We start from the raw sequence: 127575 nt of genomic DNA, 5'->3' as shown, positions 1-127575 counted from the left end.
GGCGACACACACTTGTGAGTCTGTATACTCAGACACTAATACTGTTGTCTTTAGGCGATCCTCCCCCTTCTTCTCATATATTTATTCCCAAAGGGACACTGTGACACAATATTTTTCCTCCCAAAGTGCTGTAACATCTAAATGTTAAGATGAAGTTTAATTATTGTTCCATTTTATCCCTTAATTGCTAATTAGTCATTGGAGTGCCTTGCAGGTTCTTGTTTACTGACAGCATGTAAGCACTGCGCTAGTGAGGGAGTATTCATTTGCTGTTCTGTCGTCTTCATCGTGCAGACATAAGCAAACTGAAGCAGGCCTGTTACCTGCTCAGGAGGGAACCAGTCTGTGGTTCCAGTACCAGATGGTGCCACTGTTGTCCGGAACAGCTCAGCTTTTTAGCCGTGGTGCCTGATATAAACAATTAAACATTAGGGAACCTGATGATCTTTTGAAGTAGAATTAATATCCGTGATCTGAAATGCATATTTTTTTGTAGGTTGTTGGCCAGTTAGAACCAAACTGTAACCAGGCTTTAACAATATTATGTGCCTTTTGTAGATCCACTACAATATGTGAAGTTGTAGTCCACATATGTAAATGATGAAGCATAATATTGTTAAAATTGCACTGATTTTTCTTTAGAAATTCCAGGTTGCTCATGGTCGTTTTTTTTTGTGGAAGCATGGAAGTTTGTAAATGTAGACATTTTCATATTTCATTTTGCACTAACACAAGAGAAAAGTTTGGACTTATTATTTCTAGGTTATTATGCTATTGTTTTACTGGTCCAGCTCGCTTGAGATCAAACTGGGCTGAATGTGGAACCTGAAAGAAGACCTGTGGCTTAGACTGTGGTGTGGTGGTTTTGTAGGTTATTTGACTTAGAGCAGGTACAGGTACAATATTTAGATAATAACTAAAAAAAAAATACAGGGTGTCCACAAAGTCTCTTTACAATTTAAAACAATGTATTACAATACCAATTGATGAGATATGTTCATCAGATTTGTTCTATGTACTCAGTGGTTATCAAAGTTTTTAATCACATTGTGGATCATGTGCAATCAAATCAATGGTCCTTTTTTCTTCAACGAAAGATCAATACCGCAGATGTTCACTTTGACCTTTTGACTGAATATGTGTCACCACAACTGGATGACCTTCAACCAACCATCATTTTCCAGGTAGATGGTGCACCACCACATTGGGGACTGCATGTTGGTGGGTTCCTAAATCTAACATTTCCAGACCAGTGGATTGGAAGGGATGGTCCAATTCCCTGGACACCTCGTTCACCAGATATCACTGCCCTGGATTTCTTTCTATGGGGTTATGTTGAGATATCGTGTATCGAACAAAGATATGGGACATCAGTGACCTGAAGTAAAAGATCACTGATGTCATTAACTCCATTAATGAGTCTGTGATACAGTGAACATGGAAACAAATCCAGTATGGTCTGGATGTGGTGCATGTAACTAATGGTGTCCATATAGTGGTGGATTAAATGAGGAAAAAAAAAATATCTACCTTTTATTTCGTAATAATTTCCACAGATTTGTCTATTTATTTGCTTTTTTAATAAATTGTGTTAAATTGTAAAGAGACTTTATGGACACCCTGTAGATCTCCTCAGTATGTCCACAGTTTCCTGTGTCACACATCTGTGACCGTTCATTTTTCTATTAATAACAGCCTGCCATTGTCTAATTACTCTTGCAACAGGTTCATAATAAACTTAAAATATCTTAATAATAATACATTTTATTTGTAACACACTTTACATTTGACACCAAATCTCAAAGTGCACAATATAGGAATAACCACAGAAACAGCAGCAATATAAAAAAGAAACAAAAAAAAAAAAACACTTCTCATAGTCACATTCAAGATCGAAGAAAAAAAAGGTTTGCTTTGCACTGTTGGTTCAACAAAGCGTCTGTGTAAAACCCTGTGTACTGCACATCAGACGTCTCCATCCTCCTGCGTAGAGTATCATGTTACTGTAATTCTCACTGTCTCCAGTCGTCATTTCATCAGTGGCTGAAAAACAGTGCTTTACATAACTCCGGCTGGTTAGTCAACTAACCCACCTCGACTGCATATGCTAAGAATGTTAGAAACATGACTAGAAACTGCTTTCTCTTCTACATTTAAAATTAAATTTGATCCAGTTGGAGGGTTGGTAACTGTTATTATTATGGGTGGATATTGCTTGAATTTCATCGCTTCCTTTTCATAATAATTTCTTGTTCGGTTTAAATATTTTTTTGTATTATTTGCTGAATGCATACAATCCACAAACCTTTGATTGATAAAAAAACAGCCCTTATATAATACAGGTCAATATAGCACAGATAATTAAACTAAAATGTTGTGATGAAAAACGTGGATTTATGTTAGAGCCCAACCGATATGGGATTTTGGGATAGATGCAGATACCGATATTGGAGGCTAAAAAAAAGACGATATTCGATATATCAGCCGATATCTGATATATTGGCCGATAACCAATATATCAGCCGATAAATGAAATAAGAACATTGATATACACAGGATATAATAGTTTTATATTAGATAATGGTGGACATGTGAATTAACAGTTGCATCTTTGTTTATCTCACAAAGATAATGTACACAACTTCAAACACTGTATAATTGTCTCATATTAGACTAGTATGTGACCTCATGGGGAACCATGGGTTGTAGATGTGGTAGTTTTTATGCTGGGGAGAGCAGACTTTTGGGAAAGACATGTCTATATTTTATAAGTAGTAACCTGAAAATATTTTGGGTAAATCATTCTTTAAAATGTAAGTGACAATTAATGTACAATTTTATTACCCAGGCGCCCCTGCAGAATGAAATGGTGAGGTACATAGGAAGCACACGGACAGGGGTGGGGGGTAGAATAATTTCTGGGTGAGGGGGTGATTGTGAAAGTGAAAGTGAACACACTTTACTATTCCTCTAACTCTCCAGGCAGCACAGACAACACATGAACAGAGCGACAGAATCTCCGTGGCAGTAAAATAGTTAATACATCGGTTACATATTGACCGATGTGATTAATCGTGATACGCTATAATCGGCCTGCCGATTAATTGGTCAGCCTGTAATTCATTCTCTTATATTTTACGAGTCCAGAAGTATGGAACAGGCAGAGACAAGACTTATATGTGTAATGGGTTCTTTAACACCTGCGAAATATATTTGTCAATTCACAGCATTTTTTATTTTACTTGAATGTCTGAGAGAGCAAGGTCATTCATTATGGATGACTAACCCCTCACTCTGTCCTCATCAGTTAGTGTAACTGTCAAAACAAGCCAGGTACCTACAGATAATTACCTCCACACATCCATCTTTTCTGATGTGAAGTCGCTGTGAGTCCTCTTTCAGTCCATTGTGACAGTAGACATGGGCTTCTTTCTTTACAGACAGGTTATACAGATCACTACATATGGTCCCTGCACGTCGACGAACTGATGAGCAGATCTGAAATTAGGATATTTTTATAGATACCCTGAAATACTTGCCACAGATCCATGGATCTTTAAAAAGTCTTAAATATGAGTGTCATAAATTAAGGCCTTAATTGTCCTCAATAGTCCTAATTCTTGCACTTAAAGGTAAATGTATTGGTATATTTGCTTTGGAAGTTTTTCAACTGTGTAATCAGTGTTCAGTATTTGAACATAAGGGAGATCAGAATGAGTGGATCCACCAACACTCATTCATGGGTGGAGGCGTTCAGGTATGAGCTTCAGTAGCTTCAACATCAGTAGCAGAAACATTAGTCATGGACAAATGGAAATGTAACATTAGCTGGATCGGAACATGGTTAAGGATGGTTGAAGGAGGTAACTATTGCCGCGTTTCCACTACGTGATACCGGCTCAGCTCGACTCGACTGGACTTGGCCTTTTTGCGTTTCCATTACAAAAAAGGACCTGGAATCTGGTACCCGGTATTAGTTTTTTGGTATCACCTCCGCTGAGGTTCCAAGACAGGGAACCAGATACTAAAATGTGACGTGTAAACACTGCAGACCACTGATTGGTCAGAGAGTCATCTCTGTTACCCGCCGTTTTACAAAAAACAGATGCAGAAGTTTACAGTAAATATATAGGTTAATTCACATGATGACAGCTCGCAAAACTACACCATTCATTCAGGAGATTCGGTCTTTGGTGGCCGACGTAAAAAAAATCAGTTTGTGCTTGACGAGACAACACCAAATGAGCGAGTTTATCATCAACTCTCTGAGCAGACGACACGGAAGTAACGCGCCGCATTGCTATGACTGTAAAGTTGGTAGTATCCTGTAATGGAAACAGTCTCCGGGAATAGTATCTGGTACCCAAGTCGAGTCAAGCCGAGTTGAGTCAAGCTGGTTCCACGGAGTGGAAATGTGACATATGAGGTCCTTTGTCCTTTTATTTTTAGGAATTTAAGGTCTTATATTTGACCAAAGACGCCTTGAAAAATGTCTTCAGAAGTCATACATTTGGCTTCCTCAACCTGCAGGTACACTGTGTCATGTTATTATGAGGTCTTACTTGGGACCAATTTCCAGTAACTGAACCGAGGTATGATACATGTATTTAATTAATGACACATCTATAAAATTCCTCTCAGAAGTAGATCGTATGCTCACTTAAGATCATCCATAATATCCATTATCAGATTGCCCAGCCGTATGACAGCTTAGGCCTTTGTGATGTATGGAATTAATGAAGAACTTTTATTTGTCAGTATATTATACATGCAGGCATGCAACAACACACTGGAGGGGGGTACATTCCTTGCTCAAGGAAGGAATTAATTCATTTAATCAAGTATTTGCCTCTTAAAATTGTAGGACACATTGTTTGCTGTAATGTATTAAGTGTATTCTCAGTCTTGAGTCATGCTTATTTTTACTTCATGTAAACAGAAAAGAAAATCATCATTGGAAAAAAAATCACTGGTAAAATTCTGTTCCTTATCTTGGGCCAAATTGCACATCTTTATGACAACCAGATATTTTTGTGTCACAAATGTACTTTAAGAAGGAAGATTGCAAAGCATGTTAACAGCAGTCACATAACAGGTTTGTCCTTCCATTTCTGTTCACGGTAAACAAATATAAATGGTAAAGAAGACAGGTTTTCAAACATGCCTTTATTATTAACATGAAGGGCTGCTGTAGGTCCTGCGTGTTGTCATGCTGCATTGTACCATCCACCTGTATAGGATCGCTAACCTGCATGTGAGCATGTAGCCTTACCTGGGTCATATTTCCCATGTGTTTGTGTGCGAGCGTTGATGAGCCGTGTCATCAGCTGTCGCGAGCCTGCTTCAAAGACCCATTTCCCCCGTGTAGTTTCAGTGTACAGTAAATATAGACAGGGAAAGACTTTGAAGCCCTCGTCCCTCCACGTTGACTATTTATGCCAAGGCTATGTTATGCCAACTCGTAGTGTCACCTCAGTGTGCTTCAGCAGCTTGTTCTGTGTTTATAGTATCACAGAAGGCTTCGCAGCACCTCCAGAATAATGGTACTTGTGCAGGTTCCATACTGAATTGCATACTGTTGTTTGCCTTTTATAGCCAAATACTTTTAGTCAGTTGTCAAACAGTGTGTATCGCAGCTTGTGAAGGAATTACCATTAACATTCCCCGAGGCCTCACGTCAGAGCTGCTTGTGTTGCCACATTCAAGTCATGCAGCCTCAAGAAACTGTGAATTGATAAAAGCAAATAGTTACTTAAATTTTATGAGTCTCCTGCAAATTAGATTAGAACAGGAACAGAAAGAGAGTTGAAAGGTGTCTTTTCATTCTACCGGCAGCTCTTAATTTCAGTCTTATCTACTAAATGTGGGCCCATGGGAAATATTCTGTGAGTCTACATGTTTTACATATCATTTCCATCTTTTTTCCTTCCGGAATTCTTCAAGCCACACTGTTAGTGGAGTCATACCAGTGTTCAAAAAGCCATCCTAATTAGGGCTGGGTAAAGAAATCAATTGGATCAATGTTGGATTGATTTTATTTAAATTATGCGTTATCGAATAATAGTGGATGAAATCACAGCATCGCGAGTACCTGATCTGGGTATCACTGAGGCACCACCGGTTCTGTCTTGCAGACCCCAGGGGGAGATGGGGCGTCTCGATCTAGCTCATGATGGTTCTGGCATGGGAGGGGCGTGGACAAAGGGTGGAGAAAACACCTCTGCGGGAGGTCATCCCAGCCTCAAACTCGAACCCGCAGTTTGGAGGAAATGGCCGAGGCGGATCACAGAAGCCGGTCGTTCTAGGAATATTAACTTGGATCCGCACCCGTGGCTGAGTGTGGAGTTAGAGAGGAATAGTAAAGTGTCTTCAATTTCACTTTCACTTTGCATCGCTCTGGCAATCATGGACGGCAGATCATCGTCGTTATATTTGTCGTCATCTTCGTTATTATCAATTACTTCAGATATCTTCTTCTCCAAAACTACTGGTTGGATTCATTTATAATTTTATATGTAGATTCTTAGGGACAATGTCTACAAATCCTGTTCACAGTTTGGTGAAATTATGAATTTTGAATTTTTGGTGTATTAAATATTTGCCTTTACTTATAATGGTCCATATTTTAATGGGTTTTAAACCTGGAATTGGTGACAGATAACAATATAGTTACTATTGAGCACTGATAGGAAGTTATATATGAACTTTAATTTGGGTCCATGACCTTTGACCTTGAGTGACCTTGAAGGGTCTAGATTTCAACAATTTTCTTCTCCGAAACTACCGGTCAGATTTATTTCAAATTTTACAAGTAGCTTTCTTGGGACAATGTCCCAATTTTTTTGTCCACAGTTTTTAGAAATTTTGATGTTTTACATTTTTGACAAATCTGTTAAATATTACAAATTTGCCTTTGCTTATAATGGGCCAGATTTTGATGGCTTATAACATGGAAATGGTTACAGATATGAAATTTAGTTATTATGGACTTTCATTTAATTTGTTGAGTTATCCTGCAGTGAAAGTGCCACCCACCGCTCCTGCATCAAGGCCACAGGACTCAACATAGTGGTAGAACCTGACAACCTTGCAAAAGATATCGATTCTTCATAGAACATGTCAGTGAGCTGCAGGACCATTGGTTCTATTTATACTCCAGGTGAATTGTAGTGGAAATAACCAAATGAGGACACTCTGGACAGGCATGAGGTGATCATGAGATATCACAGCCTGTGCAGCAATTATTGACTGCCTTTGGAAATAAAATAGGCCTACTGTTCAGCATAATTTGTTTGGTTTTGAGACCAGTGTTGCTGTACAAATATAAAAAAGCTATGTAGTATATAGTCTATACAGAGCATTATAGTAGTGGACAATCTTACGAGAACATATCACACATTCAATCACAATTCACAATGCGACTTATGTTCTTTCTTCTCATATTTGACCAAAACAGTCAATGGATCATGTATTTATGCAATTGAATTTATTACATTAAACAACTCACTATTTCTTCTATAGACCATTATTTTGGTAGTAAAATGAGGATCAGTACCTAGGTGTGTGGGTTAATGAAACTAATTGTCAAATTTTGATGTTGAATCTTGAAATTCTGGCACACAGACTTTCATTGGACAATGTTTTGTCAACACTCTGCATAAAGGCAGGGAATGACCTGACAGGAAGCATATTTGTGGCTTGGCGGGTTATAGCACGGATCTGCAGCTGTGTCAAGAATGTGGACACGCCACAGATCCACGTAATTAAATGTTCATGGAAGTTATCATGAAATTTGGAAGTAACTGTAGGATAACATAAGATGACACAACTTCTGCAAAAACTGTGGCCATCTCTGAGATTAATAATGGTGTAAGACCAAGTCAGACGATGATATTTCTTTGCTGGGAATCGCAATCATGATCCCTAATTTGAATAATGATATTTCTTCTCATTCTCTAAATGTAATAATAATGGTGGATCAGATTTGTATAGTGCTTTTCTTGGCACTCAAAGCACTTTTACATTGAATCCATTATTAATTCACCCCACAGTCACACAGTGGTGGTGGTAAACTCCATCTGTAGCCACAGGCTAATGGAAACATGGCTGCCAATCCATGCCAAACATTAACACACTAGTATGAATGACACTGGAGGTAAGGTGGGTGAAGCATCTTGCTTAAGGACACAATGGCACATAACAGGAATGAAGCAAGACTTGAACTGCCAACCTTCTAGTTATTGGATGACCTGCTCTACCTCCTGAGTAACACTGAAAAACCAGAGACAACTGATGGATATTTATGTTTCAATGTTGTTATTATACCCGGGTGGGGGTTTATAGATATATCAGGAAATCTGTTTGTTCTTCCGTCTGTCTGAGATTTCTGTCCAACCAATTTCTCTGACACTGTTCCCTCTGATTTTTTCAAATTCCACACACGTTCTTTACCACTAGGAAAGGTGCAGTGCACAGTTTGATTTTTTGGGATTTTTTTTTTTTTTTTTTGTTACACATTCTTGACCATTTTAACTTAGGGCTTTTTCACACTGCGTACCCAAGTCTGTATCCAAGTCCGTATCCGAGTACGGTGGACCCCCAAAGTCCGCTTAATTTTATCAATGTGCGCGAGTACTGTCCAACTAAGAAGGTAGTTCTGGATATGGACTCCATGGACTCAAGTACGATACATTGCAGTGTGAAAGCGATCTGTGCCCAAGAACAGGTGTGACCTAATCACCACGAGACCATAGAGGGCGCTTCTGTTGTCTCATGAAAAAGCCTCGCATCCGTGCGGCACGGGCTCGCCTTACCGACCAAACCACTCGGTGATATATCAGGGTCTACAAAGGTCACTCTTCTTCACTTTGCCTCAAACAGGCTAACAGATAGAGAAGTATTGCTGCCATTGTAGACAAATGAACAGAACAGTCGCGCAGTTGATGATGTAAGGGTTTGTCTTCTTCTGACCTCTGTCTTTGTTGGATAGCAATAGAATTCCTTCCACACCGCCACTACTGTTTCGGCCCTGAAACATACACTCATACTCCGGCATGGGCTGCGGTACGGGCTTGTGAATGTGAAATCTGCGGAAAGGTGTGAGTGTATCCAGGTACGGCACAGATTTGCATACTCAGTGTGAAAACACCCTTAGAAAATGTGTCTAATTGACTTCTTGGACTGTGTTCACCCAATTCTTTTCAATTCTTCAATCAAGTTTTCAAAAGATTTAAAGTTAAGACTCAAAATAAATCCCTGGATAGGCAGGGTATCAGTCAACAGGACCAGGTGGGTGTATAGTAAAACTCTGCTTACCTTTTATTCCATTTCATTTAGTTCATTCAGGTTGTGCATTTCATCAGCAGAAATTCAATAATCATCAAGTGAACAAATATATACATACCCATGGTCGAAAAGGGAGCAGGATTAAGAAAATCTTAGATTCCTGCCCCCTTCTAAATAGTAATAACCTTAATGGTTAGACTTACACAACTAGCTATAAAATCATGCTGTATAAAGTCAGACAAACCAAACAAAATACCTCCAAAGATAATATAAAATGAATACAAACCCAAGTGCAAAACTACATGTCCAGGAAGTACAAAACATAGCTAAATATATTTATTTGTTTTATGTGTCTTTTGTTCAAGATGGTTAAGAAGACAGAACAAAATAAGAACACGGGTGATCAGGAAATACAGCATTGATTCTCCCTAAAGCCATTACTTAATTTTCACTTCTAACAAAGTTCCTGATCCACAGGTGTTCAACTACTCTGAGGTTCCAGAAACTCCCAAACACCAACCCACCCCCATCCAGTCCAGTCAATAAATGAAGTGCAGAATGAGGTCTTGGGCACAGGCTTATCAAGCAGTGTCCTTACTGCCTTATGTGAACAAACACAAACATTATTTATGTATGGGTTTATTGCATAATCAAGATAAAAAAGCAGGTTTTGATTTGATTCATGCTCTATTGCGACTGGCTATAATCTACCTTGTCTCACTACAGCTTCAATTTTACAACAGTTTTACAGCTCACATAATAAGGTCACTAGCACTTACTTTTATTGCTGACAGACTCTAAAGAATTTTTATGAATGGACTGTAATACACACTAGAAACATCAATGCAACAAACAACCCATGGAAAAAAACTCTACATTACACTAGTATTTATGTATGATGGTATATGGTTGTGACGGTAAAAATACAGTATATCTAGTCGTAGAGATTGTAAAGTGGGATGTTGAGTATCCAGCGGCCTCATTGTATTGAAGGTGGACTGGACATTGGTACCCTGTTGTGTATTTAAACAGTGTCATTGCTGTCATTTGGGGCCTTAAAGCTTCCAGTTTGGGGAAAAAAAAAAAAATTAACGTAAATGTCTATGTGAGGTTGTGTTTTTTGTTAGACCCCCTAGATAGGCTATATCAGGAATTCCGTGTATTTGTGATTTGTGTCCAACAGATTTTCTGGACACTATTCACCCAGTTCTTTTAAAATTTCACACAGATTTTCTTTACATGTCTTTTCTAAATTGTTTTGCTTTTTTTTTTTTGCAAATTTTTAAAAAGTTTTCCAAAAGATTGACAGTTAAGACTCAAAATTCATCAGTGAGAAGGAGGGGCAAAGTGTTGTACGACCGGGGCGGAGGTATTGGTAAGCTTCGCCTTCTTTTTCACTTGTTTGTGTCTATGTTCCATATAAAAGTGGAGAATAAAATAAGAAAATCAAATGCGATAAAGTGTGGTATAAGTACTTGGACCTCTTGAGACCCTGCAATGTATTTTTGTCTACTGTAGGGGACAAGAGTGTCACAGCTTTACTTTCAAAAAAAAAAAAAAAAAAAAAAAAAAAAGAAAACGCTGTTAACTGCAAATGGCATTCCATAAGAAAAAATAAAAAAGCCAAAACTTTTACTTTTTTGGGTCTCAGGAGGTTAAACCATTTCATAGCTGAATTTATAGACTATTTATTAAGTTGATATAAAATGACACGTTAAGGCTTTTTTTTCAACCTTGGGATTGCAACCTTACATGGGGTTACCTGGAATTTCTAGTATTTATTAAAAAAAACAAAAAAAAAATTTACTAATAAAAAATATATGGTGAGTTGAGAGAGACAATCACAATACATAAAAGACATGACAAAATGAAGCTGAAACTGAAGCACTGTGGTACTGTTTATCTTTCAAATGTTCATTGTGGTCGGTTTCAGATGCTGCAGCTCTTTCATAATTACCTCCGCCAGGGAGGTTATGGTTTTGCCGGCGTTAGTTTGTCTTTCTGTCCGTGTGCAAGATAAATCAAAAAGTTATGGACGGATTTGGATGAAAATTTCAGGAAATGTTGATATTGGCACAAGGAACAAATGATTATATTTTGGTGGTGATGGGGGGGGGGGCAGATCTGTCTTGGCGGAGGTCTGCGCTCTCCGAGTGCTTTTCTTGTTGAAGTATTGAAAGAGAGAACAAATTATAACATACGATCAATAACTACAGGGTGGGGAAGCAAAATTTACAATATTTTGAGGCAGGGATTGAAAGACAGTGTATGACCAATTAGTTCATTGAAAGTCATGAGAATTTTATTTGCCACAAGAAAATTGACATAATAGAAATGTTTTTATTCTATGTGTCCTCCTTCTTTCTCAATAACTGTCTTCACACGCTTCCTGAAACTTGCGCAAGTGTTCCTCAAATATTCGGGTGACAACTTCTCCCATTCTTCTTTAATAGTATCTTCCAGACTTTCTTGTAATAGTTTTGCTCATAGTCATTCTCTTCTTTACATTATAAACAGTCTTTATGGACACTCCAACTATTTTGAAATCTCCTTTGGTGTGACGAGTGCATTCAGCAAATCACACACTCTGACGTTAGCTTCCTGATTACTCATATGGGCAAAAGTTTCTGAAAAGGTATGGATAATAGTGTTAGGTATGATTATGACATCAATATATGTTTGGTTTCAAAACAATTGACGTAGTGCCTGCTGAGAAAAAAACAACAAAATGTTCATTGTAAATTTTGCTTCCCCACCCTGTATTACTGTTGTACTCCTGTTCATTGTTACTATATCTCTGGAAAATAAGGTTTTTATACATCTTCTTAAATCTAATGATGTTTTCACACTATATATGGGGGGGGGCACTGATCTGCCTTGGCGGAGGTCTGCGCTCTCCGAGTGCTTTCTAGTTCATAGTTTGAGTTCTTGTTTGTTCAGTATTAATTGTCAGCCGTGTAAATCCAAGATGGACTGACTGTACATATCCTGACCAAGGAAAATTAAATTCTCACTTTGTGCAGTAATCTACACCTGGCTTTTCTGCCATAATAATATGCATTATATAGACTAAATGTCATCTAAAATTAACATTTATTTCAGGGATTAAAGTTCTCCGTCACCACAATGGATTTCCGTCAAATGGAAAAATTGAGGGGGGGGGGGGGGGGGGTCATATTGAAGTAACTTCCCCACCTGTTTCACGGAGTCCAGTTGCGATCCTGTCCTGGGTCTGCTGTCCTGAATCTGCAGGTGTTTAACACAGGCACGCCACGCACAGAGGGCTGATAGGTTTAACAGTGATGATAATAAGATGACTTCTTTATTTTTATGTCAGGAGGACAGATTGATGACTATTTCTCTTTGGAAGGAAACGCTGCTCATTCTGTGCCTCAGAAACACATGGACAAGTTCAGCTTTACCGAAGTTCAGCCTCCAGACGCTAACTTTAGTTTAGTGCTAACAAGTAGCTTTCATTATGAAAGAACCACAGCGAAAAAGGAAGAAGACAGAACTGATCCACATTGACCTTCATGTTTGGGTTCATAGCTTATCTCCTCTTGCCGGTATATGACTAGTGTGTGTGTTTGTGTTTGTGTGTATGTGCCCTTCCCGTGCGTGCGGCTGTGCGCACCGCGGCCTTATGCGGTTACGCGCCCGACTGCATAAGTGCTTTATTTTGACCCGTTTAGCATCTTATTTCTATCTGTGTGGTACAGTACGAAGATGAAATTGAATGAATGAGTAACACCCTTGGTATTTGCAAAGCCACTGTATTTTAAATACCCTCAGAGAGGATCTGGAACGGAATATATAAATATATGTAAATATAAAAGCAGAAAAAATAAAAGATTAGTTGGTTAGGGTTACATTTACACAGACATTTTCCCCAAAATTCATGTGCTTTTGGAGTTGGAGTTATGTTTTAGGAGTTCCTAAATTGTTAAATAAAAAGTTTTTCACTCATTTTTTGCAGTAAGGTTTTCTTCTAGTTATTTTCACTTGCTTCAAAGGTTTTCATCCCCTTTAAAATTAACCAGAGAGCCCCAAAATTGACCTGAAGCTTCAAAAATTTTCTGGGGGAGGACCCCCAGACCCCCCACCAATACCACTCATGACATTTTTTCTATCCATGTTACTAATCTTCTACACCTGTACACTCTCCCATTCAGTGTGTTTTACAGTATTGCCAAATTTGACTATATAAACTTGTACGCTATAGTAGTATTGTATTGCATCATTTTTAATAGTGGCCAATGATTTTGACCAGAAGAAAATTTTCAGTCAGATGAAAAATTTTTGCTTTAATCCCTGATTTATTTGCAACATAGTATAGCAAACTATTACATGATCAAAAACAAATTAATTTTAGCAAAAACGTGTCTCGGTTTTGAATGTCTGGGGTCACCACATCTCGAGCCACAAAAGGTTGGGAACCACTGGATTAAGGTGGTTGACTGAACATATTCAGTAGAAGCTGCCCGGTCCTTCCTTCTTTTACACCATGTTTTACCAGGTGGATGTTAAATCTGATGCAGAAGTTCAAGTTGTGGAATCTGGGTTGTGTTGGCTCACAGGAGTGTGGTATGTCACACTTGCTTGCCCTTGTTTTTTTCCAGTGTTGTCTTTGATAAACTGAAAAGTAAAGAACAGGAGCAGTTCCAGTTAACTGTAACTATATAAACACACCTTTATTTTTTTATGGCCACTGTCTCACAACACACCTGATGCCAATGTCGTTTAGCCTAAAGCAAGGTTTATCTGGAAGCACAGTACTTCCAGGTAAGTCTGGCCACATTCTTACCCATTCTATGATTTATGTTTTTGTTTTTTCGTAGGGTTTCACCTGATCCCCCGTCTGTCCAACATTGTACCAGAGAGCTGCCTGTTGATCACAGTGGGTTTGCTGGTGGGGGGGCTTATCAGGCTAGCTGGAGAGAAAGTCCCACCCGTTCTGAACTCCCACTTGTTCTTCCTCTGCCTGCTGCCGCCCATCATCCTGGATGCTGGCTACTTCCTGCCCATTCGCCCCTTCATGGAAAACCTGGGCACAATTTTAATGTTTGCCGTGGTGGGCACCGTGTGGAACTCCTTTTTCATCGGGGGTCTGTTGTATGCTGTATGTCAGATCACACCTGCTCCCTCCAGCCTCCACCAACTGGAACTGCTGCCTTGCCTGTTGTTCGGTTCCATCATATCAGCGGTGGATCCCGTCGCCGTGTTAGCTGTTTTTTGAGGAGATCCACATCAATGAACTCTTGCACATCCTGGTGTTTGGTGAATCACTGCTCAATGACGCTGTCACTGTGGTAAGTAAAGGGGACGGGAATGTAGATATAAGAATATTAACCCTTAAAGACCCAAATATACACTGGCGACCAAAACCACCTACTGATCAAAACTGTTTAATACCTGTTGATCCATTAATCCATGTAAATAATTGGTGTAAAATGCAATTTGTCATCTTTTCATGGTCATCAGATATGACCCATTTGGACATTCAGAGGCTCCATAGTTACTGTGGAAACACCTTGATCTTCTACAACATTGACTCACCAGTAAAACCCATGGAATTTGACAAATGACAGTGGATTAAGACACTTGGTTTATGTTCAGTTAATGAGAGATTTGCTGAAAAAAGTTGCCTTTTCTTCAATTTTCTCTGTTTCTGATGTAATAACCTTTGAATTTACTCTGAGCTTTTATGAACATTTACATGATTTTCACTGAAAAATGCAAAATACAGAGGATAATATTATAATAGTGCAAAAACACTTAACTGTTGTAATTCAGATTTTTCTCTCTATTAAACTTTTATTGATATCTTTGCTGAAAAAGCCACTTTTTCCTCAGTTTTCTCTGTTTTGATTAAACTGAGTTTTCATGAACATCTAAATTAAAAATAGGAAAATACATGATTCTCAGTTTTTTTTTTTTTTAAATGCAAATGCAGAAGATAATATTATAATAAATGGTGATAAATCACTTAGGAAAGGTAGAGAAAAAAATCCATTTGGGAACTGCCGCAACACTAGCACTAGGTCTTAATGGGTTAAATATGTTTATGTGTGCTTTTGTTGTAATTAGTGCAACTGGCTTTAATATCATTTTCTTTTTTATTAATTTTCAGCAGCTTGACTTTTACTTTAGTTTCAAAGATCTCAAATGCTCAGACATGCTTGTATGCTTACATGAAGTTTGTGTAGGAGTCTGTTTTGTTGAAAGAGACAGTCGTGGGCTGATGTTAGCTAACTACTAAACTAACGGCTGTCACATTAGCCTACATCTGTGACAACTGTCTGCAAACTGTAGCATACAGGGGGATAGATTTCCTGCAGAAATCCTTAAAGCTCTCTCCTGTGTTCTTTAGTGGCTTCCAGGTATACATCAAAAACCAGCCAGCTCCCAGCACCTCTCCAGCACAAACGCCACATAAGAACACAAGTGCACACACATTTTACTTATTGACCTTTAAGAGCAAACTTCCCCAACTGGCATATTTTCATACCTACCAGGAAACAACTTGGTACATTTCATTTGTTGAAAAGCATCCACCTGTTTATTTATTCCTTGGTGTTGCCTGTCTACAGGAACTCGAGACAAAAACTCATCAATCTTTTTTTTCTAAATAAAACTGTCCTATGTTTATGTCAAATTATCATTTGTTTAAAAATAAATAAATAAATAAAATAAAGGGATACTTGTAGGCAGTGAGTGGAGAAACAAACTTCCATTCCTGGTTGTATTTTGACGTAATCCACAATGGAGATGTTTTCAGTAATGATTACAAAGCAAAAACTCAACAGATCAAATTCATTCAACAATCAGCCCAACATTAGTTTAATGTAGATACTAGAGCCTGACCGATTATTCGGCCAGCCGATTAATTGGGCTGATTATAGCATTTCACCAATTCATCAACATCGGCCAATATGTAGCCGATGTGGCCGATATATTAACTTTTTTGCTGCATGGAGATTCTGTCGCTCGCTGCTCCTGTGTGTGTGTGTGTGTGTGTGTGTGTGTGTGTGTGTGTGTGTGTGCTGCCCGGAGAGTCAGACGAACAGTAAAGCAAGTTAGTTTCACTTTCACTCCTGCTCTGACAATGACACTATCACCCCCCCACACACAATCACATTATCATGGAGCTACTGCTAATACCCTACCAGTCCGACTCCGACCACCACCACCAGTGAAAATCATGGAGCGCTACTGCGCGCTCTGACAAGGATGAACCGCTAACGCCCCCCCCCCCCCCCCCCCGAAAATCACGGACCCCCTGTCTTATGAAGTATTCACCCCCCATACACACACCCATGTCCGTGCACTTCCTGTCTACCTCACAGTTTCATTCTGCAGGCCTGGGTGTTAATACTGTAGGGGAGACTGGGGACAGTTGTAACACAGGTCAGTTGTAACTCTTGCTATTGCTCCAATCAGGAACAACTTAGGACTCACCTAATTCACTCTGTACATGCTCAGTTTAGTCCTTAGTCCACATGGGAAGTTGTAGTGCTGTGGGGCAGATGCATCAAAATTTGTGAGGGAAAGCATAATTGTGTGGTAAGTAATATTTTTTGCTCTAATTATTTTTGTGATTGCATAGTTTGCATTTGAAAGTTGTGCAAATTATCTTTGTCAGATAAACAAAGATTTATGCAACTGTTAATCCACCTTTCCACAATTATCTGATAAAAGATTATTATATCCTGGGTAGATCAGTGTTCTTATTTCATATATCGGCCGATATATCGGTTTTCAGCCAATATCAGATATCGGCCGATATATTGGATATCGGCTTTTTTTTTTAGCCCCCAATATCAGTATCAATATCAAGTTTTTTCAGGTGTAACATAACAGTTTATCTTAAAAATGATCAAAAAACAGACTTTAACCCTTTTACACCTACTATTATAAGAGGCCACCTAGATTTCTTTATGGTTTTTTTGCAATAAAAGTGACAGAAAATGTATTTTTGCCAATTCTTACGCACTTTTTTTTTTTACATTCAATATCTGGCCATTTATTGTCATTATTATATCTAATAGATGCTTAAAACAGAGTGTTATAGTAAAAAAACTAACAAAAAAGGGATTTTTTTCATCATATTATGAAAAACAACTGTAAATGTTTATAATGTAATTTTATGATTACAAAAATAAGCTAGTAACTATTTTACATGTACTCAAATTTTTTTTTTTCTTTTTTGCCTAGCGCATTCTGTTTTCATGTCGTAGCTTCTTATTTTTTATTATTTCTAGTCATTTTCAGCCTGTGATATTCTCTGTTCACTTTCTGTCTAGTTGTTAACAGAACCCCCATAGAGAGAAAAACATCCACTATCGGTTTCTTTTGCACACAGTACATCTCTTTCTGTCCTGGCTAGCTTTTTGCATATAGATTTACATATACACAAATATACATACATTTATATAATATTTACAGCTAAAAATAACTAACTACTATAAAAAAATTCAGATAAAAACAGTGGGGAAAAAGGCTAATCACTACAAAAACATTGCAAAACACACTAGTAGAACACTCCAAAACAGCACTATCACCATTATATCCAATTATTTACAATAATTCAACACAAAAACAGTGCTTAAAGTAAGAAGCGGCTCTGATTGACTATACCTGTTGTTGTCGGCCCTGCTTTGTCTTCTACTTGTTGCCCCACACCTCCATCACTGGCAATGTGGGCCTCTACCATAAAGGGTTTATACATGTTATATAGTGTCAAAAAGCTCACAATATCAGCTTTCCGATGCTGTTTGAATTTTGCAGTTAACACAAACGGTTCAGGATGTACGGTTATTTGAATGCAGTAAAGTGCAAAATGTAGCGCCGGAGCAACAAGCGTCATAAAAGGGTTAAAATGGCATTATGTACTGTGGTATGATCATGTTGTAGCATAGATAAAGGTTTCCCAGGCTCGCACATGACAGACAGGAGTTCACTCTATCCTCTTGTCGACCGTCTCCCAGGTGCTGTACCACCTTTTCGAGGAGTATTCAGGCGTTGGCACGGTGACAGTGTTGGACGGCGTCCTCGGAGTCATCTCATTCCTGGTGGTGTCTCTTGGCGGCGTCCTAGTCGGAGCTATCTACGGGATCCTGGCAGCCTTCACCTCACGCTTCACCTCCCACATACGGGTCATCGAGCCACTTTTTGTCTTCGTGTACAGTTACATGGCCTACCTGTCAGCGGAGATGTTCCACCTCTCTGGCATCATGGCGTAAGTTTGGCATGGTCTGTCATCGGAGGGAGCAGTTTTGTATCACTTTAAAGCAAGGTTTTGTCTACTTCCATCCTACACCTGTACAAAGGTGTAGCATTTACACAGTACAAAGGACATCTTGTTTCAACTGATCAAGTGTCCAGAAAATTGTATCTGAAACTGACTTCCCACATTTAAATAACAGTCTAAGGCTACATTTAGACTGCAGGCAAATGTGACCCGAATCCGATTTTTTTTGCCCATATGTGACCAGCATCCAATCTGTTAAAAACAGTTTGAACAACACAAATCTGATTTTTTTAAATTCAACAAAGGACACTTTCATATGTGGTCCTAAATCCGATACGCATTTGATATTTTGCAATGAAACTTCAGTCTGAACGTTCAGGTTGCAGTTATCTGACCATTATATCATTGGAATGCAATCACTAAATAGTCAGTTTGACTATTTAGTGAACAGTAACAACTAAATGAAACAAACAATCGTTTCATTTCAGCTGAATTAACTGTAAAACTCATTTACATAATTATCGCTGTCGGGTGGAAACCTCCTAAGTCAATTTTTGGTCTTTTTTTTTTGTCATTAAACATTTGTATTGGTCAGACTTCATGTTGGCCTGATAGTTTTAGAAAAACAGGGTGACACAAAAAAAACAGGAACTTTTTAACAATCCAATAAAACCAAGAGTGGTTGAAGAAAAATATTTTATTCATAGTAATTGAAACCTTAAAACATGCCATTTAAGAAACAATGATGGAATTTTCTTTTTTTTTTTTTTAAATTACTTCCTGTAGATGGCGTCCTCCTGTACGAATGCATTCTTGAAATCTGCTGTTGAGATTCCTCATTGACCGCTGCAACATCTCAGCTGGGATACTGTGAATTTCATCCTGAATTCTCTGTTTTAACTCATCCAGAGTTCTCGGTCGAGTCGTGTACACTTTACTCTTGAGATAGCCCCACAAGAAAAAATCACAAACGGACAAATCTGGCGATCTAGGGGGCCAGGGAACGTTACCGAATCTTGAGATCACACGGTTACCGAACAATTCTCGCACAGCCGCCAATGGTTACTGAAATGGGGGTGTGTTTACTTGCTCAAGGTCATTGTCTCGCAGTGCTGCCACTTGCTCATGTCTGCCAATACGCACTTCAAAAATTCCCGTTTTTTTGGGTCACCCTGTAATTATAAAAAAATAAAAATTCCGTCATTGTTTCTTAAATGGCATGGTTTAAGGTTTCAGTTACTATGAACAAAATATTTTTCTTCCATCACTCTTGGTTTTATTGGATTGTTAAAAAGTTCCCGTTTTTTTGTGTCACCCTGTATTTAACCAATGAAAAGTGTTGAAAACGGCTTGTAACTACATCTCTTAACTCCATTAATTTACTTAGAATATACATTGTCTCTCCAGTTTACTGAAAAATAACCATTATGGACATAAGAGATTTCCACCTAACAGTGATGATAGGTTTTCTGTTTATAGCACAGGTGTCAAACATGCGGTCTGCTGGCCAAAACTGTCCCACCAAAGGGTCCAATCTACCCCATAGGATGGATTTGCAAAGTGCAGAAATTACACAGAGGATATTAACAGTAATTATACTTACAAATAATAACAACTCCAAATTGTTCTCTTTGTTTTAGTGTAAAAAATAACATTAAATTCTGAATATATTTACATTAACAAGCGGTCCTTTAACAATAAAATGGGAATAACCTGAACAAATATGAACGTGAAATGTTTAACGAAAATTAAGTGCAATTTTAACAATATTCTGCCTGTTATTAAATGTTTGCTGCCTTTGTAGATCTGATCCATTATGAACATTGAGGCATAATATTGTAAAAGTTGCGCTCATTTTCCATTAGAAATTTTAGTTTTTTTGAAGTTATTCACATCTTTTTTATTTGGATAGTTTGTAAATGTTAATATTTTCTTACTTTAGTCTTATTTTCCTGCACTGAAACAAAGAGAACAACTTGGAGTTGTCATTATTTATATGCTGTTATTTTATTTTACTGGTCCGACCCACTTGAGATCAAATTGGGCTGAATGTGGCCCCTGACAGAAAATGAGTTTGACACCCATCGTTTATAGGAATTAAACAATGAATGAACAATGGCATGTACAGAGTAGACTACACGTTGCTGTCACTTCTAAGTCATTTCCAAGCTGTTGCTCTGTAGTGATAAGAATTTGTATCTTCTAACCACATCATCTGGCCAAATGAACTCACACACACATTAATGGCAGCAGCTGTGCACTGAAATTGCTGTAACTTTATCTGCCGTACAGCCCTGGGTCCTATCAGCATTAGCCGGAACACTAAAAGCACTTAAACGTCAAGTCTAAGACCAGACAGGGAATATGAACTAATGTATGTGCTGATGAATTTACAAGTGGCTGCTGTGGTGAGATCTGGTTCTTCCACTGCCACTGACAGCAACATATGGTGGAAAAGGTTAAAGCTGCGTATGACGTTCATCCCCAATTTATCAAATCTGTAAAACCCAAGTGATAGGAATCCGTTAGTCTTTCCGTGATTACACACCTGAATTACTTCCCTCACAAGCCGTCTGTTCGTTTACATACCAGACTGAAACTGAAACAAAACTGTCTCTCAGGTCTTTTCCACACAGCCGAAGCAACAGGAAGCAATGAAGCCGTTTCTGTGTTTGTTGCTGCTGCAGCCATACTGCAACTACGTGGAATTCCGAAAAGGCCTGAGTGACGGTTTGGTTTCAGTTTCGGTTTGGTATGTAAACGAATGAACCACTCGTGATGGAGTACGCTTTGAAGTTCTTCACCATGAGGGAAGTGATTCAGGTGTGTGATCACTTAAAGACTAACAGATTCGTGATAGTTAGGCTATCACTCGGGTTTTACAGATTTGATGAAAAATTGGTGACAAACGTTCTACGTTGCTTTAACCCTTTCATGCATGAATTATGAGACCCTTAATCAAGATTTTTTTTCCTGAGTGTTTTTATTCCTCTTTAGGCATGAAAAAAACAATGCGACTGAATTTTTTTTTTTTAATGAACCTATTTTTCATGGAGTTACAAAAATGTCCACTCAGCTGGACACCATGCGTTTAGTTTTTGAAGCAAAAAAAACATTGCATTTATTGACATACTGTGTGGAAGCTATGAAATACGAACATTTTTAATGACACTAATCTGATGTCTTCTCACATTTTAACATACTCTAATACTAGTTATTACTCATTTATAATAATATGCAACAAAAAAACAACTACTTTTTGTTTAAAAAAAAAAAAAACCCTGATAATTACAGTCTAATGACAATTAGAAGTTGATTCACACTGAAATATGTTAGTGCAGATCAGGTTTATCAAGAACAGAAAAGTTACAGTAATGGTATAAATGTCAGTGTATGGGATGATGCATGAGCGTCCTCTGTGTTGGCTGATATGGAACTAAAACAACAAAACTCATGAATATACAAGAGAACAGCTGGAGAATAGCTGTCCACTGAAGTGACCACAATGCATGAAAGGGTTAATAATAACATAATGATGGATTCTTTAAGGGCGTTTTCACACAGCGTACTTGAGTCCGTATCCAAGTACGCTGGACCCCACTGTCCACTTAATTTTATGAATGTGAATGCAACCGTTCCGTGCTCGAGAACCGTGCCCAAGTCCAGTTGAGAACGTAGTCCTGGGTTCAGACTGCCTGGACTCCGGCACGGTACGTTGCCGTGGGAATGCGATCTGTGCCCGAGACTGGAAGTGACCTAATCACCACTCCAACAACGGAAGTGGGTTAATCACTACAAGATCATAGACGGCTCTCCTGTTGTCTCCTGGTCTCCTGAAAAAACCTTGGATCCGCGCGGCACAGGCTCACCTTACCGACCGAACCACTCATGATACCACCACTCAGTGATGTATCAGTGACAACGAAGGTCGCTCTTCTTCACTTTGCCTCAAACAGGCTAACAGATAGGTAAGGGTTTGTCTTCTTCTGACTTCCGTGTTTGTTGGATAGAGACAGAATTCCTTCCACACCGCCACCTACTGTTTTGGCCCTGTAACACTCATTTGTACTTGGGCACGGACTGCAGTACGCGCGTATGAACGTAACATCTGTGGGAAAGGTGTAAATGTATCCAAGTACGGTACGGACTGGGGTACGCTGTGTGAAAACACCCTAAGACAGTTATAGTTGGCAGGTACAAACCCGATTAACAACTTTTACTTTCTACACAGCCATTTCTCACCTAAAAGAGAAACACCCTGTCTGTATCTGCAAAGAAATATTTAACTCACTCTGATTTTTTGGTATTTCACCATTGCATTTCTGTGACTGGTGCATTTATGGCGATATAAATGTCTAATAAAGAAAACAGCCGAGATTTATTGTACACACTGGCATGTGTAGCATTACTTGGATCCACTCTAATTATGAACTAATGCAGATTGACTTTGGAGCCGCACCATAACGTAACATATGAGATGCATTATGGCTGATGAAATGTTGAGAAAAAAAAAAAAAAAAGCTTTTTAATCTCTGCATAGGCTGCACATTTTACAGCTGAACAACATAAGAGTCTGACAACAGTTTTAGGAAGATGTTCAAATGTTGAAATAACTGTTAACGAATCCATGTGTTTATCTGACTGGAAAAAACTGAAATCACCACATCTGACTCAGAAGCCATGGGTTACAGACCCCTGACATAAGCTGTTAGTTACCGGCAACCATAACATGCACATAAACACAAAACAGTTGCGTTAGACGGGAAACGCCAATGAAACGTCACTATGCAAAAAGATCCACTCAGTCTAAGGGCTAAGGCAGGGGTGTCAGACTCAGCTTGGTTCAGGGGCCATATTCAGCCCAGTTTGATCTCCAGTGGGCCCGACCAGTAGAATAATAACATAATAGCCTGTAAATAATGACAACTACATTTTTAGTGTTTTAGAGCAAAAAAAAAAAAAATTTTGAATACAAAAAGATTTACATTGATTTTGATGTGATTCATTCACTAATTTCTTTCATATTTATTCTGTATGTACAGGGTGGGGAAGCAAAATTTACAATATTTTGAGGCAGGGATTGAAAGACAGTGTATGACCAATTAGTTTATTGAAAGTCATGAGAATTTATTTGCCACAAGAAAATTGACATAATAGAAAATGTTTTTATTCTATGTGTCCTCCTTCTTTCTCAATAACTGCCTTCACACGCTTCCTGAAACTTGCGCAAGTGTTCCTCAAATATTCGGGTGACAACTTCTCCCATTCTTCTTTAATAGTATCTTCCAGACTTTCTGGTAATAGTTTTGCTCATAGTCATTCTCTTCTTTACATTATAAACAGTCTTTATGGACACTCCAACTATTTTTGAAATCTCCTTCGGTGTGACGAGCGCATTCAGCAAATCACACACTCTTTGACGTTTGCTTTCTTGATTACTCATATGGGCAAAAGTTTCTGAAAAGGTATGGATAATAGTGTTAGGTATGATTATGACATCAATATATGTTTGGTTTCTAAACAATTGACGTAGTGCCTGCTGAGAAAAAACAACTAAATGTTCATTGTAAATTTTGCTTCCCCACCCTGTATGTGTATACAGGGCACGATCTTTAAAAAAAAAAAAAAAATTGTCGAGGGGGGGGGCAGCAGTTGTATAAGTGGGCGTAACTAACACTGGCATGAAACAAAAGTGAAACTTTACAGACTTTCAACGCCCAACTGCCGGTTCTATTCCTCTCTTATACAGCAGATCTTACACAAAATTTTCACAACTTCTAACCTGTATCCACTGGACCCCCTCCACTGCTCTATGGGCCCCCCCACAAATGCTGGACCCCATGAATTTGTCACGTTTACCCCCCACCTTTTATGGCACTCCAGTGCATGGGGACGTTTGTGAATTCTGAGACTGCCGACAGTTCGGTTCAGGTGAACGTTAGTGTCAGTAATGTAGGATATAGGTGGAAGAAAACTGTCACAACCTGCCTGTTATTTACACTGGTTGGTTGTCCCCCCCGAGGATAAAATTCAGTGAGCAAAAGTGGGGATGTAAAAACTAGAGGGGGCGTTGATATTCCCCATTCCACCCAAAAAAATCACACCCTGTGTATATATATATATAATATATATATATATATATATATATATATATATATATATATATATATATATATATATTATTTAATTTTATTTAATTTAACTTTATTTTATACATTTTATCTGGCAAATACTTGTGCTTACTGGCTAACACAAACTCCACCTACTTTAGAACATCCCTCCTGTGTTACATCTTCAGAAAATATACGCCAACACTCAGTGACTGAATGTCTGAGCCTTGACACTGCAGTGGAAACCCATTTCAGCTCCTCCCGCTTCAGCACCACCTCAGTTCATATATTGTTGTAGATCACTGTAACCAACGGTATCTTATAACTCACCTGACCCGGCGCCGCCTGAATCAACCCTGAATTTATAACCGTCCCAACATCCTGGTATTTCTCATCAGCTTCTCCAGTGCATATCAATCCATTTAGCATTTAAGGTGCAGTGACTTACTGGCGATGTTGACAGGTGGTGGTGATAAAGTGATTCCCCATCCTGTCAGGGCCAAGCAGCCTCAAGGACAGTCTTCTACCAAGGCCTATGGCTGTCTTATTTTAGCCTCAAATGAAAAACTGGATTTGGCAAGATGTTCACTGCCATGTGTGACTATTAGGGTTAGTTTACTATGAATATTCATCAGCCCCTCAGTGACAGTGGAGAGATATGGTCCTTCTATTATGTAAAGAGACAGAAAATAATATCTGAGATTGCAGTAAACATAATGCTGTTACTAGTAAAACCTGCGTTTATATATATTTTTTTATTTGTCCTTCATTTAACCAGGAAAAAACTTGGCAACAGCAGAATTACAGACAATAGAGCAGGGGAGATGTCAAACTTATGTTCTTTCAGGGGCTTCATTCAACCCAGTATAATGTCCAGTAGGTAAAATAATAACACAATAGCCTATTAATAATAACAACTCCAAATCTTTGGGTGTTTTAGCGTCAAAAAAAAAAAAAAAAGAATTATGAAAATATTTACAAACTATCCAAACAATGAAGTGAATGTGAATAACTTGAAAAAAATTAGATTTTTTAAGAAAAATGAGACCAATTTTAACAATATTTTTACATGTGCATTATGGATCAGATCTACAAATGCACAAAACATTGAGTAACAGGCAGAATATTGGTAAATTGTACTTAATTTTTTTTTCAACATTTCATTTTGTTCATATTTGTTCCGGTTATTCACATTTTATTGTTAAAGGATCATTTGTTAATAATATTTTCATAATTTAATGTTATTTTTGTGCATTAACACAAAGAGAAAAAAATGGAGGTGTCAATATTTATTGGTATAATGATATTTTTTTCACATTTTTCCAAAAAGAAAATATGGAGTCATTATTTATAGGTTATTATGCTGTTATATTTGTGGAACCTGAACTAAAATGAGTTCAACACCTTTGACAGTTAATATCGTTAGTGTCATTTTTGCACTTTTTGCACAAACTCAACCCACTGGGGCGTATGTTTGACACCCCTACAATAGAGATTTCATCCATACATCCACAGTAAAAATATACATAAAACACATAGTAAAAGTCAGTTCTAAAACCATACATATATTGTTTTCTCCTGGAGGATTCTGTTGGGTTTCTTTAAATTGGCAACTCTGTATGTAAAGTGTCTTGTTGTGATTTGTGATTTGGCGCTATATAAATAAAACTTGATTGACTGATTGATTTGATTGGTTTTCCCCTGTAAGTCGCTTTGGAAATAAGCGTCTGCCAAATGCATAAATGTAAATGTAAAACACTAAAGACATACATCTAACACACCATCAATAATTGAAAAGGTACTAAAAGTATGTAACAATGGTCCTTAAAGGCATCTCAAAGCAGAACCCGATTCAGTTGGTTAGAAAAACATTTACATCCAGATTTATCCTTTTCCCATTCATTTAAAATTAATTTTTCTATCTATGGATCTTCTTTAAGAGTCCACTGATTCTCAGACTTCTGAACACAACAACTTCAAAATAAAGGTAACTATCTACTTTACACATCCTGTTCAAATTGTAGAATTTCTGCAAAAATCACTCAGTCCTTGGACTCAAACTTACACTGTTTCAGTAGTGACGTAAAAATGCATTCAATTTTATAATGTAAATCTTGATAATGTATAAAGAAAATAGAGGTATTTTATGAACTACACTTTAAAAACAATTGAAAAATAATTCCAGTATCATTTTCAGAATTTGAAACATGGAAAGGTAGGATTAGTCATCACCGAAAACACCAAATAAATGAGGTTTTTATATATTAACCTTAGTGCTCTCTCAAATTTGGATATTAAAAGATGATAGAAGAATTTTAATCAGCATCTAAGATTTGCATCCTGGCACAGCTGTTTGTAGCAAAAGGTTCTATACATATATATAACTGCTTTTCTTGTTTATATTGGATTCCTCTTCATTTCAGGTTGATTGCGTGTGGGGCAGTGATGCGACCCTATGTGGAGGCCAACATATCACACAAGTCCCACACCACCATCAAGTACTTTCTGAAGATGTGGAGCAGCGTCAGTGAGACCCTGATTTTCATCTTTTTGGGTGTAGCTACAGTCGACGGAGACCATTCCTGGAACTGGACCTTCGTCACCGTCACCGTCATTCTGTGCCTGGTGGCACGGGTCATAGGTCAGCCGAGTTCTGTTATAGTACTGGGTAGGCCTGTAACGGTACACAAAATTTTCAGTTCGGTACGTTTTCGGTTTTCAAAGCCATGGTTCGTTTTTTTTTCAGTTCGGTACGGGAAGAAAGAAAACCCCTCAAAATGTCTATTAATCCATTTATGAATTTTTTAACATTTTTCCCCCAATTTTTGGAGACAATAGAATATAGAAAAACAGGAATAATATAATTCTGCTGCTACAAATCAAATAGAAAATAAAATAAATTATTAATATTACTAAATGTATTTTAAACATTAGTATTGCACTTTTCCTTGAAAGGTAGTTTTGAACAAACAAGAAAAATCTAATCACAGTTCTGTCAGTTCACATTCTGCATAAAAATACCAAAAAAAATCCACATGAAGTGCAACATTAACAAGAGGGTAAACTGGTATTCTGTTGAAACAAACTGAAGAGGAACTTTGACAACACAATGAACCAAATTATTTATTTTAGGACAGAGAGCAAACTGTTTAGGACACTGTGTGTATTTGTGTGTGCCTGTGTGCACGGGGGATTTTTTTTTTTTTTTTTTTTGTCGGAGCCGGGGGGGTAGGGGGGGTGCGCAGTTATATACCTGGGGGTGCGGTCCATAACTAACGTAACGAACGCTGTCATGAAACGAAAGTGAAACTTTACATACTTTCAATGTTCTATTTATTCCTCTGTTATACAGTGTGCGTGATAGACAGACAGACAGACAGACAGACAGACAGAGCTAGTGTAAGTGTTTTAGAACTACCGTAGTTCCTAGGGGCCAAACAACGTCCGTCTTATTAACGTCTCTTTCCTCGTTGTTGTCTTTCACCTGAACCTGAACTGATCCGAACTGGACTGTACTGATGGTGGAGGGTCTTCAGTCTCTTCCTTCCAGGTTCACATCATAGTTGTTGTTTTTTTTTTAACCTTATATCAACTGCTATTTCATATTTCGGGTCAATGTGTGCGTCCTTCCATATGTCTGTGTGAAACTTGCGCGGATTTAAAGTTCCGCATTGAACGACGTCTTTCATTTCTTTTTCTTTTTCTCATCATACTGTGCCGTTTCAGTACAGCTGTGTACCAAAACGGTTCGGTTCAGTACGTGTACCGTTACAGGCCTAGTACTGGGTAGAGATGCACCAGGATGACTGACTGGTCCTCAGGCTAATTCTGCACTGGTCAGATTTACATGTAAATAGGATAGAGTAGAATAGGATAGGATAGGATACAATAGCCTTTATTGTCATTGTGTGTTCAATGAAATTAGGAGCGCTACTTCAGTCAGTGCAGCAATATGAACAAAAAGCCAATATGTCAGAAAATCAAATTACAAGATTTTACAAGAAAACTTAGAGGTAAAATGAGAAAATAGAATCTAAAATTTAACAAAAGTAGAATAAGACTAGAACCAAAGTAGAGTAAAATAAAAATGGACATAAAATATGAGAAAAAAATATATACGCACATATATATAATTCATATTTTATGGCTATTTTTACATTGCCTACTAAGCTCTGCATTGGTTCACGTCATGTACACATTAACACAGAGTAAGATCGCAGTCACTCTCATTCTGAGATGCCATCATGTGAAAGTGAAATGAACATGACACATCTCTGCAGTCGTGGTGCCAAGCTGCTTAGTCCATGACAAATGGCACATCTACTGCCAAATAATTTATACAACAACAACAACAACATGCAGACAGGCAAAAACACATACCTCAGCTAAATCCACTAATCCATTACATTTGTCAGGGCCAGTACCTTTAGTTTGAACTGATTATTTATAGCTGGCGTTCCAATTTCATGTACAACTCGGTAATATTTCAACTGTTGTTATTTGATCAATTTTCTCACTGAACTACAAGGGTCATAAATTATAACTACTGCGCTATTAAACATCATCGCTGTCGGGCTTTTTTCTTTTTTGGCATAAAACGATTCTATTAGTCAGTCTTCACATTGGCCTGAGGGTTTTAGAAATATTTAACCAAAACAAAGTATTGAAAACAGCTTGTGACTACATCTCTTAATTCCATTCATATATGTTGATTATACATTGGTTTTCCAGTTTCCTGAAAAATAGCCGTTTTAGACATAGGAGGTTTCTGCCCGACAGCGATATGTTATTTTTATTTTAGCTGTGTTGTTTTCACAGCTCTGTGTTGTAATGCTCTTACTGATGATGTGCAACTAATTAGTGCAATTTTGCAGGGGATGTAATAATTGTTAATAATGTTCATCTATGCCGTCATTTTCAATAACAGAGGAAGATCACTGCATTAGTTCTGTTTTTTGAGGTTATCTGTGGTACTGACGCAGGCAAAGTCACTGGGTTTGGATGTGAACCAAAAGGAGTAAACTAAAGTTACTTGTGTGTATTAACTTTCCAAGGAGATGAATATGTTATTGTACCTTTTAAAGCGAATATATATGTGTATGTGGAAGATCTAAATGTGAAAACTGGAATGAATGACAGGAGTGAATTTTGCTGTCATGTGTCATCAAACGCCACTGAGATTTCCATCTTGACTGAGGCTGTCACACGTCCTTATGCTGATGATTTGTCACACCAAATTTATTAGTGTTGTTAGAGAGAGAAGTGAAAGAATGATGAGGTGTGTCGAGTCATGCAGTTCTACATTCTCAGCTTCGTTTCCTATTGTCAGGATCAGGAGTTGTCAACAAATTACACAAGCGTGTTTTCTGACTTGCTGCGATCGGTAAACCAGCACATCTTCATAGTATCATATAATACAAGATCACGTGGTGTAGTGAGCATGTGTTTTGGTTGTTCAAATCATAAGTCGCTTTTCCATTGGATATCTCTGCAAAATTTTACCAATATTTACTCAGTGTCGAAAAAACAGAAGTGCGTAATGTCGGTTTTTCCATTAAATCACAAATACGATGATTTGTTTATTTATTATCGCGAGATGACACGAGAAATCATTCCAAAAACATGGCGACGAACGTAAATATGGTGTCGATTTACAGATATATTCATTATTATTATATATTACCCCTCTATCTCGTACTGAATTTAAAAATGATTGGGTTTCCTGGTGTGTCCACACATACCGCGACATGCTTCTTCTCCTCCTTCGCTTGTTGTAACATCCGTCAACATCTGTTTTTTTAATTCACCTGACTCTAGTTGGGGAAAAAAGGTATTTCCATTGCAGTTTTGCATGATATACCATTTGCGCTACGCCCGAAAAACAACCTCTTGCCAGCGCAAAAACTTTTAATCGAAAAATGAGACTTTAGGTGAAATTGTCGTTTTTCCATTAGGTAAATTTTCATGCGCAAGTTATATTTGCGCAATTTGAGGGTCAATGGAAAAGCGACTACATACGCTTTTAATTGTTTAACTGAATACAGGGTTCCCGCGGGGTCTTAAAAGGTCCTAAAAGTCTTGAATTTACAAGTCTGCATTTAAATTCCTTAAAGAAGTCTTTAAAAGGTATTACATTTGATATGGTAGGTCTTAAGTTATATTTCCATAAACTTGTTGGCTGTATTGTGTTTAAATGTGTCTGTTAAATGTCGAAGCTACAAAGAAAGTAACATTAGTCGACTCATTTCCACCTGTTCCAACCCGACAATTTATATTGAAATTCGGAACCAATTATTGCTAACTCTGCAGCTTGTGGTGAGAAATGATCACAAAACATTCAGCCCAACATACGTGCAGCCGTTAGTCGCCCAATAAAGCTAACTTTGGGAACTCTTTGGGAACACCGGTGGATTGGAAGGGATGGTCCAATTTCCTGGACACCTCCTCCACCAGATATCACTACCCTGGATTTCTTTCTGTGGGGTTATGTTAAAGATATCGTGTTTAGAACAAAGATACGGGACATCAGTGACCTGAAGTAAAAGATCACTGATGTCATTAGTCACTTTTCCATTGACCCTCAAATTGCGCAAATATAACTTGTGCATAAAAATTTACCTAATGGAAAACTGGCAATTTTGCCAAGTCTCATTTTTCAATTAAAAGTTTTTGCACTGGCAAGAAGTGGTTTTTCAGGCATAGCGCAAATGATATATCATGCAAAACTGCAATGGAAAGACCTTTTTTTGCAACTAGAGTCACGTGAATTGAAAAAAATGGATGTTGACGGACGTTACAACAAGCGAAGAAGAAGAAGAAACATGTCGCGGTATGTGTGGACACACCAGGAAACCCGATCATTTTTTAATTTAGTGCGAGATAGAGGGGTAATTTATAATAATAATAAATATATCTGTAAATCAACACCATATTTACGTTCGTCGCCATGTTTATGGAATGACTTGGTGTCATCTTGCGATAATGAAACAAATCATCGCATTTGTGATTTAATGGAAAAAGTGACATTATGCACTTCTGTTTTTTTGACATTTAATAAATATCGGTAAAGTTTTGTGCAGATGTCCAACGGAAAAGCGACTATTGACACCATTGATGAGTCTACAATACAGCCAACATGGAAACAAATCCAGTACCGTTTGGATGTGGTTCATTTAACTAATAGGGCAAATGAGGCAAAAAAAAAAAAACCTTCAATATCTACCTTTCATTTTGTAATTATTTCCACCGTCCAACTGAACCTCAGTTTCTCATTGCGTTGTCTTTTCCAGGCGTGGTCGGTCTGACCTATGTGATCAACAAATTCCGGATTGTCAAACTCACCACCAAGGACCAGTTCATCATAGCCTACGGTGGTTTGCGAGGGGCCATCGCCTTCTCCCTGGGCTTCCTGCTGGACAGGGATGTTTTCCCAAAGAGAGACCTGTTTCTTACTGCCATCATCACTGTTATCTTCTTCACCGTCTTCGTTCAGGTAATGCTCCATATGTTAGCTCACATAGACTGTAGAGGAGAGGCATTTTTGGTGTGATTGTGAAACCTGATTTAATGTGTTGTTGCTTGTACTTGTGTGCTTAAGTGCATGGGTGAGGGTTTTCGGTTAGAGTCCATGTTATGCCGGGATTAGAAGGTCTTTCATTTTTTATCTCACCGGCCGATAGACCATGCCCATCGCCTTTGTCGTCGTTGTCTACATGGTTAGCAATTTCTACAAACATCTTCTCTGATCAGATTCATTTGGAGTTTTTATGTAGCTTCCTTTGGAGAATGTCGACAAAGTTTGTCCACACTTTTGAGAAATGTTGATTTTTGCCGAATTTTTGAAATATTAAAAACTTGCCTTTATTTATGGACCATATTTTGATGGGTTATAAAAAAAATAGAAGTGGTTAGAGATATCAATATAGTGAGTATTGAGCACTGATAGGAAGTCAAAAATGGACTTTCATTTGGGTCCATGACCTCTGACCTTGAGTAACTTTCAATGGTCAAACTCAAGGTCATCAGTGTTGTCGTCATCTTTGTTGTCGTCTCTGTCGTTGTCGTCTTCGTTATCAGTTACTTAAAACATGTTCTCTGAAACAACTGGTCAGCTTCATTTCAAATTTTATATGTAGTTTCCTTGGGACAATGTCTACAAATTCTATTCACCGTTTTATGAAATTACTTATTTGGAATTTTTGAAGTATTAAAAATGTGCCTTTACTTATAATGGACCATATTTTTGATGGCTTATAAAAATGGAAATGGTTGTAGATATCAATATAGTTACTATTGAGCACTGATAGGAAGTCATATATGGACTTTCATTTGGTTCCATGACCTTTGACCTTGAGTGACCTTGAAGGGTCAAACTCAAGGTCGGCAACGTCTACATTTCAACAATCTTTTCTGAAACTACTGGTCAAATTAATTTCAAATTTTATAAGTACCTTTCTTGGGACAATGTCTACAAACTTTGTTCACAGTTTTTAGAAATTTTGATGTTTTTGCATTTGTTATATTTTTTTTTAATATTACAAATTTACCTTTACTTATAATGGTCCATATTTTGATGGTTTATAACATGTAAGTGGTTACAGATATCAATATAGTTACTATTGATACTGACAGAAGTCATATATGGACTTTCATTTCATTAGTGGAGTTCTCCTCCAGTGAAAACACCACCCACTTCTATTGGGAGATTGATCTCCTGCATCCAGACCACAGGACTGTAACATAGCACCAGAACCTGACAACTTAACACATTCAACTTGTTATTGATTGTTGATAGAATATGCCGGTGAGATACAGGGCCATTGGTCCTATTTTAAATATTGTTCTTTCAGCATTTCTATGCTTGTGTGTTTGAAAGATGCAGTGATGTAATAACATGTGACAAATGGTCCAAACATGTCGAACAAGGGATTCATTGCTCATGGCATTATCAGTCATGTGGCATCAGATCACTCCAACAGACTCTACTTCTAAACTCAGTTACCAGCGCCTAGGTTTAACCTTCTGAGACCCAGGAGAAGGCAAATTTCAGATTTTTTTTTTTCATTGAATTTTTCATTCAATTTTTGTTTTGTTTTTTTAGCTTACCGGCCGACAGGCTGTAAGCTATTGTTGTCATGCGGCGTCCATCGTCGTCGTCTGTTGTCTGTTGTCCATTACAGAAATTTCCATCATCTTCTTCTCCGAAACTACAATTCCGATTGACTTCAAACTTGGTATACTGCTTCTTTATGATGATGTAAACAAAAGTTAGCGAAATTATTTGGATCCGGATCTGATTCTGGATTTGGTGCCACTTTTAAAAATTTTCCCATTATAAGAGATAGGAAGTGGATGGATGCAATAACTCAGTAAATATAAATGATATCCAGTGTAAATTTCTACAGTCCAGCCCTGATGGGGAGATGACCAAAACATAATGTCCACATGCTGATCAGGCTCTTCTTCTGGATCCGGGAACTTATGGAAAATTTAACATGGGCTCTTACGGGGAAAACATTTCAATTGTCTTCTTCTCCGAAACTACAGTTCTGATTGACTTCAAACTTGGTATACAGCTTCTGTATGATGATGTCAACAAAAGTTAGTGAAAACATTTGGATTCGGATCTGATTCTGGATTTGGTGCCACTTTGAAAAATTTTCCCGTTATAAGAAATAGGAAGTTGCTTGATCCAATAAATCAGTAAATATCAATGATATCAAGTTGGAATTTGAATTTTTTACAGATCTGATTGGAATATGACCAAAATATGGGGTATTTCTGTAATGTAATAAATACACATAACTGGGTGATAATAAATGGCATCTGGATACATTTCCCAAAGCTTTTAATTTGGCCGGTAAGCTACAGGGCCATTGCTCTTATTTTTTTAAGATAAAGCTGTGGAACTTTTGTCCTCAAACATGGACAAAAAAAAACAAACATAGCTGGGTCTTAGGCGGTTCAGTAAGATATGTTAAAGTATCATCAAGTAGTCATCATGCAGTTAAATGGTCCCTGCCAGTGTTTTGTTCTTAATGGTGTTTCTGGATTCCTTTTAATGCTGCATTTGCCTGTATTTTGTATTTTGCTTCAGCACATGTTTGAGGTTGAATTCATTTGAAGTACTTTCTAGTGTTGTTATGACTCATTTCCAGTGCAACGTTGTGATCAGTCTCAATTTAGACTGATGCATAAATCCGGACATCACTGCAAGAGCTCATATCTGTAGGTGGTTTAGGACTACATATGGAAGTGGCTTAGATCAGAACCGAAGATATCAGATAGGATATGACTTATTCTGAAAGATCAGATTTGAGCTACTGCAGCATGAACATAGCACTTAAGAATCAGAATTATTTTAACCCGTAAAGACCCTGCACTACTTTAATGGCAGTTCCCAAATTAATTTTTCCCTGTATTTAACCTTTAAGTGATTTTGCACCATTTATTATAATATTATCCTCTGTATTTGGCATTTTTCAGTAAAAATCATGTAAATGTTCATAAAAGGTCAGAGTAAATTCAAAGGTTATTAGATCAGAAATGGAGAAAACTGAAGAAAAAGCCACTTTTTTCAGCACATCTATAATTAACTGAACAGAAACCCATCATCTCCATCTGCTGTCATTGATCAAACTCCATGGGTTTTACTGGTGAATCAATGACAGAAGATGACAGTGTTTCCACGGTAACTATGAAGCCTCTAAATGTCCATATGGGTCATATCTAATGACCACAAAAAGATGACAAACTGCATTTTACACCAATTATTTACATGTATTGATAGGATTAGTGGATCGACAGATATTAAACATTTTAGATCAGTAGATGCTTTTTGTCGCCAGTTGATGTTTGGGTCTTTATGGGTTAAACTTAACCCCTATGTCTAATCTGCATATAGTCAAGCCCCAAATTCTCTATATCAGAGGAAGCTGAGAAGGTGAGAGAGAGAAAGGAGCAGCACCTAAAGCAAAACAGAACAAGAAATTCATGAAAAATGAAACAATAGTAACTGAGCTGGAAGCCAAAAATGGCACACTATTCCAAAGCGTTTCCTCAGGAGTCACGATGGTAGGGCTGGACAATAAAATGATAATGATATATATCGCAAAAAAACTTCTCCTCGACAGAAATATGAGGCGTGTGCAATACAATTCCAATAGAATTCATTTGTCCATGTTTTTACAGACATAAGAACAGCCAATCATAATTAAGTGGCGCCGCACTGAACCAGTCACACTAGAGCCACATCAAGTTTGGTTGACACACACAGCACAGGTGTAAGAGCAGCTGCAGCACACACACTAATGTTTGGGCTACAGCGGGAGATAATGAGCGTTCCCTCAGGAGAAAATGTGACCAAGAACTTGTGCGACCAGGTTACTGAAAAGTAGGGTGTCAACCATTTCAGTTCAGGACACCGAACAAATGCATGCATCCTATGTGAAGAACGCAAACACTCACCTTTCCTTAAGTTTGACTTTCGGTTTTACGGCAGTTACCGCTGTTAAGGAACACACCCCCACATATATACCCCCAGTATTGTTTTGTGAAGATGGTCGGTTTTGTTTGTGTTCTTTTAAAACTTGAAAGCTTTTACCTGCTGGTCAGACTGTTAGTTTAGTTTTTCTTGAACACGCCAGTAACAGTAAATCTCAAACACTACAATTAAATTTCAGTTAATGAATTTACCGCGTCAGACATCTTTATATTTTATACACTGGGTACTTTTTCCGCTTTGCTCTTACTTAAACTGCGTGCCCATGCGGAACACATGACCGCCGGTGTTTCATCACCTTACTCCAATACTTCCGTAAAAATGGCTGTCCAGTTAAATCCAGGCTGCCCCGGACGGGGGTCGCATAATTTAAACTAGAAGCACTCGGAGAGCGCAGACCTCCACCAAGGCTGATCAGTGCCCCCCCCCCCCCCCCCCCCCCGTGGGCCCCCCCACCCCCAATCACCACCAAAATTTAATCATTTCTTCCTTATCCCATTTCCAACAAACCCTGAAAATTTCATCCAAATCTGTCTGTAACTTGTTGAGTTATGTTGCACACTAACGGACAGACAAACGTGGCCCCCCCCGTGAGCCCCCCCACCCCCGATCACCACCAAAATTTAATCATTTCTTCCTTATCCCATTTCCAACAAACCCTGAAAATTTCATCCAAATCTGTCCATAACTTTTTGAGTTATGTTGCACACTAACAGACAGACAAATGTGGCCCCCCCCGTGGGCCCCCCCACCCCCGATCACCACCAAAATTTAATCATTTCTTCCTTATCCCATTTCCAACAAACTCTGAAAATTTCATCCAAATCTGTCCATAACTTTTTGAGTTATGTTGCACACTAACGGACAGACAAACAAACAAACAAACAGACAAACAAACAAACCCTGGCAAAAACATAACCTCCTTGGCGGAGGTAATTAACTCACCAGTTATATTTCGGATGGAAGGACCAAACCAGGAGAAATGGAAGAACTCACCAAAAAAGAAGACTGAGGTTTTAAAAAGTTAAAGCAATAGTTTGGTTTATTGCTTCAGGCAAAAATAGGAAAAGGTTACAAAAAGGAAAGAAGTCAGTTATCAATTAGTCTAGCATCAAAAACACTATTCGTCTCCCCTTTGTCTCATCCATCATCACATTTTATAGTCTTCAGTCACTTGGAAGACTTCCATATTTGGTACATAATCTCAATGACTGGTTGAACACTTGTTGCTGGGTAAAACATGTCACAGCTTACATCAATAACTCCACGTCAGCTAATTCTAACAAAAACCACATTAGAAAGTTCACCTGAGTTAATCATACCTCGGTTGGACATTTGCACCAACAATTTAGCTTACACTGTATAGTTAAACCACAAAGAGTTTCCGTAAGTACGTCTAGTTCTAACACTTGAGCAATTCTTGACCACAGAAAGTCCCTAAGTTCATAATCAAGATGAACTCAGCTCATTTTTACCACAAAGCTGCAAGATAAGATCTTTTTCTGACCTTTTCTCTGAGTTCAGCACACACGAACCTGACCTGACACTGACTGTTCAGAACAAAGGAGGACACATCTGCAAAAATAAAAGATTCTTCAAGCAAAACAACCTGCAACATTACTTTTTGACTTCTCCATTTTGGTTCACGATGTATGATGTATGATATTCACCTGACATTGTAGAGCAAAATTTAAAGTCACATTCAACTACCATTTAATACGATCCGTATCACATTTTAAATATATGTACCTGTTTTATTTATCTGAAACAGTTGTATCATGTTCTTCAGCACGTCTGTCATGTTCAACCTCTGACAGAAAATAAATCAGATTTAAATCAGAAATAACCCTCTGATGTCTTCACAACTAACTTATCAGTAATGGAAAATTTAAGATGGACAAAAATAATGAATTTATTTATATTGTGATACATATCAATATCATCTGATATGAAAAAAAATTACTGTGATATGATTTTTTCCTATATTGTCCAGCCCTAGACAATGGTCAAAATGTCAAACAAAACTAAAAAAAAAAAAAAAAAAAAAAAAAATCAAGTCAGTGTTTACATGTGTTTCCACTGTGATGCTCTATAACTCTGATTAAAAAAGAACATTCTTTGACAGTAAATCTAATGATACCTGAAACTGATAAAAAATAAGGAAACAGGTGGAGGATGAAAGCTTCCTGATGTGTCAGCACAAGATAACATATTTATTGGCATAAGCTCAGGCCTGCACATATCTATCCAACAGGGCGGAAAATGGTGAAGAATACTTTTTAAAAATCTGGAAGTCCAGTATTCAAGCTGCTGTACCGTCCTGTCAGCAGGAAATAAGGAAGTGATGAGTGCTCACGTTTTCAGAGATAAGCATCCTTTATTTGTGAGTATAAGTGGTCTGAGGCACTTCCCTGTTTTTTTTTTTTGTTTGTTTGTTTTGTTTTTGTATAGCACAAATACATTCTGATTCTTAGATTTGTCCATAAAACACATGGGTGCACACTTCAATACTGCAGGGCTTTAGTCAAAGGGCTAAAATTCCATAATTAAAAATCCTTAATATTGTAATTCATGGACATAACTCTTCTGCAAATACACCATGACTGTTTTCAGACTGTAGAACCCTATGATGACCTGATTTTGTCTAATCACAGGTGTTTTCGGGCATTAAACTTGAAGGAAATATTGATATTTATAAACTAGATGGACAAAAATATTGGGACACATCATGTCTACAACTGTAAAATTTCCTGTTCATTCTGATTTAAGATATAAACATCAATATTTCCTTAAAGTTTAATGGGAGATTTTTATTCCTAAGTGAGATGGCTTAGTTGTGGTAGAAAATTATAATTTACAGACAGAGCATGAAAAATATTTTAGAAATTTAGAGGTAGAACATTTAAGATAACAGTCATGGATAAAAAAACAAAACAGTTTGGAGGAAGCAAAGATAATAATTTAAACCAGACTAACCAATGCAATGATAATTACCACAATATAAAACTATATTATGACATTTATCACTATTGTTTTGTATCCCAGACCGCTGTTAGACATCCTAATATTTTTGTCCATATAGTGAATTTGATTGACAGCTGTAAGGACCAATCACTGATCAGATTGTGTCAGATGTGATTGATGGAAAAGTACCTTCACGTTTCAGTAACAGCTCATGTGTATTCATATTTTTAGTCTTTTGCTTTGGACTGAGGGGAGAGAGCTGCTCAATGAAGCTCTGTATTGTCAGATTATTGCAGTTTTTTTCCTGTTTTCAGCTCCTGCAGCCTTAAACAGAGTTGTGTGAATGATGCCCATTGTATCACGTTACACCTTTAATGTGTATAAATCATGTGATCCCTGGTTGTACTAGTTATTCTACTTTAAAGACATGTTTATGCACTTATAGAGGCAGGTTGCTTCACTGCTTTACAGCGATAGTCCTATTTCATACCATATCAGTTTGTCAGTTTGGAGTCTAAAACAAGCTCAGCTGGTTCACGTCACTGTTACATTTACCCAGAAAACCCAAACTCACACAATGAAATGAGTGTTATCAACAATTAATTGTCCTTACAAATACTTATTTCCATAAAACAGAAGATTTGACTCATCATCATCAGTAAAAGCAAGCAACACTGCAGTTATGAAGGAGACAAACAAGCACAACATTCACAGTGTGAAAAAACAAAAGAAAAAATAGAAAATACAGTCCATGTGCTGTCCATTTTTGATACCTGTATTTCATAGTCGTTCAGTTCAAGTGCAGTACCAGGTGAAGCTTTAGGGCGAGAGTGGGACTTGAATGAGTCCTAGGATGACAGCAGCTAAAATAAAAACCTTGAAGTCTGTACTTTGAGTCTAGATTAGAATCATGTTTAATTCATGCTGTTGGAGTCTGTACAGACCTTCTAATGCTGAGACTTAAAACTAGAATGTGCCAGATCCTTTTCACTTAAAATGCTCAGTTTGTTTGTTGGAGTCATTGTTTCATATGTGTAGCAGAGTCAGATTTTGTCATATACAGCCCATAATATGGTGAAATAGTGCATATGTATCGATCACTTTATAACCATGTCTACATTTTTAACCTATTAGCAGATGATATTTGATTTTCACCCCACGGCCCAGGGGTATTGTAATCGTCCATTCGTCTATTCAACGACATAATTGCATTATCTGAAGAATGCATTGAGATATCTGCATCCAATTTATACTGTGGATGCATCATGGCATGGAGCAGAAGAATATAAAAAATAGGTGACTTTGACATATTTGTTCAAGGTCAAATGGCCTTGTGCAGTTATAATATCTGAGTAATTTTTTTTTCTTTTTACTTTATTTCTATTATCAACAAAAGACAGGCAATTAACAATCCAAGTACTTTCAAATCTAAATATGTATGTAATAACTTTTACACAAAGACAATCTAATCTAAATTATAGAGCAGTAACTTTCAACATAATCTTACACTATATTTGGCCGAGGGGGATTAGAAGTGCACATTGTTATTTTATCACTGTGTGACTAGTGTAATAACCCTGAGTTCTAGATACATCAATTCCCGATGAGCTAATACGTCTAGCGTCCTTGAATCTTTTAAATTCTCTTCCACAGCGTAGAGGCGGAAATATCCAAATCCTTTCCTATCTGTCTTTGAGGAGCATTTATTTTAGAGAATTCAATCATTACCTCCGCCAGAAGGTATTGTGATCACTTTGCTTTGTGTGCATGTGTGTTTGTTAGCAAGATAACTCAAAAAAATTATGGACGGATTTTCATGAAATTTTCAGGAAATATTGATACTGGCACAAGGAAGAAATAGTAAAATTTTGGTGGTGATCGGGGTGGGGGGCAGATCTATCTTGGCGGAGGTCTGCGCTCTCCGAGTGCTTTTCTTGTTTTCTCATGTATTTGTTGATCATTGGCCCATCTTTGCTCCCAAAGGATTCAACATTTATCGGATACTGTTTTTTGGCCAAATCTTGATATCATTACACATGTTCACATCGCTTGTTTTGACTGACTTCATTATTTTAGCTCATTATTAGCCTTAAATTCCTCCTCTTCCACCTTTTTCTTGAATTTACCAGACAGAACTTGACATATCTTCATACAGCCTGTAATAAATCCAAGTCAAAGTGTGTTTTAATATCAGTACTTTATTTCCATTTCCTATGCCAGTTCTTTATTATATTGTGTTGAACTGAGTGATTTGATGCTATGGAAACAGGTGATTGACAGCTGTAATGACTGATGGCGCTGCAGAATCCATCAAATGCTCAGCCAGAAACCAATTACATACCAGTGATGTGGCAGCTCCTGTGGTTGTAGCTTCATTTCTAAGCGGTGTGATGACGTCCATTTTAACATGTGACATGTGAAAATGATTGACCCGCAGTGGGAACTAACACTTGTTCAACACAAAAGCAACAGCGCTTCTAACAATGTGCTGCTGAGGAAAAGAAACACGTAACTAGAAAAGCACTCGGAGAGCGCAGACCTCCGCCAAGCGCAAAAATTCCCCACATAATCGGTGATACAAATCCTACATTTATTTTTTAAAAAGATCCGCATCAGTGTTTGCGATTTGATAGAACACTTATATAAATTGTGATCAAATCCGCAATCTGGATCAGATCCGGATCAGTCTTTGCCATTTGATAGAACACCCCGTTGTAAATCCCTGAGTCAAATTGCATGAGATTTGCACAATTCCCCCATATTGTGATTTCCACCATAAATATTAGTCCCATATTTATTTTACCTATATTTTAAGATTCCTTGACCATGAAAACATACCATTAGCAACTGGATTCATAATTATATCCTTATTAGTTCAGTAGTTATTCACGAAAATCACATTTCTCGTAATGGCGGTTTTCTTCTGGATCTAGCTCCTTAAGTATTAAAGCTACATGAAATCCGGTGGCATACTCCCGATGCGGAACTGACTGAGCTACACGATGGCGCTTGTCAGAAATTTCTACCTTTAATATTAAAGGCACAGTAGGCCAAAAAGTAAGGGCACCCCCATTTTTTATATAAATTGAGATAAAATCCGCCTTCTGGATCAGATCCGGATCAGCCTTTGAAATGTGATAGAGGACCCCATTGTCAATTCCTGAGTTAAATTTCATGAGTTTTGGTCAATAATTAAGCGAGATATTGGGAAAAGAAAATTTTGGCCCCATTTACCACAATGTTAACGAAAATTTCAAAGTGATCCAGAATCCAGGATTTCTTCCGGATCACCCCCAAAAGTTAATCATTTCTTCCTTATCCTATTTCCAACAAACCCTGAAAATTTCATCAAAATCTGTCCATAACTTTTTGAGTTATGTTGCACACTAACGGACAGACAAACAGACAAACAAACAAACAAACCCTGGCAAAAACATAACCTCCTTGGCGGAGGTAATTAAAACATGTGCCAATACTTTTGTCCATTTGTATTAGTTATGCGTATGAGGCTAAGGATTTAAAAAAAATATATATATTAAAGTTGGCCTGGACAAAAATGATGGTACCCCTAGAAAAGATTGAAAATAATTTGCCTAACCCTAGCTGTAACCTTAACCGGTTCTGTTCTGGGGCTGCTTTGCTGCATCTGGCACAGGGTGTCTTCAGTCTATGTGGGGCACAATGAAGTCTCAAGACTATCAAGGCGTTCTGGAGCCAAATGTTCTTCCTAGTGTCAGAAAGCTTGGTCTCAGTCGCAGGTCATGGGTCCTCTGACAGGATAATAACCCAAAACACACAGCAAAACATTAGACTATTCTGAAGTGGCCTTTATGAGCCCTGATCTGAATCTGTGGGAGGAGCTGAAACATGTAGTCTGGAGAAGACACCCTTCAAACCTGACAGACCTGGAGCAGTTTGGGTTTAAGTACCTGTTGATAGGTGCAGATGTCTCACTGAGAGTTCCAGAAATTGCTTGATTGCCTCAAAAGGTTGTGCAACAAAATATGAAGTTAAGTGCACCATCATTGTAATCCAGGCCAGTTTCATTCGTTTTTTTTTGTTTTTTTTTTCCTGAACCATAATTCAAAAACAACGCAAGCAACTTTCAGTCAATTTCTGTTTATTATTACTGGTGTTAGTTTCAAGTTATTCAAGTGGCCATTGTGGGTTTTTCTTTCTTTAACTGAAGGGAACATTTTTGTCCATGTGTGTAAATTCTGGCAGTAGCAGACTAAATATTTCTAGTTTTATGTAACTGCTTTCACTTTGTTGACAGAAATAGCTTTTATAGCCGACATTTGTTTCCACTTAACTCCAGATCTGTTGTGTTTCTTGTATGTGTATTGCTCATACAGTCACGGAAAAAAAATTATAAGGTCATCAAAAGTCAACAAAAACAACGGTTATGTAATCAAGTACTAACTCCTGTGTGTATCATGTGACTAAAACAGACAGAAAAGAAAACATGGAATCCCTAAAAGCACTGTTTTTGTCAGTACAATGCCATAGATATTGATATAAGAACTGAAGTGATTTGGTTATTATCAAGAAAACCATGGAAAATGGATAGATATCAGCTCTGACATTAAATTCTTATGAGCTATTTTTGTTGTTATCATTATATTTGTCCAAACAAATGTACCTTTAGTTGTACCAGGCTTTAAATGAACCAGAAATTGAAGAAAACAAGGGGTGGTCTAATCATTTTTTTTTGGAACTGTATATTCTCCGTGATACCATGGTCTTGTCAAAGTAAAAATGGTTTTCCCGTGGATAATGTTTTGCTCCTTTTTCATTGTCTTTTGCAGGGCATGACCATCAAACCCCTGGTGGAGTTGTTGGCAGTGAAAAAGAAACAGGAGGCCAAACGCTCGATTAATGAGGAGATCCACACACAGGTACAGCCTTCCACCGCAGACCTCTTCTGTAGAAACTGTGTTGTTGACAGTGATATTTTTTCACAATTATTTTCTATTTTTAACCCATATAAACCTAGAGCTACTTTTGTGGCAGTTTCCAAATAAATTTTCCTCTCTATTAAACCTTTTTTCAGCTTTTTATCACCATTTATTATAATATTACCTTCTGTATTTAGCATTTTTCAGTATAAATCAGGTATTTTTCCTGTATTTAATTTACTGATCATGTAAATGTTCATAAGAGCTCAAAGGTTATTATACCAAACCAGAAAAAAAAAGACAAAAAAGTCTTTTAAAACAAACTATATCATTAACTAAACCTAAAATCAAGCACCTGCAACCACTGTCATTTGTCAAACTCCATGGGTTTTACTGGCGCATCAATGTTGTAGAAGATGACAGTGTTTCTACAGTAACTACGAAGCCTCTGAACGTCCAAATGGGTCATATCTGATGACCATGAAAAGACGACAAACTGTATTTTACACCAATTAATGACATGTGTTGATAGGATTAGTGGATCAACAGCTATTTAACAATTCAGATCAGTTGATGCTTTTGGTCGGCTTTGGATGTTTGGGTCTTCATGGGTTAAAACTAAATAAATATGCAATTAACATATCCCCTCCTGGTCTAATATGGTGCATGGATGTAGAATTATCTCATGTATTTGCAAAGTTATAGTCACTGCAGCATCTAAAACTACAGCATTGCATCCTCACTTCCTGTTATTATGACATATAATTAAACCAATCATGTACTAATACTTGGAAGTAGAAACTACACAACAGTTTCATGCTGAATTCATTTTGGTTGGTGTCATTTTGCCTCTTCAGCTGTAGTTGTCACATCCGTTTCTTCTCCTACTGAATTATTTATTTTTATATCAAAATCTTGTTTATTGCTTCCACCTACTGGCTGTGTGGTGGTATCTCATCTCATCCACTGCTATTAGAACTGCACATTGGACATCAACAGGGGCGTGTTTACCACTAGTTAATCTGAGTGTGCATTGCAAAAATAGATCCTAAATATTTTTAAATATAACCAAATTGTCTTGTATTAAATGTGAAAATCTGCCAGCAGGGTCAAGGCAAAACTAGAATCAAAGACAAACCACTGGAAGATTAAAGAAACATGGCAACATTTAGCTTGTTATGCTTGATACAAGCAAAGAAAATTAGTTTTTACTGTTTAAAATTTTGCTCAATATTAGCTTCAGTGTCTTATTTAGACTAATTTAGAGATGTATGTTCACAGTATTTAACCCTTTTACCCCTAAAACTAAAATGGTCCGCCTGTACTTTTTTGTTATTTTGACCATAAAAAGGTCAGAAAATATGCAGTAAGTCCTTTTGCCTATTTTTTCAGAACACTTAGATCTATCAATTATCTAGCAGTAATTTACAATTTACTGCATGTTGTAATACTGTAATAAAGATTAAAATGAAGAAAAACACAAAAACGGAAGTAGATTTTTGAGTTTTAGTAGAGAAAAAATTGTATAGTATGTTAATATCACCCTAATCTGTATCACTATCCACTCGTATAATTAATACTGTGTATTGTAATGTTTATTAATTTGTAATAATTCATATAGTGTATTTATAGCACTCCAAAAATCTATCCTATATTTATGTATACACTGTCTACTGATTACACTGCTGGTTAGATATTAAATGGCATTTCGTTACCTTTTCCTTGTATTTGTGTAATGAAAATAAAGTTTGACGTGATCTAATTTAATGTAATTTCATGTAATCTAATTAAATGTAATTTAATCTAATTCATCCTAATCTAATCTAACTTTATCTAATTTAATTTAATGTAATCTAACCCAATTTAATCCAATTTATTCTAATCTACAGGGTGGGGAAGCAAAATTGACAATATTTTGAGGCAGGGATTGAAAGACAGTGTATGACCAGTTAGTTTATTGAAAGTCATGAGAATTTATTTGCCACAAGAAAATGTACATAATAGAAAATGTTTTTATTCTATGTGTCCTCCTTCTTTCTCAATAACTGCCTTCACACGCTTCCTGAAACTTGCGCAAGTGTTCCTCAAATATTCGGGTGACAACTTCTCCCATTCTTCTTTAATAGTATCTTTAAGAAAGTCGACATTGCTGTGTGATGTTCTATTGGTAGCATGTTCTAAAACGCCCCAAATAGCAGAATCCAGAGGGTTTAGATCTGGGCTAGAAGGCGGCCATAAACATGATTACCAAAAATTGCTAAAGTTGGATTTGTTGCTGTTGTCAACAAGTGTTTTGGTGTTCTTGTGTAAGATTTTAACTTCAAATCCTATTTTACTGCATTTCTAACGGTCTTGTTGTCTACCTCAAGTTCAATTGCCATTTTTCTCATGGACTTGGTTGGATCCTTTAGGATTTTGGATTTGACAGCTTTAATAAAAGCTTTGGTACGTTTTTTGTTGCTTCCTCCACTTCCAGACTTTCTTGTAATAGTTTTGCTCATAGTCATTCTCTTCTTTCCATTATAAACAGTCTTTATGGACACTCCAACTATTTTTGAAATCTCCTTTGGTGTGACGAGTGCATTCAGCAAATCACACACTCTTTGACGTTTGCTTTCCTGATTACTCATATGGGCAAAAGTTTCTGAAAAGGTATGGATAATAGTGTTAGGTATGATTATGACATCAATATATGTTTGGTTTCAAAACAATTGACGTAGTGCCTGCTGAGAAAAAACAACTAAATGTTCATTGCAAATTTTGCTTCCCCACCCTGTAACCTAATTTAATTTAATCTAATTTAATTTAATTTGATTTTAGAGAACCCAGTTTAATATAATCTAATCTAATCTAACCTAATTTAATTTAATCTAATTTAATCTAACCTAATCTAATTTAATTTTACCTAATTTAATCTATTCTAATCTAAAATAATCTAAACTAATCTAATCTGTTTTCTTGAAGTGGAATTAGTCTTCCACTAGCTTTTAATACAAGTGTGTGATTTGTATTTGTTGTATCTTCTGGTTGTGTTTTAGATCCTGTTTATCCTGTTACTGTGTATTATTTTTTTCTTTTTTATCACTTTTAGTATATCTTGCATTTATTCTTATTTTGCAAGTTTTAGCATAACTTGTATTTATATTTATTACTTTGTACAGCACTTTGGGCACTTTCCGTTGCTTTAAATGTGCTAAATAAATAACCTCAACCTTCTAATCTGAACAAAAAGCTTGGCAGTAATGAAGTTAATGTCCTAGAGACAAGGCTTTTTACTTTCCTTTATTGAAAGTCCTCCCTCTGTCTTTATCTCTGTCTGTGTGTCGTCCTCCTCCTCCTCTTCATCACTTCTCATCTTTCTAACTAACTGTCTAATCATCCAATCGTCCGCTGACTTTGGTTAACGGTCACATCCATGAGTGTCCGGGGAGGTTCAGAGTTGTCTTTTGAAGGTTTTAATAAATGCTGAACATGCCCAGTAACACACCCGCAGCTGTCTCTGGGGCTCAGCGGTGAGTCACCGGCACTGGAGGCTGGAGGAGCAGACTGTCCTAATGGGTTCTGCACCGTAAAACACCAGGCAACAGACAACTGCAGACAATGACGACCTGAAAGAACTTAACCACATGTTAAATCAGGCTGTCAAACTCCTTTTCTTGTCATGTCAAGTGGGCCGGACCAGTGAAATAATAACAGAATAACCTATAAATAATAATGACGACTTTTTCTCTTTGTTTTAGTGCAATAAAAAGCATAGAATTATGAAAATATTTACATTTGCAAACTATCCTTTCAGAAAAAAGATGTGAAGAACCTGAAATAAATGAAAGTTTGTAACAAAAATAAGTGAATTGTTAACAATATTATGCATCAACGTATCCTTTATACGTGTTCATTACACCCAATGTTACACAGATATTTGATAACAGGCGTGATATTGTTAAAATTTTTGGAATTTGGACCTAAAATAACAATTTCTACAATACGTCTCAGCTTATTATTAACACAACTTACAGATGACAGGGGATCTACAAAATACACAAAACATTTAATAACTGGCAGAATGTTGTTAAAATTGCACTTACATTCACAAATTATCCAAATGAAATAGGTGTGAAAAACTGGGGAAAAAATTAAATTTTTTAAGAAAGTTAAGTGAAATTTTAACAATATTATACATCAGTGCATCCTTTATACATGTGCATTACACCCAGTGTTACACAAATATTTGGTAACAGGCATGATATTGTTTAAATGTTTGGGATTTGTAACTAAAATAAGAATTTCTAAAACATGTCTCAGCTTATGTATTAATACAGTTTACATACCACAGGGGCTCTACAAACACACAAAACATTTAATAACAGGCAGAATATTGTTAAAATTACACTTAATTTTATTTACATTCATGAATTATCTGAATGAAATAGGTGTGAAAAACCTGAAAAAAAGTGATTTCTTAAGAAAAATAAGTGAAATTTTAACAATGTTATACATCAGTGTATCCTTTATACATGTTCATTTCACAACTTTACACAAACATTTGGTAAGAGGCATAAATATTGTTAACATTTTTGGAATCTGGAACTAAAATTAGAATTTCTACTACACGTCTCAGCTTATTATTACAACTTACAGATCACAGGGGTCTACAAATACAAAATATTTAATAACAGGCAGAATATTGTTAAAATTGCACTTACATTCACAAACGATTCAAATGAAATAGATGTGGAAAAACGTGAAAAAAATGAAATTTCTTAAGAAAAATAAGTTAAATTTTAACAGTATTATGCATTAACATATCCTTTATATACATGTTCATTACACACAATGTTACACAAATATTTGGTAACAGGCATAATATTGTTAAAATTTTTGGAATTTTGACCTAAAATAAGAATTTCTACAACGTCTCAGCTTATTATTAACACAATTTACAGACCACAGGGGATCTACAAACACACAAAACATTTAATAACAGGCAGAATATTGTTAAAATTGCACTTACATTCACAAATTATCCAAATGAAATAGATGTGAAAAACCAGAAAAAAAATTAATTTTTTAGAAACATAAGTGAAATTTTAACAATATTATACATCAATGCATCCTTTATACATGTGCATTACACCCAATGTTACACAAATATTTGGTAACAGGCATGATATTGTTTAAATGTTTGGGATTTGGAACTAAAATAAGAATTTCTAAAACATGTCTCAGCTTATGTATTAATACAGTTTACATACCACAGGGGCTCTACAAACACACAAAACATTTAATAACAGGCAGAATATTGTTAAAATTACACTTAATTTTATTTACATTCATGAATTATCTGAATGAAATAGGTGTGAAAAACCTGAAAAAAAGTGATTTCTTAAGAAAAATAAGTGAAATTTTAACAGTATTATGCATTAACATATCCTTTATATACATGTTCATTACACACAATGTTACACAAATATTTGGTAACAGGCATAATATTGTTAAAATTTTTGGAATTTTGACCTAAAATAAGAATTTCTACAACGTCTCAGCTTATTATTAACACAATTTACAGACCACAGGGGATCTACAAACACACAAAACATTTAATAACAGGCAGAATATTGTTAAAATTGCACTTACATTCACAAATTATCCAAATGAAATAGATGTGAAAAACCAGAAAAAAAATTTAATTTTTTAGAAACATAAGTGAAATTTTAACAATATTATACATCAAGTGCATCCTTTATACATGTGCATTACACCCAATGTTACACAAATATTTGGTAACAGGCATAATATTGTTAAAATGTTTGGGATTGGGAACTAAAAAGAATTTCTACAACATGTCTCATCTTATTATTAACACAATTTACAGATCACAGGGGCTCTACAAACACACAAAACATTTAATAACAGGCAGAATATTGTTAAAATTACACTTAATTTTATTTACATTCATGAACTATCTGAATGAAATAGATGTGAAAAACCTGAAAAAAATTAAATTTCTTAAGAAAAATAAGTCAAATTTTAACAATATTATACATCAGTGTATCCTTTATACATGTTCATTACCCAACTTTACACAAACATTTGGTAAGAGGTATAATATTGTTAACATTTTTGGAATCTGGAACTAAAATTAGAATTTCTACTACACGTCTCAGCTTATTATTACAACTTACAGATCACAGGGGTCTACAAATACAAAATATTTAATAACAGGCAGAATATTGTTAAAATTGCACTTACATTCACAAACGATCCAAATGAAATAGATTTGAAAAACCTGAAAAAAAAAAAAAGAAATTTCTTAAGAAAAATAAGTGCAGTTTAACAATATTATGCCTCTGCTTATCATTTATACATGTGCATTACACACAATTTTACACAAAACATTCAGTAACAGGCAGAATATTTTTAAAATTGCACTTAATTTTCTTTAGACTTTTCAAGTTGTTCATGTTTGTTCAGGTTATTCACATTTTATTGTTAAAGGATAGTTTGTAAATGTAAATATTTTCTTAGTTCTATGTTTTTATTGCACTAAAACAAAGAGGAAAAAGTTGTCATTATTTCTAGGTTATTATGCTGTTATTATTTTACTTGAGATCACATTTGTCTGTATGTGGAACCTGAATTCAAATGACTGTTAACCATAAAGACCCAGTGCTACTTTTGTGTCAGTTCTCAAATTAATTTTTGTCACTATTTAACCTTTCTGAACTGATTTATCACCAAATTTTCATAACATTATCCCGTCCATTTTCCATTTTTTCAGTGAAAATCTGGTATTTTCCTATATTTAGGTTACTGATCATGTACTTTAATCATCATACTGAGATTACATTTGAGGGTTGTCATACCAAAAACAGAGAAACGTTAAGAAAAAGTGACTTTTTCTGTAAAATCTCTCATTAACTGAACATAAACCAAGTGTGTCTATTCACTGTCATTGATCCAACTCCATGGGTTTTACTGGTGAATCAATGTAGAAGATGACGGCGTTTCCATGTTCACTACGGAGCCTTTGAACATCCAAATGGGTCATATCTGATGACCAGAAAAAGATGCCAAACTGTATTTTACACCAATTATTTACATGTATTGATAGGATTCGTGGATCTAAGGTTATTAACCCTTTTATGCATGAATTATGAGAACCTTAATCAAGATTTTTTTTTCCTGAGTGTTTTTATTCCTCTTTGGGCATTAAAAAAATAATGTGATTGAATTTTTATTTCTTTCTTTCTTTATTTATTTATTTTTATGAACCTATTTTTCACAGAGTTACAAAAATGTCCACTCAGCTGGACACCATGCATTTAATTTTTGAAGCAAAGAAACATGTATTTACTGACATACTGTGTGAAAACTATGAAATAAATGTTTTTTTAATGTTGGTAATCTGATGTTTTCTCACATTTTAACATACTGTAATAGTAGTTATTACTCATTCAAATAATATGCAAAGAACAACAAAACACAACAACATAAAAAAAAAAAAGTTAACTACAGTCTAATAACAATTAGCAATTGATTTACACTCAAATATGCTGCTGCAGATCCGGTTAATCAAGAACAGGAATGTTACAGTAATGGTATGAATTGCAGTGTATTATGGGATGGTGCATAAGTATTCACTGTGTTGGTTGATATGCAAGTAAAACAACAAAATCCATAAATATACAAGAGACCAGAATAACTATCCACTGTAGTAACCACTGTGCATGAAAGGGTTAAACATTTCAGTAGATCCTTTTGGTCACTGGTGTATATTTGGGTCTTTATGGGTTAATATCTTCAGTGTAATTTTTACACTTCACAAATTCATCCCCCAGGCCGGATCAGAACCTTTGGTGGGCCGGTTTCGGCCCCCAGGCTGCATGTTTGACACCCCTGTGTTAAATGATGTACATCCTCGTCATCACCTTTGCCGTGACACAGCGACCGCAGAAAGCACTGCTATTAAAATGTTTTTTGTACAGTGATGCCACCCCACTATCGATTACCCGCTGTGGGTGAGGAAAACAAAGAGTAACCTTTAGGAATCTGTAGAAACGGTCTCTTGGCGTTCGTCTGCGAGCGACGACACTGCAGAGACTCGTCTTGCACGCCCCTGCAGTGTCGGAGAGTTTTTAAGCAAATCAATCACTTCTCACAAAGCACATGCAAATTTCGTGGCTTTACTTAATGACTTGTTCCCATGGCAACGCATCGCATGTCAGCTTGTCGTCCGCAGGATTAGTCAGAACACCATGGTGACCTAAGGCCAGCTGCAGTCTAGGAAGAGAAATGCATGTGAACATGGTTTCCTGGTTCTCACGCTGGCTCGGAGAACCGGGGAACGGGTTCAAATCTATCACCGGGCAAATCCTGCTTCTGCTGCTTTTCTTCCCGTAATTCACTTTCAAAGCTTAGTCGCCTGCTGTTGTTGTTGATAATGATGTTGGCGGTCTTACCTGGAAACGTGTTTGTACTGTGAGGAATGGCAGCAGTAAAGCAAAAGGTACAAGACGCAGCTGAGTAATGTGTGAGCGTGATCCCAGAGTCCAGTAGTTCATCATTACAGACTCAAAGATTCTTTATTATAGTCAGTTCACTAAATGCACAGGACATACAGAGAACTGACAAACCATTTGTCTCACCTTGGAATTAAAAAGTCATGTGATTTAAAAAAAAAGAAAAAAAAACAGGTAAAAATAGAATGGGAATAAATAAGCAAGTGCAAAAATTACACTGAAAATATTAACAGTAAAAGGTGTTGAACTTGTTTTGGTTCATTTTCCACATACAGATGTTACGCCCCGGCCTAGGGGTTCACCAGGGCGAACATAATGTGCTCAACTTTGTCCCCTCCCAGCTCCCAAGCACACACATCAGTCAAAACTAAATATTCACAATATTTATTATTAGTATTTTTCTCAACAACTAAGGAAGGGTTAGGGGAGGGAGCGGCTAAAACAACAAACAAAATATCTTCTGTAACGTTTAAACTAAATTACCTACTCCAAAATAAATGCAAGAAATAAAATACAGAAAACTTACCTAACTACCTAACCAAAAACAGGAGAAAACGAGAAAACAAAAGAGCCGACCTCCCCTACCAGAAAAAGGTTCAATTTAACAAAACTATTTACAACCATAAATGTACAATCGAATTATCACACGAAGACTGACGGTCACACACACGAGCACAGGATTGGAAGCTGGCAGGAGGCAAGAGAGAGCGAGGACGGAAACTCCAGGGCCATTTTTAAAGGGCCGGGCAATCATGCTCCACCAATGAGCAACCTGCAGCAAACAGACACAAAAGGGGCACAGCACACCTACAGGACGGGGGAGAACACACACACACTCTAAACAGAAAACACATACATATACATATAAACAGACAAATTATGACCCAGGGTCATAACACAGACCAATATGATCGCAAGTTAAATAATAGTATAGTAACCTAATAATAATAATAATGACAACTACACATTTTCATCTTGGTTTAATATGAAAAAAATAATGTGAAATTATGAAAATATTTACATTTACAATCTATCCTTTAACAATAAAATGTGAACAACCTGAACAAATATCAACAACCTGAAAAGTCTGAAGAAAACTAAGTGCAATTTTAACAATTTTCTGCCTGTTATTGAATGTTTTGTGTGTTTGTAGATCCACTGTGTGTTAATAATAAGCAGAGTAGTATTGCAGAAATTCTTACTTTAGTTCCAAATTCCAAATATTATGCTTGTTACCAAATGTTTGTGTAGCATTGTGTGTAATACACATGTATAAATGGGTGAGTTGAGATATAATATTGTTAAAATTGCACTTATTTTTAGAATGAAATTTCAGTTTTTCTTTTTTTTCTGAATGGATAGTTTGTAAATGTAAATATTTTCATAATTCTTTGTTTTTATTGCAGTAAAACCTAGAGAAAACGTCGTCATTATTTATAGGTTATTATGTCATTATTTTACTGGTCCTCTTGGCATCAATATGAAGAATAGTATAAAGAATAAATTATAATAGAATATAAGTCTATATTTAAATCTTTTTACAACAGCAGCAGTCACGCAATAGAATAGAATAGAATAGAATAGAATAACCTTTATTTTCATTGTGTGTGCAATGAAGTGTTACTCCAGTCAGTGCAACAATATTAACAAAACACCAGTGCTAAAGAAAATAAGGATATAAATATACAATATAATACAATATAAAATTACAAAAGCTGAAAATAAGATAATAAGATATAATATGAATTTTACAATTTTACAAAGTAACATAAGAATAGAGCTACATACAATAGAAATAAAAATGGACAAAATTAATAGACACAAATTTACAGTATTAACACTATGTGACAGTATGTATATATATGAATGATAATAACAGTATTAACAGTATATATTACCCATGAAAACACTTATGTATATATTTGAACAGTATGTATAGGGATGGGAATCGATAAGAATTTAATGATTCCGATTCCATTATCGCTTTTGCTTATCGATCTGATTCCTTTTCGATGTTCTAATCGATTCTCATTGGATGAAGGAATGCACGAATAAGAATAACAGATGACGCCGGGCTGCGGGTTCGGGGGGGAAAACTGAAACTTGAGATGCTTTACTAGTTCCTCTATGTCTCCCGTTGTTGTGCACCTCATTTCCTTTCCCTAACTTCAGAAACTTTTATTTGAGGGGGCAGGACGTTTGTTGCCCACACCAGAAACGGAAGCTTTACAAGTGTTACAAGTGGATCTGGTGTCATCTTTTTGGAGCGTTTCTACCTCAACGTCATGTTGGCTACGTTCTGACCAAAACAATGCAGCGTGCATGTGACATTATTACGCATGCGCAACGAAGGCGGAATCAAAAAGCAGAATCGTTAAGCAGGCAGGCAAATTACTCCAAGGAATCGAGTTAATGCAAACCGGTTCTCAAAAAGAACCGGTTCTTGATTCCCATCCCTATGTATGTATACTAGTCAGTACCAGTTATGAGGTTGAGGAGGTGCATAATGGATCAAAACAGCAGCAGATATAACAGTAATAATCACTTGTCATCATTTGCACGAACATAATTGTGTGCCTTTCTCTTTCTCCACCAGTTCCTTGACCATCTCCTGACTGGAATCGAAGACATCTGTGGACACTACGGACATCACCACTGGAAGGACAAGTACGGATCTGTTAAAGAATGTCAAATATTACTGTCCCTCCAGGGTTTGCGCTCTGCCTGAAAAAGTCCAATCCAGTATTTGGTAGAAAATAACCAATTTGAGGTTGTCTAAATAATAACAATACAGCTGAACAGGGAATAGAAAATAGATTGACTCGTCGATATCACCCCATCCACACACTCAATTTTGAAACTGAAAAAAGCATCGTGCATGTCAGAAATGAAATTGTCTTTCCATGTCGTACCAGACAACTATAGAACAACCGCTGTTGGTGCAGATTGAGCATCCGTCTGGAATTTGAAGCCCGCTTCACCTTGAGCAAGAAAATGCTCATATTAAGACTGTTTAGCTCTAAAGGCTTTAGAAGTGCATCGGAAATCAAAACAACATAAAACTATCATAAAACCCCTCCAGCAAACACCTGTTTTCTCTTATTATAGTTCTGTTTTCGCATTGTGAGCATCAACAAACTCCTTGGTGAGACAGGATGTAAAATAGAAGTTACGTGTCTTTAATTATGGTGTTATGCAAAGATACAAGCCTCATTTTAGACTAATGAGGTGTTATTGTTATGATTTCAGAGCTTGTTGTAATTTTTCCCTGAGGACGACACATGCTGTTAAGATGAAGAGTTATGAGCACAATAAGAACTTTAGGACCAAACTGTTACAATCAGCCTTAATGGAATAATAGGAGAAGCTTATAATGATTGAGACTGTTTTTAATTCATGTGGAAAAAGTTCGAAGTTTGAAATTAAAGTTTAAAAAAATCTCATCTTTGAGCTAAAAAAATTATGGAGTAAAAAGGACCGAACCTTAAAAACAGGTCATATAACTTAATAAATGAACAAATCACAGTGAGATTCACACACACATAACGACTGAAGATTAAAAAGATGAAAGATTAAAAAAAAAAAGTAGGTGAGACATCAGATAAAAACACGAATGATGCAACAAGGCAAAAATAATGCAAAAGACTAAACATAAAAACGACAAATTATGCAAAAAGATGAAAATGTGTAAGAGGCAAAGATGAAAACAATATAAAAGAACGAACAAGACAAAAAACAATATTAAGTAAAAACAATGTAGAAGACATATGATGTAAAATGCAAAGTCTCACTTATTTGGTGATTTTTGTCTTTATTTTGTTTATTTTGGTTATTTCATCAGGTGAAAATAAAGAAAAAGAGTGCAAGAAGAAAACAACAGAAACAACACAACCAGATTAAAACAATGTAGGCATTTTGATCAAAGACAGAATCCCACCTGTAGGCTCTGATTTATTTATTTTTATCCTTATTTTGGTCATTTTCTTTATTTTGATGCTGACTAAAAACAACATAAGCTAGTTCAAGACGACCGTAACAATATAAAAGATGGTTATTGATGGTTTTTATACTCTACCTTATGGTCTGAGCAGAACAAACACTTAAAAAACAACAGAATATTTCAGAAATCCTGAGGAAAAACTCCAAAAACAGAACATTAATATCATTATCATTTCTATCATGATAAGTATGAGTGTTTTATCACCCAGTCCTATCACAATACACCTTTAATGTGGTCTTCAATTGCCGCCCTACTCCTAAATGTATTATACAGTTCATTATTTTTAACCCATAAAAGACTCAAACAGCTACGGATCTAAAATGTTTAATAACTTCTGAACCTCTAAACCTATCAATACTTTTAAATAATTCAGGTAAAATACAATTTGTCATCTTTTCATGGTCATCAGATATGACCCATTTGGACGTTCAGAGGCTCTGTAGTTACCGTGGAAACACTGTCATCTTCTACAGCATTGATTCACCAGTAAAACCCATGGAGTTGGATCAATGACAGTGGATGGAGACGCTTGGTTTATGTTCAGTTATTGATATCTTTGCTGAAAAAGTCACTTTTTCTGCAGTTTTCTGTTTCTGATATAAAAACACTGGTCTACAATTTTTACCTCCGCCAAGGAGGTTATGTTTTTGCCAGGGTTTGTTTGTCTGTCTGTCTGTCCGTTAGTGTGCAACATAACTCAAAAAGTTATGGACAGATTTTGATGAAATTTTCAGTGTTTGTTGGAAATGGGATAAGGAAGAAATGATTAAATTTTGGTGGTGATCGGGGGTGGGGGGACCCACGGGGGGGCCCATTTCCAACAAACCCTGAAAATTTCATCAAAATCTGTCCATAACTTTTTGAGTTATGTTGCACACTAACGGACAGACAAACAGACAGACAAACAAACAAACAAACAAACCCTGGCAAAAACATAACCTCCTTGGCGTGGGGGGGCCCATGGGGGGGGCCACTGATCAGCCTTGGCGGAGGTCTGCGCTCTCCGAGTGCTTCTAGTTACCTCCGCCAAGGAGGTTATGTTTTTGCCAGGGTTTGTTTGTCTGTCTGTTTGTCTGTTTGTCTGTCCGTTAGTGTGCAACATAACTCAAAAAGTTATGGACAGATTTTGATGAAATTTTCAGGGTTTGTTGGAAATGGGATAAGGAAGAAATGATTAACTTTTGGGGATGATCGGGGGTGGGGGGGGCCACTGATCAGCCTTGGCGGAGGTCTGCGCTCTCCGAGTGCTTCTAGTTTAGAAATGATTTGCTTCAGAGATTAAATGTGTGAAATGTTACGTATTTTAATAAGATTAATTGGAAAATAAATGACAAAAGTGCCGGTTTGCTAATGTTTTCAAGGTATATGATTAAGTGTTATTACACATATATATTGGTTTATGTACATTTATATAATAGTTTTATAAATCTTCCACTAAATAGAACCTGTAAAGTGAATGTATTCTAATGTGCAGACAGTGTTTTCAAGTAGATCTTGTAGCTCTGAGACAAATATTCCTTTTGAGTCAAACCCATTCTCTCGTTAATTCTTGAATTTCACATTTTAACCCAAGGCTGTATCTTGGAAAGTTCAGCCAACCAGTATTTTTGACTTGATTTTTCTTTATCAGTGACTCTCATGTGGTAAAATTTCATGACTTTTATTCTGGAAGCATTTTCCTTGTAGACCAGTGTAATCCTCAACTTTAATCTGAGCTTTTATGAACATCTACATCATGGGTCGGCAGCCTTTGCGATCTAAAGAGCCATTTTAGGACAGAAAAAGAAAAACACTATCTGGACCCAAAAGATACCCTTATACCTTTCACTGAACTGGTGACTATTTAAGAAGCTCTTTAGGATTAGTTTGTACAGAATATGTGGAGAATAAATCAGAGTTTCAGTGCATTTACAGAACTACAAAGAAACAACAAAACTAAAGAAAACAGTGATATTTGTCGTTATTTTTGTTTGATGCAAAAATCAACTGATAAGTGAAGACTTTCTTTGCAATGGAGAATACAGATGAATACCTTCAGTGTCATAAAATTGAAAAAGTAGTCTGCTTTTGCTACTTTTGCTATTTTTTTAATTCATTTAGAGTAGAGTCTATATTTTTACAACTGCGTAACATCAGAATCACTTCATTTCTATGGCAAAATGTGTACAAATAAAAGTGTTATTCATGTGGTTTTTGACAAAGTTACACTGAGCTACTGGAAAAGGGCCCAACAGCCATATATGGCCCTGGAGCCACAGGTTGCCTACCCCTGATCTGCATGATCAGTAAATTGAATATAGGAAAATATCTGATTGTCACTGAAAAAAAAGCAAAATACGGAGAATATTATTCTAATAAATGGTGATAAATCATTAAAGGAAGTAAAAGTAGTACTGGATCTTTATGGGTTGAAATGCTCACACTGTCGAGCACTATATACATACGAGCATAATGACAGATAATTACAGCTGTGATTGTGGAGGATCTCTTAATTCTCTCCTTTAGTTTTGTGTCATGCTCAGCGTGCGTCATTTCCTATTTTAACCTCTGCTTAACGTTTTCCTCTCCAGACTAAATCGCTTCAATAAAAAATACATAAAGAAGTGCCTGATCGCAGGCGAGCGCTCCAAGGAGCCGCAGCTCATCGCCTTCTACCACAAGATGGAGATGAAACAGGCCATTGAACTGGTGGAAAGCGGAGGGGGAGTCAAGCTGCCGTCTGCGATGCCCTCCACCGTTTCCATGCAGTAAGTACCACATATTCAGTCTGGAGGAACTACACCCACTAATAACTCACAGAAGTCCTTATAGTGTGGAGCTCTCACTGTGGGCGCTCATCTTCACTTTTGCAGTTAATAAGACACTTAAGTATATTGACATAGAGGATCATTTAAAGCAGTGATAAGCGCCCCCAAGTGGTCTGTGAGAGGATGTCATAAAAAAGTCAAATTTATATCAGTGTTTCTCAAATCACCCTCATGTGACTTCCAGAGCAAAGTTACTAGTACAGATGATTGTTTTCTAAATTAAAAGTGGATCAAATGTAGCCTAAATAAGCCTAAGAGTGGACTTCAGTGGAATATGTCTATGCAAACCCATGTTTTGTATCTTGGAGAAGCTGTGGCTCAGTTGGTAGAGTGGGTTGTCCAACGACCAAAGGGTTGGCGGTTCGAATCCTGGCTCCGACTGTCCACATGACTGTCCGTCGAAGTGTCTTTGGGCAAGATACTGAGTGCCTTGCCTGGCAGCAGCAGTGAGTGTGTTTGTGAATCTGAGGCCTTGTAAAGCACTTTGGCCATCATGAAGGTGTATAAAATGCACAATATAAATTCAGTCCATTTACTATTTATTGTCCTATCAAAGACCTCTCATGATGGAAATGATGTGGTGGAAATGAAGTAGAATAGCTAACTAATCAGAAACGAAGAGTGACTTGAACAGTTCTAAAATACAACAATGGATCGATGATTGAAGAAGAGAAAAGCTGGAGAAACGACGACCAACGTTAGCAACAAAGTGCAAAGACATTCTTTTAGTATGGAGCTGTTAGCACCGTTTGTAATATACTGCAAACTTAATTTGTAATACACAAAATATAATAATATTGTAATATAGGCTGTTTAATTAATTGATTTATTTATTTTTTCCCAAAAAATATTCAATTTTGATATCAAAATTTCCAAAAGCTGTGTCTTGAAAGTGGTAAGAGATAAAGGCATATTGTAAATGAAAAAAATATTGGGAACGATCCAAAGTTTATGATGGGAGTGAATGTACTAATCAAATTTGCATATTATGATGTCACAGGGTGGTGGCCATTTTGGATTGCATAACTTTTAGTAAAATTTAACTTTGAACATATTTACATGGAAGTTTTCTTTGTGTTTTTGTTTTTTGTCATCTTATCCTTTAAATAAATAAACTTAAACATTATTAGAAAGTAAAATGCAGTAAGTTTTAGTAACTTTTTAGCCAAGCAGCATAGTAGCAAAATCTGCCCTTATTTATCAAAACTAAAACCAAATAAGCTTTATTTACTTACTAAACCAGCTCAGGACCACACCTTTCAGACTGGATTTTCTTTTTCACTTCGAATAGAAACATGCCCTGAAATGGTGTTAGGATTAAAAGGGCACATGTCCGCCATCTATTGGTGGGAGGTGGTAACAGGATTTGGCAACTCTATCTGGAGCTATGGTCTGTTTCATCTATATTATAAAAGCCAAGTGGCCTCTGTGTGTATGCACTTGTGTGTGTGTGTCTCGGGATTCACACAAAATCCGGAAAGAGCTGACTACTGCAATTTGGCATACTTATGTATTTTTGGTCAAGGAAGACAGTAGTGAAAACGGCAAGTTGATAGGACCAATATTTTGGGAGATATCAGCAATTTTGGAATACAATAGCCTTACAATCATGTTGCTATGCCCAGAACGCTTTGGCGGTGACTACTGGATAAATGTGGTACAGCATGCATGAATACACAACAGTATAAAAACTACCACATCTAGAACCCGTGGATCCCTACCGGTCAACGCGTTAGTTCAATTATGTTGCTTGTCACCATATTGCAACTTTGACACTCAAAGGGTTAATATTATGTTAACCGACAGTTTCAAGTTTTAGTAAATAGGTTAATATCTTGCTTTTTTTCGTACAAACATCTCACAGAAATAGGAAAAGTGTCAGGATGCTGAAGAATAAAACTAAACAAGTTGGAAATAGATGTATTTTTATGTTGTGAAACTGCTTCGAGTGTATAAAAATGCAGAGAAGCTGCAAAACAAAACTCAATGTTTGCACAGTACCACAATGTATAATCTAATTTTCATTTTGTTAAAATGGAAACTTTGTACATTTCAAGAGCTGGTACTGAAGCCAATGTACTATCATTATCTGCGCTGGTATCAAAAGCTGTTCAACGATACCCAGCCCTGCACAGGACAGACATTCGATGTGTCCATGTGGCTTTCATTTCTTTCCACCGGGCTCTCGTACACATCGATAGTCGTAACTTTTTCCTTCTTGTTTCCCAGGAACATTCAGCCCAAGAAGCCTCCTCCTGCTAAGCCTGTGGAGAGGGCTCTGCCTCAGCTGCCCAAAGGCAGAGAGGAGGAGATCAGGAAGATCCTCAGGAGCAACCTGCAGAGGACACGACAGAGGGTAAAGCTGAGGATTTGTTGTTACCGGTTAAAGCTTATGGTCAGTCATCGTGTGTAACAGTAATGTGATATTCTATTTTAGTTAGTTTTATAACACAGAGTTCACAAAACTCATATTAGTAGTCAAAGTCATGTTGTTTTCATTTGTGCTGAGAGCAGATCGATTAAGTACCACTTATTCCATATTAGCTGTTATTGTATTGATGGGCCTGAGTTAGAATTGATCAATAAAATATCATCAGTCATACATCAGCTGGTGGTCGCTTTGATTTGTATAGATGCACAGAAAAGCATGTGTCCTTGATTTACATAGTTACAGAGGATTATTATGTAATTCTGTAATATTATTATTGTTACGTAGCCTAAGTCAGTGTAGTATTTTAGCAGTCCATTCAGATTTACCAGGAATTCCATCTGTCCATCTAATTTTTTAGACACTATTCATGCTTTTCAAATTCAACACACCATCTTTACCACTAGTAGAGGTGCAGTGCACAGTGTAACGGCTGAATTTCAATTTTTGGATTTTTTTACAATTTTTTTCTAAATTTCAACTTCGAGAAATCATGTGGACAAATTTTCTGACACTATACTGATTCTTTTCAAATTTCACACAAATGTTCTTTATTTGTGCGTTTTTCCTACCTTTCACATTTTTTTTTTTTTTTTTTTACAAATTTTTGAAAAGTTTTTGAAAAGATTGAAAGGTAAGACTCAAAATGAAAAAAGGCACATAATAATTTAAGATAAGAAACACATGACGAAAATTTATTTAAAAAAAACTAGATATGATTTCGCCAGCCGGTCAGTACTGGAATGATTCAAGTTTGTGTGATAGTCATGCACTTTTGTGATTTTCATATGTTTTGAAAACTTTTCTGTCAGTAAACATAATTTACTGCGAAATTATGCATTAAATAATTCATTCATACATTTATTAAAACAAACTTTTCTACTCCACACAAGTACAATCTTTGCCAAAAAAGTAGGAACGCAAGTATAAAAGTACATAAAGTCAAGTTCTTGGGGAAGAAATAGCAGTTTTAAAAAAGTCTGGAGTTTTCATTTGGATAAAGAGCAAAAACCCTGTATATACAGAGATTCTGACATTGCAATGAAGTCACACTTTGTTTTCATGTATATGTACAGGTTTTTGTTTGTTTTGTTTTCTTATAATCCATTTCATTTGTAAAGACTAAGTGGGATTATTTGGTTTTGTTGCATATTCGAAATAAATAAATAAACAAAAATATATACATTTATTTTTAGCTTATATTGTACAATATTATACATAAATTAATACTCATGAAGTTACGTGTGGCACAGTTGTTCTGGGTTCAGTCCAGAAGGAGGTTTTGTGTTTTCTCCTGTGCCATGCTATGACCACAGTACCAGTTTGGATCTGGAGACTCCTCGGTGCTACCTCCTGCTCCTACTGTACTAAGATGGGTTAAATGCAGAGCAGGGGTTTCCCATCAGGACAATGAATGAACCAAGAAGAAATTCTGTTCTGTTATTACTTTATATTATTATCCTCAGCATCATGTGCAACAGTATTTAATCTTCAATATAGTGCAATTTCTAGCGAGACTTCTTCTCTACTTGTATATAGAATACAATACAATACAATAAATCTTTATTGTCACTGTTACAGGAAAAATGAAAATCTGTTTAGCAACAAACACTTAAAATGCTAAAAAGACTATAAAAATATCACACAAAATACAGAAAAATATTGGCAATATACCAAAACTACAAAAATAAAATATTTAATATACATCGATTTTCTACTGCTTATCCGGGGCCGGGTCATGGAGACAACAGTCTAAGCAGGGATGCCCAAGACACCTCCTCTAGCTCTTCCAGGGGGACCCCGAGGTGTTCCCAGGCCAGCCAAGAGACATAGCCTCTCCAGCGTGTCCTAGGTCTTCCCCGAGGCCTCTTACCAGTGGGACATGCCCGGAACACCTCCCCAGGGAGGCATCCAGGAGGCATCTGAAACAAATGCCGGAGCCACCTCAGCTGGCCCCTCTGGATGTGGAGGAGCAGCGGCTCTACTCCGAGCTCCTCCCTGGTGACTGAGCCCCTCACCCTATCCCTAAGGGTGCGCCCAGCCACCCTGCGGAGGAAACTCATTTCAACCACTTGTATCCGGGATCTTGTCCGTCTTCTTGTCTCCCCCTTGAACTGCCACCTTATCGTGGTGGGGGAGTTTGAGCATCCAAATGATCCCAGGAGCTATGTTGTCAAGGGCTTTATGCCCCTGGTAGGGTCTCCCAAGGAAAACAGGTCCTGGGTGACGGGCCAGACTAAGAGCAGTTCAAAAGCCCCTATGAGAGATTAACAACGAAGGACTGTGACGTCGCCTGGCATGGTGCAGCCAGGGCCTCACCCTGGAGCCAGGCCTGGGGTTGGGGCTTGAAAGCAAGCGCCTGGTGGCTGGCCCATCCTCTGGTGGACTCACCACCCACTGAGGGAATCGTAGGGGTTGGGTGCAATGTGGATTGGGTGGCAGTCAACAGCAGGGGGCTCGACGACCCAGCCCCCGGACACAGAGTCTGGCTCTTGGGACATTAAATATAAAAATACTACTAAAATAGTACAAAAATATTCAAAAAGCTGACTATACTACAGATAAGAAATATGTACATATCACAATCATGTATGGGATGATGATCGCAAAAAGGCTCATTTTAAGCCTTTGGAAATCTGAGACTGTGCCTCTTTTGAAAACATGGTTGACAGACCTGACCTCTGTGCTTCACATGGAGAAGGTTAGATACAACATGAGTAAGAATCTAAAGACATTCTATCAGATTTGGCGGCTTTTTTTGGACCAAGTGGCTCAAACCAATGAAGACCTTGGCCAGGGCAGTGGTCCATAACATGCCACTCACCTCTTTGTTTTTTGTAGGAGTCTGTGTGGAGTCTAGCCAGTTTACTAGTGATGAAACATCATGTACCTTATCATCTTGAGTCGAATGCCCTATTTTATTTTACTGATGTTTTGTTTTTTGTTTTTTTTGTGTATCCTTCTTTTTTTTTATTTATCAATTTCTTTTCTCCTTTGCATTCCTGTAAGTTACTTGGCTGTTTTGAAAAACAATAAAAATATTGAACAAATAAAAAAGAAATATGTACATATAAGGAGATATACAAGGTAAAGTTCAAAATAAGGTGCATGGGTTGTGTTTATTGTTCTGAGGTTGGCCGGTTTATCAGTTATAAGTTGTAACATTAACAGGTCAAGTATATCTTGTTTTTTCCTTGTGGATTACTGAAGTACTGAAATGTTTGTTGTTCTGTTGTTGTTTGACGGTTTATTCTGTATCTGTTTGTGGCCTCCCTCAGTTGCGCTCCTACAACAGACACACACTGGTGGCAGATCCGTACGAGGACGGCTTCGGTGATTTACTTATAAAGAAACAGAAGATGATCGAGTTGGAAAAGAAGGTATGACTCGTCGTGTTGATAAACAAGTCATTCAGTGTGACACCAGCTAATGAATGAGTGCAGCAGAAACACACCAGATACCACTAATAACACACACAAAACAAACAAAACCAGGGTTATCACGCCTCCTGGAAAACCTGGAAAAGGACTGACCAGTTTTCTAGTCATGGAAAATATATGGAAAATGAGAATAAAGGCCAAATGTCTTGGAAATGATTAAGTTATCCTGGAAAATTATTTATCTTCACCTGCCTTGTGACCTTGTGTGGATAAAATGAGATGAAACAAGAGAATTTGTTTTTCATTGATTTATTGAAAATATACAAATATTTTTAGAGGAAGTGCGGGAGAGAAAGTAAGAGAGAAGAGAAAGTTGTCCAGTTGAACATTGTAACTCCAGTTTGTCATGTTAATGAAGTGCTCTGCTGTAATCTGTGGGTGTGTTTGCATTATTCTATAATACATTTATCATAATTATTTTTCTTTTTTTGTTACTATATTTTTATTGTTTGATTTCTGTATAATATTAACATGAGGGACATTTGGGATACATTGACCATAAAAAAACCTTTGTGACTAACAGTTGGTTTTAGTAATGTGACATTGAAATAGAAAATGCACTGGAAAAAAATCAAAATCTTACAAAGTGTATTTTTCTCATTTCATGTCCAAATATCTCATCACACTTAAAATAAGACATAATCACCTAAAGAGTAACTTTTCAGTGAGATGTAAGAACTTATTTTTAGACAATAGATCTTGAAAATTTTATTTCAAGAAATCTTACCAAGATAATTTTCACTTGTTCCTTGCAGATTTTTTTTGCTTGAATTAGGCAAAAAAAAAACCATTGAATTTATTTCTACCATTTATCATGACACTTCTCTTCTTGAGTCCTCAATCTATGGGTCAGAATCTCCATCTCAAGTATTCCATTCACAATTTGTAGCCAGTTGTTATAATTATTTTTCATAGATAAATTATAGCCCTAGACTGCACATCAAATGTCTTGGTATCAAACATAGAAAGAATCTGGGTAAAAACGCAAGTTACAACTTCAGAAAAGAACACTTCCAAAGAATGAGGGGGAATAGATTAGTGCAGGGGTGTCAAACTCACGTTAGTTCAGGGGCCACATACAACCCAATATGACCTGCAGTGGGCCGGATGATTAAAATAATAACACAATAATACAAAAATAATATCAATTCCAAAATTTGTATGTCTAATTTCTATGTTTTAGAGTGAAAAAAGGAAAATTATATTATCAAAATTTTTACATCCTTTAAAAAAATGTGGAAAAACATGAACAACCATGACCAAAATTAAATTTATTAAGAAAAAAGTGCCATTTTAACAATTTATGCCATTATTTGGCCTCAGCTTCTCATTTTCACATGTTCATTACAACTTGCAGATCACAGTAGATCTACGAATGCTCAAAACATTTAATAACAGACAGAATATTGGTACAATTACTCTTAATTCTCTTAAGACATTTCAGGTTGTTCATATTCGTTCAGGTTTTTCACATTTTTTGTAAAAGGCTAGTTTGTAAATGTTAACATTTTTGTGTAATTTTACTTCTTTTTTTTTACACTAAAACAAAGAGAAAAATTTGTGGTTTTCATTATTTATAGGTTATTATGATAGTATTTTACTAGTCTGACCCACTTTAGATGGAATTGACCTAAAATTATTTTGACATCCTTGATTGCTGATATCTTCAGTGTAATTTTTGTGTTTCACTGATTAATCCCCAGGGCCGGACTGGACCCATTGGCGGGCCGGATTTGGCCCCCGGGCCGCATGTTTGACACCCCTGGATTAGGGTATGACATGATAACTGGTCTCTGTAGCGCCTGAAAATGTCCTAGAAAATAATTCCAGGGAAAGAGTGAGAACCCTGAAAACTTAAAGCACTGCTCTTCTCATTTCACACTGTGCCTGTAATAAGTAAACAAGCCGGGCAGTTAAATAATTTAGCATAAACTTCGTGATGCTTTGTGTTGTGATTAGACCTGACCTACAGTAACTTAAACTAATTTTCTCGACACAAATGACTCCTGATTTATTCGTGCGCTTGATTGGCTCCAATACAAACTCCCATTTTATGAGGTTGTAATTAGAAAAATGAAAAGTGACTCATTTGAGGTAAATCAAAACCACTAGACGCTGCTGTAGACTTGAGAGGATTCCTGCAGAGACTAATAGACCACTTCGTAACTTTAAAGTTTCTCCCAGACACTAATAAATGATGACTCGGTGGAAGTGCTTTAGTTTCCGGCTGTAATTTTCACAAACAGTAGATGCGACAGAACACAGAACGTGTACTTCAACTAAACTTTACTCAATAACGGTGGTGTTTCCCGAGGCAGGTTATGTAGCCGTGTTTCGATCATTGCGTAAACATTACAATGAAATATCCCTGTGTTTTCTCAGATAAAAGAGATGAATAACTACTTGACGGTGCCTGCTGCTCCTCCCGACTCCCCGACCATGTGCCGAGCCAGACTGGCCTCAGGTAAACACATCCATCTCTGTTGTTTCCGAATGCTAACACACACAAGCTCCCACTTCACATACCGCAAGATACCATGTAGAACAATAGGACAGCTGCGATGGGGTTAACCCTTTATAGGGCACTCATAGAAATACTTCAAAGTCAAAATTTAAACCGTGGTGTGTTATTGGAGGACATAACTAAGACTTTATTACTTTTGCGGAATTTTTTTTTTTTTTTTTTATTGTCATGTAGAAAATCAAGGTCAATGACGTTACCATATTTAGTTCCTTACCCGTAAGTTGCAAAAAAAAAAAAAAAAATCCAAGAAGTATACATGTAAGTTGAAAGGAACATGTATTTTAGAACATTAGAACATCACTTTTAGAACATAAATGCTGATCCAGACACCTGTCCACATCCACATTATCCCTTTGAACATCATTCCTTACATTAGTACCATTGCGTCACTGTCCTCACTGTAACTGTTGCTGTCATTAGCCACTTTTACACAGAGATCCTGGAAAAAAGGTGAGATGGTGATCCCACCTTTTTTCCACCATTGACTGATTTCCACCGCCAAGGAGTAACAGAGGTGAGACAGGCTGGACTTTTACACAGCGGACTTGTGTTCTGGAATCAAAGGGGCGGCGACTAGGGATGTCCGATAATATCGGCCCTCCGATATTGGCATAAAAATGTAATATCGGTGAATATCGTTATCGTTTTTTTTGCCTATCACTAAAACCGATAAAATAATGCCTTGATTTCGCCAGCATTTACCGACACGTAAATGAAGCATTGTTTGTAGCTGAAAGAAATGTGCAGTTTTCAAAATTGTACAGTAGAGTTGCCACACTGTAATAGACTCATGGAGGGAGGGAGAGAAAATAAATAAATATGGCATTTTTTCCACAACTTAAGTTGAAGTATGTATTCTTTGCACAGACAGTGTTTACATTTTGAAAGCCTTGTTGTATCTGAGAATGCATCCAATGGGGCATCACAATAAAATTAGGCATGATGTGTTAATTCCATGACAGGAGATATGTGATGTTACCTAAAATTAGTTTAATATCCCACATATATCGGCAGCGGTATCGGTAGATATCGGAATCGGAAATTAAGCGTTGGACAATATCGGCATATCGGTTTTTGGCAAAAAAGCCAATATCGGACATCCCTAGCGGCGACGCATCGCAGCATATAGTGTGACGTATCACTTCCGCATCGGAAATACCCTGAGCATAGCGGTGTTGCCAACCTCTCCAGAGTCGGCCCATCTTTCACCGTTCCACAAATGTTAGCATGGATAGAGTCGTCCACCCGTAGTGACAACAGCTCGCGGATCTCGGCGTCTCCCCAGTTCGACTCTTTCTGGTTGCATTGATATGCTTGTTTACTGTACAGGGTGGGGAAGCAAAATTTACAATGAACATTTAGTTGTTTTTTCTCAGCAGGCACTACGTCAATTGTTTTGAAACCAAACATATATTGATGTCATAATCACACCTAACACTATTATCCATACCTTTTCAGAAACTTTTGCCCACATGAGTAATCAGGAAAGCAAACGTCAAAGAGTGTGTGATTTGCTGAATGCACTCGTCACACCAAAGCAGATTTCAAAAATAGTTGGAGTGTCCATAAAGACTGTTTATAATGGAAAGAAGAGAATGACTATGAGCAAAACTATTACGAGAAAGTCTGGAAGATACTATTAAAGAAGAATGGGAGAAGTTGTCACCCGAATATTTGAGGAACACTTGTGCAAGTTTCAGGAAGCGTGTGAAGGCAGTTATTGAGAAAGGAGGAGGACACACAGAATAAAAACAATTTCTATTATGTACATTTTCTTGTGGCAAATAAATTCTCATGACTTCCAATAAACTAATTGGTCATACACTGTCTTTCAATCCCTGCCTCAAAATATTGTAAATTTTGCTTCCCCACCCTGTACATGGCCCGCGCTCATTTTTAAATTCCCCCTGCACATGTGAAGGCACTGGCATGGATTCTGCGGCAGCCGCCCCAGGTGTCGGAGCTTCATGCCACAGGTGAAAATATCATGTAGCTGCAGCACCAGTAGCACATTGGCACGAAGCCGCGGCACCTGTGTCACGAAGCCACAAAACGTCACACCTCGGTTGCGGAACGAGAGGTGTTCCTTTTACACAGCGTTCCAGAATCATGATTCCACCTTTATCAGGGCTCTGTTACTACCTCCAGAGGCGTTACAGAGCCACAATAAAGGTGGGACCAAATGATCCCACCATTTCGTTCACACAGACGTTGTTCCAGAATAAAGGCGAAATATTCCTGTCACAGAAGTGCTGTGTAAAAGGGGCTACTGTCTTGTAATGTATTCGGAAATTACCAAAAATAGTCACTTGTCCGATAAAAGGGTTAAACAGTCATCAGGCGTTCTATTTTGTCAGGGTTTCCAAAGAAACACTGCTGCTGTTCTGTTCCAGCCGCAGTGATGTTTCAGTCAGATATTTCCCCACAAATGGAAATGCGTTTGCATGTTCCAGCCAGCATGTAAACCAGTGTGTGGTTTCATTTTAGGCAGAGATACTGATTTCAAACCCGCTCAGCAGAAAGAGAACAAAATCTGTCAAGGTATGTAGCGAGTGTAGAGGAGAGAGATGCATTATGGTAACCCGACAACAACCCTAACACGCATGCTTCACAGACATTGCTTTTTAACATTCATCAGTGATCATTACTAATGAGAGTAGCTAGTCAACAAAGTCGTGTTGTTCTGTGGCATGATATGTGTGATGGTATTAGCTTGTGTTTTTCAATGTGAAGCCCACCTCAGACCAAAGATTCACAATAGGGTTCCTACAGGTTTTTACAAGTTAAATTGAAGACTTTTTAAAGACCTTTTTAAGACTACTCAGAAGTGAATTTAATGCCCATTTCACAGCCCTTCCCCTCCACTCATGACAACCAGGTTGAAAATCGTCTTCCAACCAAGCATTATTACCCCCTACCCCCCCAAAGAGGAGGCAAGGGGTATTGTTTGTCTGTTGGTTTGTTAACACTCTAGCAGCAAAACTATTGGTTGAATTCATACCAAATTGGGTTTATAGATTGCCAGAGACAGTGACCCAGAATAGATCTGATTACATTTTAGGTACAGTAGGTCAAAGTTCAAATTTTTAATGAATTTTTAAAATAAAATAAGCTACAATATGTGCGAGGGGCGAGGTTTGTTGTGCCTGGCACCACTTGTTAATTTGTACTTCCTCATCCTTACTTTTTGCCTAAGAAGTTCCTTAAACTTCTCAAAGTCAGCTTTCTCAGGTGACTTGCATGACTAATGACTGCACATATTAGCGATTTCTGCAAAGTTAGCAATAATTGGTTCTTAATTCCAGTGTAAATTGTCAGGTTGGATCAGGTGGAACTGTCGACTAATGTTACTTTCTTTGCAGCTTGGACATTTAACAAACACATTTAAACACAATCCAGCCAACAAGTTTATACACAATTACAGGTTCATATCAAATTTAATACCTTTTAAATATTTTCTAATGGTATTAAATGCAGATTTGTAAATTCAAGACTTTTAAGACTTTTAAGTACCCCGCGGGATCCCTGGACAACACCGTTTCAAGATGATGCACGGAAAAGTTGTAGCAATGTCAGTAGTCCTGTCTCAGCTCAAGTCACCGGGACATTGCCTGTAACTCAGCTTGACAATTCACCAGTTGTTTGTTTTAAAAGTTAAGAGCAATATATAGGGCAGGTTTTCAAACCTTATAGGGGTGGATATTTTCCAAGGAACCCCCTCTTTACCCTCACTACATTTGCTCTTAAAACATACAAGGTGTCCATAAAGTCTCTTTACAGTTTAACATATTTATTAGAAAAGTAAATGAATAGACAAATTTGTGGAAAGTATTACAAAATTAAAAGTAGATATTGAAGGTTTATTTGACTCATTTAATCCACCTCTATATGGACACCGTTAGTTACAGGAATCACATCCAGACGGTACTGGATTTGTTTCCATGTTGGCTGTATTATAGTCTCATCAGTGGTGTCAATGACATCAGCGATCTTTTCCTTCAGGTCGTTGATGTCCCGTGTCTTTGTTCGATACACGATATCTTTAACATAACCCCATAGAAAGAAATCCAGGGCAGTGATATCTGATGAACGAGGTGTTCAGGGAATCGGACCATCCCTTCCAATCCACCGGTCTGGAAATGTTAGGAATTTAGGAACCCACCAACATGCAGTCCCAAATGTGGTGGTGCACCATCTACCTGGAAAAGGATGGGTGGTTGAAGGTCATCCAGCTGTGGTGACACATACACTGGAAAAAAATCAAAATCTTACAAAGTGTATTTTTCTCATTTCTAGTCAAAATATCTCATCACACTTAAAATAAGACATAATCACCTAAAGAGTAACTTTTCAGTGAGATATAAGAACTTATTTTTAGACAATAGATCTTGAAAATCTTATTTCAAGTAATCTTACCAAGATAATTTTCGCTTCTTCCATTAGCAAATTTTTTTTTTTTTTTTGGCTTGATTCAAGATTTTTTTAAATAATTATAACAAAAATAATTATAACAACTGGCTACAAATTGTGAATGGAATACTTGAGATGGAGATTCAGACCCATAGATTGAGGACTCAAGAAGAGCAGTGTCATGATAAATGGTAGAAATAAATTCAAGATTTTTTTGGTTAATTCAAGCAAACAAATCTGCCACTGGAAGAAGTGAAAATTATCTTGGTAAGATTACTTGAAATAAGATTTTCCAGATCTATAGTCTAATAATCAGTTCTTATATCTCACTGAAAAGTTACTCTTTAGGTGATTATGTCTTATTTTAAGTGTGATGAGATATTTTAACTAGAAATGAGAAAAATACACTTGCTAAGATTTAGATTTTTTTCTAGTGTATTCAGTCAAAAGGTCAAAGTTAAACATGTGCAGTAATTGATCTTGAAGAAAAATGAACCAATGATTCGATTGCACGTGATCCACAATGTGATTAAAAACTTTCATAACCACTGAGAAAATAAAACAAATCTGATTAACAGATCTCATCAATTGCTTCCGTAATAAATGTTTTAAATTGTAAGGACACTTTGTGGACACCCTGTATCTCTTACATTTTCTCGTAGCTTCCCCACTATCCCACTGTTTTAACCTCTGTCAATCTTAAACCTTCAGAAATGCTGCTATCTAGATAAAACAAAAACACCCGAGACTTATAGTATCCACATACGTACGGTAGATCCTTCCCTGAATCATTGTGACCCGATCACATGACCACTGCTGGAAGAAAAGAAGACGTGAGTCACGACTACCAGTTAATACAACATGGATACTGAACCACATGTGTTCCTGTCCTTGTTGTCTCTGGTCACAGCTTTTGTTCAGTTAATGTTTACATTTTTATTATGGTACGGCTGATTACATTCATACCAAATCAGCTGTTATTTGAGGAATGTGCAATAATTCCCAGGTGTTATCAGTCCACGTGGTCATGTGATATGCGTTTCAGGCATGTTAGAATGTCCAGAGAGTATTTCTAAGACTTTACTTAAACACTAGTGGGCTTATCATTATAGTTTTATGCTTTTGACGGTCGTCATTTTTTCTGCATTGTATTTGGACACAACTTGACAGCCATAGCACTGTTGTCTGTACTTACGATCAATAAGTTACATTCACAAGACCATCAAATATTTTCACTGAGCAAAGGTGTACAGCTTTACCATTAGCTTTAGCATTTAATGTTCATCATTAGTTTATCAAGATGGATAAAGATGGTGAAAACTCTTCTCATTATGAATTTTTGGTCTGAAGTGGGCCTAAAGTGGAAATGTTTCAGCATGTGTTTCATTATAAATCATTTGACTTGCATTGTTTTCTTTATCATTTTTCTCATGTGAAATGTTTTGACAGACCACATTCTCCTTTCCTTGTACTTTGTGTGTTTGTGCATGCACTGCAAAAAATGCCATGTTAGAAATAAGCCTAATAGTCCTAAATCTGGTCAAATTGGCTTATATTGAGCAAAAAAAAAAAAAAAAATCCGCCAATGGGGTAAGAAAAAAAATCTTAAAACAAGCAAAAAAGTGTATCAACTAAAAAACCATAATGTGCCTTAAAACTAGACAAAAATGCTGGAATTTTAGTAAAGAGTGCTTAGTACAAGAAAGAAAATCACACTCATTTAAGATAGAATTACTTTAACCTCCTAAGACACAGCTATGGGTTTTCTGTCCACATTTGTGGACAAGAGTTTCACAACTTTATACAAAAAAAAAGAAAAGAAAACTGTCCACCACAAAGAACATTCCATAAAAATTTTAAAAACTACATCTGAAAAAACTGTAGCATCATGATGTTTCCAATATAGGCACTTATTTAATTAAAAAAAACAAAAAAAGCTTGTACTTTGCTGACATTTCCTGGGTCTCAGGAGGTTAAATGAGGAATTTTAGTCTCTGACTGAGCTGGATATAAGAATTTAAGTCTGAAAATATGAGTAACAAATACAAAAAAAATCTTAAAACTAGAAGCACTCGGAGAGCGCAGACCTCCGCCAAGGCAGATCAGTGCCCCGGATTTGGATGAAAATTTCAGGAAATGTTGATACTGGCACAAGGAACAAATGATTAAATTTTGGGGGTGGAGGGGGGCACAGATCTGCCTTGGCAGAGGTCTGCGCTGTCTTTTGTACTAGGGATGTTTAGCTAAGTAGGTAACATATGGGACTCCAATGCAGAAGACCTGGGATTAATTCCCAGTTGAAGCGGTCATTTTCAGCTCAATCAAATGCTTATTACCTCTGCCAAGGAGGTTATGTTTGTGTCAGCGTTGGTTTGTCTGTCGGTCTCTATGTTAGCAAGATAACTCAAAAAGTTATGGACGGATTTGGATGAAAATTTCAGGAAATGTTGATACTGGCACAAGGAACAAATGATTAAATTTTGAGGGGGGGGGGGGCACAGATCTGCCTTGGCAGAGGTCTGCGCTGTCTTTTGTAGAAAAGCACTCGTAGAGTGCAGACCTCCACCAAGGCAGATCAGTGCCCCCCCCCACGCCCTCCACACCCGATCACCACCAAAATTTAATCATTTGTTCCTTGTGCCACTATCAACATTTCCTGAAATTTTCATCCAAATCCGTCCATAACTTTTTGAGTTATCTTGCCAACATAGAGACCGACAGACAAACCAATGCCGACAAAAACATAACCTCCTTGGCAGAGGTAATAAGCATTTGATTGAGCTGAAAATGACCGCTTCAACTGGGAATTAATCCCAGGTCTTCTGCATTGGAGTCCCATATGTTACCTACTTAGCTAAACATCCCTAGTGCTGTTAAGGACCAATTAGCTCGTCCTTATGGAGACATGAGTGCTCACGTTAAACTGACTAAGAAACCACCTCTCAAACAAACTGATATTAATCCATAACCGTATATCCTATCTCAAACACTCTTCCAGGTGAGACTTGCAGAGAGTCTTTTGAACGTATCGATGTATAATATGTGGAAAAAAGTCGGAATTGAATAAGCAGTGATTATGGGAACATGGAGTTAGTCAAACATGTTAGTGACAGAAATTTAACATGAGAGTGAATGAGAGAAAAAAATGTCTCTGCGACATTCCTACTGGCCATAAGATTTTTTCAGTCATTTTTCAAATTAGTCAAGGGTCATGTTAAACTGTGTTATCATTTTTGTCAAGTTTTAAGCCTGTAAATAACAATAAATGGTTAAAAAAAAAAAAAAAGTTAGTTGCATTCATTTCTTAAGATTCTTAAATTGAGGAGCTGCGCAAGTGGTTTCAGTCTTAAAATAAGGAAAATCATCTTAATCCTTTGCTGAGGTAATTTGCACAATATTACCATACCTTGTTACTAGTAAAATCCAGCTTGGTATTAGCTGGAAAACCTTAAGAAAAAGTCAGATATATATATATATATTTTTAAATAAGAATCTTTTTCTTATGTAAACATTTCTTGGCAAGCTTTTTTTCTCTAAAAATAAGACAACTGTTCTAGAAATGAGGCGTTTTTCACTTTCTTAGATATCATTTTTTGCAGTGCATTGTCGGACCACCTGACGGACTATAGCCAGAGGGTCTGTGTTGATAAATGGTTATAAACTAAATATAATGTACCTCCCTGTAGATCCCCAGTCGTACAGTGTGAAGCCATCCTCAGGCGACGTGCCCACCATCCAAGTGGACCTGGCCTCCCCTCAGTCCCCAGACTCGGTCAACCTGTTGGATGAGTTAAAACGGGCCGACCAGCAGAAGCAGGACGAGGACCAGGGCCTGATGATGAGGCCTCCATCGCGAGAGGGCAGAGCTAACAAACAAGGGGAGGTGGAGAGCTCCAAGGAGCAGCAGAAGCTAATGAGGTGCCTGAGCGACCCTGGTCCCAGCGCAGACGAGGAGGAGGAGGACGAACCCTTCCTGCCTTAGAACGACCCGACGGACGAGGAAGGGGGTCAGTCTGCACCTTCACCCGGTTAGAGAGGAGCGGTCTCCTGCACCGCTCGGCTCTAAACAATCTCTTTTGGTCCAGTTACCAAACAAGCCAAAACTGCTAATGCTGTACGAACCCTGAAAACAGAGCGCAAAAGGAGATTACCGGAGAAGAAAAAGAGCCATTAGTTTGTTATTGTCATTGCTCTTTATTTTTTTAGACAGGATTGAAGTGGCAGTCGCTGCTGTCGGAGAGATTTGGGGGGGGGCTTTATTGTTGATAGTCTGAGACATTCAGGAAAGAACTATGCATTACCAAAGGTTTGGACTGTTTTAGTATTAGACAATGTCATTTTTATTTTCTGCTCAGACTGTAATTTGGGTTCTTAATGATTTTGTGTTTGTGTTTTCATGTTTAATTCTGTCTGAAGAGCTGCATTCTCTGAAGACATGCTGGCCCTAAATGTAATCAACAAAGATAGCTACTCTACTTTAACGTAGCTTTTGACTTTTTACCATCGCACTTTGATTTTAGTCTTTAGGTTGAAGCCTCTTTCACTGAAACTGTTCATTGTAGAACATAGATGAAATTGCTGGATATCCAAACATGTACAGTGTAGCTAGTTGAAAATCTTTTTGCCTTATTTTATGTCTAATCTTTTCACTTGGTGCAATTTATCTGTCTTTATCGGGAAAAAAAAAAAACACTTTAATTTCAGGGGTACTAACATCTGTTTGTGATCAGATGCCAGACGTTCTGTTGGAGTTCGCTGTTCGTTGGATGTAGGTTTAATTAAGCTGGATGTGTATTTTAAAAGAACCACAGTTCAGACTCGCAGCTCGGAGCGGGTCACGTGGACGTCCTCGCCGTTGTTAGATGAGATTTCGTATCTCGTTGCTTAAAACACACGCAGTCTCACTTTAGTCCGTTTTGTCCTGGGAAGTGGAGTGTTTGCGTATGAAACAGGCAGTGATGCAGCACAGATGTTCTGATGTCAGTTAGCTAATTGAATCCCCGTCCCAGACTTGAAACCACATGTTCTGTCTTTCTTTCTGTGGAGCTGCTTTTTGTTGTTTTTACCTCGACGTTGTAAACACCCTTTAAAACTCACTGAGATATGAGGTACAGAATTAAAGTAAATGTCTTAACTGAACTGAACAAGTGCCCGACTTAACCGTAACCTTGAGACCCTTTATGTTTTCCATTTTTAAACCACTACGATTTTATCATTTTACTATTTAAATTTTTATCTTTTTTATTATTCCGGGTTAGCTCACTAATTTTCATTGGAAGTATTTTACCCCTACATCACTGTTCTGTATGTTAAAGCTTCAGTAGGCAATTTGTTTTAGGCAGTGTCACGAAAAAAAAAAATCACTCTCGCCCTTTAATATGTTGTACTTTAAGAGATCTGGGACGAAACTATATATCTGCACCTCCTCTTGGCTCTGTTTTCAGACTTGAGAAAACCTGGAAGACAGAGGATTTTGACCAATCATGATTGACAGCTGTAATGGCCAATTGAGTCCAAGACAACGTCAGGCGTAGGGGTGTGTATCAGCAAGAATCTGGCAATACGGTACAAATCACAATACTCGGGTCACGATACAATGTATCACGATATATCACAATACTGTTAAAAAGGCATTTTTTATTGGTTTTCTTTCTTTTTAAAAAAGATTATACCCTGGAAGAACGGAATTACGCCAGAAATCTGCACAAATACTATACACATTTTTATTTGATCACATCAGGATCTAATGCTGTATCACAAAATGTTTCTGTGTTCAAACTTAAATTACGTTTTACAGACATTACAGTTTAAAATCCTGTTCAAATGTTCATAGTCTTTTAGTTCAGAACTAAAATGACAACATTATTTTTGTGCAATCCCAACAAAGGAACTAACATTATTTAATAAAATAGTGTTGAATAATAAGAAATAAAATATAAACAAAAAGGAAAAACAACAAAAATGAACCTCCACAATATCTGCACTTGAATAAATACCTAAAAATATCGATACAGTACTTTTTAATATCGATACAGTATTGTGCAATGAAATCTCGCAATATATTGCAGAACCGATATTTTCTTACACCCCTAGTCAGGCGTGTTTTGTACGTAAAGATGGATGTAGTAAAGAAGTGAAGAAAAAACATATGTCGTCTATTGGCGGGATGTAGTTAACGTCATTAAGCCACGCCCTCTTCATGCTAGTCGGTGGACCAAACTAAAAACTCAAAATACGCAGTTAATAGATTGCCTGTAAATGCAACTTCCGCCCTCTTTATGTAAAAATTATCAGGTTTACTAGTGTTTAAGTTGTCATTTTTCAGATTCATTTGTCATCAGTTGATGATATAAACATCTTAATGATAGAATCCAGCGTTGCACCATCTATCTTTATTTACAATTTATCTGTCAGACTAATGCCGCGTTTCCACTACGTGGAACCGGCTCGGCTCGACTTGACTCGGGTACCTGGTCCTATTCCTGGAGACCGTTTCCATCACAGGATACTATCGACTTCATAGCAAGACGGCGCGTTACTTCCATGTCGTTGCTGATAAACTCGCTCGTTGCATGTTGTCTCGTCAAGCTCATACTGAGTTTTTACGTCTGAACCTCCTCGACCGACCATGGTGTAGTTTTGCGGGCTGTCATCATGTGGATTAACCTACCACTATATTTACTGTTAATTTCCGCATCTGTTTTTTATAAAACGGCGGATCACAGAGACGACTCTCTGACCAGACTCTCTGATCAGTGGTCTGCAGTGTTTACACGTCACGTTTTAGTATCTGTTCCCCAGTCCTGGAACCTTGGCGGAGATGATACCAAAAAACTAGGACCGGGTACCAGATTCCTTGTCCTTTTTCGTAATGGAAACGCAAAAAGGCCGAGTCGAGTCGAGTCGAGTCGGTACCATGTAGTGGAAACGCGGCATAAAAGTGGAGCTGAAGGAGGATGGGATGTACTTCCAAATTTGGGTGTTTACATTTGCCCCTCATTATTGCCTACTGAAGCTTTTAAAGTAAAGGTGGAGTATCTACACATCTGTCTTGAAACCCTAGACTGTAGTCATGTCATGGCAAAAAATGCAAATCTATGCAGTGTAGATGTATAAAAGAAAATGTAAATTAATTATAACACACTATATTTATTACTACCCTTTAAAACAGAATTCTTGTAATCTTGCAAATGCGCAAAACAATGAAGCAGATGTTGAAGCTAAACTCTAAAAACGGGCATTAGCATTTAAAAAAAAAACTGATTAAAAAGACAAGTTTTTGCACATCTCAAGTGGATCTGAACCTTATCTGCAGGCACGACCACAGAGTGTAGTCTAGTTCTATACTGTACCATATATAGTTGTACAGCGTGTATATCCAGTGTAAAATACCTTGCACGTCTTTTTTATGAGGCCACTCTGCGACGTTTAGTTTGTGGATGAAACACTTTCCAGATCCATATCCAAAAGAGGTTCTCAAAGACACACTCTGCATTGTTAGTTTTTTCTATAATCAGAGCAGCAGAAGTGTTTATATCTAATCAGAGTTATATATAAAACCCACAGGTATTCCTTTAAACCGACACATCCACAAATAGAGGTGGTCCAAAGAAGAAGTGTGAGTGGAGAGCAGACCTTAGCGGATTAATTCCAGTCTTTCTCTAAAGTGGATTTAGTGAGTCACTGTTCCAGTTACGAGCTGTTTTCTAGGTGTTAGTGACCACTGGATGCTTCCTCATCCTCTTAAAGTATTGCCTTACGTTTAGAGGACTCGTATTTCAGCTGAGGGTAGAGGCCAGGAGGACTTGACAGGAGACTTGTTCGTGTTCCTCGACTCATCTTCTCTCGTAGACCTTGAAAAGGCTGTGTTTACCCAACTGTGGCTAACGGGATGTTTAGTCAGAGCCGAGGTTCACTTACGTACAGGACTGTGTAAAAAAGCTGTAGGTAATGCTGTAAACTAGGGATGCTTTCAAAAATGGAAGTGTTGATAGTTTATTTTCATTATTAAACCTACTGCAGTGAAATCCAATCAATCAAGTCAACATTTGGTGTTGACCATGGTTTGCCTCCAAATCAGCATCAGTTCTTCTAGGTGGACTTGCAAACAGTTTTTGAAGGAACTTGGGTATGGAGGTAAATCTGTGTCATCAGATTTGTAATTATAAAAGACATGGAATTTCTAGCACTGATTTTTTTTTTTTTTTGCACTGAAATTAAGCATCTGAATTTTTTGCACCTGAATTTTTGTAATTCTAGATTTATGAACATAGTTGAATTCAGAGACAAACAATTCAGATACTTAATTTCAGTGCAAAAAAAAAAAAAAAAAAATCAGATACTTAATTTCAGTGCAAAAAAATCAGATACTTAGCTTCAGTGCAATAAAAAATTCAGATACTTAATTTCAGTGCAAAAAAAAATCAGATACTTAATTTTCATAGCAAAAAAAAAAAAAAATCAGATACTTAATTTCAGTGAAAAAAAAAAATTCAGGTCCTTAATTTCAGTGTAAAAAAAGTTCAGATACTTAATTTCAGAGCAAAAAAATTCACATACTTCATTTCAGTGCAAAAAAAGTTCAGATACTTAATTTCAGTGCAAAAAAATTTCAGATACTTAATTTCAGTGCAAAAAAAAAAAGTTCAGATACTTAATTTCAGTGCGAAAAAAAATCTGGGTCCTTAATTTCAGCGCAAAAAAAATTCAGATACTTAATTTCAATTCAAGATTTTTTTTGCTTCATTCAAGTAAAAAAAAAATCTGCCAATGGAACAAGTGAAAATTATCTTGGTAAGATTTCTTGAAATAAGATTTTCAAGATCTGTTGTCCAAAAATAAGTTTTTACATCTCACTGAAAAGTTACTCTTTAGGTGATTATGTCTGATTTCAAGTGTGATGAGATATTTTAAATAGAAATGAGAAAAATAAACTTGGTAAGATTTAGATTTGTTCCAGTGAAAGGGAAATAAGGTTGATGTATTTTTTATCTGCTGCACCAGGTTTCCTTGGCCGACCACTGAGTCTACGATTCTTAACGTTGCATGTTTCTTTAATTTGTCTTTAAAAGAGCTTCATCTGCTTTGAGATCCTGTCTTGGAAAGACCTAGAAGTAGAAGCAGTAGAACTTTGGGTCTTGTTGTTGTCCTCAGTCTTGTAGCAGTGAAGGACCTGTGAAATGAAGCAGTCCACAGCCTCACCTTTGAGTTTAGCTCAGGGGTGTCAAACATGTGGCCTGGGGGCCAAATGCAGCCCGCCAAAGGGTCCAGTTCAGCCCCTGGATGTTTGTGCCAAGTGCAACAATTCCACAGTCTTGAACTGAATTAAGAAAAAAAAAAATTAGCTTGAATTAAGGAAAAAATCTTGAATTAAGCAAAAAAAAAAATCTTCAGTTAAGTAAAAAAAAGCTTCAATTAAGCCAAAAAAACTTCAATTAAGTAAAAAATCTTCAATTAAGCCAAAAAGAAAATCTTCAATTAAGTAAAAAAATCTTCAATTAAGCAAAAAATTATCTTAAATTTAGCAAAAATTCTTGAATTAAGCCCCCAAAAAATCTTCAATTAAGTAAAAAAAAAAAAAAAATCTTGAATTGAGCCAAAAAAAAAAAAAATCTTCAATTCAGTAAAAAAAAAATAATTTTGAATTCAGCAAAAAAAATCTTCAATTGAGTAAAAAATATCTTCAATTAAGCAAAAAAAATCTTCAATTAAGTAAAAAAAAAATCTTCAATTAAGCAAAAAAAAAAAAATCTTAAATTTAGCAACAATTCTTGAATTAAGCCCAAAAAAAAATCTTCAATTATGTAAAAAAAAAAAATCTTGAATTGAGCCAAAAAAAAATAAATCTTCAATTCAGTAAAAAAAAAATTGAATTCAGCAAAAAAAAAATCTTCAATTAAGTAAAAAAAAATCTAGAATTAACAACTTAAATTTTTTTTCTTTGTTTTAGTGCAAAAAATAACTTTAAATTATGAAAATATTTACATTTACAAACTATCGTGAAACAATTAAATGTGAATAACCTGAACAAATATGAACAACCTGAAATGTCTAAAGAAAAACACAATTTTAACAATTTTTCTGCCTGTTCCTCAGTGTTTAGTGTCTTTGTAGATCTGATCCATAATGCACATGGACAAATGAGAAGTTGAGGAATAATACTGTTACAATTGCACAAAATTTTCTTACATTTTTTAATTTAAATTAATTTCAGTTTTTCAGGTTTGTTTTTTTTTTTTGGATAGTTTATAAAGGTATGTATTTTCATAATTTAATGGGGTATTTTTTACACTAAAACAAAAACAAAAATTTGGAGTTGTCATTATTTATAGGTTATTATGTTATTATTTTTCTGGTCCGGCCCACTGCAGATCAAATTTAGCTGAATATGGCCCCTGAACTAAAATGAGTTTAGCAGTTCCTCACCCATGTTTCAGTCTCCTGCACAGCTGTTTTTGTTTCCGTTAAGGACTATATAAACCTGTGAAACTGATCATTAGCACTTTTTTATCAGATCTGGTTCATCAGTACACCTGAGTGTGTCCCTATAAGAACTGATGCTGGTTTTAATTCGAAGGGTAATGACACCAAATATTGATTCGATTTAGATTTTTCCGTAACACTTTATAATAATAAGTGCTCGCTATGAAGCATTAGTTAAGCATTAACAAATACTGAATTCATCATTTATAAAGCATATTTCCGACATGAATACTCATGAATATATGGTTTTTAAACACAGTTATAAATGCTTTACTCATCATTAATAAGAACATTAGTTATGGATTAACAAATACTGAATTCATCATTTATAAAGCACATTTTTGACATAAATACTCATTAATATATGGTTTATAAACACAGATATAAATGTTTTGCTCATCATTAATAAGAACATTAGTTATGGATTAACAAATACTGAATTCATCATTTATAAAGCATATTTTTGACATAAATACTCATTAATATATGGTTTATAAACACAGATATAAATGTTTTGCTCATCATTAATAAGAACATTAGTTAAGCATTAGCAAATACTGAATTCATCATTTATAAAGCATATTTCCAACATGAATACTCATGAATATATGGTTTATAAACACAGTTATAAATGTTTTGCTCATCATTAATAAGAACATTAGTTATGGATTAACAAGTACTAAATTCATCATTTATAAAGCACATTTCCGACATGAATACTCATTAATATATGGTTTATAAACACAGATATAATGGTTTTACTCATCATTAATAAGAACATTAGTTATGGATTAACAAATACTGAATTCATCATTTATAAAGCATATTTTTGACATAAATACTCATTAATATATGGTTTATAAACACAGATATAAATGTTTTGCTCATCATTAATAAGAACATTAGTTATGGATTAACAAATACTGAATTCATCATTTATAAAGCATATTTTTGACATAAATACTCATTAATATATGGTTTATAAACAGATATAAATGTTTTGCTCATCATTAATAAGAACATTAGTTAAGCATTAGCAAATACTGAATTCATCATTTATAAAGCATATTTCCAACATGAATACTCATGAATATATGGTTTTTAAACACAGTTATAAATGCTTTACTCATCATTAATAAGAACATTAGTTATGGATTAACAAGTACTAAATTCATCATTTATAAAGCACATTTCCGACATGAATACTCATTAATATATGGTTTATAAACACAGATATAATGGTTTTACTCATCATTAATAAGAACATTAGTTATGGATTAACAAATACTGAATCTACCATTTATAAAGCATATTTCTGACACAAATACGCATTAATATATGGTTTATAAGCACAGATATAATGGTTTTACTCATTTTTAATAAGCTCGTCTACAATGTGCTTAATGATTGTATTTTCATACTTTATAAATTATGGATTGAGCATCTAAAAATTTAGTATTGCATCACTTACAAACCAGTTATGATGTGCATTTATGCTCGCACGTACACTATTCAGACGTGTACTAACGGTTAGTGAATATGTTAGTGTGTATTTTATACGAACTCAGACAGTTCTTTTCCAATAGATGTCTTATAAACAGTTATTAATACAGGAATCCATTATTTCAGTTAGTTATAAAGCACTTACTACTCATTAGTTAAGTTTATGGTGTGAGCTCATCTAAAGTGTGCACTAACTATGACATTTAAAGCATTTACAAATGAGATTTAAAGGTTGGCAATGCCTAAAGACTCACAAAAGTCTGAGTTATTCCAACAAAGGAAAGATACAGCACATGAGATTATTAAACAAACTGCATGATTGAATGATGAATGATTACACTGGTCAACAACAAATTTATTGTTTAAGTTTTTCGAGCTGATTTAGGATAATTTTGGTGTGCTGAATCCAAAAATCACATTAATTTTGCTCAATCAGGTCAACTTTCTGAACTATGCTACATATTGGCTTTTTAACATTTGTGCTTACATTTATGGGCATTTTCACATCATATGATACAAAATTCTTTTATATTTCTTGCAATAAACGAGTTCTGAAGATTTGACTTTTGCCAATTTATGATTCATGTTTTTTTTAATATTACAGGTGAATGAAATGGCTTTGACTAGAAGATCGTGCAAAAATAAGCCTGACGTATTCTGCTACATCTGCGGTGAATACACCATTGTACCTAACAGGAATCCTGTTAGAAAATGATTTTTTTTTCTCTTAAAACCTATTTTGGGTGAGAACTATAAAAAAAAAAGATCAACTGATAAAGTCACAAAAATGTAATCAATTTTGTGAGAAGATCAAATTTTGCAAAATCAAATTAGTAAAAAAAACCTGACCTGATTGAGAAAAACAGATGTCATTTTTGGATTTAGCGGTGCAAAATGGTCCTAATTCAGTTGAAAAAACCTAGACAACTTGCAAAAAACATTTTTTTGTAACCCAGTGTTATGAATGCTTAGTAGAACATTTATAACTGTGCTTATAAACCATATATTAATGAGTATTTGTGTCAGAAATATGCTTTATAAATGATGAATTCAGTATTTGTTAATCATAGTGTGTACTAATTATAAAGTGTTACCGATTTTTCTTTTGTTCGCTCACTTTGCATTTTGTAAAGTGATTTAAAAAAAGTCACTGGTTTTATATATATATATATATATATATATATATATATATATATATGTTTTTTTTTTGTTTTTTTTTTTGTTTTGTTTTTTTTTTAGCAACATTACTTCACAGCATTTTTCAAACTTGCTTAAAACGTTTGCACAGTCCTGTATATCCGGCTGTATATATAATATGTAAGTTTAAACACGTGTCTGGCCTTAGTCTTTTATTTATTGTATTTTTGCCCATTTTTTAAGCCCACTGAGAAAAAGAGGGTCAAACTGATTTACCTGATTTAAATTCCTTTGCTTGTGGAACGGCCTAGAAAACATCAACAACTAAAGGAGTAGAAGGCCCACTTACATACGACTGACAAGCTGTACACCACACGCCGCTACCTTCAGATCCTCTTATCACCGCTCAAAGCGTGGCGATATTTATGTGAGCCTTCAAATTTATGAGCTCCTGAAATCGTGTATAAACTGCAGCTATCAGAGCTTATCCGTCAGAAGCGTTTCCCTCCATCTGTGCAATGCTGTCGGGACTCTTTCCATCCGATCTTCCCAGATACATTATGATTAGCATCGGTTTAGTCGTGTGTTTTGTTCCTCTTTTAGCCCGTAACTGCTCTGTAGAGACTTTTGATGAGGTTTCAGGATGACTACAGCAGATAACGCATGTCTAAACAAACTCCCACATATGAATATGTGTTATCGTGTGAATGCAAAGTAAGTTATATCTCTGTGAGAATATGCATCCTCTGGAAGATTGTTATACTTTTCATATCACATAGATTAATGAGTTAACTTGTAAATAGGACACGGAGACTAGTAACGTCTCTTTGATATGAAAAAAAAAAACAAAACACACAAATCCTTGAAATACAAGATCACACATTACTTCACATTAATCCAAAGACTTTGATTTCTCAACAAAAGAAAACCAAACACTATTTTCATACATTTCTTTTTGGTACCAAATGCATCTTTTTGGGCAAACATTCTCACACTCGTCTGAGTTGGAGGGTAATGTTTGGTGCAAAAACTCTTGAAGCCATACACAGCCTATTGAAGAACCTGTTTTATTCTATTCTGTTGAACAAAACGCTTTACGTTGAAACCATATGTGTCTTCTTTGATTCTTTTTAAGATGAGTTTTTGCTGTTTTCCAAATGAATTCCATTCATTCACACTGGATGGTTCCTTAACAGTAAAATGTTTTAAGTCATGAATGTGTCGGACTAAACGACATTGTCAGAACTGTTGCTGCACCTGTTCCATAAAGTTTAGGAGTTTACCAAACTAGCCAGGTTTATTTCTGCTCGTCCAGATTTTGTTTTAATAAAATTTGAAGCTGATTTAAAGCAAACCTTTGTAAAGTTTCAACAAAAAAAGAGAGTGACTTTTGTGTGTTTCTATAAACTGGTATCTTTCATTGTGTTGTCAGACGGTGGCACTGTAGTCTGTATTACACCTGGAGTTAATACCCTCTATGGACCAAAATACTGGGACACATCACACTTACAGCATCCTGTTATTCATGGCATTTGTCAGTAATAATCACAATACATGTCAAAATCATGTATTATACAAGTTTAACCCATAAAGACTCAGTGCTACTTTTGTGGCAGTTCCCAGATGAATTTTTCGCTCTATATAAACTTTAGTTAACCATTTCATGCATGAATTATTAGAACCTTAATCAAGATTTGTATTCCTCTTAAGGCATGAAAAAAACAATGTGATTTCAATTTTTTAAATGAACCTATTTTTCATAGAGTTACAAAAACACCATGCATTTACTGACATACTGTGTGAAAACTGTGAATTTTTTTTTTTTTTTTCCTGGGTCTCCGGACGATAACACGAGTTATTATTCACTCAGATATGTAAAAAAAATAAATAAATAAAAATCTTTTGGTTAAAAAAAAAAACCATGTTAATTACAGTCTAATAATTAGCAATTGATTTACACTCAAATATGTTACTGCAGATCAGGTTTATCAAGAACAGAAAAGTTTCAGTAATGGTATGAATTGTAGTGTATGGGATGATACGTAACTGTGTTGGTTGATATACAAGTAAAACGACAAATTCCATGAATATACAAGAGAACAGCTGTGAATAGCTGTCCACTGTAGTCACCACTATGCATGAAAGGGTTAAGTGGTTATAAAACAGGGTGACACAACAAAACGCGAACTTTTTAACAATCCAATAAAACCAAGAGTGATGGAAGAAAAATATTTTATTCATAGTAATCGAAACCTTAAAACATGCCATTTAAGAAACAATGATGGAATTTTCATTTTTTTAAAATTACTTCCTGTAGGTGGCGTCCTCCTGTACGAATGCATTCTTGAAATCTGCTGTTGAGATTCCTCATTGACCGCTGCAACATCTCAGCTGGGATACTGTGAATTTCATCCTGAATTCTCTGTTTTAACTCATCCAGAGTTCTCGGTCGAGTCGTGTACACTTTACTCTTGAGATAGCCCCACAAGAAAAAATCACAAACGGACAAATCTGGCGATCTAGGGGGCCAGGGAACGTTACCGAATCTTGAGATCACACGGTTACCGAACAATTCTCGCACAGCCGCCAATGGTTACTAAAATGGGGGTGTGTTTACTTGCTCAAGGTCACTGTCTCCCAGTGCTGCCACTTGCTCATGTCTGCAAATACGAACTTCAAAAATTCCCGTTTTTTAGGTCACCCTGTAATTTTTTTAAAAATGAAAATTCCATCATTGTTTCTTAAATGGCATGTTTTAAGGTTTCAATTACTATGAATAAAATATTTTTCTTCCATCACTCTTGGTTTTATTGGATTGTTAAAAAGTTCCCATTTTTTTGTGTCACCCTATATTATCCTCTGTATTTTGTTGTGTTTTTTTCAGTGAAAATCATGTATTTTCCTATATTTAATTCACTGATCATGTAGATGTTCATAAAAGCTTGGATTAAAGTTGAAGGTTATTATATCAGAAGTAGAGAAAACTGAAGAAAAAGTGACTTTTTCAACAAAGATATCAGTAACTACTAAATGTAAAAACAAGTGTCTCCATCCACTGTCATTGATCCAACTCCATAGGTTTTACTGGTGAATCAATGCTGTAGAAGATGACGGTGTTTCCACGGTAACTACGGAGCCTCTAAACATCCAAATGGGTGATATCTGATGACCATGAAAAGATGACAAACTGTATTTTATGCCTATGTATTGATAAGATTAGTGGAATAACAGGCATTTACATTTTAGATCAACACAGTTTCTTATAGGGTAAAATAAGGGGCCGTTTACACGGCGTCGGATTCAGTCGACTCCGGGAAGATTTCATTGCGGATTAGCCTTCTGTTAACATGGAAACGGTGCCTAGAGTGCCTGAATCCGGAAACTTTTGATACCAGGGTCCAGGGTGGAACGTTATCGATACGCTCCGCATTCCAGCTCCGTGTTAACGCAAGTCAGAGCGTTCCGGGGTAAAATATGACGTCACCGCATGCGCGCGCAGCCAAGAACCGCCAGTTAACCCACTCCAGGCCAGTTGGTGGCGGTAATGCACCTCCAAGCTGGTTTGCCAGCCTCTATGACACAATTCTGACACAATTCTGAGAATCTGACACGATTCTGTTGGGTTTCTGTAAATTGACTTAGAGTCTGGTTTTGACCAACTCTATATATAAAATGTCAAGAGATAACTTTCTTGTGATCTGGCGCTATATAAATAAAATTTGATTGATTGAGTGATTTAATTGGTTTTCCCCTGTAAGTCGCTTTGGAAAAAAGCGTCTGCCAAATGCGTAAACATAAACATAAACAATAAAGCTGCAGAAAAAGAAGGAACAACCACAACAACAATGGCCGGTTTCAGAACAACATACGTGCTGCTAACTGTGCTCAGCTCGTCTGTCCAGACAAAGAAGTCCTGCGTCTTTGTACGACCACTCGCCATTGTTGTTTGTAAATAGTGTTGTCCGCCTCTTTTTCTTCTTCTCCTCATTTAAAGGCTGTCTAAACCGGAAATCGTTTGTGCGCAGGCGCGTGTTTTACCGCCACTGTTTCACTACAGCTCTACATCGCCAGCTACTGGTCTGGCATGGCCACTACAGCGTATTCAGCCGTCCTCGCGGACTCATGTTAACGCAGATCATTATCATAGCGGCTTCGTCTTAACGTGGAATGATTTTATAACGCAAAGGAGAAATCTTTGCGGAGTGTTGCCGTGTAAATGTACCCTAAGATACAGTAAAATATTTTAGAAATCTAGCGATGGGACGTGTACAAAAGTTAAAATGATAAATTTAAAAAGAAAGAATAAACTGAAGCATTTTGTATCCATTTTAGATTGTAATGTAAGCATTAAAAAAAGCTAAAAGAAAAAAAAAATTTATTGCAATCATATTTATCTCAGTATCAAACATTTTGTTATAATTTTCCAGCCCAGTCCCCCTGTTAATATGAAACACCAGAATTCAACATGTCCCAGTACTTTTGTACATATAGAGAGTGTATCACCATGTATCAGTTGGGAATTAAATGCTCACTATGTATGAAAATGATGTTTTTATTCCCCATTATGTGCATTAACAAAAGAAGCAAATCCATTTCACACAAGCAGTAAAAAAAAAAAAAAAAAAAACCTGAACAATTCTGTTGAAATTTTCATTTTCATAGGTTTTTCAAATGCAAAATTGATGTAAAATAAATATGTTTATGGAAACTCACTTTTTATCATGTACATTTAGGTAAAACTCTGTTACTTTGGCAACATGTGCTGGAAAACTAAGTTGATTTAATGATAGTTTTCATCATAAGTTGCCAAATGAGTTGAATCTACACACATCGTAGCCTGGTTAATTTGATGACTTTATGGAACAGTTTTCACCCTAAGCCTTGTTTTATTTCTTCACAGATGCTTGTGCTTTAAAATCATTCACGTGCTTTACATTTTCCCAAGGGATGTGTTTATATTGACTGTACAGAGGTGTGTGTGTGTGTGTGTGTGTGTCTGGACTCAAAATGCATTGTTGCAACCAATATATTTAACAGTACACGTTATCGTGCATCTTTCTATGTCATGTTTACCTGAAACGGCACTCTGGGAATATTTCTCACCTAATTTTAGTCTGAACCCGCCAACATACACAGATCAGTCAAACCATTCTGACCACTGACAGGTAAAGTGGTATTAAAAATGATTATGTCATTATTGGGGCCTGTCAGTGGGTGGAATATATTAGGCAACAAGTGAACATTTATGCCTTGAAGTTGATGTGTTAGAAACGGCAAAATAGACAGGAGTAACTGAGAAATAGTGATGGTTAAATGACTGGGTCAGAGCGTCTCCAGGTCTGGTTTTAAAGTGGTTTGTACCAAAAGTAAAGAACAACTGGATGTCAACCAGTCCAGCATTAATGGGAGCAGAACATTATTAAAACACTGCAAAAATCTAAATCTGACCAAGTGTATTTTTCTCGTTTCTAGTCAGAATATCTCATCACACTTAAAATACGACATAATCACCTAAAGAGTAACTTTTCAGTGAGATATAAGAACTTATTTTTAGATTTAATTCAAGATTTCTTTGCTTAATTCAGGCAAAAAAAATCTGCCAATGGAACAAGTGAAAATTATCTTGGTAAGATTTCTTGAAGTAACATTTTCAAGATCTATTGTCTAAAAATCAGTTCTTATATCTCATTGAAAAGTTACTCTTTAGGTGATTATGTCTTATTTTAAGTGTAATGAGACATTTTGACTAGAAATGAGAAAAATACACTTGGTAAGATTTTGACTTTTTCCAGTGAGCATGTCTAATATTGTGTAGGTTCCCCTTTTTACCTCAAAAACAGCTCCCACCTGAGGTCTAGACTCCACCAGAACTCTGAAGGTGTGCTGTGGTATCTGGACCAAGACATTAGCAGTAGATCCATGAACTTCTGGATGTAGAGGTGGGGCCTTTATGGATTTCTGGATCTGTTTGTTTAACTCCTCCCACAGATGGATAATCTGTCTGAGATTAGGATGTCCTTCCTCTGTCCATTATTGGTTAATACCTACCAAAAGTATCTAAAGAACAACTGGATCTCAACCAATCCAGCATCGATGGGAGCAGAACGTTATTAAACAAGAAAAGCCCTCAGAGAGCGCAGACCTCCGCCAAGACCCCCCCCCCCCTCCCCGATCACCACCAAAATGTAATTATTTGTTCCTTGTGCCAGTATCAACATTTCCTGAAAATTTCATGAAAATCCATCCTTAACTTTTTGAGTTATCTTGCTAACAAACAAACAAACACGCACGCACGCAAACACACAAAGCTAAGTGATCACAATGCCTCCTGGTAAACATGTTTAATATTGTGTAGGTTCCCCTTCTTACCTCAAAAACATCTCCCACCAGAGGTCTAGACTCCACCAGACCTCTGAAGGTGTGCTGTGGTATCTAAACCAAGACGTTATCAGCAGGTCCATGAACTCCTAAAAGTAGAGGTGGACCTCCATGGAACAGACTTATTTATTCAACACCTCCCACTGATGCACACTTAGCCCAAAATTAGGATGTCCTTCTTTAGTCCATTTTTGGTTAGTACCTACCAAAAGTATTTAAAGAACAACTGGATCTCAACCAAACCAGCACTGATGGGAGTAGAACATTATTAAGACATGTCTAATATTTTGTAGGTTCCCCTTCTTACCTCCAAAACACCTCCCACCTGAGGTCTAGACTCTACCAGACCTCTGAAGGCGTGCTGTGGTATCTGGACCAAGACGTTATCAACAGGTCCATGAAGTCCTAAAAGTAGTGGTGGGGCCTCTATGGATTTTTGGATCTATTTGTTCAACACCTCCCACTGATGCACACTTAGCCCGAGATTGGGATGTCCTTTTTTAGTCCATTTTTGGTTAGTACCTACCAAAAGTATCTAAAGAATAACTGGATGTCAACCAGTCCAGCATTGGTGGGAGCAGAACATTATTAAAACATGTTTAATATTGTGTAGGTTCCCCTTCTTACCTCCAAAACACCTCCTGCCAGAGGTCTAAACTCCACCAGACCTCTGAAGGTGTGCTGTGGTATCTGGACCAAGACGTTATCAGCAGGTCCATGAACTCGTGGAAGTAGAGGTGGACCTCCATGGAACGGAATTATTTGTCCAACTCCTCCCACTGTTGCCCACTTAGCCCGAGATTAGGATGTCCTTCCTTAGTCCATTTTTGGTTAGTACCTACCAAAAGTGTCTAAAGAACAACTTGATCCCAACCAGTCCAGCGTCGATGGGAGCAGAGGTCTAGACTCCACCAGACCTCTGAAGTTTTGCTGTGGTATCTGGACTAAGACGTTAGCAGCAGTTCATGAACTCCTAAAAGTAGAGATGGACCTCCGACTGATGCACAATTGGCACGAGGTTAGGATGTCCTTCCTTCGTCCGTTTTTGGTTAATACCTACCAAAAGTGTCTAAAGAACAACTGGATGTTAACCAAACCAGCAGTGATGGGAGCAGAACATTATTAAAACATGTCTAAGGGTGTATTCACACCTGCCTCGTTTGGTCCATTAAAAACGGACCAGAGTTCGTTTCCCCAGAAAGTTCAGACTTTTTTTTAGGTGTGAATACAAACATGCGAACTCTGATTCAAACCAAACAAGCGGACCACTTCCAAATGGACTCTGGGCCGGTTCACTTCTGGTGTGAATATAATGGACCTCGAACCAAACCAAGGAATCTTACGCCTTTTTGTGCTTGACGAGCCACCGTAGCCGCTGGAAAAAGCCAATGTATACGGGTGGTCAGAGCTAATAGTAGCAGCCATGAGCCGTGGACAGACGTGGAGCAACAAGGAAACTGAATGTGCCATTGACATTTGGTCAGATGCCCATATTATGAAACTGGCTCCGAATGAGCTTTTCTTGAGTGTTAACATTATTTTCGTAAATTTGTGTCTGTAAAAATACAATAAATATTCTGAAAATGCTAACTCTAAGTAGGACCACCACGTCTGCTTTCATCAACACCTGCCGTCTCTGATTCACCCCGCCCCCTGACTCTTCTGTCCAATACCAGCGCAGTTCATCACGTGTGCTTCTGTTCACGCATTTTGGTCCACTAGCAAAAAGTGCAATGTGAATGCGATCCGACCCAAATGAAAAAAATAAAGTCTGCATTCGATCCGAATCAAATAAGCGGACCAAAGGACTTTTCAGGTGTGAATACACCCTAATATTGTGTTCTTTATGTTCATATTTTTAATTTGGTCTAAAATTAAATTAGTCTACATGTTTTCCACACATACAATTTCACACACAATAGACAATGCGTGCAATGATTTTTTCACACATTTTAAGTCATCACCACTCTCCTTCTCCTTTGATTATCTTATTTCTTAAAGGTCCCGTATTATGCTATTTTTCAGTCACGTCATATAGGTCTCAGAAGCCCAAAAACATAGTATTTAAGTTTGTTCGCCCCAAAATCATCCTTTTTTCGGAGTTTCAACGGTCGAAAAAGTCACTCTCACCAGCCCTCCTCAGAACAGGCTGTTTCTGGGCCTGCTTCCGGGTATGCAAATGAACGCATCTGTCCACGCCCACTCCCCCTCCCCTCTCTGGGAGAGGACACGGCTTCCGCTAGCGGTACTACACGCTAATGTTGACTGTGAAGCCATGGCTCTCTCGTCTACAATACACATGTCTCAGACAGAACGTCTTTCCAAACACTGGCTTTCTTTGCCTTGAGGCGTGATTGAGCCCCGACGGAAAACGGCGGTGTTGTGTCGGGTTCGTGGACCTGACATGGAAAGACGCCTGCCGCCACTAATGCAGGCAGCTACTAACAAGCTTGATGCTAACTATACTGATGCCAACCACAAAAGGCCCGTGTTCAAAGTAGTTCTGTTGAATGTCTCTTGATATTATCAGCTCTTGCATGTTAACGGGGACGCAAACGTTAGCAGCAGTAACCGAGCTATGTTAGCTGCCATGCTAACGTTAGACGTACACATCAACAACCACCAGCTTATCCGTGATGTAGGGTTATGCAGTAAAGATACAAACAAATGATCAGAACTTACATCTCCCACACTTGTACTTGGGTCACGAAGAGTTGGTACTGCGTCCTTCTTGATTCGGAGTCTTTGTGCGAAGCCGGAGCTGTATGGGCCTATGTTCGAAAAACACTCGTCCGTGAAATGCCGGGCACACACATACAAGCGTTTGGGAATGTTGTTTGGTCCATGACCATCACAGATAGAATCCAGCCACTTTTTACGGAGAGGCTCGGAAGTGGGGAGCAAAAATAAACTATCGTGTTGGTGTGTGCAGCCAACAACACCACAACTTGCGTGTCTCGCCTTCGCCATGTTTGTTGTCCAAGAGGTACTTTGCCAGGGCGGGGCTTACCTTTTCATGCAGGGTGGGGGCACAGTCAGGGGGAGGAGTTAAATCCGCTTATGTCGTCATAAGCGGACCCAACTCAAACTCGGCCGTTTGAGCAGGCATTTTCACTAAATGTGGTGTAGCAAGGCAGGGAGGAAACAGTTTTCAAATTCGAACCTCATAATGAGGCTACTGCAACACACACTACTATAAGAAAACTGTCACAAAGTCAGATTTGCATAATACGGGACCTTTAAAGTCCTTCAGTAGGTGTTAATACAATAGTTTTTTCTAACTTATACCTACCAATATCATTTAAAAGTGTTCATCACCACTCAGTTATTTAGCAACACGATCAAAACAATACTTTGGCACATCATTTTTCTGAAAACAGTTACAGTACATAGACTCCACCAGACCTCTGAAGGACTTCTGTGGTATCTGGACCATGACGTTAGCGGCAGATCCATGAAGTTCTGGAAGTAGTGAAATGGGAGGGATTGGACTTATCCAGTATGTTCCACAGATGCTCAAGTGGCCTGGGATTGGGATGTCCTTCCTTAGTCTGTTTCTGGTCTGTACTAACCACTGCAGACCAGGAACACCCAACAAGACCTGCAGTTGTGGAGACGCTCTGACCCAGTCACCGTTACAAAATGGAGTCACTCAGTTCCTTACGTTGCTTAATTTTCTGCTTCCAACACATCAGCTTCAAAGACTAAATGTCAACTTCCTGCCTAATATACAGTCACGGAAAAAATTATCAGACCATCAAAAGTCATCAGAAACAATAGTTATGCAATCAAGTGCTAACTCCTGTGTGGATCATATGACTAAAACTGACAGAAAAGAAAATATGGAATGCCTGAAAGCACAGTTTTGTCAGTAAAGTGCCATAAATATTGATGTAAGAACTTCAGTGATTTTGGTTATTATCAAGAAAACATGGAAAATGAATAGATATCAGCTCTGAAATTAAACTCTTCTGAGCTACTTTTGTTGCTATCATTATATTTGTCCGAACAAATGCACCTTTAGTTGTACCAGGCATTAAAATGAACAAGAAACTGAAGAAAACAAGGGGTGGTCTAATAATTTTTTCCACGACTGTATAATCAATATTATGACCACTTCTCCTGTCAGTGGTCTGAATGTTATGGTTGTTTGATGAATGTCACAGGTGTCAAACATGCCCGCCCAAAGTGGCCAATCTGACCAATGGGATGAGCTTGTGAAATGCAAAAATTACACTGAAGATATTAACAATCAAGGATGTTTAAAATATTTGCTTTCACTGCAATTCAAGATTTTTTTTTTTTTTTTTGCTTAATTCAAGCAAAAAAATCTTCCAATGGAACAAGTGAAAATAATCTTGCTAAGATTTCTTGAAATAAGATTTTCAAGATCTATTGTCTAAAAATAAGTTCTTATATCTCACTGAACGGTTAATCTTTAGGTGATTATGTCTAATTTTAAGTGTGATGAGATATTTGGACTAGAAATGAGAAAAATACACTTGGTAAGATTTGGATTTTTGCAGTGTTCAGGGGCCACATCCAGAACAATATGATTTAAAAGGAGTCAGATCAGTAAAATAATAACATAATAACCTATAAATAATGACAACTCCAAATGTTTCCCTTTGTCTTATTGTAAAAAAGTAAAATTACATGAAAATGTTGACATTTAAACTATCCTTTTACAAAAAAAAATATGAACAAACTGAAATGTCTTAAGAGAAATCAGTGTAATTTTTTTTCTTTTCTCAATATATATTTATTTTTTTTCTTTTCACCCATTAAGCATTTTACAGTGATACAACAGGATACAGTTATAAGTAAATATATCAATAAAATTATGAAAATCAAATGTAAAAAAACAAACAAGAAAAAACAACAACCAAAAAAAAAACCAACACAAATTCAACAAAAAAAAAAAATAAATTACAAAAACCATAGAGTACTCTCAGTTTTGTTATACAGGATATGTTGTTAGCCAGTCAGTGTAATTTAAATAATACTCTGTTACTAATTTTTTTGTGTATTTGTAGATCCACTGTGTAACACACGTGTGTAAATGATAAACGGTGGCATAATATTGTTAAAATTGCACTTATTTTTCTTAAGACACTCCAGGTTGTTTATGTTATTCAGATTTTTAGGGAAACTTTTGTAGATGTAAACACTTTCTTAATGTAATTTTACCTTTTTTACTGTTTTTTACTGGTCCCACCCACTTTTGGAAGACCATATTGGGCTGAATGTGACCCCAAACTAATATGACTTTGACACCTCTGATGTAATGTTGAAGCTTTAATTCAGTAAAAGTTCAAGATCAGTTAGTAATTATTTGGTTGAATTCATTCATTATCAAACACAAAACTAATATTTAACAGTAATATTAATAGAACCTACACTGTAAGACCGGATAAGTTGAGTTTACTTAAAAAATTTGAGTAAACCAGTTGCCTTAAGAAATGTAAGTAATGAGTAATGAAAACTCGAGTGTGTTAAACTTAAATATTTGATTGGAATGGAATTGCTATTTTAAGTACAACACACTAAATGCCAAGTTAATTTAACTTAAAATTTGTCGCAAATTTGTTGCAATTGTAAAATCATTAGACTTAATATCATCAGTTCACCGGACTCAATTCCAAGTTGATTCAAATTTAAATCTTTTGCCAAGTAAATTACTTTGTATAATTATTCAACTTAATATACTGTAGCATGGATGAAAGTTAGGCAGTAAGTTAGTTTACTGTAATTTACCAGCAAAGGAAGTGCTTTTAATTTGGCGAGGCATAAAGATTCACATAGAGCAAGAACAATCATAGATGAACAGTAAAGCCATTAGGTTCAAGGTTCAAGGTTACTTTATTTATACTCGAGGGTAGATTTGTTTTGCAAAAAGTGCTCAGAGTTCCACCATTCATCAGTATAGCAGCATGGATAAGTAAAAGAATAAAAAAAACAAAAATAAGATCGAATAAATAAAAACAAAATGCAATAAAACACAATAAAAACCCAGAGAAGATAAAAACAGTCTGGGATAAAAACCAGGATAAGAACATACAATTTAAAAATATGAAGTCACAATAATAATAAATAGAGCAAAGAAATAGAATAAATAACTAAAATAAGTTAATAAACTGCAATGTCACTATTTCTTATTGAGCTCAGTGACGGCGGCAGGATCAAAACTGTTTTTATAACGCTGTGTCCTGTACCTTGGGACTAAAAACCCCATCCAGAGAAAAGGCACTGAAATTCACCTCATAAAGGATGGGAGTCATCATAAAGAATTCCTGAAGCCATCCTCTGTATCTCTTTAATGTACAGGGAGGCGGGACAAAAGCGGGACTCACCAATCACCATTGTTCATCCTCTGGCTCTGACTCATGGTGCATCTCTACAAAAATACAAAAACAAACGCAAAAAGCCCAATAAACACTGCCATACACACATTAAATCCAAATCAACACTAACATCACAACCCCGCTGAACCCCTGCACAGAAAAAGAACACATTTTCAACAACATGCCCAATACCCACAATGCAATGCGGAGATAAAAAGGTGTGGTCATGACTAAAACTGAGTGATTAAATCCATTCAACTGAAACTTTTTCGTACTTTCGACTACATCTGCACATTAGTAGAATACACTTAACATTTTATAGTAATGAAATAAAACTTAAATTATTTAATCATACAATGCAATTAACCCTTTCATGCATAGTGGTCACTACAGTGGACATCTATTCTACAGCTGTCCTTTTATATATTCATGGGTTTTGTTGTTTTAGTTGCATATTAGCCAACACAGTGGACAATTATGCACCATCCCATTCACTGTAATTCATACCATTACAGTAACTTTGCTGTTCTGGATAAACCTGATCTGCAGTAATATGTTTTAAATCAATTGGTAAGTTTTTTTTTTTGTTGTTTTTTTTTTTTTTTTTTTTGCATATCATCTCCATGAAGTTAGTAATAACTAGTATTAGTATGTGTAAAAATGTGAGAAAACATCAGATTATCTTAATGAAAACTTTTTTATTTCATAGTTTTCACATAATGTATCACTTTCTGACAATCTTTGCGTCAAAAATTAAACACTTAGTGTCCAGCTGAGCGGATCTTTTGTAATTCCAGGAAAAATAGGTTCATAAAAAAAATTCAGTTGCTTTGTTTTTTTTCATGCCTAAAGAGGAATAAAATACTCCAGAAAAAAAAAATCTTGACTAAGGTTCTCATAATTCATGCATGAAAGGGTTAAAACATTTTAGTAAATACAAAGTCCGGTCTTACAGTGTAATAATACCTGCAGTGAAAAATACTGTAAACTGCATTAGATTATAACCCAACCTGTAAAAACACTTGTATTCGTTTGCGGTGCTTGTAACATTTGAGAGGCCTGGCGGTGTGAGCGGATGAAGTCATGTCCAGTTTTAAGCTGTAATCACATACAGTATGACGCACACACACATCCACGTCATCCACCAAACGACCTCTCGGTGTCATTACTCGTCGCCGCTCTCTGATTTACCGCCCGACTGCTCTTGTTTTCCACCACACACAAGCACTTTAACAAACAAGTCCCTTTATTTCAACATTAGAGAGAGCAATAACAGGCTTTAATGTAGAGTATGCGTCTAAGTGTGTGTGCGAGTGTGTGTATGTGGTTCTCAGATGTAAAGGAATGTATTCTTGGCGGGCCTTACTAACAGTGATGATGGTGTTTTTAGCCCTAAAACAGACAAACTGGTCTTTAAATCCAGCGGGATGCCATGTTATAACAGAGGATTCCCTGTTTTGTTCATATTTTGTTTATCATTACATGTTTCTTGAATAAATCTGTCGGTCTGTTTATCTGCGATTTGCAATAATTTTTTTTTTTTTTTTATTTTATATACATGTGACTGGGAATATATAGAAAATGAAAATAAATGTATAAAGTAAATGTACAGTAACAATGTACAAATCCGAACTGAACGAGTGTGCACTTATATTGACTAACCTTCAGCTTTCAGCTTTCAATCTCCTGTAACAAACAATACAAACACCAATAAAAACGGACATCAGAAGTGTATACCAAATGAATTAAAGGTTTTACTTTATAGCACGGCTGTGTCTGGGTCTTCTTATTTCACAAAGTTCCTGTGTTTTGCATTTACTGATCATAAAATACTATAAATGAATGTGAGCTGAATGTCAAATATGGTCAATTTAACATTATCATCACTGTCGGGGGGACACCTGAAACTGTTGTTTTTCAGGAAACTGGAAAATTAATGTATATTCTAAAGTTAAGGGATGTAGTCACAACACTTTTCATTAATTAAATATTTCTAAAACCCTCAGGCCAACGTGAAGACTGACTAACAGAATCGTTTTCGCAAAAAAAAAACAAAAAAACAAGTGTTCAGAGAACGCAAACCTCTGTCAAGCACCCCGAACAGTGTGCACGTGTGGATCGACTTTTTGTTTTTAAATTAAACAGTTTTAAGGTTGTTCCGTACAGCAGAAAAAAAGTTGAAGCTTGGTCCCAGTCATGTGTATGTCAAATTATTTAAAATTCCAGTCAATATTTGTTGAGTTATAATGAAAAATGTGTCGTAAATGGGATTTTCAATGTTAAATTGAAATGTCCACAGAGTCCACATTCCACAGTGGATGTGGACAATTTTGTGACAGATACAAGATAATGTTCTAAGCTACGAGTGGATCAAATTGGAGGCTAATCGGAGTCATTTTGAATTTTTTATGAATTTTCGAAAATTGCTCGATGAGAAATAGGAAAATTTTAGATTTTGTGACCTTGAACTTTGGCCTACTTGACCCAAAATTTAATGGGCCTGTCCCAGGGCCTAGGCCTATCTGTGGGTAAAATTTAGTAAAGATGGTTGTAATAGTTTTCCCGTAAAGTTGCTGACAAACAAACAAACACACAAAGCAAAGTGATCACAATACCCCATGGTAGAGGTTAAAAGACATAAAAAATGAACTTATGAGGTTTCTGCCTGACAGCAACGATATTTAAGGCCGAGGTCAAGGGCGTCACAGATGGACAGCCCACTACTTTTACATGAATCCATCTTTGAAAAATTAGCATGAAGAGGAAATCTTACAGTTGTAGACATAATGTGTCCCAATATTTTTGTCCATATAGTTTATAAACATCAGTATGTCCTTAAAGTTTAATAAGAAATTTTTCTTCCTAAGTGAGATGTGAAGAAAGTAGATGGTTAGTTGTGGTAGAAAATTATTATTTACAGTCAGAGCATGAAAAATATTTTAGAAATTTAGAGGTAGAACATTTAAAATCATAATCATGGATGAAAAAAAAAAATAAAAAAAAATCAATGTTGAAAGAAATAAAGTAAAACCATCTCAGACATTTTAGAAGCAAAGATAACAATTTAAACTAAATGAATCAATGCAAAGATATTTATCCAAATATAAAACTATATTATTACATTTGTCATTATTGTTTTGTATCCAGACCCCTGTTAGAAAAGAAACACCTGAATTTAAGGTGTCCCAATACTTTTGTCCATATAGTTTAGAAACATCAAAATTTCCTTTAATAGGAAATTTTTCTTCCTAAGTGAGATGTGAAGAAGGCAGATGGTTAGTTGTGGTTGAAAATTATTATTTACATTCAGAGCATGAAAAATATTTTAGAAACTTAGAGGTAGAACATTTAAAATCATAGTCATGGAAAAAAACAAACAAACAAACAAACAAAATCGATGTTGAAAGAAATAAAGTAAAAACCATCTCAGACATTTTAGAAGCAAAGACAACAATTTAAACTAAATGAATCAATGCAATGATATTTATCCCAATATAAACTATATTATAACATTTGTCATTATTGTTTTGTATCCAGACCCCTGTTAGAAAAGAAACACCTGGATTCAACATGTCCCAATACTTTTGTCCATTTCGTTTCTAAACATCAGTATTTCCTTAAAATTTAATGGGAGATGTTTCTTCCTAAGTGAGATGGTTAGTTGTGGTAGAAAATTATTATTTACAGTCAGAACACGAAAAATATTTTAGAAATTTAGAGGTAGAACATTTAAAATCATAGTCATGGATAAAGAAATTTAAAAAAATCAATGATGAAAGAAATTAAGTAAAAACCATCTCTGAGACATTTTAGAAGCAAAGATAATTTAAACCAAATTCACCAATGCAATGATATTTATCCCAATATAAAGCTATATACTGACATTTGTCATTATTGTTTTGTGTCCCAGACCCGTTAGAAAAGAAACACCTGAATTTAACGTGTCCCAATACTTTTGTCCATATAGTTTAGAAACATCAAATTTTACTTAAAGTTTAATGGGAGATTTTTCTTCCTAAGTGAGATGTGAAGAAATTAGATGGTTGTTGTGGTAGAAAATTATTATTTACAGTCAGAGCATGAAAAATATTTCAGAAATTTAGAGGTAGAACATTTAAAATCATAGTCATGGATAAAAAAAAAAAACAACAACAAATCAATGTTGAGAGAAATTAAATAAAAACCATTAAAAAAAACACATTTTGGAATCAAAGACAACAATTTAAACCAAACTAACCGATGCAATGATATTTATCACAATATAAAACTATTCTGACATTTGTTATTATTGTTTTGTATCCAGACCCCTGTTAGAAAAGAAACACCTGTCCCAATACTTTTGTCCATTTCGTTTCTAAACATCAGTATTTCCTTAAAATTTAATCCCAATACTTTTGTCCACATCATGTATTTACAGGATGAATCGTCTGTTATTTTTTCTTCTACAGTCGAGGTGTCACTACTCTTATGGATGTGTTACTTGGGTGTTTTCACAGTAATCCTCTTTCTCTGAATCTGCAATAACCTTTTTGTCCAGAAGGGAGAGCACTGTAATAACTGTAGGAACAGTGCAGCTCATCAGTCAAAAAGCAGAAAATAAATGATGAATTTAACCCTTTCATGCAGACTGGTCAGTACAGTGGACAGCTGTTCTCTTATATATGCATGGATTTTGTTGTTTTAGTTCCATATCAGTCAACACAGTGGACGCTCACACTGCAAAAATCTAACTCTTACCAAGTGTATTTTTTTCATTTCTAGTCCAAATATCTCATCACACTTAAAATAAGACATAATCACCTACAGAGGAACTTTTCAGTGAGACATAAGAACTGATTTTTAGACGATAGATCTGCAAAATCTGATTACAAGTAATTTTACCAAGATAATTTTCACTTGTTCCACTGGCAGATTTTTTTTTTTGCTTGAATTAAGCAAAAAAAAAAAAGTTACTCTATAGGTGATTATGTCTTATTTTAAGTGTGATGAGATATTTTGACAAAAAATGAGAAAAATACACTTGGTCAGATTCTGATTTTTGCAGTACAGGGTGGGGAAGCAAAATTTACAATGAACATTTAGTTGTTTTTTCTCAGCAGGCACTACGTCAATTGTTATGAAACCAAACATATATTGATGTCATAATCATACCTAACACTATTATCCATACCTTTTCAGAAACTTTTGCCCATATGAGTAATCAGGAAAACAAACGTCGAAGAGTGTATGATTTGCTGAATGCACTCGTCACACCAAAGGAGATTTCAAAAATAGTTGGAGTGTCCATAAAGACTGTTTATAATGTAAAGAAGAGAATGACTATGAGCAAAACTATTACGAGAAAGTCTGGAAGATACTATTAAAGAAGAATGGGAGAAGTTGTCACCCGAATATTTGAGGAACACTTGCGCAAGTTTCAGGAAGCGTGTGAAGGCAGTTATTGAGAAAGAAGGAGGACACATAGAATAAAAACATTTTCTATTATGTACATTTTCTTGTGGCAAATAAATTCTCATGACTTTCAATAAACTAATTGGTCATACACTGTCTTTCAATCCCTGCCTCAAAATATTGTAAATTTTGCTTCCCCACCCCGTAGTTATTGATCGTATGTTATAATTTGTTCTCTCTTTCAATACTTCAACAAGAAAAGCACTCGGAGAGCGCAGACCTCTTCCAAGACAGATCTGCCCCCCCCCCATCACCACCAAAATATAATCATTTGTTCCTTGTGCCAATATCAACATTTCCTGAAATTTTCATCCAAATCCGTCCATAACTTTTTGATTTATCTTGCACACGGACAGAAAGACAAACTGGAAATATATTACAAATAAATACAAATAAATTCTCATGACTTTCAATAAACTAATTGGTCATACACTGTCTTTCAATCCCTGCCTCAAAATATTGTAAATTTTGCTTCCCCACCCTGTACATGCATCATCCCATACACTAACATTCATACCGTTACTGTAACTTTACTGTTCTTGATAAACCTGATCTGCACTAACATGTTTGAGTGAAAATCAATTGCTTGTTATTGTTATTAAACTGTAATTAACAGGGTTTTTTTTTTTTTTTTTTACTTTTTTTTTTTTTTTTTTTTTTTTTTTGCATATTATCTCCATGAAGTGAATAATGACTAGTATTAGTGTATGTTAAAATGTGAGAAAACATAAGATTATCTGCATTAAAAATGTTTTCATTTCGACAGATTTCACAATCATTGGAAAATATAAAAGACAACTCGGTAACACTTTACTTGAAGGTCTAGTTTATAATGCATTAAGCGCACATTCATTAGACATTCTAATGCATTTATAATGCATTATAAAAGTCATTACAACAGTTTATGATCATGTAAAACAACTTATACCAAGGTTAATAAAGTATTATAAGTGTAGGCATAATGTATTATAAATGCAGCTTTTATAATGTTTTATACATCCATACCTAAGCAGTGTGAAGGAATTCATTTTTTTAGGTGGGAACTTTTGTTAGGTTTTGTCACTGGTCCCTCTACCCATCTTGTTTACGGATTTCATATTTATTAAAAAAAAAAAAAAAAAGTATGTGTTTGAATTAACAAAGATGTAGAGCTGCCACATTATTTTTTATTTATGTACAAAGCAACATGTAACACTTCTATTTACTGTCTCTGTTCTTTTAATGTTTTTTTTTTGTTTTTGCAAAATAAAATTATTAAGAACACTTTGATGTATAATTTTTACACTTTACTTAGAGCCAGCAGATACTGCTCATACGTCATCATACTTATGTTATAATATCCTACAGTTGCTAATAACCTTATACAGTGTTGATACTTTACTAAAAGCTCTTAAAGTCATCCTGTAACTTATTATTGATGTTTCTAAGGCATTATTCAGTTTCAGAAACTACATATCAGAGCAGTTCTCTGTCTTTATAACTAGCTAAAGTTCTGATGGTTAGAATATGTTCTGTAACCCAGGACCTGAGATTCTTCCTTCAAACACTGTTGTCACTGTGGTATGGATGTATAAAACATTATAAAATCTGAATTTATAATACATTCTGCCTACACTTTTAATACTTTATTAACCTTAGTATAAGTTGTTGTACATGATCATAAACTGTTGTAATGACTTTTATAATGCATTATAATGTCTTATGAATGTGCGCTTAATGCATTATAAACTAGACCTTCAAATAAAGTGTTACCGACAACTCTATAGGATGCTCACGTTTTGTGCGAGGAAAGGTATTATTTTGAATTGGATCACAAATAAAGTACCTACTAAAACTCAATGGCATCGGACAGTACTTGAATATATATCCCTGGACTATTTAACCAGTCTGTTACACAGCAAAGATGAAGTATTCCATAAAACTTGGAACCCCTTTATGTTAGATATTGGTCTGGACATTTCAGCCCTTTTCCATAGAGGAATAATGTGAACTCATATTGCTGTCATAGTTTTGTTTTTTGTTTTTTTTTTTTAAATTGACTGACTGAGTTTTCCACCTCCTTCTGATTTGTGCCAGAATGTTCTGTTCTGTTCTGTTTGTTGTCGCTTTCTTTTCTATAAACAAAAAAAAACAAACAATAAATATATATTGGGGAAAAAAAATGTTTTCATTTCATAATATAATAATAATAAACTTTAATGCAGACACAGGTCCATAAACCACAAGCACACAACATACAGAATAAATAAAATAAAAAGGATAAAAAAGAATAAAAAATAAATAAGAAGGAGATTAAAAAAAAAAAAAAAGGAAGCACATTATAAAATATACAAACTATTGCACCAACTCTGTCTCAGTTTAGAGGTAAAACGATAGCAGCTTTTCAGGGGGCAAACTAGAGCTTCTATAATGTGGTCCTACTTGTCACAGTTTATCAGTAAATACACTGTAAAAAATGACTGTAGAATTAACACCAAAAAGTTGTAAAATTGCAACATAAAAAAACTGTAAGTGACAATACAATGCAAAGTTGTTTATATGAAAAGATTTTTGTGTTAATGATTAAATCAAATATAGCTGTAGTTTTAACAAGAAGAGTATGTGAACAAAACCAGATTGTTTGTAGAAATTATGTATTTCTATTGTTTTTAGAAAATAAAACTGTACATTTAAAAACAATGTGGTGCCACAAGACCATAATGTTGAAACAACGGCGTATTTGCTTTTTTATATACACATGTATAAAAAAGGTATAAAAAAAGTAAACATTTAACAATGTAACATTTTAAACTTGTACATGAATGGGTTGGTAGAGCTGGTAGAGCGGTTCATCCAATAACCAAAGGGTTGTTGGTTTGAATCCTGGCTCTGACTGTCCATATGTCAAAGTGTCCATGGCCGACACTGAACCTGAAATTGCTCCCAGTCAGACCTGGTGGTTTTGGAAAGAGCTTTGGACACCATGAAGGTGTAGAAAATGTGTTAAATAAGTGCAGTCCATTTACCAGTTAAATCCAATGTTAAATCTACATGTTTAAAATGTTAAATCTACATGTTTAAAATGTTAAATCTACGTGTTTAAATGTTAAATCTACATGTTTAAAGTGTTAAATCTACGTGTTTAAAATGTTAAATCTACGTGTTTAAATGTTAAATCTACATGTTTAAAGTGTTAAATCTACATGTTTAAAGTGTTAAATCTACATGTTTAAAATGTTAAATCTACATGTTTAAAATGTTAAATCTACATGTTTAAAATGTTAAATCTACGTGTTTAAAATGGTGAATCTACATATTTAAAATGTTGAATCCACGTGTTTAAAATGTTGAATCCACGTGTTTAAAATGTTGAATCCACGTGTTTAAAATGTTGAATCCACGTGTTTAAAATGTTAAATCTACGTGTTTAAATGTTAAATCTACATGTTTAAAGTGTTAAATCTACATGTTTAAAATGTTGAATCCACGTGTTTAAAATGTTAAATCTACGTGTTTAAATGTTAAATCTACATGTTTAAAGTGTTAAATCTACATGTTTAAAATGTTGAATCTACGTGTTTAAAATGTTAAATCCACGTGTTTAAAATGTTAAATCTATGTGTTTAAAATGTTAAATCCACGTGTTTAAAATGTTAAATCTACATGTTTAAAATGTTAAATCTACGTGTTTAAAGTTAAATCTACATGTTTAAAATGTTAAATCTACATGTTTAAAGTTAAATCTACATGTTTAAAGTTAAATCTACGTGTTTAAAATGTTAAATCTACATGTTTAAAATGTTAAATCTACGTGTTTAAAGTTAAATCTACATGTTTAAAATGTTAAATCTACATGTTTAAAGTTAAATCTACATGTTTAAAGTTAAATCTACGTGTTTAAAATGTTAAATCTACATGTTTAAAATGTTAAATCTACGTGTTTAAAATGTTAAATCTACATGTTTAAAATGTTAAATCTACGTGTTTAAAATGTTGAATCTACATGTTTAAAATGTTGAATCCACGTGTTTAAAATGTTGAATCCACGTGTTTAAAATGTTAAATCTACGTGTTTAAATGTTAAATCTACATGTTTAAAGTGTTAAATCTACATGTTTAAAATGTTGAATCCACGTGTTTAAAATGTTAAATCTACGTGTTTAAATGTTAAATCTACATGTTTAAAGTGTTAAATCTACATGTTTAAAATGTTGAATCTACGTGTTTAAAATGTTAAATCTACGTGTTTAAATGTTAAATCTACATGTTTAAAGTGTTAAATCCACGTGTTTAAATGTTAAATCTACATGTTTAAAATGTTGAATCTACGTGTTTAAAATGTTAAATCCACGTGTTTAAAATGTTAAATCTATGTGTTTAAAATGTTAAATCCACGTGTTTAAAATGTTGAATCCACGTGTTTAAAATGTTGAATCCACGTGTTTAAAATGTTGAATCCACGTGTTTAAAATGTTAAATCTACGTGTTTAAATGTTAAATCTACATGTTTAAAGTGTTAAATCTACATGTTTAAAATGTTGAATCCACGTGTTTAAAATGTTAAATCTACGTGTTTAAATGTTAAATCTACATGTTTAAAGTGTTAAATCTACATGTTTAAAATGTTGAATCTACATGTTTAAAATGTTAAATCTACGTGTTTAAAGTTAAATCTACATGTTTAAAATGTTAAATCTACATGTTTAAAGTTAAATCTACATGTTTAAAGTTAAATCTACGTGTTTAAAATGTTAAATCTACATGTTTAAAATGTTAAATCTACGTGTTTAAAATGTTAAATCTACATGTTTAAAATGTTAAATCTACATGTTTAAAGTTAAATCTACATGTTTAAAGTTAAATCTACATGTTTAAAGTTAAATCTACGTGTTTAAAATGTTAAATCTACATGTTTAAAATGTTAAATCTACGTGTTTAAAATGTTAAATCTACATGTTTAAAATGTTAAATCTACATGTTTAAAGTTAAATCTACATGTTTAAAGTTAAATCTACATGTTTAAAGTTAAATCTACGTGTTTAAAATGTTAAATCTACATGTTTAAAGTTAAATCTACGTGTTTAAAATGTTAAATCTACATGTTTAAAATGTTAAATCTACATGTTTAAAGTTAAATCTACGTGTTTAAAATGTTAAATCTACATGTTTAAAATGTTAAATCTACAAGTTTAAAGTTAAATCTACATGTTTAAAGTTAAATCTACATGTTTAAAGTTAAATCTACATGTTACTCCATAAATATGTTTTCAGTTGGATGTGTTTTTTACAGTACTGTTCTGAAAACCACAGCTGCCAGTTTTTTTTTCCATAAAAACATCAGGATTTTTTTTACAGTGTACATTTCTTTGCTTCAAAACTTTAAAGCATGGCGTCCAGCTGTGTGGACATTTTTGCAACTCCATGAAAAATGGGTTCATAAAAACATCTTCTATCGCATTGTTTTTTTTTAATGCCTCGAGGAATAAAAACACTCAGGAAAAAAAAATCTTGATCACAGCTCTCACAATTCATGCATGAAAGGGTTAACCAATGTCAAATGTAAATAAAGGAGCAGATTCTCTGTCCACATATCCATGTTCTAACTGGATTCTTTGATTTCCTGGAGTCCGTCCTGTGTGTTTAGTTCAGTATGGAGGGGGTGACATACCCACACACACAGACACTTTGTTTATTTCACTTCTATTTCTGCTAAATGGAAAAAATCACAATGACTCTGGTGCACTTGAACCAGCTGGGTTTGACAGCCACATTCACTGCGGATTATTTTTGGAATGGATCTGCTCTATTTATTATATCCACTCATTTTAATTGTTGGCGTGCGTTGCGTTCTATCATTTTCTAGCGCGCTCTTGGGGTGGCCAAGTTAATTTTACATCTGAAGAGTCTAATTTGAGACTCCAATTACTGGGATCGTTGCTGGATCCAAATTCTCTTTATATTCAGATTTGCAGACATTCAGCTGATACTCATCCAGAGGATTTAACAGAAAGAAAACAGCACAACAAATCTCTATTTCCAGATCATCTGCACAATACGAAGCTGGTGTGTTCACATCCTGTTATTTATGAATATTAACCCATAAAGACCTGGTACTATTTTTGTTCCAAAATACTTTTGTCTCTATATCAGTGGTTCTTAACCTTGTTGGAGGTACTGAATCCCACCAGTTTCATGTGCGCATTCACCGAACCCTTCTTTATTAAAAAATACAATATGATTTTTTTTCAAATTCAACACACAGGTATATGTTTTACTGGTGCACAAAATGAACCGTGCATTAGCATCACTGTGTTCAAAGAACAAAACCAATACAGTGCATGAACTTACAACAAATTCCATACCTTTTCACAAAGACATGACCTTTTTTAATACTACCACACTGAAATGGTTTTAATTTTTAACCTTATGTATTCCAATAATGAACTTATTGTATTTATGCTATCTATCATTTTTAACATTTTAACACACACCCATCACCTAATTTCCATCAGGCTACAATAATAATGAATATTTACTGCAAATCAGTGTGACTTCTGCTGTTGTATATATGTATGTGTAGGCCGTCAGGTCAACCCGGTTTTCGTTTCGTCTCACTCCGAACTTTCTGAACCACGCAATTTTGACATAAAAAAAAAGATAATTGCATGTAGTGTATCAAAAAAAAGTTCTCGTTACTCCTTCAGTATTTTTGTGATCGTTGTTTTATTACGGCACTAGCTCGGCTTTAGCGTAATACGATTTCTCCATCCACGACGGTGCGTCGGTTGTCACATGATTGTAACTGACCAGAGCGGTGACCGAAAAATGTAAACAAACGCTACACATGGCTGCCTCTGTGGTTAACAGGAAGTAGCAAAAGTCATAACAACGATGTGGAAAATACTCAAATAATTCATCGTCAGACGAGTGGAAGAGATTATAAACACTTCCGGATGTGTTGTAGTGCTGTAAGCAACAACAATACACCGCGTATATTGGATGTCAATCAGAGAAAGAGTCTCCGAAGCCGTTTGTTTACATACACGGACCTAGCCCGACACACACACCCAACTAATGAGTCGAGTGTGTGTCTTGACCTCCGCCGAACCCCTGACACTGACTCACCGAACCCCTAGGGTTCGATCGAACCCAGGTTAAGAACCACTGCTCTATATTTAACTTTTCTGAAGTGATTTATCATCATTTATTATCATATTATCCTCTGTATTGTTTTTTTTCAGTGAAAATCATGTCTTTTCCTATATTTAATTCACTGATCATGTAGATCAGGGGTGTCAAACTCATTTTAGTTCAGGGGCCACATTTAGCCAAATTTGATCTGAAGTGGGCCGAACCAGTGAAATAATAACAGAATAATATACAGACAATGTCACCTCCAAACTTTTCTCCATGTTTTAGAATGAAAAAAGTAAAATTACATTATACAAATGTTTACATCTACAAACTAAACTTTAAAACAATGTGAATAACAGAAACAAACTGAAATTTCTTCATAAAAATAAGTGCAATTTTAACAGTTTAATGCTTCAGTTTATCATTTACACATGTACATTATAACTTACAGATCAAAGTGGATCTACAAATACACAAAACATTTAATAACAGACAGAATATTGGTAAAATTGCGCTTCTTAATACATTTCAGGTTCATATTTGTTTAGGTTATTATTTTTTTTTAATGAGAAATTATAGTTTGTTTTAGTATAAATACAGTAAAATGACATAAAAATGTTTACATTTAAAAAGAGAAAATGTTGGAGTTGTCATTATTTATAGGTTATTATAATCATATTTTACTAGTCTGACCCACTTGAGATTGAATTCGTCTGAATGTGGAACCTGAACTAAAATGATTAATATTTTCAGTGTAATTTTTGTATTTCACAAATTCATCCCGCGGGCCAGAATGGAACCTTTGGCAGGCCGGATTTGGCCCCCGGGCCACATGTTTGACACCCCTGATGTAGACGTTCATTAAAGCTCAGATTATAGTTGAGGGTTATTATATCAAAAACACAGAAAACTGAAGAAAATGTGACTTTTTCAGCAAAATATATCAACTGAACATAAAAGAAGGAAACTCCATTAGTTTTACAGTATATGGACCTAAATACTGGGACACATCACACCTACAGCATCCTGTCATTCATGTCATTTGTCAATAATAATCACAATAAATGTCAAAATCCTGTATTATATAAATTTAACCCATAATGACCCACTGCTACTTTTGTGTCAGCTCCAAAATGAATTTTTCTCTCTATTTAACCTTTAGGTAAGTGATTTATTACCATTTATTATAATATTATCCTTTGTATTTTGTTTTGTTTTGCTTTTTTCAGTGAAAATTATGTCTTTTCCTATATTTAATTCACTGATCATGTAGATGTTCATTAAAACTCAGATTACAGTTGAGGGTTATTATATCAAAAACACGGAAAACTGAAGACAATGTGACTTTTTCAGCAAAATACATCATCAACTGAACATAAAAGAAGGAAACTCCATTAGTTTTACAGTATATGGACCTAAATACTGAGACTTGTCACACCTACAGCATCCTGTCATTCATGTCATTTGTCAATAATAATCACAATAAATGTCAAAATCATCATGATAAGTAGCTGGGATAGGCTCCAGTGACCCCTGTGACCCTAGTGAGGATAAAATGGGTTCAGATAATGAATGAGTGAATGAATGAATGAATGAATGAATGTCAAAATCATATATTATATAAGTTTAACCCATAATGACTCAGTGCTACTTTTGTTCCAAAATACTTTTTACTCTATATTTAACTTTTTGTAAGTTATTTATTACCATTTATTATAATATTATCTTGTGTATTTTGCATTTTGTCATTGAAAATCATGTCTTTTCCTATATTTAATTCACAAATCATGTAGATGTTCATAAAAGCTCAGATTAAAGTTGGGGGTTTTTATATCAAAAACATAGAAAATTGTTGAAAATGTGACTTTTTCAGCAAAATATATCATCAACTGAATATAAAAGAAGGAAACTCTATGGGTTTTTCATCACGTCACACCTACAGCATCCTGTCATTCATGTCATTTGTCAATAATAATCACAATAAATGTCAAAATCCTGTATTATATAAGTTTAACCCATAATGACCCAGTGCTACTTTTGTGTCACTTCACAAATGAATTTTTCGCTCTATTTAACCTTCAGGTAAGTGATTTATCACCAATTATTATAATATTATCCTCTGTATTTTTTTTTTTTTTTTTTCAGAGTATTTCTATGAGTGACCTGTAAAGGGTTAAAAACAAACTGCTTAAAATAAACTTAAGTACAATATTGGCTAATGAGCCTTTAGTTTCTCCTTGACTTTTTGATGGCTACAATCAACTAATTTTACAAATCTCACTTTTGTGGCAAATTTATGTTTTATCTTGAAGGAGTGACATTTTTCTTTTTTTTTTTTTTAAAAATGGAATTATACATTTTCAAACATTTCCCTGTGGTCTACATAAACTGTAAATGCTCTGCTTGGGTCTGAATTCTTCATTAATTCAACTCCACAGGTCCATCTTCAACCCTATTTCTGACTAATGACACCAGAAAGGTCATTTTAAATGCAAATGAGCCACTTTAAGCCCCGCCCCCTCCAGGTTATTGGCTGTGCTGCTCTGTCCCGTTCAACCAACAAGTGAACATTTTAGGTAATCGACTCAAAGTTTGGACATATTTTCAGTATGGACTACATCCTCTGCCTCTGATAAACAATTATGTCGTACTCAGAGAAATGTTTGTTTGGAAGGCTTGACCTTATATGTGCAAATGTCGTGATGTAACTAGTTATAGACGTCACAAATTAAGCAGGAAATAAAACAGGTTGTAGAAATCCACTCGATTTTTGCCGGAATGAATATATAGATAGCTTTGCAGCAGCTGGAGGGTTCAAATTCAAACTGTATGAACTATTAGGGTCCAAATACACAAATAAATGAACCAAAGACTAATAAAAGTGGGTTTAGCTAAATATGCAATGTGATGCAGCACACTACAGGCATTATTGCACCAGATTGCATTATATTATTAACCCTTTCATGCATACTGGTCACTCCAGTGGACAGTTATTTTCCAGCTGTTCTCTTATATGTTCATGGATTTTGTTGTTTTAGTTTCATATCAGCCAACACAGTGGACGCTTATACATCATCCCATACACTGTCATTGAAAACATTACTGTAACTTTGCTGTTCTTCATAAACCCGATCTAACATGTTCGAGTGTAAATCAATTCCTTGTTATTGTTATTAGACTGTAATTAACAACAAAAGTTTTTTTTTTTTTTTTTTTTTTTTTTTTTTTGGCGTATTATGTCCATGAAATGAGTAATGACTAGTATTGGAGTACACAACAAACAAAAAGTTAAGGATATTTATTTTCTTTTTTTTTTTTTTTTTTTTTTTGTCATTTTTGCCATTTGTAAATAAAACCATGTCTGATCTTTAAAAAAAAAAAAAAAAAAAAAAAAAGTGTTTCAATTCAATTCACACACAAAAAAGTAAAAAGCGTTGTTCAAGAATCCCAACTGAAAAAAAAAAATAGCCCAAAAATTAAAAAATATCCATTACTTTTTGTTTGTAGTGTATGTTAAAATGTGAGAAAACATCAAATTAACAGCATTTAATATTTTTATTTCATAGTTTTCACACAGTATATCAGTAAATACATGTTTCTTTGCTTCCAAAATTAAACATATGGTGTCCAGCTGAGTGGACATTTTTGCAACTTCATAAAAATAGCTTTAAAAAAAAAAAAAAAAATTAATTAATCACATTGTTTTTTTTAATGCCCAAAGAGGAATAAAGAAAAAAAATCTTGATTAATGTTCTCATAATTCATGCATGAAAGGGTTAATATACTAAAAAATACTGGGGTACACACTGAAATTGCACCCAATTCAGTGAAACAAATAAGAAACCACAGGCAGACGAATCCTCCATGGGTCCTACCTTATGAAATGAAGCCAAACTGTGCTTTTGAATGATATTGTGTTCCTGTGAGTTTCCATGTTGGATGTGAAATAAGCCTAAAAGCTTCCCTTAAATGTGTTTGTTTCCTTCCATTATGCTGCAGTTAATTCACTTCGACTCTGCAGTGTGTCACCCCGCTGACGGATGTTTACACCAGAACCCTTCTATTTATTTTCTGCTGATGGTTCTTTAATATTTAGAGTGGCTACCCGTTGCACATAATCATTCTGTTTGTTTTGAGTGTTGCAGCGGTTTGACCCTAAGTTGTCTCTAAAAGCCTGGAGGGTTTAGTGTTTATTTACAGTCAGTATTGTCTTTTAGTGAATGCCAAAGCTCTGCAAACTTAAAGAAAAATATCACCCATGCAGTTGGCTGGAAGACGAGTTTCTTCAACTTAAAATGTTTTCTACTTCACTCTCATGTTTCAGGTCAGGGGTGTCAAACATGCGACCTGTGGGCCAAAACCAGCCCCCAAAAGGTTCCAAATTACACTGAAGATATTAACCCATAAAGACCCACTGGTACTTTTGTGTCAGCTCCCAACTAATTTTTTCTCTATATTTAACATTTCTTAAGTGATTTATCATTATTTACTGTAATATTATCCATTTTAGTTTGAGTTTTTTCAGTGTAAATATGTATTCGGGTCATTCCACCTCAATTCAACGGGTTTAGAAAAAAATTCCTACTCGACCATCTTGGATTTGCTTCAAATTTTTACCATGTGAAGTTCAACCATGAAAACTAGCCCAGCCAAAATTTCAGACCGATATTATCAAATGTATCCAAAGAAAAAAATTCTTGAAGGTACCCCCCTTTTTGCTGTTTTTGGTGCATTTCGCGATCGTCTTAAAATGCAGTGAAGTTTAAAATGCAATATCTCAGTAAGTTTTTTAGCTAAATGCATGAAATTTTCAGTAAAGGAAGACTACCACATATAGATTGCATATGTATATTCTCAACAACATTGTCTTTATTGGGACTGTGGGATGACCTTGTGAAATCTGGAAAATAAATTTGAAACTTTTACGAACCCCTACATTTATTGACCAATTAAACACAAACCAAATATAATATATTGCAAATAATTACACATCCTTTTACATAAGTATATAGAGTAATCAGATCAGCATTTATTAATGGGTATGATCCTTTTTTGTTGTTGTTTTTGTCATAATAAAATCGCAAAATAACATTTTTCATTCATTTTCACTTTCAAATACCACAGGTATGACAAGGAGTACCAACCAAAAGAACTTATTTTCTGAAAGACCATCACATATGCTTACAAAATGTAAAATTTCATGATGGTTCTAGGACTCCAACATAGAACCATTGTGAGTCCTAGAACCATCATGAATTTTTTTTTTTTTCTTTTATGAGTCCTGATTTTCAATATAAACTATAATATACATATCCACCTCAAATATTTACTCCAAATACAATGATCAATAAATATAATAGTATCTTCCTATCATGATAACCAATTAACTATAATATCTTATTTTATGCGTACTTCTAATGTTCTATATTTAGTTATTATGGTGGATTTATACATCCTTTTAAATGCACAGATTGAAGAAGACATTTTTAAGTTTTGCTCCAGATGATTCCACAGATGTACCCCTCTAACAGATACACTGGCTTTTTATGTTTGTTCTACACTTCATTTTCTTGTAGATTTCAGTTCCTCTTAAATTATAATTCCTTTGCCCGGGCTCAAACATCTTCTGTAGACTGTAGGGGAGTGTTGAGCCGCATTATGTAATAAATTCCCATTATGCATTATGCATTATGCATTATTATGCATTATGTAGTAAATTTTTTCGCATTATGTAGTAAGTTATTACAATTTCAGAAATTTATCGCAAAATGCACTTGACACATTTTTATTTTCAGGAAAATGTAATGTGCTAAATTAATCTTTAAAGTGTGTGGTTAAAATTCTGATTACATTACCTGTAGCTCCTGTGACTAATTTTGTCTAAACTGCTCTGAAATTATATTAATTTGGATTATTACATAATAAACCATTTTATTACTTTTTTTTTTTTTTTTTTAATAAAAATGTGTCAAGTGCATTTTGTAATAAATTTCTCAAATAAACAAAAAAAAACAATATGCGATCGAGTTTTTTTTTTCTATGGAGTTACAAAAATATCCATACATTTAATTTTTGAAGTAAAGAAACGTGTTTAAAACCCAAAATCAGAAAGTGATATGAAAACAATGAAATAAAAACATTTTTAATGCTGCTAATCTGATGTTTTCTCACATTTTAACATATTCTAATGCTAGTAATTACTCACCTCATGGAGATAATAAGCAAAAAAAACCTTCTTGTCTAACAAATAACAATTGATTTACACTTAAACATGTTAGTGCAGATCAGGTTTATCAAGAACAGCAAAGTTACAGTAATGATCTGAATTACAGTGTATGGGATGGTGCATAAGCGTCCACTGTGTTGGCTGATATGGAACTAAAACAACAAAACCCATTAATATACAAGAGAACAGCTGAAGAAGAACTGTCCACTGGAGTCATGCACTGTCCACTGGAGTGGACAGTGCATGAAAGGGTTAATTTGACAACTTTATATGTATTAAAAAAAAAGAAAGAAAGAAAACTGTCCACCACAAAGGACATTCCATAAAAAAAAAAAAAATTAAAAACTGCATCTGAATAAACTGTTGCATCATGATGTTTCCAGTATAGGCACCTATTTAATAAAAAAAACAAAAAAGCTTGTACTTTGCTGTGACATGTCCTGGGTCTTAGGATGTTAAAGTCTATTGTGTTATTATTTTACTGCTCTGACCCCCTTTAGATTAAAGTGGTCTGAATCTATCCCATAAATATAAATGACTTTAACAGCCCTATCTCAGGTTTTCACCACAGTACAGTACAGTACAGTTCACCTCAGTACCTGTAGGTGGCACTGTGTAGCCATTTAATTCCACACCTGCCACCAAGAAGCACTGTCATCTGTGAGCCAGCTTTGACTTTTTCACTTGTAATTTCACTGTAGGAATAGTTAGTAAACTGAAAGCTCACCGACATGTTTAATCAGTGTGTTGGGGAGGGAGTCAGGCTTTCTGTGGCCTCATTCCATCAGCTTAATGATGTGTTTCTATCACGTTCACTCTCATTTACATGGCCCATATACCCCCTCTAATGTATGGCTAATTGTTGTGTTTAGGTAATAAAAACCTGGAAGCACCAACTGCATCCATGCCCCCCCCCCCCCCCCCCCCCCCCCACACACACACACACACCACACACACATACACACACACATGCTACTTTCCCCCATCCGACATGACTAAACTCTATGATTTGGAGCTCAGAGTCACGCTCTTTGAAAACATTTAGTTACGCAGGGAGAAATGTTTTGATTCTGTATCTGGCAGACGGGTCACTGGAGGGCCGCATACAAACTGCACTGCACTGTTTGTCTTGTCTATAAAAGGAAGAAACAAATAGAACTTCTGCAAAGCAAGAAGTGCTGAACTCAGCTACGGACTGGTTAAGATGGGGACACATGAAGGGGTGTCCCTTATGAAACAAAAATATATGGCAAAATATAATGCATTATATTAAAAAATACATTTCCATATATGGGAAAGTAGTGCATATATTTTCCAATATACTGCAATATATGCTTTAATCATATATTGATACATATAAAATATATATTACAATGAAGACAAAAACTGCCCTATATTTTTACATATAGTTTTATTGAAACTCAATTTCTTTCCATTGACACAAGTTTACATAAAGCAGATATTTATCAACACTTACATTACGTGGTATGCATAATAACATATTTCATGAAAATATGCATTGTGATATACATGAAAAAAGTGTTAACTGAAAAAAGATGCCTTCTTAGTCATTTTGGCAACATAGGATGAAAAAGATGTACATATATATACATGAATACTTTTTGAATTGTATTACTAAATATATAATTACATATGTTTAGTCATATACTAGACAATATATGTATGTATATATGCATGCATGCATTATGAAGTGTATTACTAAATATATAATGACATATATTTACATATATAAGTAAATATAGTGTCATATATGTTTCAATATATGGAAAGCGGCAATTCCTTATGTATTTTTCAATATATTGTTATATAATACAAAATATATTGACACAATATATTATTCTGTGTATTTTAAATATAAATATATATTATACAGTAATATATTTTTCAGTCAGTAACATATTGACAGTCAATATATAGAGAAATATATTTTCTTTGCATAAGGGGTCAAACATGCGGCCCGCGGGCCAAAAGCGGCCCACCTAAGGTTATACAGGGTGGGGAAGCAAAATTTACAATGAAAATTTAGTTGTTTTTTCTCAGCAGGCACTACGTCAATTGTTTTGAAACCAAACATATATTGATGTCGTTGATGTCATGTCATTGATGTTGATTTTTTCACTTAATTCAAGATTTTTTTGCTAAATTTGCGATTTTTTGGCTTAACTGAATTTTTTTTAAACTTAACTGAAGGTTGTTTTTTTTTGTTTTTTTTTTACTTTTTCAGCTTAATTCAAGATTTTTTTTTTTTTTTTTTCTTAACTGAATTTTTTTTGGCTGAATTCAAGATTTTTTTTTAACTTAATTGAAGTTGGGGTTTTTTTGGCTTAATTCAAGATGTTTTTTTTTTACTTAATTGAAGATTTTTTTTTTTTTGCTTATTTCTAGGTTTTTTTGCTAAATTTGACTTTTTTTTTTGCTTAATTGAAGATTTTTTTTACTTAATTGAAGACTTTTTTGGCTTAATTGAAGATTTTTTTCCTTAATTAAAGCTTTTTTTTTTTTTTTTTTGCTTAATTCAATTCAAGAGTGTGGAATTTTTGCACTTGGCAACAACATCCCAGGGGCTGGACTGGACCCTTTGGCGGGCCGGATTTGGCCCCCGGACCGCATGTTTGACACCTGTGTTTTATGGTGTTCTTTGCTCTGTGCAGTCGGTGAGGCTGCAGAAGGTGGGCGGAGCTACATGGTAGATACAGCAGTGTGTCATGTGACTTCTCAGTTTAGTGTATTGAATGCTGTGGTCTGAATTCTGCACTCTGAATGCTGTCCTGGTGGTTGATTTTTATCAGTGTCAGATTTCACCTACCGCCACCTTTGGCACTGCCCCCCCCCCAACCCCCCAACCCCCCCACCCCCTACACACACACACTTTGAAAATCTGCTGGAAACAAAAAGCTACTTTGACCGGGAATCAAACCCAAGTGTTGTGCAGTCCAAAACATTACCTACTGAGCTAAATCTCTCCCATCTCAAGGTCAGACCTATTTGCTATCTGATCATCTTTGTACTTTTCAGGCTGTAACACATTACCAGTCCAGACATGATATAATAAAGGCACTGATTGGCTCTGAGGTTATAGACAAACCAATATTTCGTGCCACAGTACTGTGTCAGTAGCCACTTTGTTATTTTATTGCTCTGGCTTTTCAGATGTGCTCAAATGTGGGCTGAATGCGAACTAAAATCAGTGTGACGCCCCTGGTTTAGACCAACAAAACAGACAAAATACCTCACATAAAGTAGTACTAATGCATGCAGATGTACAACTCTGAGACTCTTCAGTATTTTATGTGACTTTATGCTTTGACTTCACTTCATTACAGTGAGAAATAATGTACTTTTTACTCCACTGCATTCATCTGACAGTATTACCTGCTTCTAAGATGGAGATTTTACACAAAAGGTGTAAAAATACACCATCTTGTTGAAGATTAAACCAGCTGTTTCCAGCCTTTTGTGTCGTCTGACGTATTCCAGATGTCCATTAGCTGTTTTTCTCTGTAAAACTGTCACAAACAATATGTCAGCAGCAAAAACTCAACCTGAACAGATTTCCCTTCTTTCCCATTAATCAACATCTTTCATCATTAATCTGATCAAATGCTGGGTTCTCTGATCTAACTGACAGCCCTTTATAGAAATCTGGATGTAAAGTAGTCCAAACTAGATGCTGACTCTCCTAAAAAAAAAAAAAAAAAAAAAAAAAAACTATCCATAGTTTTCTCCATCATTACAAGACTTAGGTGCAGCCCCAGAAACATAATGTGGAGAGCATTAAAACAGAAACTTTTCCTAGATCTAATGGGTACAGTTGACCCCCAGTGGACTTCTTTAGTTTAATATTGAAGTTTCATAGTTGGTGTTTATTTATCAGTTGCTCCTGGTTTTCAGAATGTTTTTGTCCATATATGGTGTTAATGATGATCCAAAAACTATGGGGCATTTATATTGGATATCCTCCCGAGACCCAGGAAAGTAAAAGTTTGGACTTTTTTTTTACATTAATAAGGGTCTTGATTGGAAACAGCATAATGCAACAGTTTTTTCAGGTACATTTTGTATTTTAATTTTTTTAAGGAATGTCCTTTACAGTGCAGTTTTATTTTGTTTTTTGTGTGTTTGTTTGTTTGTTTTTTATGCATTGCTGGGTTTCGGGAGGATATACAGGGTGGGGAAGCAAAATTTACAATGAACATTTAGTTGTTTTTTCTCAGCAGGCACTACGTCAATTTTTTTGAAACCAAACATATATTGATGTCATAATCATACCTAACACTATTATCCATACCTTTTCAGAAACTTTTGCCCATATGAGTAATCAGGAAAGCAAACATTAAAGAGTGTGTGATTTGCTGAATGCACTCGTCACACCAAAGGAGATTTCAAAAATAGTTGGAGTGTCCATAAAGACTGTTTATAATGGAAAGAAGAGAATGACTATGAGCAAAACTATTACCAGAAAGTCTGGAAGATACTATTAAAGAAGAATGGGAGAAGTTGTCACCCGAATATTTGAGGAACACTCGCGCAAGTTTCAGGAAGCGTGTGAAGGCAGTTATTGAGAAAGAAGGAGGACACATAGAATAAAAACATTTTCTATTATGTACATTTTCTTGTGGCAAATAAATTTTCATGACTTTCAATAAACTAATTGGTCATACACTGTCTTTCAATCCCTGCCTCAAAATATTGTAAATTTTGCTTCCCCACCCTGTATTTGTGTTTATAATGCAATCCTAAATCCTCCATTTGTAAGTGGACATCTTCCAAAAGTTCCCAAATAATGCAAAAATATGTGAAAATGAAGCATCAGTACTAACATCAAATACATCTACATAAAGCTCTGACATTATATGCAATGCAATACGATCATATACTTCAATGACAGCAAAACTGAGCTGCCAGTCAATCCAAAATTATGTGTAATAGAAATAGTCTGACAAAAAAATACCACTGACAATGGTAAAACGGTGAAGAGAGGTGATGGAAGGTGTGCGGGAGCCCAAAAAAACTTGATAAAAAAATAAAGTAAGGTCAGCACATCCTGTAAGCGCCCAAAGAATTTATTAACAGACGTGACATTTCGGGCTGAGGCCCTTCATCAGACTGATACTTTATTTTTTCATCAATATTAAAACAGTGACATACTCTGACTCTGATACTGTGAACATGCTAAATGCTAAAAGCTAAAGGCTAACGTTTGGTTAAGTTAAGGTGAAGACACAACAACTTGACTGCTGATCGTCGCCAGAAAAGGTAGCCCGGATGATCGGTCAGCTCTCGTCTCTCCGACACAGTCAAAAAAGTGTGAAGAACCCACCGAACTGACTACCCACTTGAGCGTACATTCTGCGCTTGCGTGAGACGTAATGTCCCCGTAACAGCAGGCAGGGCTAATCTGTATCGTGGCCCAAAAAAACGAAAAAGACAGTACATCTCTAACCAACACACAGAGCTCACTGTCATCAGCAGAGAGTGTTGAGTTGTCAAGAAGGGTTGTTGTTGCACTCATTGAACAGATGGCTACTAATTCAGGTTTTCTACATATGTCACATGATCACGTGGTTTTCTGTTTACGACGCCATATTGGTAGGCAAGCTTTCCTTGGATTGTACAATTGCCCATTGTTGGTGATATTTATCTTTCTCCTGTGTAGATCTACAATAACATAAAGCTTTAAACAGTGCGATCATGGTAACCACGTGTTGCGGTTGGTTGCAATAGATGAGTTTCATGTGACGTATGCATACATTAAGTCTTGGAGTTCGTAGTGTGTTAAACGATGGACCTGCTAAACTCCTGTGTGCCGTTTATTACTTAGCTTTCACCAATTATAAGTTCGGCAGAAAGATCGCTGGGTTCCACTGGTGGCAGCGGTGGTTCTGTTCTGCCAACCGCTGTTTATTGTTATTGCCGTGGTTAGCGTAGCTTCTCAGTATAGTTAGCCTGCATGTCTGTTTATGTTTATGCATTTGGCAGATGCTTTTTTCCAAAGCGACTTACAGGGGAAAACCAATTAAATCAATCAATCAATCAAATTTTATTTATATAGCGCCAGATCACAAAAAAAGTTATCTCTTGACATTTTATATATAGAGTTGGTCAAAAACCAGACTCTAAGCCAATTTACAGAAACCCAACAGAATCCTCCAGGAGCAAACACTTGTGACTGGTGACAGTGGCGAGGAAAAACTTCCCTTTAACAGCAGAAACCTGGAGCAGACCCAGACTCCTGGAGGATGGACGTCTGCCTTGACCAGTTGGGGTTAAAGAGAGAGGGTAAAGAAAGAGAAAAGAGAGAGCAATAGAGATAGAGACTGGGGGAGAAGGGGGGAGTAGGGGGAGACACATGGAGGCATTTGAGGATAAGTGAGTGGTGATGATGAGGGCAGGGAAGAGGCAGGACCACCGCAGCAGGTCCAGAGATAATCCTGGAAGAATCTGTGATAATCCTGTGAAAAAACCTTATTAGAATATTTAAGATGGAATGTTTGAAAGTGCTAGGATAGGAGGTGCTCTCGGAAGAGCTGGGTCTTCAGGAGCTTCTTGAAGATAGGCAGGGATGCCTCTGTTCTTGTAGCTCTTGGTAGGGCGTTCCACCAACGTGGAACGACCCATGAAAAGAGCCTGGATTGTCTTGTACAAGGTCTGGGGACCACCAGACTACGTTCCCCAGACGAGCGGAGTGGTCGTGGGGCGACATAAGCTTTTATCAGTGCACCTAGGTAGGAAGGAGCAGACCCACTGAGAATTTTGTAGGCTAGGATTAAGGATTTGAATTTGATGCGGGCAGCTATGGGTAGCCGGTGTAACTCATTGAGTAAGGGGGTGACGTGTGCCCTTTTAGGCTGATTGAAGACAAGACGCGCTGCTGCATTCTGGACCATCTGTAGTGGTTTGACAACACAAGCTGGGAGGCCCATTAGAAGAGCATTGCAGTAGTCAAGGCGGGAGATAACCATAGTCTGCACCAGGAGCTGGGTGGCCTGTTCGGTTAGGTATGGCCTGATCTTTCTTAGGTTGAACAGAGTGAAACGGCATGATCGGGTGACAGAGGCAACGTGATCTGTGAAGGTCAACTGATTATCAATCATGACTGTCTGTTGCGCTTAGCAGCGTGGAAAAAAAGAATTGTCATCATGTGGTGCGGTGATGAAGACCCCTTTAAACCTACCAGGAGGGCTTCCCCTGACCTATCACCCTATAGAGACAGAGTGATTGTGGATCTACCTGCCCCCTTTGCCGGCGATGGCAGCCAGAGTTTCCTCAGCTGGAAGTGGCAGTCGGAGCTACAGCGGGCGACACCGGTGAGTTCAGCTGGAGCTGGTGACAATACTCCCCACCCGTCTGTGCAAGTCTGCTTTTCTACTATGGGACAGCCTTCCCGATGCGGTCAAGTCAAATTATGCGGCTGTGAAAGAGAAGATGGGATCGGTTTTTGGACAGAGACAGTTAATGAACCGTTTTAGAGCTTTTTTACCAGCTACAAACTATTTCCAAAATCAAACCAATAGTCCCACACTCCGACCTGGAAACAATCATCGATTCATTCATATTCACCCGACTTGACTACTGCAATTCACTTCTGTCCGGCATCAGCCAAAAATCACTGTCCCGCCTCCAACTGTTGCAGAACGCAGCAGCTAGGCTTCTCACTGGTTTTAACAGGCAACATCATATCACTCCTATGCTTGCATCCCTTCACTGGCTCCCTGTGTGTTTTAGAATTGATTTTAAGATTTTACTGATCACTTTTAAAGCCCGAATGGGCCTGGCCCCAAGTTATATAGAAGAAATATTAGCTGACTCCGAGCCAGCACGCAGCCTTAGATCCTCGGGCAGAGGGCTCCTGGCTGTTCCAAAGTCAAGGCTTAAATCAAAAGCTGACCGGGCATTTTCCATCAGGGCGGGACTTTGGAACGGCCTGCCCAAGGAAGTAATCAGTGACATCTTTTATATCACGTCTTAAAACATATTTTAATAGACTCGCTTTTATGTGATGTCTGTTCCTTTTTAACTTTTAATTTTTAATTTTTAAATTTGATCCTGTTTGACTATTAACTTGTTCATACATCTCTCTAATTGTGTTGCTTCTGTTTTAGTGTTTTTACTTGCTTCGTGTATCCTGCTGTTGTGCCCTCTGTCAAAGCACTTTGTAAACTTTGTTTTTAAAGGTGCTATACAAATAAAGTTATTATTATTATTATTATTATTATTATTATTATTATTATTATTATTATTATTATTAACATATCGGCTCATTCACGAGTTCCGGGGGAGAGCCTGGAGGTGTACGCAGCTGATGTGAGCTGGCTGGTAGCTGGTACTTATGTTTTTACCTCCGAGTTGCCCGCGCATCACTGTTGTTAGTAAACATTGAAACTCATCTATGGTGCCATTATCGCAAGCAGACATACTCGCAAATAACAAAACACACAAACACGAGTCCGAAGAAAAACACGATATAAAGCAACAGTTCTGACGCTCTGGATCCAGATAGCGTGCCTACCAATATGGCGGTGTAAACAACAATCACATGACCAGTGACATCAGCTGCAAATCCTGAATAAGAAGATACTGGCGTTGTCAGCTCTCCGGCTTCTTCTTGTGGAAGAAGAAAGATTCCGGTCTTCTCATTCACTGATTGCTTAGTCAAGGGCTTTCCTTCCACCAATCAGATTGGTCCGACTGAACGTCTTGGTAATGGTCGATTACACATGTTGAATCGGCTGAAAAGAACGGCGACGGCATTAACAACGTCCGATCGCACAGAACAAACCAAACAGACTCATGTCACCGACCTCGCCAGACTGCCCAATGATGTCCGACCGCCGAAAATCGCGTTCCCTTCTTTCTTGAGTCTGTTTGTTCATGCGAAATGAAACTCGATTAATTTAGATCAGGGGTGTCAAACTCCTTTTAGTTCAGGGGCCACATTCAGCCCAGTATGATCTCAAGTGGGCCGGATCAGTAAAATAATAACAGTGACAAAAGTCAAATTGAATTATGATAATGTTTACATCTACAAAAATCTGAATAACATGAACAACTGGAAATGTCATATGAAAAACAACAGCAGTTTTAACAATATTATGCCTCAGATTATTAGTTTATCCTTTACACATGTGCATTTCAACTTACATGACGATCACAAATGCACAAAACATTTAATAACAGGCAGAATATTGGTAAAATTGCACTTACTTATCTTAAGACATTTCAGGTTATTCACATTTTTTGTATAATAACAGTTTTTTAATATAAACATTTTCATGTAATTTTACTTTTTTACACTAAAACAAAGAGAAAATTTGCTGTCTCCATTATTTATAGGTTTAATATGATAGTATTTTTACTGGTCTGATCTACTTGATATGTAATTTGTCTGTATGTGGAACCTGAATTAAAATGATTTTGACATCTTCGATTGTTAATATCTTCAGTGTAATTTTTGCATTTCACAAATCCATCCTGCGGGCCAGATTGGATCCTTTGGCAGGCTGGATTTGGCCCCCGGGCCTCATGTTTGATGCCTGTGATATATATCAAAAATGAATGATTTTTAATCGCAATTAACTGAATTTAGTCCATGGCAACCCTGTGAAATTTCATCATTTGACAGCGTTAGTAACAAAGTCTTGTTAGGTCCTCCAATAACACACTAAGGTTGGTTTCAGAGTATTTCTATGAGTGCTCTATAAAGGGTTAATGTTGTAAACATGACCAGTACAGGTACACTTTAAATGCAATTACTTTTCCAAATACTGTCAAGAAGTTCTCATCAGTTGATCCAAACTCAGGTGCATCAGGGTTGAAGCACCAGCGTCACATCTCTAGAACTGACATGAGGGTCCTACCGTACCCTCCTCTGTCACTCCAAACATATTGTTTCTGTCACATCATGGCCTAGGTCAGTATCCAACCCCCAAAGCCAACCTGTACGTTGACTATTTATGGCTTAATATGGAGTGTCCTGCTGGGCCATGATTCCCAGTGTCAGGGACTGCTTTGCAGCGGTGCTTAGAGAAACAAATGGCAGCCAGAGTGACATTATTAATCCAGACACGCTGGCACGGACCAATACATCTGTGCTCAGTGTTTGATGTATTGGAATGCGCTGAACACAGAGATGGACTTTTTCATTGGCATCTTATTTGATGAATAAAACATGAGTGCGGTCTGGGACAGAATTGAATTTCTGAATACAAGAGCAGAAGTGGTTTTGGATCGCAGGACATATTACAGCCTCTGACCCCCTGTAGGAAATGTTTTAACCCATTAAGAGCCAAACATCCACTGGCAACCAAAACCATTAACTGATCTAAACTGTTTAATTCCTGTTGATCCATTAATCCTATCAATAAATGTAAATAATTGGTGTAAAATACAGTTTGTCATCTTTTCATGGTCATCAGATATGACCCATTTGGACATTCAGAGGATCAGTAGTGAACGTGGAAACACTGTCATCTTCTACAACATTGATTCACCAGTAAAACCCATGGAGCTGGATCAATGACAGTGGATGGACATGCTTGGTTTATGTTCAGTTATTGATAAATTTTGTTGAAAAAGTTACGTTTTCTTCATTTTTCTCCATCTCTGATATTATGACAATCAACTTTAATCTGAGCTGTCATGAACATCTACATGATCAGTGAATTAAATATGAAAAAATACCTGATTTTCATTGAAAAATTGCAAAATACAGAATATAATATTTGAACAAAAGGTGATAAATCACTTAAGAAAAGTTAAATATAGAGAAAAATTTATTTGGGAACT

General features: G+C 36.0%; 1 protein-coding gene across 1 annotated transcript; it reads left to right on the top strand.

Moving 5' to 3' along the window:
* The first annotated feature begins 6045 nt into the window (after positions 1-6045).
* Positions 6046-77483, top strand: LOC115435819 (sodium/hydrogen exchanger 1-like). The gene is given in 13 exon segments (XM_030158431.1): positions 6046-6358; positions 14073-14515; positions 14517-14594; positions 18273-18523; positions 27069-27286; positions 31935-32137; positions 43918-44007; positions 55123-55193; positions 59097-59273; positions 61563-61689; positions 65040-65141; positions 67584-67665; positions 75822-77483. Coding segments are annotated over 13 exon segments (2451 nt in total). The 3' UTR covers positions 76118-77483.
* Positions 77484-127575: the final 50092 nt, after the last annotated feature.

This window comes from Sphaeramia orbicularis, chromosome 16 (genome assembly GCF_902148855.1).
Source record: "Sphaeramia orbicularis chromosome 16, fSphaOr1.1, whole genome shotgun sequence".
Taxonomy (NCBI): domain Eukaryota; kingdom Metazoa; phylum Chordata; class Actinopteri; order Kurtiformes; family Apogonidae; genus Sphaeramia; species Sphaeramia orbicularis.
This window is presented reverse-complemented; position numbering and strand designations above follow the sequence as displayed.